We start from the raw sequence: 144,179 nt of genomic DNA, 5'->3' as shown, positions 1-144,179 counted from the left end.
GGCAGCTTGATAGGGATTGCATTGAATGTATAAATTACTTTGGGTAGTATACTCATTTTTACAATATTTATTCTTCCAATCCACAAACATGGTATATTTCTCCATCTATTAGTGTCCTCTTTGATTACTTTCACCAGTGTTTTATAGTTTTCTATGTACAAGTCTTTTGTTTCCTTAGGTAGATATATTCCTAAGTATTTAATTCTTTTCTTTGCAACAGTGAATGGAATAATTTCCTTAATTTCTCTTTCTATTTTCTCATTATTAGTGCATAGGAATGCAAGGGATTTCTGTGTGTTGATTTCATATCCTGCAACTTGGCTGTATTCATTGATTAGCTCAAGTAGTTTTCTGGTAGAGTCTTTAGGGTTTTCTGTGTATAGGATCATATCATCAGCGAACAGTGAAAGCTTTACTTCTTCTTTTCCAATTTGTATTCCTTTTATGTCTTTTTCTGCTCTGATTGCTGTGGCCCAAACTTCCAGAACTATGTTGAATAGTAGTGGTGAGAGTGGGCACCCTTGTCTTGTTCCTGACTTTAGGGGAAATGCTTTCAGTTTTTCACCATTGAGGATAATGTTTGCTGTGGGTTTGTCATATATAGCTTTTATTATGTTGAGGTATGTCCCTTCTATTCCCACTTTCTGGAGGGTTTTTATCATAAATGGATGTTGAATTTTGTCGAAGGCTTTCTCTGCATCTATTGAGATAATCATATGATTTTTATTTTTCAGTTTGTTAATGTGGTGTATTACGTTGATTGATTTGCGGATATTGAAGAATCCTTGCATTCCTGGGATAAAGCCCACTTGGTCATGATGTATGATCTTCTTAATGTGTTGTTGGATTCTGATTGCTAGAATTTTGTTAAGGATTTTTGCATCTATGTTCATCAGTGATATTGGCCTGTAGTTTTCTTTTTTTGTGGGGTCTTTACCAGGTTTTGGGATTAGGGTGATGGTGGCCTCATAGAATGAGTTTGGAAGTTTCCCTTCCTCAGCTATTTTCTGGAAGAGTTTGAGTAGAATAGGTGTTAGCTCTTCTCTAAATTTTTGGTAGAATTCAGCTGTGAAGCTGTCTGGACCTGGGCTTTTGTTTGCTGGGAGATTTTTGATTACAGTTTCAATTTCCGTGCTTGTGATGGGTTTGTTCAGATTTTCTATTTCTTCCTGGTTCAGTTTTGGAAAGTTGTACCTTTCTAGGAATTTGTCCATTTCTTCCAGGTTAGTCATTTTATTGCCATATAATTGCTGATAGTATTCTCTAATAATCCTTTGTATTTCTGTGTTGTCAGTTGTGATCTCTCCATTTTCATTTCTAATTTTATTGATTTGGTTCTTCTCCCTTTGTTTCTTGATGAGTCTGGCTAGTGGTTTGTCAATTTTATTTACCTTCTCAAAGAACCAGCTTTTGGCTTTGTTGATTTTTGCTATGGTCTCTTTTGTTTCTTTTGCGTTTATCTCTGCCCTAATTTTTATGATTTCTTTCCTTCTACTGACCCTGGGGTTCTTCATTTCTTCATTTTCTAGTTGCTTTAGATGTAGAGTTAGGTTATTTAGTTGACTTTTTTCTTGTTTCTTGAGGTGTGCCTGTATTGCTATGAACTTCCCCCTTAGCACTGCTTTTACAGTGTCCCAGAGGTTTTGGGTTGTTGTGTTTTCATTTTCATTCATTTCTATGCATATTTTGATGTCTCTTTTGATTTCTTCTATAATTTGTTCATTATTCAGCAGTGTGTTGTTCAGTCTCCATATGTTGGCATTTTTAATAGTTATTCTTCTGTAATTGAGATCTAATCTTACTGCATTGTGGTCAGAAAAGATGCTTGGAATGATTTCAATTTTTTTGAATTTACCAAGGCTAGATTTATGACCCAGGATGTGATCTATCCTGGAAAAGGTTCCGTGTGCGCTTGAGAAAAAGGTGAAATTCATTGTTTTGGGGTGAAATGTCCTATAGATATCTATTAGGTCTAACTGGTCTATTGTATCATTTAAAGATTGTGTTTCCTTGTTAATTTTCTGTTTAGTTGATCTATCCATAGATGTAAGTGGGGTGTTAAAATCTCCCACTATTATTGTGTTATTGTTAATTTCCCCTTTCATACTTGTTAGTAATTGTCTTACATATTGCGGTGCTCCTATGTTGGGTGCATAAATATTTATAATTGTTATATCTTCTTCTTGGATTGATCCTTTGATCATTATGTAGTTTCCTTCTTTGTCTCTTTTCACAGCCTTTGTTTTAAAGTCTATTTTATCTGATATGAGTGTTGCTACTCCTGCTTTCTTTTGGTCTCTATTTGCATGGAATATCTTTTTCCAGCCCTTCACTTTCAGTCTGTATGCGTCCCTCGTTTTGAGGTGGGTCTCTTGTAGACAACATATATGGGGGTTTTGTTTTTGTATCCATTCAGCCAGCCTTTGTCTTTTGGTTGGGGCATTTAACCCATTTACGTTTAAGGTAATTATTGATAAGTATGATCCCGTAGCCATTTTCTTTATTGCTTTGGGTTCAAGTTTATACACCATTTCTGTGTTTCCTGTCTAGAGAAGATCCTTTAGCATTTGTTGGAGAGCTGGTTTGGTGATGCTGAATTCCCTCAGCTTTTGCTTGTCTGTAAAGCTTTTGATTTCTCCTTCATATTTGAATGAGATTCTTGCTGGGTATAGTAATCTGGGCTGTAGGTTATTTTCTTTCATCACTTTAAGTATGTCTTGCCATTCCCTCCTGGCCTGAAGAGTTTCTGTTGAAAGATCAGCTGTTATCCTTATGGGAATCCCCTTGTGTGTTATTTGCTGCTTTTCCCTTGCTGCTTTTAATATTTGTTCTTTGTGTTTGATCTTTGTTAATTTGATTAATGTGTGTCTTGGAGTATTTCGCCTTGGGTTTATCCTGTTGGGGACTCTCTGGGTTTCTTGGACTTGGGTGATTATTTCTTTCCCTATTTTAGGGAAGTTTTCAACTATTATCTCCTCAAGTATTCTCTCATGGTCTTTCTTTTTGTCTTCTTCTTCTGGGACTCCTATGATTCGAATGTTGGAGCGTTTCACATTGTCCCAGAGGTCTCTAATATTGTCCTCATTTCTTTTAATTCGTTTTTCTTTTGTCCTCTCTGTTTCATTTATTTCTACAATTCTATCTTCTAGTTCGCTTATCCTGTCTTCTGCCTCTGTTATTCTACTGTTTGTTCCCTCCAGAGTGTTTCTGATCTCATCTATTGCATTATTCATTGTATATTGACTCTTTTTTATTTCTTCTAAGTCCTTATTAAATCTTTCTTCCATCTTCTCAATCCTTTTCTCCAGGTTATTTCTCTGTAACTCCATTTTGCTTTCAAGATTTTGAATCATTTTCACCATCAAAATTCGAAATTCTTTATCAGGTAGATTCCCTATATCTTCTTCTTTTGTTTGTGTTGGTGGGCAATTATCTTGTTCCTTTACTTGCTGGGTAATTCTCTGCCTCTTCATCTTGCTTATATTGCTTTGCTTGGGGTGGCCTTTCCCTCTTCTTGCAGTTTGTGGAGTTCTCTTTATTATGTAGTTTCTTCGCTGTGTGTGGGGTTGGACAGGTGACTTGTCCGGGTTCCCTGGTTAGGGAAGCATGTGTCGGTGTTCTGGTGGGTGGAGCTGGATTTCTTCTCTCTCCTTTAGAAGACAATGGGCTGCTTTTCTGGGAGCCTGATGTCCTCTGCCAGTATTCAGAAGTTTTTTTGTGGACTTTACTCGGCGTTCAAATGTTCTTTTGATGAATTTGTGGGGGAGAGAGTGGTCTCGCCGTCTTATCCCTCCGCCATCTTGTTCCTTCCTCCCCAGAACACTGGATTCTTATATTCCACTTGGTCGTGGAGTATCTCTTCACAGCTGCTCCAGCAAGGTGCAGCCACTGTACCTTACCTTGGACGAGGGGTATCTCCTCAAGGCCGTCCCTCCTGCTTTGAATGTGGAGCAGCTCCTCTCGGCCCTCCGGTGCCCAAGCAGCCACTGCCTCCTGGACGTGGTACAGCTCCTCTCGGCCACCGCCCTAACCCTGGGCGTGGGTCAGCTCCTCTCAGCCACAATTCTGCACGTGGTCGGTTGCGCCAGAGCTGGGCGTCTCTCGCGTTTGCCTCTCTGAGAATATTTTATCAAGTGCAGAAGAAATAAGAATAGGAGCATCTTGAATGATGTCATTAATAATTTAAATATAATAGATTTCTATTTATATTAATTTTTATTAATCTTATATCCTACATATAATAACTTTAAATGGAGTATAACGTGTAAAAATTGTGATTCTTTAGGCTGTATCCCTAAAACTAATGTAATATTGTAAATCAACTATATCTAAGTTACCTGTGTGGGGACAAGTGCTTGGGTGCTGGCTGCTCTGGGAAAAGACAGTGACTTTGGGCATGGACGGGTGACTCAAGCCAGGCAATTTCTGAAAAGGACTGGCTGCTGAGGGCTGCTGGCTGCTGAGGAAATAGATCTATCTGCCTGAGGAATGGGGGAGGGAGCTGAGACTGCATCATCCTCTCTTCTTCAATCCTTGCCTCCTTATTGCTTCACCAGTCAACCCTCATCCCCTATGTCCCCAGCCCTCTGCCTAGAGATCTTCTCGGTGAAAATCAAAGATCTTGCTGTTGTTCAGTCACTCAGTCGTGTCCGACTCCTTGCGACCCCATGGACTGCTGCACACCAGGCTTCCCTGTCCAGCACCGACTCCCGGAGTTTGCTCAAACTCATGTCCATTGTGTCGACGATGCCACCCAAACATCTCATCCTCTGTCGTCCCCTTCTCCTCCTGCCCTCAATCTTTCCCAGCATCAGAAAATCAAAGATCTAGCAATGTCTTAAAAAACAAACATAAAAAGCCTGTAAAAGTTGTGGTACGAGGCAGTTTAATTTCTTACAAAAGAAAAATTGAAACAGCAAATTTTTTTTCAAAAAAAAGATTTTGGTTAATGAAGGTTTATGGTCCAAATTATATTTCTGAAACCTAAGACCTTCTTTTCCAGATACACTATGTGAATTCCATAGGAAAGGGAAAAACCTTAAGAATAAACCTTGAAGCAATTTAAATATAAAGACGACCTTCCTTTTGAACCGATGCTAAAAGTTAAGCAGGCCCACAGGTACTGTGAACCAAACTTCTTAAGAGTTTAACATTTGAAAAGATTGCAATACCAGATGTCCTAGAATATGTGGCAGGTTTCTTAAGTACTTTAGGGAATACAGAGCAGGCATCCAGTTAGAAATTAACACTCCCCCCCCAAAAAAATTAAATACATTCTAAAGTCCTTTAGTGTCTTTATAAAGTTACATACAAGCCCATTTGGAAGTTTGAACAACTCAACATTCGAGCCACCAGAACTGAGACAATGACTGTTGTTTAAGCCTCTCAGTCTATTGGTTGTTGAGCTCTGTCTGACTCTTTGTGACCCCATGGACTATAGCCCATCAGGCTCCTCGGTCCTTGGAATTTTCTAGGCAAAATATTGGAGTGGGTTGCCATTTCATTCTGCAGGGGGATCTTCCTGACCCAGGGATCGAACTGGGGTCTCCAGCATTGCAGGCACATTCTTTACCGTCTGAGCCACCAGGGAAGCCCTAAGCCTCTCTGTGGTGGAACTTTACTCCTGCAGTCCCAGGAAGCCACCCTGACAGCACCTTTTCCCTTCAGCTCACACAGACTTCCATGGAGGCAGCTCAGAAGTTTGCTGGACTTGCTGTCTTTTCATTTGGGCAACTTACATAACTTTCTGAGCCTATTTTCTCAGATATAAAACAAGAACATTAATAATACTGACTGTAGCATTGTTTTGAGTATTAAGAAAGCTAAAATGGAAACTAAGGCAAAGAGAGGGTCTCATGGCCAAATAGCTACACGCTAGTAAAGTCATGCTCAAAATTCTCCAAGCCAGGCTTCAGCAATATGTGAACCATGAACTCCCAGATGTTCAAGCAGGTTTAGAAAAGGCAGAGGAACCAGAGATCAAATTTCCAACATCCGTTGGATCTTGGAGAAAGCAAGAGAGTTCTAGAAAAACATCTATTTCTGCTTCATTGACTATGCCAAAGCCTTTGACTGTGTTGATCACAATAAACTGTGGAACATTCTGAAAGAGATAGGAATCCCAGACCACCTGACCTGCCTCTTGAGAAACCTGTATGCAGGTCAGGAAACAACAGTCAGAACTGTACATGGAACAACAGATTGGTTACAAATAGGAAAAGGAGTGCGTCAAGGCTGTATATTGTCACCTTGCTTATTTAACTTGTATGCAGAGTACATCATGAGGAACGCTGGGCTGGAAGAAGCACAAGCTGGAATCAAGATTGCCGGGAAAAATATCAATAACCTCAGATATGCAGATGACACCAGCCTTATGGCAGAAAGTGAAGAGGAACTCAAAAGCCTCTTGATGAAAGTGAAAGAGGAGAGTGAAAGGCTGGCTTGAAGCTCAACATTCAGAAAACAAAGATTATGGCATCTGGTCCCATCACTTCATGGGAAATAGATGGAAAAACAGTGGAAACGGTGTCAGACTTTATTTTTTCGGGCTCCAAAATCACTGCAGATGCTGATTGCAGAAATGAAATTAAAAGATGCTTATTCCTTGGAAGGAAAGTTATGACCAACCTTGATAGTATATTAAAAAGCAGAGACATTACTTTGCCAACCAAGTTCCGTCTAGTCAAGGCTATGGTTTTTCCCGTGGTCATGTATGGATGTGAGAGTTGGACTGTGAAGAAAGCTGATGGCCGAAGAATTGATGCTTTTGAATTGTGGTGCTGGAGAAGACTCCTGAGAGTCCCTTGGACTGCAAGGAGATCCAACCAGTCCATTCTAAAGGAGATCAAACCTGGGTGTTCATTGAAAGGACTGATGCTAAAGCTGAAACTCCAATACTTTGGCCACTTCATGTGACAAGTTGACTCATTGGAAAAGACTGATGCTGGGAAGGATTGGGGGCAGGATGAGAAGGGGACGACAGAGAATGAGATGGCTGGATGGCATCATCGACTCTATGGACATGAGTTTGGGTGAACTCTGGGAGTTGGTGATGGACAGGGAGGCCTGGCGTGCTGTGATTCATGGGGTCGCAAATAGTCGGACACGAGTGAGCGACTTCACTTTCATGCATTGGAGAAGGAAATGGCAACCCACTCCAGTGTTCTTGCCTGGAGAATCCCAGGGACAGGGGAGACTGGTGGGCTGCCGTCTTTGGGGTCGCACAGAGTCAGACACGACTGAAGCGACTTTGCAGCAGCAGCAGCAGCAGCAACAATCCATAGGAAAGCAGATATGAGGGAAATTATATTCAACTGGCATTTATGTTGAGGCTGTAGCCTCTTTTGCATATTTTTGCAAAGCCTTTTCTTATCCCAACTTCCAATCTGCAGCCTTGTCAGGGAGGAGATGGCGAGGGCAAGGGAAAGAGATAGTTTTACAAACGACTACGAAGAAGACCAGGCTTCCCGGGCGGCTCAGTGGTAAAGAATCTGCCAGCCAATGCGGGAGACATGGGTTCAACCCTGGGTTTGATCCCTGGGTCAAGAAGATTCCCTAGAAAAGGAAATGGGACTCCACTCCAGTATTCTTGTCTGGGAGATCTCATGGACAGAGGAGCCTGGTGGCCTACAGTCCATGGGTTGGCAAAAGAATCAGACACGACCGAGTGACTGAACAACAATGAAAAAGGACATCTTCCCTTCCTGGTGAGGCAGACATCCTCACTGTTCCCGTTCATGTTTGGTCCTTTCGTTTTTGCCTCTTTTTTGACTCCTCTTTTTCTATTGGACTTCTAAATGTTGGTGATGTCCAGGGTTCTTCCAACTTCTCTTTTCATATTATACCCTCCCCTTGATTGACCCATCCACACAATGGCTCCAGCTACTCCTGGTCCCTGATGACATCTATGTTTCCAGCCCTGATGGCTCTGCTGAACTTTGGGCCCTTGAATCCAATACACATCTCCAACTGGATGTCCCCAGCCGTATTTATCCTCTTCTTCTGAAGCCTTGATTTCTATTGGAAAGACAGCATCAACCAAGCAGTCACCCAAACCAGAAAACTCAGAACCCTCCCAGACTCTCTTCTCCTCTCTTTTTCTCCTTTGTGCTCCTTAGTTTTCTGCTTTATCAACTCCATCTCCTGCACTTTGTTCATCCATTCCTCCTTCTCCACCCCACAGCCTTTTGTTTTCATCCTCCTTATTAAAACCTGCCAGGAGCATTGAAGTAACCTACATTGGTCTCTCTACCTCCCATCTTATTCTTTTGCAATCTGCCCTCCAGGAAATGATTAAACAAATAAACAAAGTCACAGTTGGTCATATTTTTCTTCTGCCTAAAAACTTTCAATAGCTAATGCTTGCTTTCAAAGTAAATTTCAAACATCTAGACTTGGCATGGCTGACAAGCTCATTTCTGTTCCTTATAGCCTTGTCTCAGGCCACTTTTCTATACACTCCCTGAGCTGTGGTTCACCTGATGTACTTATAATTCTAAAAATATGCCATGGCTCACCTTGCCTTTGTGATTGGGCACATACTGTTCTCTCCACCTAGAACACCATCCACACCTTCTCTGCATACTCTTTGCTTGTTTTTAGGGACTTTTATTTTCTTGGGCTCCAAAATCACTGCAGATAGTGACCGCAGCCATGAAATTACAAGACACTTTCTCCTTGGAAGAAAAGCTATGACAAACCTATACAGTGTTTTAAAAAGCAGAGACATCACTTGGCCTACAAAGGTCCATATAGTCAAAGCTATAGCTTTTCCAGTAGTCATGTATGGATGTGAGAGTTGGACCATAAAGAAGGCTGAGCACCAAAGAAATGATGCTTTCAAATTGTGGCTCTGGAGAAGACTCTGGAGAGTCCCTTGGACAGCAAGGAGATCAAACCAGTCAATCCTAAAGGACATCAACCCTGAATATTCACTGGAAGACTGATGCTGAAGCTGAAGCTCCAATAATTTTGTCACTGATGCAAAAAGCCAACACATTGGAAAAGACCCTGATGGCTGGGAAAGACCGAGGGCAGGAGGAGAAGGGGGTGACAGAGGATGAGATGGCTGGATGGCATCACCAACTCAATGGACTTTAGTTTGAGCAAACTCTGGGAAGTACTGAAGGACAGGGAAACCTAGAGTGCTGCAGTCCATGGGGCCACAAGTAGTTGGACATGACTTAGTTACTGAAAAACAACAGGGACTTAGCTAGACTGTCATCTTCTCTTTGAACCATCTCCTAATCGCCCTAAGCTGACTTGGAGGCTACTCTTTTATAGTCTTCCCTTATCAACCTGTGTTAATATTGACTTTCTCATAGGGTACCCTCGCAGAGACATTACTTTGCCAACCAAGGTCCGTCTAGTCAAGGCTATGGTTTTTCCCGTGGTCATGTATGGATGTGAGAGTTGGACTGTGAAGAAAGCTGATGGCCGAAGAATTGATGCTTTTGAACTGTGGTGCTGGAGAAGACTCTTGAAAGTCCCTTGGACTGCAAGGAGATCCAACCAGTCCATTCTAAAGGAGATCAAACCTGGGTGTTCATTGAAAGGACTGATGCTAAAGCTGAAACTCCAATACTTTGGCCACCTCATGTGACGAGTTGACTCACTGGAAAAGACTCTGATGCTGGGAAAGGTTGGGGGCGGGAGGAGAAGGGGACGACAGAGAATGAGATGGCTGGATGGCATCACAGACCGATGGACATGAGTTTGAATGAACTCCGGGAGTTGGTGATGGACAGGGAGGCCTGGCATGCTGTGATTCATGGGGTCGCAGAGAGTCGGGCACGACTGAGCGACTGAACTGAACTGAACTGAACTAGGCTAATTATAGAAGCCAGGATCTGGGTCAAACACGTGTGTGATACATAGAAGGGATAAAAGACATGTTGAATTCTCCCTGCCTGGGAAATCATTCTTTCTCAGCCCAAATCATATGGGGTTGATAGATAACTCCTCCCAGAATTGACAGTAGTGCTTTGAGGACTCCCTGAGACTCCAAGTTTGGAGAGAAAAGACCAATTGTTTGAGATCTGACAGTCAGCATGTTCAACAGACAGAGACACAAAGAGAACAGTAATGATAGTAAACTTGGATTATTTGGTTGTCAAGGAAACTGGTGGACATCCCTTGTTTGTGCCTTCCAGTAATCCTTTCCTTTCTTTTAATGAATCCATTGGTACTACCTCTTCCAGGCTCCCACTCCACTCGTAGTTGTGTGGCTTGGACCTGTCCAATCAGAGCATCCCTTTCCCTTTCCCTGAGCAATTGGTTCAGAGATTGTACATAACCCAAGCCAGACAAATGACACTAAACACCTGGACTTTCTCTGCAGATAAATAGAGACAGATTTTTTTTGTTTCCACTGAGGTTGCTTGGTGGAAATATAAGGTAGAAGTATACACCTGCAGTGACTGGCTGCCATCTTGGGCTCCATATGGGAATGAAGTCCATGCCAATGAAGGAAGAGCTGAGAGGCAGAAAAACAAATTGCTGCTGCTGCTGCTGTTTAAACGCCAAATCCAACTTTGCATAAAGCCAAACCTGTTTTGTTGCGGTTGCATGATAAAATACTTTACCATTTTTGAATAAAGTGATTCAATTTGGGTCTCTGTTGCTTTCAACCAAAACAGGTTTATTAATACTGAAATTAGGGGGTCTTCCCTGATGGTGCAGTGGATAGGAATCTGTCTACCAATGCAGGGGACGAGGGTTCGATCCCTAGACCAGGAAGAGTCCACATGCTGAGGAGCAACTAGGCCTGTGTGTCACAATTACTGAGCCTCCATGCTGCAATTATTGAAGCTGGTGTTCCTGAAGCCCATGTTCCACAAGAGAAGCCGCTTCAATGAGAATCATCACATCACAAGGTAGAGTAGCCCCTCCTGGCCACAGCTAGAGAAAAACCCACACATGGCAATGAAGACCCAGTGCGCTAAAAAAAAGAAAATAAATGAAATTAGGGTGGTCAGCAAATCTAGAGAAAAAAATGTGAGTACAGAGGACCCTGGATCTGTGGTCATGGGACAAAAATATGCTTCCTTCCATCCAAGTTATTGTACCCAATGACCCTCTGGGCATGTAGCAGAGGAAAGAATACCCTAGAGCAGAGGCAACCAAGCCCCAGACCGCAGACCAGCACATGTTCATGGCCTGTTAGGAACCAGGACACACAGAAAGAAGTGAATGGTGAGTGAAACCATCCCCTTCCCTACCCAACCTTTCCGTGGAAAAATTTACTTCCATGAAACTGGTCCCTAGTGCCAAAAATGTTGGGGACCACTGCCCTACTGGGTGCAGTGGGTCTCAAACTATGGCCCGACTAGAGGAGACACATATTTTCTCTCCTCCCAAAGAAGTTTTTCAACATTTATTTTGGATTTCTGTTTATTTTTAGTTACTAAGCTAAAATCGCAACCCTCTACAGTACTCTTGCCTGGAAAATCCCATGGACAGAGGAGCCTGGTAGGCAACAGTCCGTGGGGTCGCAAAGAGTTGGACACGACTGAGCAACTTCACTTTTAGTTTTGAAGCAAACATGAGTGCATTTTTCTTATAGAAATTAAAATATAGAAAATGCATAACGTCTTCTGGCTTTTACTGACCACTCCCCTCTGGAGGTTACCCTGTATTCAGCTTGTATTCTTTAAGCCCTGTAACTCAGTGTAGACACACACAGGAACATAGTGGATTCTTTCACATGGTGGCTAGGTTGGGATGGTGGCTGTGATCACAAACTGCAAGAAGAGGGAAAGGCCACCCCAAGCAAAGCAATATAAGCAAGATGAAGAGGCAGAGAAATACCCAGCAAGTAAAGGAACAAGATAATTGCCCACCAACACAAACAAAAGAAGAAGATATAGGGACTCTACCTGATAAAGAATTTCAAATTTTGATGGTGAAAATGATTCAAAATCTTGAAAGCAAAATGGAGTTACAGATAAATAACCTGGAGAAAAGGATTGAGAAGATGGAAGAAAGATTTAATAAGGACTTAGAAGAAATAAAAAAGAGTCAATATACAATGAATAATGCAATAGATGAGATCAGAAACACTCTGGAGGGAACAAACAATAGAATAACAGAGGCAGAAGACAGGATTAGCGAACTAGAAGATAGAATTGTAGAAATAAATGAAACAGAGAGGAAAAAAGAAAAACGAATTAAAAGAAATGAGGACAATATTAGAGACCTCTGGGACAATGTTAAACGCTCCAACATTCGAATCATAGGAGTCCCAGAAGAAGAAGACAAAAAGAAAGACCATGAGAGAATACTTGAGGAGATAATAGTTGAAAACTTCCCTAAAATAGGGAAAGAAATAATCACCCAAGTCCAAGAAACCCAGAGAGTCCCCAACAGGATAAACCCAAGGCGAAATACTCCAAGACACATATTAATCAAATTAACAAAGATCAAACACAAAGAACAAATATTAAAAGCAGCAAGGGAAAAGCAGCAAATAACACATAAGGGGATTCCCATAAGGATAACAGCTGATCTTTCAACAGAAACTCTTCAGGCCAGAAGGGAGTGGCAAGACATACTTAAAGTGATGAAAGAAAATAGCCTACAGCCCAGATTACTATACCCAGCAAGGATCTCATTCAAATATGAAGGAGAAATCAAAAGCTTTACAGACAAGCAAAAGCTGAGAGAATTCAGCATCACCAAACCAGCTCTCCAACAAATGCTAAAGGATCTTCTCTAGACAGGAAACACAGAAAGAGTGTATAAACTTGAACCCAAAGTAATAAAGAAAATGGCTACGGGATCGTACTTATCAATAATTACCTTAAACGTAAATGGGTTGAAATTTTCAAAAAGGCTAGGAAACAATTCTCATAGCCATCAATAGTTCAGTGTTGAGTTCATGAATAGTTTTTAAAGTTTGGGACAAACTGTAGTATTTGCTATTTGAAGTACTATTTGTAATTGGCATATTACGATGTAACATTGGTCTTCATTTCCAACTTAAAACGCCTAAAAATGCCTAACAGATTTTTAGATTTGTGAATTTTAGTTGAAATGTATTTTACGATGTTACTAAACCTGCAGAAATATTGAAATATTTCAGAGAACTTATTCACTGTACATTTAATTTATTTTATTTATAAAAGTTATGAACTGTAGAAAGTTTTACTTGTTGGGTCAAATGCTTGTTGCTTCAAATGCTTGTTGCATTTGAAGTGCTAGTTACAAGAAAATCAAATACCTTCAATGTATAAATGCTATTAAGTTTTTAAAGGACTCTGGAGTATAAGTAAGTTTGTTTAAAGAAATTTAGTCTATTCAACCTGAATCAGCTCTGTCAAACATTAATTAAAAGCCTCATTTAAAAAAAATAAATAAATAAATAAATAATGGTGGTGGGAGGGAGGGTTGGGAAGCTGGCTGGAGGTGGAGGTGGTGAAGTTTATAAATCTAATTAAAAATGAAGTTGCATTTCCATTTTCCAAATCCATCCATCCACCAGCATACTGTGTCACTAGACATTATGTACGATTTTACTTTGCGACAGAAACCATTACATTTAAAAATTCATTACAGCAAGGTGAGTTAGACACATGATGGATGCAGCTTTAATTCTGCCATATATTATTACAGTTATAATGTAAATGATGAAAAATATTTTGTGCTTATCAGCATTTATGTGGAAATGTGTTTTACAGTGATATATGATGTTATATTTCTATTATTGTGATGAAAAAAAAAGCAATACAAAAAGACGAAGTGTTTATTAAAACATGAAAAAAAAAAGAAATAAATGGTTTTGCAGCACTGAAGAAATTATAGAAAGTAAATAAGCTAGATTAGACCTGTTTTATGTAGTAATTTTATAGTTTATTTTAATTATTTCAGTTGTAAAATATTGTTATACTGTTAATTAGTTCTGATTGTTCATATTAAACTATTGTAATGCAAAAAAATAAATAAATAAATAAAAAAAGAAAAAAAAAATAAAAACTAGGAATTGAACCAGTTCTAATGAGGTGGATGAAACTAGAGCCTATTATACAGAGTGAAGTAAGCCAGAAAGAAAAACACCAATACAATATACTAACGCATATATATGGAATTTAGAAAGATGCAAAGGATAACCCTGTATACAAGACAGCAAAAGAGACACAGGTGTATAGAACAGTCTTTGGGACTCTGGGTGAGGGTGAGGGTGGGATGGTTTGGGAGAATGGCATTGAAACATGTATATTATCATATGTGAAACGAATCGCCAGTTCAGGGTCGATGCATGTTACAGGATGCTCGGGGCTGGTATGCAGGGATGACCCAGAGGGAGGATAAGGGGAGGAGGGAGGGGGGAGGGGGGTTCGGGAGGGGGAACTCATGTACACCCAGGGTGGATTCATGTCAATGTATGGCAAAACCAACCAATATAATATTTAAAATAATTAGCCTCCAATAAACATAAAAAAATAAAAAAAATAAAAACTAGGAATAAAACCACCATACAACCCAGCAATACCACTTCTAGGTATATACCCTGAGGAAACCAAAACTGAAAAAGAAATGTGTACTCCGATGTTCACTGTAGCGCTGTTTACTAGGACAATATTACTAGGACAACAGCTAGGACATGGAAGCAATCTAGATGCCCATCTACAGGTGAATGGATGAAGAAGCTGTGGTACATATATACAATGGAATACTACCCAAACATAAAAAGGAACACATTTGAGTCAGTTCTAATGAGGTGGATGAACCTAGAGCCTATTATACAGAAAGAAGTGAGTCAGAGAGAGAAAAACAAATATCATATATTAATGCAGATATATGGAATCTCGAAAGATGGTACTGATGAACATCGTCACAGGGCAGTAATGGAGACACAGATGTAGAGAACAGACTCAGGGATGAGGGCAGAAGGAAGGAAGGAGAGGGTCAGATGAATGGAGACAGCAGCGTGTAAGCATATACACTATCATATGTAAAACAGACAGTCAATGGAAATTTTCTATGTGACTCAGGGAACTCAACTGGGGTTTTGTAACAACCTAGAGGGGTGGGAAAGGCTAGGAGGTGGGAGGGAGGTTCAGGAGGGAGGGGACATATGTACGCCTGTGGCTAATTCATGTTGACATTTATGGCAGAAATCAAACCAATACTGTAAAGCAATCATCAGTCATCTAAAAATAAACAAATATAACTTTTAAAAAAAGTTTCCTGGAAAAGAGAGTATGAGTTAAACTACATTTCTTCTCGTTCATTTTGTAAAAATTACATATGAACACATGCTTAATGTGAAAGATTAAAAATATACAGAAATACATGGAATAAAGTGAAAATCTGCCTTCATCTCATGATCCCACCTCACCATTCCCCTTCCCCCCATTATATTGTGTATTTCTCTGGTTCTTTTCCTCTGCATTTTCACATTATATATATAGAGAGAGCAGCTATGTATTCTAGAAACTTTTCCATGTAAGTGTAATAAGATTAAAGGATTAAGTTATGAGAAGCAGAGAACAGGCCCTTAGGTAATAAGATACAGGGCAAGGTTTGAAAGAGTGGGCAGGAAATCTTTGTACAACAAGCCTGTAGAGGGAGGATTGGGCTGCTGAGGTGTTGAGAGCTTGTATGGTGAGAAGAACTAGCAGGACTGTTTCAAAAGCAAACCTAACCAACTGCCCAATTTTTCCATCTTCTCAAATCTTAAGGCTGAGTGGTTGGTTGTATTTCTGGAAATAATTAGACTTTAATTTTTTTCTATTTTTAGCCCAACTGCCACTTAAAACTCAGTAATTTTTTAAAACATAGTATCTATTCTTTCCTTTTTCAGATAAATCAAGCTAGATATGTTCCCAGGTGGCTCATATGGTAAAGAATCTGCCTGCAATGCAGGAGACACGGGTTTGATTCCTGAGTTGGAAAGATCCCTTCAAAAAGGAAATGGTAACCCACTTCAGTATTCTCATAAGAAGTCCATGGACAGAGGAGCCTGGTGGGCTACAGTCTATGGGGTCACAAAAAGTCAGACACGACTGAACAACTAATACCCACACTAAAACTCAGTAATTTTAAAGACATATTATCTATTCTGTCCTTTTTCTGATAAATCAAGCTAGATAACTTTTTTTTTTAACTACATATGAGTATCAAGTATGGCTAAGTTGAGATGGATGGTCTTTGATTTGTGATTCTTTAATTTATTTATTTGGCTGCTTGGGTCTTAGCTGCAGCATATGGGATCTATGCTGTGTCGTGTGACCTTTGTTGGATCCTGGGGGATCTTTCGTTGCAGGGCACAGTCTCTCTAGTTGTGGTGTGTGGGCTACAGCGGTTTCAGGGTGTGGGCTTAACTGCTCCGAGGCAGGTGGGATCTTAGTTCCCTGACCAGGGATTGAACCCACATCCCTTGAATTGCAAGGTAGATGCTTTTAATTTTTCTTATGATTTTTTAAATGAAGTATTTAAAATTTTTATTTATTTATTTATTGGCTGTGCTGGGTCTTCTTTGCTCCCTAGGCTTTCTCTAGTCGCAGAGTGTGGACTACTCTCTAGTTGCGAGGCACAGGCTTCCGATTGAGGTGGTTTCTCTTGTGGAGCATGGACTCTGGGTGTGGGCTTCAGTAGTTGCAACTCCTTGCCTCTAGAGCACAGGCTCAGTAGTTGTGGCTCATGGGCTTAGTTGCTCAGTGGCACGTGGGTTCTTCCTGGAGCAGGGATTGAACCCCCATCTCCTGCATTGGCAGGTGGATTCTTTACTACTGAGCCACCAAGGAAGCCTGCAAGGTGGATTCTTAACCACTGGACTATTGCAAAGTCCCAAAATGAATGATTCTTGTTTTGAGTTCTCTTTCTTTAACTGGTAGAAATTTCCCCTTCCTCAGCCTCTCCTTGCTCTTTCTTCATTACTCTTCCTTCTCTTCCAGTATTCAACTTACTTTTTTTTTTAGGGTAGGGGATGTGTTTTCTTTATTTTCTTTCCATTTTGGACTCTCATTCAATTCAGGTTCAATCTTATTTAACCTGCTAAGTATTTTACACTGAAGCTTAGAGAATGCTGACCACAATTCCAAAATATTTGAGCACAAACCACCAGGATGACTGAAACTATTGCCTTCTTCCCTGGGAAGCAATATAGTGCCCTAGAGAAAATCATGAGCTGGGAGTCAGACCTGGGTATGTGTCCAGGTTCTGCCACACACTAATTTCAGGATCTCCAGCGGTACCTAATAAAGTCTCAGTGTTTTCTTCCATAAAACAGGAAAATACTTCACTAGGGTATTTGTTTTTTTAAATAAAATAATATACACAAACCACCGATTCAATACACAAGTGCTATTTTTCCATTCTAACATTTTGATTTAGAGAATAGTCCAGCAAAATTTCACACCATCCATTCAGTTAACCAGGACAGAGGAGGAGAGAGTGACACAGGCAGAAGGTCTGTCTAAAAGGAAACACTGTTTTATGTTTCTCTTTTATTCACCCAGAAACCTGAGCTTGCCTGACCCAGTGCAGGGAGAAAAGGAAGCCCTAGAAATATGACTCCTGCTTCACAGACAAGGGATGATGGAATATATGGTAAATGACTCTGTTTGTTTACTAAAGACATAACCACAGTTTCATAATAGTAACAAAATACCTTCCTGAGAGTAAGTGAATATCATTTTGAAATCCTTTCATTTTCCTGTTTGTATTCCAGTAAGCATGTGCTGTGAATAAGTAAAAACTAGAGTAAGCTCACCCACACACACAGACACACACACACACACACACACACAGAGAGAGAGGTACTGACTTATTTAACTGGAAAGAATAGGAGTGGGCTTAAGCACCACTAGATTTGGGGTTTCTCACCACTGTCTCTTTCCTGAGCTGAATTGGGTTGCTTGATGGCCTCCAAGACAGAGCTGATCTGGATTCAGCAGACTTTATGCTTGTATCATCCCAACTCAGCTTCTTTCTGAGGATACAGGTGTAGAATGCTTGGAACAGACCCTGCTTGGGTCTTCTTGGACCATATCATGGCCCTTGATCCGGTGGTTGGGTAGACAGGATATTCTGTGGCCAGGGCAGACAAGGGTTAATGACTAGTACTTCTGCCAGAAACACATAGAAATGAAGAGGGACTCTTCCCCAATGTCACAGTTAGGTTTTCCCCAGTTCTAATTACAGCTTGTTTATACACAGGTGTGATAAATCAGGTACTCACTTTAGTTAATACTTTGACACTTCCACAGTTTATATGAATTTGAGAAATATGCTCCTAAGCAAGGTGTGACCACATAAGAACTACTAGGGCAGTGTGATTTAGAATTTATGTACAAAGTATATAAAATAGATAATATATAAAATATATCAAATGTTTTTATATTTGTGTATGAATCCTAGTAATGTTCACAAGATCATTAGAGACTCAGCATATAAATGAAAATAAACTAGCAAGATGCAAGAATAAACAATCTTCATCATTTTAAAAAACTGAATGTTCTGGCATAGCCTTACTTCATTAAAAATTTCTAGACTAAAAACTGTCTTTAGCAAGATAAATACAAATGATAAAGCTTTTCAAGATCTAGAGGAGAAACAGAAAAACTAAAATGACTTCTGTTTTTTGACTTTGACCATAAGTCTCAATTCTGTTCACCTGATGCTTCTACCTTTGAAAGAGTGGAAAAAGGGAAAGAAAAGAAGGAAGAATTGGAGGGAAGATAAAGAGAAGAGTGGAGAGGAGGGTATTTGGGGTATATTTGTACCTTCTCAAAAGTGGGATAATGAAATGGAACAATGTAGGTCCTGATGTAGATGTTATTGTATTTTGAACACCAGCTTGTTCTCCCCCATCTGAAGCATGTTCACTCAAAGTCCTTCCTCCCTCAAACCCTCGCTGGGTTGACCATTGCTGACTCCACTCTCAGCTCTGGGGATGGGCCGTGACTAACTTGAGTCAGAATATTTTGTCTCCCAACAGGTAAGGGCTGTTTTAGAGGTAGTGATGGCAACTAATCCAGTCATGGCCAACACGATGAAAGATGTTCCTAGGATTTTTGAAAAAGATAATCATTCTTTAAGGCTTGATTTTGTGATTTGAGACAGAGCAGCTTAGGGTGAGGGTAGCCATGGAAGATGAAGTCAACCCAGGAAGAAAGACAGTTCCGGAGAGGCAGAAAAATGGAGGAGCCTGCTGACAGCTGAATCTGGAAGAAGCTGCATGAGCAGCCAACGCTACCTGTAGAGTTTCAATCATATGACTAATAAATGTTGGTCTTTATGTACATTTGGGCTTCCCTGGTGAGTAAGGAATCCACGTGCAATATAGGATACCCAGGTTCAATCCCTGGGTTGGGAAGATTCCCTAGAGAAGGAAATGGCAAACCACTCCAGTACTCTTGCCTGGAGAATCCCATGGACAGAGGAGCCTGGCGGGCTGCAGTCTATGGAGCTGCAGAGTTGGACACGACTGAGCAAATATCATATACACACAGAGTGAGAGCTAAAGTTGCTCATTCGTGTCCGACTCTTTGAGACCCCATGGACTACACAGTCCATGGGATTCTCTGCGCTAGAATACTGGAGTGGGTAATCTTTCCCTTCTCCAGGGGATCTTCCCAACCCAGGGATCAAAGCCAGGTCTCCCAGGTTGCAGGCGGATTCTTTACCAGCTGAGCCACACACACACATATAAATTAGTTTGAGTCTGGTTTCTGTTTCATCGAAAATGAAAATGACCTTAACTGGTTTCCTTGGAAGCACATGAACGTTATTCCTCTTTACATCTCTTCCCCACTGTGTCCAGCCTGATGCTTTTACATGCAGTGGTTGTTCACTGAATGAATGATGCATTAATATAGTGGAAAGCTCTCTGGGTTGGAAGTTAAGACCTGCTTATCTAAATCATAGTGTGTGTAATACAAAAATATGTGACTAAGCAGACATCCAGGCTTCCCAGGTGGGTCAGTGGGTAAAGAATCCTCCTGTAATGCAGAGACCATCTACAATGCAAGAGATGTGGGTTTGATCCCTGGGTCAGGAAAATCCTCTGGAGAAGGAAATGGCAACCCACTCAGTATTCTTGCCTGGGAAATCCCATGGACAGAGGAGCCTGGCAGGCTACAGTCCATGGGGTTGCAAAAGAGTTGGACACAAATTAGTGACTAAACCACCAAGCAGACACCACCAACCTGTTGGGACTCCAGGTTCTCATTTGAAATATGAAAGGATTGGACCAGTTCCCATACTGTTGGTCCTGGCTTTCTGTGAGTTCCTCTTCTGTGGATTCCACTAACTGCAGATACCAAGGGCTTACTGTATGCACAATGCTGCTGCTGCTACTGCTAAGTCACTTCAGTCGTGTCCGACTCTGTGCGACCCCATAGACAGCAGCCCACCAGGCTCTGCTGTCCCTGGGATTCTCCAGGCAAGAACAAAGGAGTGGGTTGCAATTTCCTTCTCCAATGAATGAAAGTGAAAAGTGAAAGTGAAGTCACTCAGTCGTGTCCGACTCTTTGTGACCCCATGGACTGCAGTCTACCAGGCTCCTCCGTCCATGGGATTTTCCAGGCAAGGGTACTGGAGTGGGTTGTCATTGCCTTCTCCAATGCACAATGCTACACCATTTTATATAAGGCATTTGAGCATTCTTGGAGCTGGGTATCCACAGAGGACTGCTGGAGTCAATCCCTTGCAGATACTGAGGGATGGCTGATATTATGCCATTCCCCTTCAGTGTGAAATTACTGAGTTTATATCTTGGGTCCATTTTGGTTTTATTTGGTCAATACTTTCATTGTGTTAGCTAAATATTTTAAATCTCTCTCTTCTCAAGTGTAGAAAATGAAGAGGAACTAAAGAACCTCTTGATGAGGGTGAAAGAGAAGAGTGAAAAAGCTGCCTTAAAACTCAACATTTAAAAAACCAAGATCATGGCATCTGGACCCATCACTTCATGGCAAATAGATGAGAAAAAAGTGGAAACAGTGACAGATTTTAATTTCTTGGGCTCCAAAATCACTGCGGATGGTGACTGCAGCCAGAAAATTAAAAGATACTTGCTCCTTGGAAGGAAAGCTATGACAAACCTAGATAGTGTAAAAAGCAAAGACACTACTTTGCTGACAAAGATCCATATAGTCCAAGCTATGGTTTTTCTAGTAGTCATGTACAGATGTGAGAGTTGGACCATACAGAAGGTTGAGTGCTGAAGAATTAATACTTTTGAACTGCAGTGTTAAAGAAGACTCTTGAGAGTCACTTGGATTGCAAGGAGATCAAACCAGTCAAACCTAAAGGAAATCAACCCTGAATGTTCATTGGAATGACTGACCCTGAAGCTGAAGCCCCAATATTTTGGCCACTTGATGGAAAGGGCTGACTTATGGGAAAAGACCCTGATGCTGAGAAAGATTGAGGGCAGGAGGGGAAGGGAGCAACAGAGAATGAGATGGTTGGATGGAATCACCGATTCCATGGACATGAGTTTGAGCAGACTCTGGGAAGTAATGAAGGACAGGGAAGCCTGGAGTCCTGCAGTCCATGGGGTCACAAAGAATCAGATAGGACTTATTGACTGAACAACAACAACCACTCAAATGTATTAATTCAATTAACATTTATTGAGTGCCTGTTACCTGTCAGGCACTATACTTGGCACTGGGTTACTGTGGAGAGTGAAACGACATGGTCTGTTGTTTTCATGCATCTTACAGCCCAGAGCTGTGCTGATTAATGCAGTGGCCACCAACCATAGGTGGCTGCTGAGCACCTGAAAGGGGTCTAGTCCAAACAGAGACGTGCTGTAAGCACAAAATAAACACCAGGCTTAAACGAGTAACCCCGAAGGGTGTCTCATTAATAATTTTTTAAGCTGATTACAAGTTGAAATGAATATAATTGGGAAAGATTGAGTTATAAAAATATACTATTAAAATTAATTTGGCTTATTTGATTTGTATTTTTTAATGTGGCTGCCAGAAAATTAAATTTTAAATTACATACACGACAGTGCTAGTCTAGAGCAGGAGACCGATGATTCTTCAATTTTAATGTTGTCTATGAGTCCTCTGAAAAATCTTGTTAAAATGCAGATGTGGTTCAAGTAGGTCTAGGATTGGGTCTGACTGAGATTTTGTAATTTTTTTCTTTACAAGCAACCAGGTGATGCTGATGCTACCTCCCGTGGAGCACACCTTTAGTAGACTAGAAATGATCTGTAGACTTACCAAATGGAAAATTAAATGTGGATAGAAATATACGATTGAGGAAAAGATATATATAGGAATGAACTCACTGTAGAAAGAATGACTATTAAGATAAACTAGGGGGCTTCCCTGGTGCCTCGGTGGTAGAGAATCCACCTGCCAATGCAGAAGACACAGGTTCAATCCCTGGTCTGGGAAGATCCCACATGCCATGGGGATGCTGAGCCTGGGTCCTAGAGACAGAAAGGCGCAACTCCTGAGCCCAGGTGCTGCAACTTCTGAAGCCCGAGAGTCCTAGACGAGGCTGTGTACTACAATTAGAGAGTAGCTCCCGCTCACCACAACTAGAAAAAGGCCCTCGCAGCAACTAAGACCCAGTACAGCCAAAAAAAAATGTAATAAAATAGATGAATAATTAATTTTAAAAAAAAGGTAAACTAGATATCACAGAAGCAAGAACTGAAACAAATGTAGTGTGAGGACAGTCTCTCCATCAAACTTTAAAAAATTACAGTTTGATGTTTTGTGAGAGATTTAAACGTACTGTAAATACCATAACTGGCATACGTATCCCTCTACTCCTACGCATGTGTGCACAGGATTCAATAGTTGAATTTAGCAAATATCTGTTGAGCTCACTTGGTGCAAGTATTGTCTATCAGCACGTAGAGCAGACCTTAGGGAATAAGAAGATGAACATGTACTTCTCAAACAACTCATCATGGAGTTAGAGAAAGATAAACACAGCTGACCTAATACAGCACAAGAAGAACTAATCTCACAGTAATGCAACCTGGCACTTTTGTTTGCTTTCACCTTTCTCTTAATGGACACTCTCTGATTTCCCTGTAGGTCATCTACACCCACCTTCCAACACTTTCCCTCGTGACCTCCACCCTCGGATCCTGGGATGCAGTGAGTGAGTCATGTCTGGACAGACAGCAGGTACTGTTGTGGACACGTTGGGCAAGGAGGGACGTATAACGCCTCAAGAGGAAATGAAATTTCTGTAGCAGAGTTGGAATTTCCAGTGGGATAAGAGTCTTCCAGAACCTCCAGACACCTTGCTGCCCTGGAGGTGGGGAGAGGGGAGGATCAGGATGAAGCAAATGCCATCACCAAGGAAGTAAGATCTGAGGAATGAAGAAAGTTAAAGCCGCTCTTTCTAATCCTTTGGAGCTCTGTTTCTGTTTCTGAAGGCGTATATCCTCCCTTTAATTCATAACCAATAAACATTATTTGCTTAAGCAAGTGTAATGTGCATTTTCTGTTTCTTGTAACCCAAGGAGGCCTCACTGATTAACCAATAGCATGAACAAAGCAGAGAGAATGGGACAAGCAATCTTGCTTGGGAGCTTCCCAGAGCACTTGACACTGAGTTCAATGCCTTAAATGACAAAGCAAGATCTAATGGACGTTTGGGTGATGGGACTGTGTTCCTTGTTATAATATTTATGGATTCTGCAAACTGAGCAGGATTTCTAAAAACGCCAGGTCATGTCCACAAGAATATGTTCTTAGTTTCTGGGAGAGGCTCTCTGAGTGGCAAGATAAATTTCCTGCCAAAAATATCAGCCAATTCCTCATGAGGGCTTAAATGTCACCTCTCAGAGTTGTCTTCCCTGACCTCCTTATCGAAAATTCTTTGTTCCTCTTTTCTCCCAGTCATCCTGTTTAAATGTTGGAAGAGCATTTCCAGTTTTGGAACTATCTTTTTATTTATTTATTTACTGTTGTTGTTGTTCAGTCACTAAGTCACGCATGACTCTTTGTGGCCCCATGGATTGCAGCATGCAAGCCTTCCCTGCCCTTCCCTATCTCCCGAAGTTTCCTCAAACACATGTCCATTGAGTTGGTGATGATATCTAATCATCTCATCCTCTGTCACCCCCTTCTATTTATTATAATGTCTTACATTAGGGTATAAGCTTCCTGAAGGTCAGGACCATTTTTGTCTCAATACACGCTATGACTGTAGCATTTAGCACAGTACCTCTCCTCTGGTGGCTCTTAAATATCAGTCGAATTAATGTTAAATTAATTAGAGCATTGAATCTATGTTCAGTTTCCAAATATTTTGTAATGATGTATAGAAAGTATAGCAGGTCCAGAGGAAAAAAAGAACCAAAAAGAATTCAAGGAGAGAGAGAGAAGTAAGTTCAATAAGGAACTCTAAAAAGAAATAAGACAGTTCCTGAAAGGAGAAGGCTTAGGGGTTATTTACTTATTTCACAATTATATGAAAGTTCTTTATCAGAAAAATGCATAAGTTTCTCTCCATTGTTAAAAATTCTCTATTGCTTTTTACATTCTTTTTTTCTTCCTTCTTGATGATGTCATGTGGATGTGATGACTGGAACTCTATCACCTATTTTATGACCTTGAATATGGAAGTCACATATGAAGAAGCCACACACCGAGAATAGCAGAACAGAAAGAGAGAAGCATTCTGGGTCCCTGGTGGCTCAGACAGTAAATAAATAACCAACAGTGTGGGAGACCTGGGTTCGAGCCCTGGGTTGGGAAGATCCCCTGGAGGAGGGCATGGCAACCCACTCCAGTACTCTTGCCTAGAGAATCCCCATGAACAGAGAAGCCTGGCGGGCTACAGTCCATGGGGTTGCAAAGAGTTGGACATGACCGAGTGACTAAGCACACACAATGATTTCATGGAGGGGTTGTACTAGCCTTGGAGTATCTGGTTCATACTCCTTATTTGTAGAATATGTGTAACCTTCACATATTACAGCCACTATTATTTTGCATTTTCAGTTACATGCAGCCAAAATTAATTCTAGTTGATACTCTAGGTTCTGTCTCTCTCTTTTTTTAATCACATATAGAGTCTCTATTCCAGAATATTTTTGAAAAATAACAGAAAACTAACTATACTGGAGAGTTTAATATAACTGCCTGAATTCAGAGTTCTTTACAGATATACTTTAAAGATGGATAGGAAAGTCACATGAGTTGGTAAATTACAGAGGTTTGATAAAAGTATTATAATATAAGAGCTAAGTATTCAGAGACTCATTCATAAAAAAGTAAACAAGTCCAGCAATGGATTTGAAGAGATTTTTAGGCATATAAGTATGTGTCAATCATAAAGGAAATCAGTCCTGAATATTCATTGTAAGGACTGATGCTGAGGCTGAAGCTCCAATACTTTGGCCACATGATGTGAAGAACTGACTCACTAGAAAAGACCCTGATGCTGGGAAAGATTGAAGGCAGGAGGAGAAGGGGATGACAAAGGATGAGATGCTTAGATGGCATCATCGACTTGATGGATATGAATTTGAACAAGCTCCAGGAGATGGTGATGGACAAGGAAGTCTGGTGTACTGTAGTCCATGGGTTCTCAAAGAGTCAGACATGACTGAGTGACTGAACTGAAGTATGTAAGGCTAAGAAATGTTCATTGCCTTAACTTGAAATTATCATTAATCAAAATGAATCGGGAATAAAAATAAATACATGATCACTTTAAAAAGTCAATTAATTTTAGGCTATTTTAATGAAATTCTGACAGGCAAGAACTTGGAATGGATTCTTTCAAGGTATTTTACAATTTTCAGGCCCTTGCTATAGTTTAGATATTCTGTTTTGTCTTCCAGGAAATGAAGAAGGAAGTAGAAAAATAAAATGAGTAAAGGGAGATAAGACAGGTCATTTGGAAAATAATTTTTTGAAAAAGATAGTCTCAACTGGAAAAGAAAGAAGTAAAAGTGGAATTTAAAGCATTTCATGAATTTGAAAGCTGCTTAGTCATGTCCAACTCTTTGTGACCCCATGGGCTATAGAGTCCACGGAATTCTCTAAGCCAGAATACTGGAATGGGTAGCTTTTCCCTTCTCCAGGGGATCTTCCCCAACCAGGGATCAAACCGAGGTCTCCCACACTGCAGGCAGATTCTTTACTGGCTGAGCCATAAGGGAAGCCCAAGAATACTGGAGTGTGTAGCCTATCCCTTCTCCAGGAGATCTTCCTGACCCAGGAATTTAACCAGGGTCTCCTGCATTGCAGGCAGATTCTTTAACACTGACGTATCAGGGAAGTCCTGATAGCTTCCCAAAAGAAAGCTTCCCAATCACTAAACTGGAACAAAGTTGCACTACCTTAAATTGAAGAAAGAATGCATTACTAGAGTGTTTATAGAATCCTATGTCATGGAAAGAGGTTGAGTTTGATAATGTCATTTCGTAGAGATCTTTATAGTCTACAGTTGATTTGAAGGTTTCCCAATGTGATGTCTCAACCCGTGATCAACCATATACCTCCTTTCTGAGCTGATACCTGGGTAGCAAAGGACTTCCTAGAAGGACCACAGGATTGGGATACACAGGATCTCTTAGAATTATTCTGATTCTTTCCTTGAAACTCAGTAATCAGACAATTTCTTGAAATATATTCCAGCTTTTTTTGAAACAAAAGGCAGACACTGTTAACTGTCCACCTGTAGCAGGTTCTGAATTTACCCCCAGGCATTCCCAAGTCCAGGATATGCTGACAGCATCTGTGGATCTCTGTCTTAGGACTTTCTCTCTACCAGAGTGTAAGGCAGTAATTTGTCCCATTGGGTTTAATATGTAACTCAGGCTCGAGTCTTCCAATTCTGCTTTCCGAGTCTTGCTAGCGCCACAATCTGAGGAGGGCTCACAGAGTAACTGATTTGCCTTCATGGCATCTTGTATAACTCTGATCTGTAAATAAGAAGCCCATTTTCCTGCAGAGTGGCAGCAATGGGCATGTGACTCTAGGATCCTTGGGTACTACCATATGCATGCCACCTGGCAGAACTCTTAAAGAATTCTGAAAGGTCCAGCTAAGGAGTCAGCTTGAGGTTGATAGTTTTTTGGGTGGGACACTGTACTTCAAAATATGGGATATACTTTGAACCAAATGATGTTCTGTCCCCAGTTGTTAGAACATACTCTCCCAGCCCTAGTGAATGATGTATGATTGAGCTAAACTTACCAGGGCAATTTCATTTGATAGTTATTGGTTTAGGGGAAGTGGGCTGAGTACATCTTGGAAGATAAGAAGCATGTACTGACATGTAGAAGCCAATTTTTCTCTCTGACTTTGGATGGAGTATTGTGTAAAGATAACAATGGAGGGACTTCCCTGGTGGTCCAATGATTAAGAAAATGCCTTGCAATGCAGGAGACATGGGTTCAATCTCTGGTTGGGGAACTGAGATTCCACATGCAGTGTAGCAACTAAGCCCGTGCTCTGGTGCCCGCATGCCACAATTAGACAGCCCATACACTCCAACAAAAGATCCTGCATGACACAGTGAAGATCCCATGTTCTGCAACTAAGACCTGACACAGCCAAATAAACAAATAAATGCTTGGAGCAGTTGCAGCCATTCTGTAACCAGGAAGAGAAAAAATGAACACCGAGAGTGGCATAGTAAAGAGACAGAAGGAGCTGGGTTCTGATGACACCAGTGAGTCCTTTGAAGAAATCCTGGAATTGCCTTCCTCTGGAATTTTCAGTGAGATAACAGATAATTTTATTGTTTTAGCCACTTTTCCTCAGAGATGGGTAATTTCCAGTGATGTCCATAGTGGACACTGTTGATTAGAGCTTTTCACATTTATTCCTTTCCATGGCTACTTCCGTGTTGATGGCATCCACTTTCCACTATAAAGGCCAAAAATGCTGATATTTCCTGGCTTCCCTTGCAACTAGGATATTACCATATGACCCAATTCTGGCCAATAGGACTTGAGGAGCAGTCAGTCATTAGCTCTCTGAGTAAGGATTTCCTCCTCAGTTAGAAGTGACATTTAGGAAACATTCTCCTATTCTTTGGCTACACACTCTTGTGTTCTCATGAGACATTTGAAACTGTGGTGGCCCTCTGTGAGTGTGATGGTCTAAGGAGAAAGCCAGAGTGAAAGATGTAAAGACTCAGGTCCTCAGTGAACTGGCAGAGTCCTTGAACCCATGTTAGATCTGCCTTGCCTCTTGAGTTATATTTAAGTGAGATACATAAATGTCATAATCTAAGTTGATTGTCGTTGGATGTTCTGCTCCTTGAGGCCAGAGCCATCTTAACTCAGAGATCTAGGGCTGATACATCGCTTCAATCACTGCCTTGTATGTGTGTGCGTACTCAGTAGCTCCAGTCCTGTCTGACTCTGCGACTCTGAGGAATATAGCTCATCAGGCTCCTCTGTCCATGTAATTTTCCAGGCAAGACTACTGGAGTGGATTGCAATTCCCTCATCCAGGGGATCTTCCCGACTCAGGGATTGAACCTGTGGCTCCAGCAGTCTCCTGCAGTGCAGGCAGATTCTTTATCAGCTGTGCTACCCTGAAAGCCCATCAATCATTGTCTTCCTCTCCTGCTGCTGCTGCTAAGTCACTTCCGTTGTGTCCGACTCTGTGTGACTCCACAGATGGCAGCCCACCAGGCTCCCCCACCCCTGGGATTCTCCAGGCAAGAACACTGGAGTGGGTTGCCATTTCCTTCTCCAATGTCTTCCTCTCCTAATCCACCAGAAATGAAAGAACAAAAAGTTTCTGTTGAACTTCTAAACATCAGCTGGTCCTGGTTTTATATTTTAATGATGATGAAAAATGCTAGTAGTATATAGTTTGTTATAAAATCACAAACTATTTCTGGGACCCTCCACAGAAGACAATCATTAGGTATTCATGAATATTACAAAGACATCTCCTCTCAACAGCCCTGCAATTTGGAGAAATAACAAAACTCTAAAAGGAACTGTTGGATGTTTTCATTCCATTGGCCATTACAACTTCGGAATTGAGTTTTCCTAAAAAAGAAGGGAAATACAACCAAATTCCCTTATTCTTTCAGATGCTGTAAATAAAAATATACTGAAAACCTGTCTAAAAGAAGAGCAGTTATGCATGTATTATTTTATTTAAAAAATAAAACATCATAGACACTGGAAATATTACTGTTTACTGTAAGCAAACAGGATGAGCATTTGGAAGGAACATTTTCTTTTAAAAGTATATATCATACCCACACAGCTGCCTAGCCACACACACACACTAGTAATATCAAAAGAGATAATGAAGATGTTAGGATGTTGCTGGAATTCTACAAGTCTGCTTTATGATTATTGATGGGGAATAAAAAAAGATTCCTGCCTTGGAAATTACTTATTTTCTAGAGACTTTTCCTGGTTCTAGAACTACCACTTTGATGGTATACTTTCCTCAGCAAGTAGAATGATGGCGGTCTTTTAGATAAGAAATCTTAAGGATTTTATCCTTTGATAGGGCTTCGACAGATTAGGAAGCAACTGAATCTCTTCTTCTAGCAAGAAGACCAGGTTTCCTGGGTCAGGAATCCTTTCCTTTAGGTAGTTAAATTGGCTTGGGGCCCAAGGTGAGTGAGCTTTCTTTGCTCCTCGCCTCATCACTCCAGACAGCTGAAGTTCAGGCGGCTTCACAGATTTTGAGATTCTCTTGGGAAATCGAGCCCCTGCTTTTGCCCAAGGTTGGCTCATGCACGTCGCCTTTCACCTACTTTAAAGATAAGTTTTTCATCGCACGGTGGTTTAGTATTCAAGTAGCTATTTCTAGCTCCTTCATTACTTCAAAACAAAACGAAACCCTCCAAATGTTTTACTTCTTGTGGAATCGAGTCTGACTTAAAAGTTATAACTTTGTTCACAGACCACTAAATAATACGTTGAATTAAAGAGAGGAAAAAAAAGCTCAACCCCACTACAGCTTGCGTAATGAAAGCCATCTTTTTAATAGTGTATTGTAGTTGTTATTTTAGTCATTTGTCTTGCTTTGTTGGCTTGCAGGAAGGCAGTCTACCTGCACCCTTTTCCCCATTTGTAGTGTCTGAAGTGAATTATAATGGCAAACTCCTCAAAATACAGAAACAGGTCCAGCTTCATAAAAAGAAGTCCAAAAACAGTACTGAGGGGTCAACTTTATCCTTTAGAAAACAAGTATCAATCTTGTATATGACTTCCCTGGTAGCTCAGACGGTAAAGCGTCTGCTTACAATGCGTATGAAGAGTGAGTGCACCGAGGGGAGATGGGCTATTTGCTGAGGTTCGGTGAAGCCAGAGCAAGAATAAAAAACCTGCTTTGAATTCCTGAGCTCCTCTCGCTTCAGACATTTCCCCAAGTCATTTTATTTTGCAAAATCTGACAAATCTGTGCAAGAACGAAACACGCAATCCAGTTAAGAGGGAAGATAATGGCGCACTTTTTTCCAGATCTATATTAAGATTTATAGATTACAGCAACATCTGCGTTTGTAGTTTTTGGGAGGGGCGAGGCGGTGGTCTCTCCAACCCCAAGGAAAGGGCCCTCCCGCAGACCGAGCCGGACGGCCCCTCCTCCGCCCACGTCGCGGCCGCACCGTCCGGCTCCCCTCCCCCGCCGCCGCGGTCCAGCGCTTCCCCGCCGACCGGCCCCCGCCCCGCGCAGGCTGCGGCTGGGTCCGGTCCGCCGCCGCTCGGGCGAATGACCCGTAGTAACCCCGCCCCGCCCCCGGCCGCCCGCTGCGCTCCCGGCCGGAATTCGATAGGCCCAGCCCCGCACGCGCCACCGCCCGCGGGCCAATGGGCGGCGGCCTCTCTGCATATGCAACGAGCGCCGGCCGCGGGTGCGCGTCCCGGGCGGTTCGGCTCAACAGACGCTGGTCTGCCGGCGCCGGAGTGCGAGTCCGCGCTCGTCGCCGCAGCCGGGGCTGGGACGAGGCGGTGGCGGCGGACCGAGCAGCAGACGGCCGTCCTCTCGCAGTGCGGCCGCGGCGGCAGCGTCAGGGTCCCCAGGAGGCGGCCCAGGGCGCGGGTGCTTGGGGACGCAACCCAGGCCTGCGTGGGCCCGAGGAACCGGGGCCCCGGCGTCGCGGTGAGTGTGGCGCCCGTTGTGGGCACGGCGGGGCCTCCGCGTGCGGCAGGGCTGCGCCCCAAGGGCGACCCTGGCCCGGGGGAGGGATGCGGCCGGCCTGGAGGCCCCGGATCCCCGACGTGGCCGCCTAGCCGGGCGGTGCGGGGGTACCGGGCCGCCCCGCGGCGTGGGTGGGAGGTGCCGCCGTGGGATCCGGGAAGCGGGAGAGGTGGGGCCCGGGCCGCAGAGCCCACGTGAACCCGGGGGGACCCGCAGCCCGAGCGGCCGAGCTGTCCGGGGGAGGAAGGATGCGCGGGGTTCCCTCCCGGCGCTTTGGGGGCGGGGTGGGCTGGGGGTTGGCCGCTTTCACTAGCCGGGCTCTGACGCGGTCCTCGGGAGGAAACACCCCTGCGGTTTCCGAAACCCAGGCTGGAGCGACGGGCGGGGGGTGTGTTGCTGCGGGCCGTGAGGAGAGAATGGGGGGTATGAGGTGGGTCGACCTTGGTATTTGTTCTGGCCGCGATGGGAGGCGATGGGCCTGGGATGAATCCTATTGGTTTGGGGTTGGGAGTTGAAGGTTTACTTTTCCCTAGGTATATTTTAATTATGCACCGGTAATGGAATGGGTAATTCCGAGCAACCCGAGCAGGGTAGGAATGATCCAGCCCGTTTCACAGATGGGGAACCCGAGGCCCAGAGACATTGAGCTGGTTTGTCCAGGCTGGCTTTAGAAAATGTGCTCTAAGCTATTGTGTATTTTGTTGTTTAGTCGCTAAGTCGTATCCGACTCTCTGCGACCCCATGGACTGTAGCCCACCAGGCTCCTCTGTCCACGGGATTCTCCAGGCAAGAGCACTGGAGTGGGGTGCCATTTCCTCCTCCAGGGGATCTTTGCGACTCAGGGATCGAACCCTCATCTCTCCTGTCTCCTGATTGGCGAGCGGGATTCTTTACCACTGAGTCAGCTAGGAGTCGCAGAGAGAATCACAGCTTCCACTCTTATTTGCCATGATTTGGGGGCAAGTTCTCGTGTCCAAACAGCAGTTCTCTCCAGCTGTAAAATGGGAATAACTACCACCTTAGAGAGTTGTTAACAGTTTTAGAGATACTCTGCAGAAACTCTTCGTAGGAAACCTGGAATGTTATAAAGGCTCAGTAAGTGTCAGCTGTGTGTCATCTTATTCCGCTACAATCAATTTCACAAGGCCTATTCCCTCTCAGCTCACACTTACTGAGCCTTTATAACATTCCAGGTTTCCTACGAAGAGTTTCTGCAGAGTATCTCTAAAACTGTTAACAACTCTCTAAGGTGGTAGTTAGTCCCATTTTACAGCCGGAGAGAACTGTTTGGACACGAGAACTTGCCCTCAGATGACTGCAAGTAAGAGGGGAAGCTGTGATCAGACCCGCCTGTTTGAAAATCTAGAGCTCTCTTATCCAGGCGTTGTATTATGCTGCCTCTCTTTGGTGGCTAGCTGAATAGTTGTCACGGTGGAGTTTTGAGTGGCCAGGAGAGCAATCATTTGATGATAACCTTTTCTGGTTCCCCAGGTTTGTTTCAGGAGTTGAGGGGTGCTGCAGAGTTGCTCCTAACATTGTGTATTAGAAGGTTATTACTGGGAAGAAGTGTGGCGACACGGAAGTGTACTGTATAGACTGTTCTTTTTGTTCTGGAGTGTTCTTGTGCAGTTCTTAACACGTAAGAATGAGTAAGGCTTCTTCAGTCACTGGCATTTTCCTTTTAGTCTTTTCCTAGTTCATTCTTTTTCTGTAAAAAAAGTTGGTTCTGTAGTAAGATGGCGGTGTTGGGTGTAGGGCTGGATGTACCGGGATGTACACTGGATGTACAGGGTTGGGGTGACAAATCACCTAGTGTCCTTGGGTCTCAGTTACTGGGTTTGTGAGCTGTGTGCACTGGATGATTTAAAGTTGTCCTTCTTGAAGGAAGGATGGATGGGGAAAATCAATCCCTGCCTGGTTTGGGGAGTCAGAGCCCCCAAAAGCCCCAGCGTTTTTCTTGTTGCTTGTGTGCTCTTCTGCTGTCCTGTTTAACAGTTCCTTATTTAGTTAATTGCTCACTTAGAGCCTTTAATTCCTGTTCTATGTCAGATAGCATGTAAGGTGCTGGGAATGCAGCAGAGAACAGAATTGATGCCATTTTTGCCTTTATGGAGGAAAGAATATGAAACAGGTCATCATATGAATAATAGATAATTACAAATTATGATATATATAATGAAAGAAAAGTAATATGTGAATGAGTATTGTATAGACTTGTGATTTAGATGGAAATTAGTCTAGGGAGGGGTTTTTTTTTTTTTTGGGTGACAAGTTCTTGGGTGAATAGACTGGGTACTATTAAAAAAAAACTTTTAACTTTGGGCATGATTCTAGATTTATAGAAAAGTTGCAGATGTGGGAATATTCCTATATATCATAACCCAGCTCCCCTGCTCTAATATTAGCACGTCACATAACCTTGGTTCATTTGTCAAAAGATTAATATTGCTACTATACTCTTAACTAAATTATAAACTATGTTCAGCTATCACCAATTTTTCCATGAATGCCCTTTTTTCTGTTCCAGGATTGAGTCCATGATACCAGCTAGCATTTTGTGTTCATGTTATTTTAGTCTCCTCTAGTATTAAATACTAATTTAAACATTTCCCTTTTATGATTTACTTTTAATAATTTGTAATAGTAAGTGGCATAGCTATTGTTTGCAGCTATGAAGTTAAAAGACGCTTACTCCTTGGAAGGAAAGTTATGACCAACCTAGACAGCATATTAAAAAGCAGAGACATTACTTTGCCAACAAAGGTCTGTCTAGTCGAGGCTGTGGTTTTTCCAGTGGTCATGTATGGATGTGAGAGTTGGACTGTGAAGAAAGCTGATCACCGAAGAATTGATGCTTTTGAACTGTGGTGCTGGAGAAGACTCATGAGAGAGTCCCTTGGACTGCAAGGAGATCCAGCCAGTCCATTCTAAAGGAGATCTATCCTGGGTGTTCATTGGAAGGACTGGTGCTAAAGCTGAAACTCCAATACTTTGGCCACCTCATGCGACGAGTTGACTCACTGGAAAAGAGTCTGATGCTGGGAGGGATTGGGGGCGGGAGGAGATGGGAACGACAGAGAATGAGATGGCTGGATGGCATCACCGACTCGATGGACATGAGTTTGAGTGAACTCCGGGAGTTGGTGATGGACAGGGAGGCCTGGCGTGCTGTGATTCATGGAGTCGCAGAGTCGGACATGACTGAGCGACTGAACTGAACTGAAGTGGTATAGAACACTAAGGAAGTAAATATATGGATATGTAAAATAAACTACTATATATCAACCATTTTAGTGGTTTCAATTTTGTTTAAATTAGGATTGCCCAGTATCAGTTTGTAGAAAATTTCTTTCTAAGCCAGTCATCAGTTGACGGGCACTTGGGTTGCTTCCATGTCTTGGCTGTTGTAAATAGTGCCACTAATATACGTGTACTCTAATGTTCATTTTGAATTACAGTTTTCATCTTTTCTGGAGTGGAATTGCTGGGTCTCATGTTAGTTCTATTTTCAGTCTTTTAAAGTACCTCCTTACTGTTTCTCTCTCTTTCTCCTTTAGTATTTATTATTTGTAGACTTTTTGATGGTAGCCACGCTGACAGGTGTGAGCCTCATCACAACCTCATTGTGGTTTTGACTTTCGTTTCTCTTGATAATGACGTCGAACATCTACATCTTTTCATGTGTGTGTTGGCCATCTGTATGTCTTTTTTTTGAGAAATGTCTTTTTAGGTCTTCTGCCCATTAAAAAAATTTTTTTTGATAGTTATGTGAGCTGTTTGTATATTTTGAATATTAACCCTTTGTCAATTGCATCATTTGTAAATACTTCTCTCATAGGTTGTCTTTTTCATTTTGCTTACTGTTTCTTTTGCTGTGGAAAAGCTTTTAAGTCTCATTTGTCATTTAAAAGATTCCTGCTCCTTGGAAGAAAAGCTGTGACAAAACTAGACAGCATATTAAAAAGCAGAGACATTACTTTGCCGACAAAGGGTCTGTCTAGTCAGAGCTGTGGTTTTTCCAGTAGTCATGTATGGATGTGAAAGTTGGACCATAAAGAAAGCTGAGCGCTGAAGAATTGATGCTTTTGAGCTGTGGTGTGGGAGAAGGCTCTTGAGAGTCCCTTGGATTGCAGGGAGATTAAACCAGTCAGTTCTAAAGGAAATCAACCGTGATTATTCATTGGAAGGACTGATGCTGAGGCTGAAGTTCCAATACTTTGGCCACCTGGTGAGAAGAACTGACTCGTTAGAAAAGACCCTGATGCTAGGAAAGATTGAAGGAGGGAGGAGAGGGGGACGACAGAGAATGAGATGCCTGGATGACATCACTGACTCGACTGATACAAGTTTGAGCAAACTCCAGTGCTCTTGCCTGAAAAATCCCATGGATGGAGGAGCCTGGTAGGCTGCAGTCCATGGGGTCACGAAGAGTTGGACACGACTGAGCGACTTCACTTTCACTTTTCCCTTTCATGCGTTGGAGAAGGAAATGGCAACCCACCCCAGTGTTCTTGCCAGGAAAATCCCAGGGAAGGCAGAGCCTGGTGGGCTGCTGTCTATGGGATCACACAGAGTCGGACACAACTGAAGTGACTTAGCAGCAGCAGCACCCGGGAGGTAGTAAAGGATGGGGAAGCCTGGTGTGCTGCAGTCCTTGGGATCGCAGAGTCAGACATGATGGAGTGACTGAACTGAACTGTATTTTTATTTCCTTTGACTTGGGAGACTGATCTAAGAAAATACTGCTATGATTTATGCAAAGAATGTTTTGCCCGTGTTTTCTTCTAGGAGTTTTATGGTGTCATGTCTTATATTGTGTTGCTCAGTCATGTCCATTTCTTTGCCACCCCATGGATTGTAGCTTGCAGGCTCCTCTGTCCATGGGTTATTCCAGGTGAGAATACTGGAGTAGGTTGCCATGTCCTCCTCCAGGGGATCTTCCCAGCCCAGGGATCGAACCCACATTGCTTACCTCACCTTTGTTGGAAGGTGGATTCTTTACCCAGGCGCCACCTGGGAAGCCCTGTCTTATGTTAGATCTTTAAACAATTTGGAGTTTATTTTTGTATATGTTTGGAGGAATGTTCCAGCTTGTTGTTTTACCTGTAGCTGTCCAGCGTTCCCAGCACCACTCACTGTAGCGCCTGTGTTGTCTTCTGGGGAGATTTTTGAGCTGGTTTGGTGAGATACTACTAGATGACAGTCTTGCGTTCTGATGCTATAGTTAAATATGCATACAGCCAAGAGTTTGGGAGCTTCTGTGCGCAACAGTACTTTTTAAATCTCAGTGTCTGTTCCTCCTCAGATCGTCACTCCGGCTCACATTGCAATGTGAAAATGAGAGAGGGACTTTTTTTCAAGAAGTCATTCTGCCTTCCTTTTGAGTACTTACAGCTTAAATATTCCTGTAATATTTAAACTTTCCACATTCAAAGGAGCAGTTGGGAAGCAAGAAACTTTATATGAGTTTTGGACATCAGGCTGAGATTTGGATGCTTTCAGGAAAGCTAAGCCAAAAAAAGATGACAGTTTTTTCTAACTTTAGGTAAGTAGCATTATATTGATCAAAAGTACCTTATGTAGTTTATATTTTACAGAGTGACTTAAAATTCTAATCTCTTAGGAGTCAAATGATGACATGGTTTGGGAAATACAAGCCATTAAATGTGTGACTATTTCAGTTGAATGTGTATTAAACCAGTACAAATAATTCATTGCAGTACCTTTACTGAATCCCATTTGGAAAGTACTGTGCTAGATGTATAATGTGGAATAAATAAAAAGATGAACTTGTAAAGTCCTTGCTTTCAAGGAGATTTCAACTTAATGAATACTAATATTCAGATTTAATTTTTTTTCCCTTTTTTAAGCTAACATGAAAGTGCTTTCATGTTAGCTTATTTGATTCTTAGAGCCTTATATAATTAGCGGAAATACTGAGAAAAGGGAGATTTAGAGGCAAAATTGCCAGATGTGGTAATTAATAGTAGTAAATGGATTGGGAGAAGGGGAAGTTGAGTGATAACTAGTTTATCATTTTGGTGCCATCAGTGGAGAGATGATGGGTGACATTGCCTGTGGAGAGACTAGACAGAGAACTGGAGGAGGCTGAGTGTGCCCAGGAGATGGGCACAGTGGCCAGTCATGTGAGAGGGACAGCCTGAAGCAGGTGTCCCTGCTGCCGTGGAGAAGCACTCACCACTGTGGAATGCTCCTGTGAGAAAACTGGAGCACCATCTGTTGGATTTAGCAAGTCACGGCTGACCTTGGCAGGAGATACTGATAAGGTGGTAGGGATGGGGTAGGGAGCAAAAGTAAGGGGAAGATGGGGAGAATGGGGATTGCAAGAATAGGAAACTGCTCCGGAGAGTGTTGATTGGTAGCATGATGTATACCTGTGGCTGATTCATGTTGCTATTTGGCAGAAAACAAGAAAATTCTGTAAAGCAGTTATCCTTCAATTAAAAAAGCTAAACTTAATAACAAAACATGGTGATGGGAAAGTGTCTGAGTTGGGGAGGTTGAGTACAGATGAGGAAGCTGTTACTTGGTGCAAAATGGAGCCTTGAGCAATTTCCAGAAAATTGCCAAGAACTGTTAAATTCCTAAAAATCAGCCACTTTTCACTGACTCATGACAGTCTTTTTAGGAAATCTCACTATACAGCATTGTGTGAAGCTGATTTAACATGTGACTTAGTCTTGATTTTATTCACCTTAATATAGTGTATACTTTCATCAGACTTTTGATCATAGTTTTTCTTTTATAAAGGAGATGTTATAAACATTAAATCTTGTGATTTCTTCTGTGTGCTATTTTTAGTTTCATCATAAATGTTTTCAGACTGCTTCTGTTTTCTTGACATTTTAAGTGCCTAAATTCTTTTTGTTTAAAACTGTCACTTCTATTTTTACTGAAATATGTTTACTTATGTTTCTTGTTTCCCATTTTGAGGAATAAAGAATTGTCAGATGATTCAGTGGGTTTAACTGATATGCTAGTTTTTATTTGGAACTGAAGATACCAAAATAGCCAATGTTTTGGATAAACTGGCTCACTATAGTTATCTACATTTTTGTGAAGGTATTATGAGGATATGTCGGGGGCATTGACTTATTTATATATCTTTCTTTTTTTTTTAATTTATTTTTAATTGGAGGATGGTTGCTTTACAATATTGTGTTGGTTTCTGCCCTACAACAACTTGAATCAGTCATAATATACATGTATCCCCTCCCTCTCGAACCTCCCTCCCACCCCACATCCCACTCCTTTAGGTTGTCACAGAGCACCTTGTAACCCTGATGCGTTCCCTGTGTCAGACAGCAACTTCCCACCAGTTGTCTGTTTGCGTATGGCAGTATGTGTGTTTCAGTGCTACTCTCGCAGTTCATCCCACTGTCTTCTTCCTCTGCCCTGTCCACCAGTCTGCATCTCTGTTCCTGCCCTGCAAATAGGTTCATCAGTACTGTTTTTCTAGATTCCATGTATATGCATTCAGTTCAGTTCAGTTCAGTCGCTCAGTCGTGTCCAACTCTTTGCGACCCCATGAACCACAGCACGCCAGGCCTCCCTGTCCATCACCAACTCCCGGAGTTCACTCAAACTCATGTCCATCGAGTCGGTGATGCCATCCAGCCATCTCATTCTCTGTCGTTCCCATCTCCTCCCGCCCCCAATCCCTCCCAGCATCAGACTCTTTTCCAGTGAGTCAACTCGTCGCATGAGGTGGCCAAAGTATTGGAGTTTCAGCTTTAGCATCAGTCCTTCCAATGAACACCCAGGATAGATCTCCTTTAGAATGGACTGGTTGGATCTCCCTGCAGTCCAAGGGACTCTCAAGAGTCTTCTCCAGCACCACAGTTCAAAAGCATCAATTCTTTGGCGATTAGCTTTCTTCACAGTCCAACTCTCACATCCATACATGACCACGGGAAAAACCACAGCCTCCACTAGACAGACCTTTGTTGGCAAAGTAATGTCTCTGCTTTTTAATATGCTGTCTAGGTTGGTCATAACACTATGGAAGTTCCTCGCAAAACTGGGGCTAGAACTACCATGTAATTCAGCAGTTCATCTGAAGAAAATGTTCCATGTTAATTCAGAAAATACATGTATCCCCTTGTTCATTGCGACACTGTTTGTCCCCACTTTTAGTTCCCACTTTTAGCACAGAACTCCTAAGACTGTTGGAATTTCCTGATTGTTCAGAATCTTATTCAAAACAGCTCCTTTGGCTCACACCTGAGTTTACGTTAAGGAAGTGACTTAGGACCCAGTCCCCGGAGTACCTCAGGATGGGGCCGGTCAGCAGAAAGACCCAGGGATTAGAGGGCTTGAACTTTGAACCCTTCTTATTGAGGATTTGAATCCCTCTTGACAGGGGCCTGGAGACTGAGCTCTGTAAAAGCTCTTGAAAAGGGGATATTCAGTAAGCTCCCTGGTTGGTGAACATTTCTGTCCAGATGCTGGGAAGGCAGCACCCCTGGAGGGAGTTTGGAAGCTGTGTGGTCCACTCCCCTGGTCACTCCCCCACCCTGGTCCTTTGCCCTGTGCATCTCTTCCGTTTGTTTCCGAGTTGTATCCTTTATTATAAACTGATAAACATAAGAGTGTTCCTGAGTTCTGTGAGCCATCCTAGCAAATTCTTTTTTGTTGTTCCTTTTTCAAATTTATTTTTAATTGGAGGCTAACAAATGACTGAACCTGAGGCGGAGTTTGTGGAAATCCTGATTTGTAGCTGGCTGGAGACTTGTAACTACCAACTGGGGAACAGTCTTGTGGGACTGACCTCTCTTGTGAAATAGATGATAAAACTTAGACCAATTCTGGCTTAAAAATTATCTGTAAAACTTTTATTAAAGGAGTATATGCACACAGTGGCTAAGACTCTGCTCCCAGTGCAGGGGGCCCAGGTTTGATCTCTGGCTGGAGTGCGAGGTCCCACATGCTGCACATGCTGTAACTAAGACCCATCACAGCCAAATAAATATATAAATAAACATTAAAAAATTTTTTTCCACAAAACTTGGGAGGCGTTGTTCATGGCCTTGCAGTGTTGCTGAGCCATCTGCTGCCAGTGGGACTCTTACTCCTTTATTGGAAGGATAACTGTACACCCTCGTTTGTTTGGAACGCCTTCAAATTCATTTTATAATAGTACATGCTTTTACTATCCAAAGTATCCTTCTTTGCTGATTAATTATAGAATTACCTGATTTGTAAGTGACTTGGTGGTGGGTTTTTGGAAGCTTTCTTACACCTGGTGGTCTGAGAATTCACAAGGCTGTGTCTGGAGTTCAGGTTCGCACTCCTCCCCACCCCCACATTCATCGGCTCAGTACTTAGCAGGCCCTTTCAGTTTGAAGACCTAGGGCTCATCAACTCTGGGATAGGTTATTGCAGAATGCTATTTCTTCCTCTTCATTCTCTTTGTTCTTTCTTCATAGAACTTTTAGTGGAACTTGGCCTTTGGGATTAATTTGATACCTGATTAAAAAAAAATCTTAACCTCCTGTTCTCTACCTCATTGCTTTTGCTTTCCTTTCTGGAAAAATATTGCCAGCTTCATTTTCTAATATACCTGTTGACTTTTAAGCTTTAGGTGTTACTCAGTTACAAGAACTTTTTCTGTCTTCGGTATGCCATCCTATTCTGTTTCATCCCCAAGATGGTCTCTCTTATCCCTTTGAGAAAATTAATTACATACACATATTTAAAGTGTTTCCTGTGTTTTCCTACCGCTCTTCCATCCCTCTGCCCTTTTTTGTCTTCAGCTCTTTCATTGGAATTTTCTGCCCCTCAAGTACCTGGTTATTAGAGCTTTATCTTCTGTTTGGATGTTTGGTTCTGGTATATCTTCGTGTTTCTAGTTTTTTCCCATTAACAAATTCTTAATGTTGGGGTTAGATTTAACATTTTATGAGGCAGATTATGATTATGCTATTCTGTTGCATAAAAATCTGAATGGCTCTTCAGAGACCTGAATAATGTCTAAACCATTTAGCATCTAGCGTGGCACACGGGGCAGTGGAGTGAGGTGCAGTGTTTGCTTCTTAGAACTGCTGTCATGCCACAAATTTGGTGGCTTAAAACAACAGGAATTTATTCTCTAATAGAGGCCAAAAGTTTGAGTCACCGTTACTGGGCTGAAATCAAGGTGTTGTCAGGCCTGGGCACCCCCCAGAGGCTCTGCAAGACGAATGAAGCTTGTCACTCTTCAGCGCCTGTGGCACCCCTCCAGGCTTCCAGGCCAGCGCCTTCATATCTCTGCTTTATCTTCACTTTGCTTTCACGGTGGCTGTCAAATCTACTGCTTCTGTCTCTCTCAAGGACACTTGATGGCATTTGAGGCCCAGGAGTGTCTCATCTCAAATGCCTTACTTTAATAACACCGGTAAAGACCCCTTTTCCAAGTAAGGTAATGTTCACCGTTTCCGGGGATTAGAATCCGATACCTCTGAGGTGGTTAATCAGCCTACGGCAGATACTTTTCTTAAATGGCTATTTTGTTGAATGCCTCTGCCTTTGAAGATACCATTACTGCCTGCAGTTTATTCTCTTCTTCAGTTCAGTCCAGTCCCTCAGTCGTGTCCAACTCTTTGTGACCCCATGGACTGCGGCACGCCAGCAGCCTTCCCTTGCATCACCAACTCCCGGAGTTTACTCAGACTCATGTCCCTCAAGTCGGTGATGCCATTCAACCATCTCATCCTCTGTCCTCTCCTTCTCTTCCTGCCCTCAGTCTTTGCCAGCATCAGGGTCTTCTCAAATGAGTCAGCTCTTCGCATCAGGTGGCCAAAGTATTGGAGTTTTAGCTTCAACATCAGTTCTTCCAATGAACACCCAGGACTGATCTCCTTTAGGATGGGACTGGATGGATCTCCTTGCAGTCCACAGGACTCTCAAGCGTCTTCTCCAACACCACAGTTCAAAAGCATCAATTCTTCGGTGCTCAGCTTTCTTTATAGTCCAACTCTCACATCTGTACATGACCACTGGAAAAAACATAGCCTTAACTAGACGGACCTTTGTTGGCAAAGTAATGTCTCTGCTTTTTAATATGCTATCTAGGTTAGTCATAACTTTCCTTCCAAGGAGTAAGCATCTTAATTTCATGGCTGCAGTCTATGTATAAGTTAAATAAGCAGGGTGACCATGTACAGCCTTGACGTACTCCCTTTCCTATTTGGAACCAGTCTGTTGTTCCACGTCCAGTCCTAGCTGTTGCTTCCTGACCTGCATACAGATTTCTCAAGAGGCAGGTAGATGGTCTGGTATTCCCATCTCTTTCAGAATTTTCCACAGTTTATTGTGATCCACACAGTCAAAGGCTTTGGCATAGTCAATAAAGCAGAAGTAGGTGTTTTTTCTGGAACTCTCTTGCTTTTTTGATGATCCAGAGGATGTTGGAAATTTGATCTCTGGTTCCTCTGCCTTGGGGCTTCCTGCACAGCTCAGTTGGTAAAGCATCTGCCTGCAGTGGGGGAGACCTGTGTTCAGTTCCTGGGTTGGGAAGATCCTATGGAGAAGGAAATGGCAACCCACTCCAGTATTCTTGCCTGGAGAATCCCAAGGACAGAGGAGCCTGGTGCGCTACAGTTTGTGGGATCGAAAGAGTCGGATATGACTTAGCGCTATCTTTCTTTTCTTTTCCTCTGCCTTTTCTAAAACCAACTTGAACATCTGGAAGTTCATGGTTCACGTATTGTTGAAGCCTGGCTTGGAGAATTTTGAGCATTACTTTGCTAGCATGTGAGATGAGTGCAATTGTGTGGTAGTTTGAGCATTCTTTGGCATTGCTGTTCTTTGGGATTGGAATGAAAACTGACCTTTTCCAGTCCTGTGGTCACTGCCGAGTTTTCCAAATTTCTTGTTATATTGAGTGTGGTACTTTCACAGCATCATCTTTCAGGATTTGAAATAGCTCAACTGGAATTCCATCACCTCCACTAGCTTTGTTCGTAGTGATGCTTTCTAAGGCCCACTTGGCTTCACATTTCAGGATGTCTGGCTCTAGGTGAGTAATCACACCATCGTGATTATCTGGGTCATGAAGATCTTCTTTGTACAAAAATGTATGGGTCAATAAGTCTTTGTTGAGGAGATTCAGCATTTATTGAGGGTCAGCTCAGTTCTAGGACTTGTCATGTTAGAGTAATTAACAAAGCAAGGTAAAGTTAGTACACACCTGTGTCAAAGCTTCTCCAGGGCAAATTTCTCAGAAGGAATTTGCTAAGTCTTAGGAATTTACGTTTTTAGCTTTTGCTGCCAGATTGCTCTCCTTAGTGGCTACACTTCCCCCAATAATGCCAAGAGCTGCCTTGTTTCCTGTATCCTCACCAATACTTGTGGTTTTTTTTCGTTTAAAAAAAAAAAACTCTGATAGGGGAAAATTTACTGTGTTAATTTGTATTTCCTTGATGACTAGTGATGTTGACTGTTTTTCATAGTTAATAGACATTTGGATTTTTTCCTGTGAATATACATAGCCCGTTTTCTAGTGAGTTGCCTTTTATTTATAGAAATCTACAAATATGGGTATAAATTGTTCACAGTGATATTGCTGTCCTTATTTATATATGAGGAAACTTGCACAGAAATAAGTTAAATTGATAAGATCTCCCCACCTCTGTGGCCAGATGGATAGTTGAATGAATAGATGAATGAGCATGTCTAGAATCATAGCTGATAAATCACAGAGCGGGGATTTTAGACTGAGATTTATCTAGTCTTACGGCTTGTCCCTTTTAAAGTATATCTGGTTGTCTTGTAGGGAATGAGGAATTTAATAGTGAGGCAGTGGTGTGCTGAATTTTGACTCAAAATATTATTTGCTCTACTTAACTGTTAGCTGTACTTACTGGCTCTGTGAGTTTGGGCTGATCTTTGTTAATGTATTTTTTTTTTTTTTAATGGCTAATGACAGCTAACCTATCTGCTTTAAAAGTGACTTAAGAAAACATTGAGATAGTATTAATGAATTACTATATACACAGTGAAATACTAGTATATGTCTAATTCTTCTTGACCATCGTAACAATGAATGAAAATATACTTTATAAAAAGTTTTGGATATATCTTTTTTTAATAGACTTTTTTTGAAGAGTAATTTCAAGTTCAAAACAAAATTGAGCAGAAGGTAGAGAGATTTCCCATATATCCTCTGTCCTCCCATATTGCACAGCCACTATCAGTCTACGTAAGAGATCACTCTTGGTAGTGTGCTTTCCATGGATTTGGACAAGTATGTAATGTCGTTTATCTACCATTATAGTATCTTACAGAGTAGTTCCACTGTCTGAAAATCCTCTCTGCTCTGCCTGTTCATCTCCCCTTTATCCTTAACCTTTGGCAGCCTTGTGCTGTCTCAATAGGCCCAATCTGTCTGAATAGCTTTGCCTTCTCCAGAGTGTCATATAGTTGGAGTCATATAGTATATAACCTTTTAGATCCACTTCTTTCACTCAGTAATCTGCATTTGAGTTTCCTCCATCATTTCTTGGCTTAATGACTCATTTCTTTTTAGTGCTGAATAATATTCCATTGCCTGGATGTAGCAGTTGTACCTTCACTTGCTGAAGGACATTTTGGTTACTTTGAAGTTTTGGCATTTACAAATAAGGCTGCCATAAACAGTTGTGTGCAGCTCTTTTTTGTCTAGGCATACGTTTTTCAACTTTTAAGTAAATATCAAGATCATTTGCCAGATCGTATGGTAAGAGTATGTTAAGTTTTGTAAGAAACTGCCAAACTGTCATTCAAAGTGTCTCTACCGTTTTGCATCCCCACCAGTGTTGAATGAGAGTTCCTGTTAACTGCATTCTTGTAGCATTCAGTGATGTTGGTATTTTGGATTTTCTAGTCAAGTGGGTCTTAGAGAGCATCACTACGAACAAAGCTAGTGGAGGTGATGGAATTCCAGTTGAGCTATTTCAAATCCTGAAAGATGATGCTGTGAAAGTGTCACACTCAATATGCCAGCAAATTTGGAAAACTCGGCAGTGGCCACAGGACTGGAAAAGGTCAGTCTTCACCCCAATCCCAAAGAAAGGCAATGCCAAAGAATGCTCAAACTACCGCACAATTGCACTCATCTCACATGCTAGTAAAGTCATGCTCAAAATTCTCCAAGCCAGGATTTAGCAATGCATGAACCGTGGACTTCCAGATGTTCAAGCAGGTTTTAGAAAAGGCAGAGGCACCAGAGATCAAATTCCCAACATCCGCTGGATCATGGAAAAAGCAAGAGAGTTCCAGAAAAACATCTATTTCTGCTTTATTGACTGTGTCAAAGCCTTTGACTGTGTCGATCACAACAAACTGTGGAAAATTCTGAAAGAGATGGGAATACCAGACCACCTGACCTGCCTCTTGAGAAACCTGTATGCAGGTCAGGAAGCAACAGTCAGAACTGTACATGGAACAACAGACTGGTTCCAAATAGGAAAAGGAGGACATCAAGGCTATATATTGTCACCCTGCTTATTTAACTTACACGCAGAGTACATCATGAGGAACGTTGGGCTGGAAGAAGCACAAGCTGGAATCAAGATTGCCATGAGAAATATCAATAACCTCAGATATGCAGATGACACCACCCTTATGGCAGAAAGTGAAGAGGAACTAAAAAAGCCTCTTGATGAAAGTGAAAGAGGAGAGTGAAAAAGTTGGCTTAAAGCTCAACATTCAGAAAACTAAGATCATGGCATCTGGTCCCATCACTTCATGGGAAATAGATAGGGAAACAGTGGAAACAGTGTCAGACTTTATTTTTTTGAGCTCCAAAATCACTGCGGATGCTGATTGCAGCCATGAAATTAAAAGACGCTTATTTCTCGGAAGGAAAGTTATGGTCAACCTAGATAGCATATTAAAAAGCAGAGACATTACTTTGCCAACCAAGGTCCGTCTAGTCAAAGCTATGGTTTTTCCAGTGGTCATGTATGGATATGAGAGTTGGACTGTGAAGAAAGCTGATCGTTGAAGAATTGATGCTTTTGAACTGTGGTGTTGGAGAAGACTCTCGAGAGTCCCTTGAACTGCAAGGAGATCCAACCAGTCCATTGTAAAGGAGATCAGTCCTGGGTGTTCATTGGAAGGACTGATGCTAAAGCTGAAACCCCAATACTTTGGCCACCTCATGCGACGAGTTGACTCACTGGAAAAGACTCTGATGCTGGGAAAGATTGGGGACAGGAGGAGAAGGGGACGACAGAGAATGAGATGGCTGGATGGCATCACCGACTCTGTGGACATGAGTTTGAGTGAACTCTGGGTGTTGGTGATGGACAGGGAGGCCTGGCGTGCTGTGATTCATGGGGTCGCAAAGAGTCGGACAAGACTGAGCGACTGAACTAACTAATAGTTATGTAGCAGTATATATAATATGTTTTTTTTGGTAAAAGTTTATGTGATAAAATGTCATTTGCTAGTATAATAGAGGATGAATCCAGAAAAGTTCAGCAGAAATTTTCATGTGAGGTTTGGAGGTAGAAATATCTCCAGGAAAAGGTTGATTTTTGACTCTCAGATTAACTAGATGAGGAGTAGTAATGCTTGCCTTCATATGTTTGTTTTAATAGGTATTGAAACAAAGTCACATATCTTGAAGGCACTAGCACCTCCTACCATTGTCAACTGGTAAAAGTTTGATTTTTTCAATTACAAAATTTCTATTAGATGTAAAGTGTATTAAGTTAAAACCAAATGTGGGTGTTTATGTGATACAGATATTTCTCTCCCCATTTTACAGATGAGGAAACGAGGGTTAGGTAATTTATCTCAGGTGACATTTAGTATGAATGTTCTGAATATTCATTGAATGTTCGTTAGAAGGACTGATGCTGAAGCTGAAACTCCAATACTTTGGCCACCTCGTGCGAAGAGCTGACTCACTGGAAAAGACCTGGTGCTGGGAAAGATTGAAGGCGGGAGGAGAAGGGGACAACAGAGGATGAGATGGTTGGATGGCAGCACTGACTCAGTGGACATGAGTTTGAATAAACTCTTGGAGTTGGTGATAGACAGGGAGGCCTGGCATGCTGCGGTCCATAGCGTCCCAAAGAGTCAGACATGACTGAGCGACTGAACTGACTGACTGACATTTAGTAAGTAGTTGAGCTAAGTGTCAAGCCTAGTCTTTTTGGCTCCATAGCCTAAGCTCTCAGTAAGAGTACAGTTGAATTGACTTTAGTACCTTCAGAATCAGAGGGAAGATGAAATTATCAAGGTAAAACAAATTATTAATATTGGTACACACATTATTTTATATATATAAACAAATTTAAAATGCTACTAAAACTTACATTGTGTTTTGTAATTTAGAGTCGGACACGACTGAGTGACTTCACTTTCACTTTTCACTTTCATGCATTGATGAAGGAAATGGCAACCCACCCCAGTGTTCTTGCCTTGAGAATCCCAGGGATGGGGGAGCCTGGTGGGCTGCCGTCTATGGAGTCACACAGAGTCAGATATGACTGAAGCGACTTAGTAGCAGCAGTAGAGTGCTTTCACCTACTTTTCTTGTTTTTCTCTCAAGGGAGTTTTGTGAGGTATTTGTTATCACCCCAGTTTTACAGTGAATCTGAAGCTTGGGGAATGTGATTGACTTGTCCCATGTTACACAGCAGATGAATGAGGGGCCGTCACCAAACCTAGAGCATAATGTAGTTCTGAAAGGAACGGGTCTGTTGAACAGTTTTTATGTGCAGTCAAACCAGTGTTGCAGGTAGTAGGACCTTTAGTAGATCTTATACGAAGTGTGTAAATGAAGCAGGTACCTGTCTGCTTTGAAACCCCACATGAAAAAGAAATTTGTACCAAAACCAGCTATACTAATAATTAGCATTTATTATGCCTTTGCATTTTTCCAGAGTCCCTTATTACCTGTGCTGTGCTTAGTCACTCAGGTCATGTCCAACTGTTTGCAGCCCCATGGACTGTAGCCCGCCAGGCTCTTCTGTCCATGGGAATTCTCTAGGCAAGAATACTGGAGTGGGTTGCCGTGCCCTCCTCTAGGGAATCTTCCCAACCCAGTGATCGAACTCAGGTCTTCCGCATTGCAGGCAGATTCTTTATCATCTGAGCCACCAGGGAAGGCCCCCTTATTATCTCCTGCACTTTAAATTTTGTGCATATGGGAAATAAGGTACAGAAAAGTTATTTCATTAATATCACACTTAACTAGTGATGGATCTCAGGCTGTAATTGGTTTGCTTAGTTCAGGAAATGATTAATTGCAGGATGACTGGCTCATTCTGGTTTGCCTGGGACTTTCCTGGTTTTAGTACTGAAAAGTCCTGAATCCCAGGAAACCCTAAAGTCCTAGGCAAACCAGAGTGGTTGGGTATCCTGATTGTCCCACTTTGTGATGGATTGGGGATAGGAGTAGGGTTGCTATACAAAATACCAGGCATCGGAATTTCAGATAAGCATTAAATAATGTTTTACTGTGTGTCCCAGATATTGCATGGACATATGTTCACTGAAATTTGTTGTTAATTGAAATTCATCTTTAACTGGACTGAGTTTTTGTTATTTGTTAAATCTGGCAACCCTCAGGAAAAGTGAAAGGACTTTCTAATGGGTAAATCCACTTTACTGCCTTTTTTGCGTGTGGATCGTAGGCTTTTATACATTTATCTGTGTAAGAGAAGATTACCTGGCAGTTTCCTTTTCTGGGGTGCTTGACTCGTCCTTTTAGCCAGGTGGCCAGAGATGTGAGAGATCAGGATGAATGTATGAAATCTGATTTTGCCAGTGCATTAAAACTTGTGTGTGTTGGTTTGAGCGGTTCTTTACTCAGCGGGAAATTTAACCCAGATCTGAACTCCTCTCCTCTTTGTTGGATCTATCTACCAGCTCAATCTCATAGACCACCCACGTCATCTTTAGATGTGTTTAAAAAGTACTTCTGTTAAAATAGTACATTCATGTGATTCAGAATGAAAAGGAAGTAAGGGCTTTCCATACTCCTGTCTTATATTTGTTCTTTTTCCCACCACAGAGACGATCTCATCTGATTAGAAAATAAGTTTTTGAAATGAATTTGTAGAAGTCTTCTCATTGAGGGTTTTTCCTTGTTTGTTTTGTTATTTAAAATGGAAAACTCTTTTCCTACTTCTTTTCCCTTTACCCCCCAAAGGAGAGGGGAAAGTACCTTATATAGAAGACAGAAATGGATTCCACAGGTCATTTAAATCTCCAATGTTTGATGGTCTGTTGGTACTTCTAAATCATTTTAGGAGTCCTTTACATCAGTAGAATATAGTTTTGAAATAGAACTAGTTTAATTCCATCAACATTAGTGGTGAGCAAGTTAGGATTTAGTGACTTGAAGAATGACTTACAGTAATTAGTTGCAGAGCTGAGATTGGTGTAGGTGTGTATTTGAGTATTCTTGTGCACAGATGTATTTATTAAAATCCTTGTTCTATGTCAGGAAGAAAAAGATAAAGATTCCCCTGTCTAATTTCTTTGTTTCTTATTTAATTTTATGCCAAGACCCAGCATTTTTTCTTTTTTGAAAAATCATCCGTCTTGGACTTTATTTAGAAAAGGAAAGTGGAATAAAAGTAGTAAATTTAAATTACTTCAGTCAAGGTTAGGGAAGTCAAGGTACTGTATTTGTAGTTCAAGGAGAATACCCAAGAGTCCTAAGTTATTTCAACTATTAGTATAAAAGGACTGAAAATATAAAAATTACAGTGGAGGGCTGAAGATTTTGTAAAATTGTCTCTGTTCAGCAGCTTTTTAATTTTTAAAAATATTTCCAGAATTTTAATTTTGAAATTTAATGTTGCTTTTTCTTTATTGAAGCATAGTTGATTTACAATATTGTGCCTTTCAGGTATATGGCAAAATGATTCAGATAGATATCTGTGTTTTAGATTATTTTCATCATAGATTATTATAAGATACTGAATGTAGTTCTCTGTGCTATACAGTAAATCCTTGATGCTTATCTATTTTATGTATAGTATTAATAGTTTGTAGCTTTTAATCCCATACTCCTGATTTATCCTCCCTCCCTTCCCCTTTGCTAACCATATGTTTGTTTTCTATGTTTTGAGACTGTTTCTGATTTGTATAGATCCATTTGTATTATTATTATTTTTATACTTTTGAGAAAGCTGAATTTTTTTTTGAAATGGTTGATTTACATTGTTCTGTTAGTTTCAGATATACAGAGGGATTCAGTTTTTATATATATAAAGAATACACATAAGAATTCAGTTATATATATATATAAATATGTATACTCACTTGTATATTTATGTAAAGAATGTATAACAGAATATAAATACCTTTTCAGATTCTTTTTCTTTATTGGTTATTTCAAAATACTGAGTATAGTTTCATGTACTATGCAGAAGGTCCTTATTGGTTATCTATTTTATATATAGTGGTGTGTATATGTTATTTCCAAGTGCCTAATTTTCCCTTCCTTCCTTTCTCCTTTGGTAACTATGAATTGTTTTCTATGTCTTTTGGGGTCTATTTCTGTTTTATAAGTAAGTTCATCTGCATCTTTGTTTTCAGATCTGCATATAAGTGATGTCTATGATACTGTCTTTCTCTGACTCAGTATGGTGATGTCTGGATCCATCCATGTTGCTGCAAGTGGTGGCATTCTTTTTATGGCTGTGTAGTATCCCGTTTGTGTGTGTGTGCTCTTTACCCACTCTTCTGTCAGTGGACATTTAGGTTGCTTCTCTTTAGGACATTCGGAAACAATAGTTCATGGCTATTGTAAATAGTAATAGCTTCCATGAACACTGGGAAGCGTATGTCTTTTTGATTTAGAATTTTCATCTTTTCCAGATATATGCCTGGGAGTGGGGCTGCTGGATTATATGGCAGCTCTGTTTTTAGTTTTATACTGTTTTCCATAGTGGCTGCACCAGATTGCTTTCCCAGCATAGGATGGGTTCCTTTCCTCCACACCCTCTCCATCATTTGTTATTTGTAAATTCTCATTTTCATTTCTCTACTAATTAGTGATGTTGAACATTTTTTCATATGCCTGTTGGCTGTCTCTGTGTCTTCTTTCGAGAAATATCTATTTAGGTCTGATGCCTAGAAATCCCATGGATGGAGGAGCCTGGTAGGCTGCAGTCTGTGGGGTCGCTAAGGGTCGGACACGACTGAGCGACTTCACTTTCACTTTTCACTTTCCACTTTCACACATTGGAGAAGGAAATGGCAACCCACTCCAGTGTTCTTGCCTGGAGAATCCCAGGGACGGGGGAGCCTGGTGGGCTTCCGTCTATGGGGTCACACAGAGTTGGACACGACTGAAGTGACTTAGCAGCAGCAGCAGCAGCAGCTCACTTTTTGAAAATTTTTTTTTTGATTCTGAGCTATGTGAGCTGTTTGTATTAGCTGTTTGTACATTTTGGATATTAATTCCTAGTTAGTCTCATTGTTGCAAATATTTTCTCCATTCTGCAGGTTGTCTCTTTATGGTTTCCTTTGCTGGGCAAAAGTGTTTAATTAGATCTTACCTGTTTATTTTTGCTTTTATTTCATTTGCCTTGGGAGACTGGTTAAATTTATTTCTAGGTTTTTTTTTTTTTTGGACACTTTTTTTTTAAGCTTTTTGTGTTGGTGTTCCATCTATGGGGTCACACAGAGTCGGACACGACTGAAGTGACTTAGCAGCAGCAGCAGCATAGCTGATTAACAATGTTGTGAGTTTCAGTTGGACATTGAAGGAACTCAGATGTACATGTACATGTATCCGTTCTCCCCCAAACTCCCCTCCTATCCAGGTTGCCACATAACATTGAGCAGAGTTCCATGTAGTATACAGTAGGTCCTTGTTGGCTATCCTTTTTAAATATAGCAGTGTGTACATGTTCACTGATATACAACTTTAAATGGGATTTTTAAAAACTGCTTTTCAGTTTTTAGTTTAAATATATTTATGGTGAAGACTTGAATTTTCCTCCCTCCTTCTTTCCTTTTTCTCCTTTTCCCTTTCTTCTTTCCTTCCAGTTTGTCTTTATGGCCAAAAGTTTTATTTTCTGAGATTAGAATAAATAAAAGCCTCGTAGTTTTCTTAAAAAGAAAAGACCAAACTATTATTTCCTCATCAGATTTCCTAGTTGTGAATTGGAAGTTCATTTAGTCCAGATGGTAACATGACTCAGTCCTCTAAATATGTCCTTAATAGACTTTCTGGTCCAGAATCTCTTGACCTTTTTAATTTGTTGTATTAAGGAAGTACTTACATGGATTAATGGGCTTGATTTTTAGCTGTACAGTCTAATTTCATTCATAAGACAGTAACAGTTGTGAGGTCAGATTTCAGATTTTAAAACTTGTTAAAGGTTTTATTAGTATTTGAAGTTTTAGAAAGGAAAAATCTTTTTCAGTAAAGGAAGAGTGAGAATAAGTGCAGTACTGAATCATGGTAATAAATTAGCTTATATGTAAGAGTTAAAAATTTTCCTGCAGTTGGGTCTGGGTAGTGTGTTTTTGATTTTGCAGCAGTGCACACAGTAAGTGAATGTTGAAACCGTTCTTCTGAAGCAGGTGTCTATGTTTCATATTTTTATTAGGCTCTTAGTATTGGGAGACAGGGAAGCAAACATGTTCATCAGAGCCAGGGGCCTGCCTAAAGAAACACTTTCCTGATAGCAAGTCATAATTGCTGGCTGCATTTCCCATTACAACACAGAAAGCCTAGTTCTGGGAAGGAAATCTTTCTTTCTCCCCTTTTGACCCCAATTTCTCATTTCAAAATAAGTAATTTGGATAATTTCTCAGGACTCTTTCGGTTCTGTAGGAATGTGACTTCAACTTTTGTGGAAAGGAGAATATATAAGTAGTGAGGGCCTTTTATCTTCCCCTGCCCCCCTTTTAAGCTGATAATAAAGTATTAGCTCTAGAGTTTAGGGAATGTGGGGAATTAAAGTTCAGGTGGGCTTTGGAGTCAAACATGTTGGTTAAAATATCACCTCATCTGTTAGATGACACGATCTGCTTGAAATTGGGTTTTTGTGACAATTAAAACGAGATGATACAAAGCTCCCTACACTGTACTTCCTTGCTTGGTACTCAGAATTGCTTCCCATTTATTGCAAACTGGGTGAAAATTATAGTTACACTTCATGCCACCAAATACAGATTTTTGCTTTTCATCGCTGTGCAGTTCACTTACTTAAACTTTGTTAGAGATAAAATGCTAAGCTGAATATTTTTCCAGATGTGAATAGTTATGTAGTCTGGATGCATATTTGGGTGTTGTAGGCTACAAGGAAGACAGAGAGGGGGGAATAGAATTGGGTGGTGGGCAAGGTTAACCGAGACATCAGTTAATTGTCTGTGGGCATCACAGTGCCCCTTCTGGAGCATTTTGTTGTCACCTTCTCTCCCCGTGTGGGTCACTCCCTCTGCCCCCAGTGAATTTGTAGGAGAATTTTCAAGTGTAGGGGTTCTTTCTCTGCTCTGGAAGTTGAACTTCAGATGCATTTTCTTGGTGGGGGTGAGTGTAGGAGCGCAGAAGACTCTGTATTGGCAGGGTGAACATAAGGGTTATTGACCTAGTCCCTCCTGTGGCTATGACAAGGGTCGTGGATTCAGAGCAACTCCTGTTTCCATTGTCAGTTCTCCAACTTGTGGAGGTTGATGGGTTGAGACACTGTTATGTGGCATCTCTCCTGAGCCTGTGGCATTGTTGTAGATGAACCACGTCTGAGCAGGCAGAACCATGGAATATTACAGTGTGAAGGTGGTCCCTTTGACAGCCTGTGCCCCCTACCCCATAAATTCAGGCATTTACAGTTTTGTCTTTTTTTTTTTTTTTTTACTGTTATTGAAACACGTTGTCTCTGGAAGCTTTTCATAAGAAAATTTGTAGCTTTTTTAGGGAGGGGGAGTTAATACAGGTTGTATGACTATGATATTACTAATACCCCTTGGTAACAATTTAACATCAGAATTTCATATACTCCTGAAGCATATTATTTGAAGGTGATTTTGTGAGTATTAATCTCCATTACTTTATGTATAATTATTTTCATAACTCCAACTTCTGTCTTCTGTTTTCTGACAATTACTCATAATTCTGTCTGCCCTCCTTCTGCCTGCACTCTGAGTCTCCTGTGTTCTTCTCAAGTAATAGATGCCACACAGGGAAAGATTTTCCTTTAACTTGATCATTATGAGTTGAAACAAAAGCTGAGTAAAATTATGTAAGATGTAAATAACTTATTTTGACGTAATACAGTTGACCATCTATATAGAATATTTAAAAAATATTTCAGGTGTTTGAACCTAACTAGGTATAATCACATAATTTCACATTTAAAGATTTAGTATTGACTAATCTTTCATTGAATAAATAATGATGGTGCCGCTGCTTAGTCGCTCAGTTGTGTCTGACTTGTGTGACACCATGGACTGTTTCCTGCCAACTCCTCTGTCCATGAGATTCTCCAGCCTAGAACTCTGGAGCGGGTTGCCATTTCCTTCTCCAGAATAATGATGGGTCATCTTCTAAAGTTAAACTTGACTTATCTTGTTATTTTAATTAGCAGTTGTAAGAGTTTAGTAAAGGTGGATGTTATTATAGTCTTCAAAGATTAACGTACTTTGACCAATTATAGCTGCTTTCAATTTTTTTATAATTAGCACGGTACGTTGAAGTCCCTCTAGGTTAACTACATGTACATATAACTTATTTTTAATGGCTGTATATCATCTACACTGTGGATGTATAAGTTCTTTAGCCCATTCTTTGATTTTAAATTGTTTTCTGTTTTCAGTTGTTCAAAAACTTTTTTTCCAGACAATTTTCCTATCTAGTAGGATTTATTCAGCAATTCAGGGATTAGGCAGCATCCAGTCTAGCAGACCGGAGAAGGCAATGGCACGCCACTCCAGTACTCTTGCCTAGAAAATCCCATGGATGGAGGAGCCTGGTGGGCTGCAGTCCGTGGGGTCGCTAAGGGTTAGACATGACTGAGCGACTTCACTTTCACTTTTCACTTTCACACATTGGAGAAGGAAATGGCAACCCACTCCAGTGTTCTTGCCTGGAGAATCCCAGGGAAGGGGGAGCCTGGTGGGCTTCCGTCTATGGGGTCACACAGAGTCGGACACGACTGAAGTGACTTAGCAGCAGCAGCAGCAGCAGTCTAGCAGACAGAAAGGAGCTCCAAAGAGTTGTACCAAGCAGGAGATTTTGTTTTTTCCCCCCGGCAGACCATGCGGCTTGCAGGATCTTAGTTCCTGACTAGGGATTGAACTTTGTCCTCTGCAGTGAAAGTGCAGATTTTTTTTTTTTTGGTAATTAATTTATTTTTTATTGGAAGCAAATTATTTTGCAATATTATATTGGTTGGTTTTGCCATACATTGACATGAATTCGCCCCGGGTTTACATAAGTTCCCCCTCCTGAACCCCCCTCCCACCTCCCTCCTCCCTTTATCTTCCCTCTGGGTCATCCCCGCACGCCAGCCCCGAGCATCCTATAACATGCATCGACTCTGAACTAGTGATTCGTTTCACATATGACAACATACGTGTTTCAATGCCATTCTCCCAAATCATCCCACCCTCACCCTCTCCCACACAGTCCCAAAGACTGTTCTATACATCTCTGTCTCTTGCTGTCTCGTATACAGGGTTATCATTTGCATCTTTCTAAATTCCATATATATGCGTTAGTATACTGTATTGGTGTTTTTCTTACTGGCTTACTTCACTCTGTATAATAGGCTCCAGTTTCATCCACCTCATTAGAACTGATTCAAATGTATTCTTTTTAATGGCTGAATAATACTCCACTGTGTATATGTACCAAAGCTTTCTTATCCATTCGTCTGCAGATGGACATCTACGTTGCTTCCATGTCCTGGCTATTATAAACAGTGCTGCAATGAACATTGGAGTACATGTGTCTCTTTCAGTTCTGGTTTCCTCGGTGTGTATGCCCAGGAGTGCGATTGCTGGATCATATGGCAGTTCTATTTCCAGTTTTTTGAGGAATCTCCACACTGGTCTCCTTAGTGGCTGTACTAGTTTGCATTCCCACCAACAGTGTAAGAGGGTTCCTTTCTCTCCACATCCTCTCCAGCATTTATTGCATGTAGACTTTTGGATAGCAGCCATTCTGACTGGTGTGAAATGGTATCTCATTGTGGTTTTGATTTGCATCTCTCTGATTATGAGGGATGTTGAGCATTTTTTCATGTGTTTGTTAGCCATGTTTATGTGTTCTTTGGAGAAATGTCTGTTTAGTTCTTTGGCCCATTTTTTGATTGGGTCATTTATTTTTCTGGAATTGAGCTGCAGGAGCTGCTTGTATATTTTGGAGATTAATCCTTTATCAGTTGCTTCATTTGCTATTATTTTCTCCCATTCTGAAGGCTGTCTTTTCACCTTACTTATAGTTTCCTTTGCTGTGCAGAAGCTTTTGATTTTAATTAGGTCCCATTTGTTTATTTTTGCTTTTATTTCCAATACTCTGGGAGGTGGGTCCTGGAGGATCCTGCTTTGAGGAAGTGCAGATTTTTAACCACTGGGCCTCCAGGGAAGTCCCAGCAAGAGATTTTTATAGGTCACAGTAAGGGAGAGAAAGGAAATCATGCTGGGCATTTGCTGCTTGGTTCAAGAGGGTTACTTTCCTTTATATAGAGCAAAGGGTGGGATTGGAGCCGGGTTAAGTAACGTGCTGAGCAGGCAAGGCTGATTGGATAACAAACACCTGCCGTTTCTGGGAAAGCTGAGCACAGAAATTTAGCCAGGTTGTACTTTGCCGACATGGGGTTTAGCATGAGCTACTCCATCTTGGGGCCTAATCTGGTTACTTCAGCAGTTTTTTGCCTTTGAAGCAGTACTACCTATATCCTTGAAGCCTTGCCTTCCAGCTGTACTGCTTACCATAATTCCTTGTTGTTATAGTCATCTCTTCTTTTGTTCCTTAAATACTAGAACCTCAGACTTTCTGTCACTCCTTACTCCTATCCTATCATGAGTCTTGGAGGTTTCAGTCTTTCAGTACCACAGCCTTTCCACTCCTTGGCCTCCTGTCCTCCAGTTCAGTTCAGTTCAGTTGCTCAGTCGTGTCCGATTCTTTGCGACCCCATGAAGCACAGTACGCCAGGCCTCCCTGTCTATCACCAACTCCCAGAGTTTACCCAAACTCATGTCCATCGAGTCAGTGATACCATCCAGCCATCTCATCCTCTGTCGTCCTCTCCTCCTCCTGCCCCCAATCCCTCCCAGCATCAGGGTCTTGTCAGTTGAGTCAGCTCTTATTAACGGGTGGCCACAGTATTGGAGTTTCAGCTTCAGCATCAGTCCTTCCAATGAACACCCAGGTTTGATCTCCTTTAGAATGGACTGGTTGGATCTCCTTGCAGTCCACGGGACTCTCAAGAGTCTTCTCCAGCACCACAGTTCAAAAGCATCAATTCTTTGGCGATCAGCTTTCTTCACAGTCCAACTCTCACATCCATACATGACCACAGGAAAAACCATAGCCTTGACTAGAAGGACCTTTGTTGGCAAAGTAATGTTTTTGCTTTTTAATATGCTGTCTAGGTTGGTCATAACTTTCCTTCCAAGGAGTAAGTGTCTTTTAATTTCATGGCTGCAATCACCATCTGCAGTGATTTTGGAGCTCAAAAAAATAAAGTCTGACACTGTATCCACTGTTTCCGCATGTATTTTCCATGAAGTGATGGGACCAGATGCCATAATCTTAGTTTTCTGAATGTTGAGCTTTAAGCCAGTTTTTTCACTCTCCTCTTTCACTTTCATCAAGAGGCTTTTTAGTTCCTCTTCACTTTCTGCCATAAGACTGGCGTCATCTGCATATCAGAGGTTATTGATATTTCTCCCAGCAATCTTGATTCCAGCTTGTATTTCATCCAGCCCAGGATTTCACATGATGTAGTCTGCATATAAGTTAAATAAGCAGGATGACAATATACAACCTTCATGTACTCCTTTTCCTGTTTGGAACCAGTCTGTTGTTCCATGTCCAGTTCTAACTGTTGCTGCCTGACCTGCATATAGGTTTCTCAAGAGGCATGTCAGGTGGTCTCGTATTCCCATCTCTTTCAGAATTTTCTACAGTTTGTTGTGATCCACACAGTCAAAGGCTTTGGCATAGTCAATAAAGCAGAAATAGATGTTTTTCTGGCCTGTCCTTAAATGATCTCATATTCCAGTCTGCCTCTGCTTCCCCTTTCTCCATTACTATATCTGCACCTCCCCATGAGCAGTAACTAAACACCCTCAGCGATCCTAACTTCAGACATTCTTCGCAGATTACTTCCTACCTTCTGTGGTTCCAACTTACTCCTTTTTAGTACCTCAACTCCAACAATTCTATAACCCAAGCCAGGATCTCATTCTGTTGATCTGTTTCCTTCTCATAAACCTTTCCCTCCTCATGGCATTCCTTTCTCAAGGTAAAATTCCCTTATCAGTCATTTTATTCACTGCCTTGGAAATAGTTTTGTTCTGGTGCTTGCCTAATAAAATCCCATTGTTGGTTCATTCAGCTCTCCCTGATCTATATTTGTGCTCCTCCAGCTGACTTTGTCTGGAGAAGGCACTGGTGACCTACTCCAGTACTCTTGCCTGGAAACTCCCATGGATGGAGGAGCCTGGTGGGCTGTAGTCCATGGGGTCGCTAAGAGTCGGACACGACTGAGCAACTTCACTTTCACTTTCCTGCATTGGAGAAGGAAATGGCAACCCACTCCAGTGTTCTTGCCTGGAGAATCCCAGGGACTGGGGAGCCTGGTGGGCTGCCATCTATGGGGACATGACTTGAGCGACTTCACTTTCACTTTCCTGCATTGGAGAAGGAAATGGCAGCCCGCTCCAGTGTTCTTGCTTGGAGAATCCCAGGGATGGGGGAGCCTGGTGGGCTGCCGTCTGTGGGGTCGCACAGAGTCGGACATGACTGACCTGACTTAGCAGCAGCAGCAGCTGACCTTGTCAGGGACGCGCACAGCTGGCTGGATCGGTTTCACCTCACGTCCGTGACTACCGACCACAAGTGGGCCTTGTGAGCTGCCAGGTGAGCCTGCTGTGTCTCCTACTCCCCTCTCTCTCCTGTTCTCCTGGATGACTATCTCACACTTTCTTTCTCAGTGTTCTAGTCGTTTCCTTTCTTTCTCCCTCTTAGCCGGTGTTGCTTCCTGTTATTCCCACCAGCTCCTTCCCACCCACATGCCTGCCTGTTCCTGTCTGAGGCCAGCCTCTTCCACTTGGGTACCATGTTCACCCTCTCTCCTGCCCAAAGATGTTACTGTCTTCTGCGCACAGTTGACCCTTGATATCTGTCGTCTGCATCCGTGGATATGGAGAGCTGACTGTGCGGCGTCATTTTACGTAGACAGCTGAAGTATCCCAGGAGTTTCCTGCAAACGGCCCTCCGAGGATTCAGAGTAATGACTGTAATCCTTCTCTTTCCTCTTTGGGGTCATAGCCATCACTGTCCTTGCAAGCTATACTATTTCTTACTATAAATTTTATTTTATTAGCCACCCTACACCGCCTGTGGGATCTTAGTTCCCTGACTAGCGATGGAACCTGGGCCCTGGCAATGAAAGCACCAAGTTCGAGCCACTGGACTGCCAGGGAATTCCCGTGTCTCTTTATTTTGAAAACAAAAGGAGTTGCTTTGTTCTGCCCTATTGCTCATTTCTCTAATCCTCTTCCTAGAGATGTCTTCTTATTTTTTCTTTAACGGTTTCCAGTTGGGCTCTGATCTTTAACCTCAGTTCTTTTCAAGGTTTGTAGTGACCTTCACATTGTCAAACCCAGTGACTAACTCTCAGTCCTCCTCTTTTTTTTTTTTTATTTTTTAAAAAATTGTTGTCTTCCCTTGTGGCTCAGCTGGTAAAGAATCTGCCTGCAATGCGGGAGACCTGGGTTGGGAAGATCCCCTGGAGAAGGGAAAGGCTACCCACTCCAGTATTCTGGCCTGGAGAATTCCACGGACCGTACAGTCCATGAGGTGGCAAAGAGTCAGACAGGATTGAGCAACTTTCACTTCACTTTCTTTTTCACTTTAAAAAAATTGTAGTAATATATAACAGTTTACCGTTGTAAACACCTTTGAGTGTCTAGTTCACTGGCATTAAGCATATTCACATTGTTGTGCACCGTCGTCAGCTGTCTCCAGACGTTCCCATCATCCAGCAAAAACAGCTTTCATTCCCTCAGCCCCTGGCAACTGACCGTCTCTATGCGTTTGCTTATTGTAGGTGTCTCATGTAAGCAGAGTCAGATATTTGTCCTTTTGTGTCTGCCTTATTTCACTTAGCATGATGTTTTCAGGGTTCATACATATAGCATGTATCAGAACTTCATTCTTTTTTTAAGGCTGAATAATATTTCATTGTGTGGCAGTCACATTTTGTTTATACATTTACCTATCTTGAATATTCAGCTTGTTTGTCTTTCAGCTATTATGAAATGCTGCTGTGAACTTTGGTATACAGATATCTGTTTGAGTCCATGCTTTCAGTTCTTTTGGAAGTATACCCACAAGTGGAATTGCTGGATTGAATGTTAACTCTGTGTTTAATTTTTTAAGGGACATCTGTTTTCAGTAGCAGCTGTACCATTTTACATTCCCACCAACATCAGTAACTGTTCCGGTTTCTCCACTTCCGCCTCCCGGCCAGTGCTTGTCATATTCTATTTTTTTCCTTCCTTTTTGATAATGGGTGTGAAGTCTCATCTCATTGGTGCCTCGGTTTACATTTGTCTTTGTTGACAGCAGGTATAAAGCTGATGGGCCCTCCTTGACTCCACCCTCCTGTTCCTCTGTCAACGCTGGCTCCTCCTCTCCTGCCCTGTTTCCTGGCCTTTCTGCATGTTGACATGCCACAGGGTCTGCCATTGGCATGTGTTCTCACTTCTGAGGTCATCTCAGCCAGTTTCACAGTTGAAATATCATAAATAGGCTGAGAATTCCCAAAGTTATCTCTCATCAAACAGAACTAGTTTGTTTTTGTTTTTTTTTGGGGGTGGGTGGGTGAAAAATCTGCCCTCTTGCAGTCTTCCCTTCTCAGTAAATGCAGCTCAGTACATTTTTGATGTCTCAGGCCCCAAACTCAGAGTTGCTTTTGATTCCTCTTTTTCTCTCTCACTGTATCCAAAGCTGTACCTTCAAAACAGAGTCAGAAGCAGGTTGTTTCTCACTGCCTCCTTCGTCCCCATTCTGATCTAAGCCAGTATCATCATCTGATCCCCATCGAGCCCCTGCAGCAGCCGCAGTCATGCTTTGTATGGTAGATCAGACGGTCTCACTCGTGCCAGCCCTGCAGGATCTGGTCCCTCTCAGCATCCTCTGCACCCTCATCTCCGCTCACTGTTCCCCTTCCTCCCTGGGCTCAGCTAGAGCGCTCTTCTCCCAGGTATCCAGGTGACTGTCTACTCACAACCTGTGAGGTGCCGCCTCTTACGGTTTTATGATGCAGCAGTCGTCTGCTCTTCCAAATTTATTCCCTTGCGCCTGCTTTGTTTTTCTCGGTAGCTCCAGTTACCTCTTGGTATTTAGTTATTTGTGCGTGGTCTGTTTGCTTCCCAGATTTTGTTTATGACTATGACTTCATCCTCTGAAAGAGTTCTGGGTGTGGAGTCTGTGTTCAATATTTGATTGGCAAATGAATGATTGAATTCTTGTTTTCATGTGCTTAGTAAGCACTTGCTTTTCTGTAGAATAGTGTTCTGAATGTGGGATTGCCAAGGGTGTGTGTGTTTTAAATACTGCCAGCTTACTTCAATGTACTCTGGATATTATAGTCTTTTACATATTTGTGAAACTATTGGATAAAAATTAGTATGCCTTCATTTGAATCTTGATTACAAGTTTAGGAGAACATATTGTCTGTATGTTTTAGCCATCTGCTTTTCCTTTTTTGGGCTTCTCTGTATGTGTTCTTCGCCCAGTTTTCCTTTTTATTGCTTGAATTAAAAAAAAAAATTATTGAAATTCTTTGTGTATCTTGTCACGGTATTTTTTTCCCTATAAATCTCAAAGTGTAGTTGATGTATAGTGTTTCAGGTGAAGAGCATAGTGATTGATTTATATATATTCTTTTTCAGATTCTTTTCCATTATAGGTTCAGATTCTTTTCCATTATAGATACAAGATATTGAATATATTTCCCTGTGCTATACAGTAGGTCCTTGTATTTTTTAAGCCTATTTGGTATATAATAGTGTTTATCTGTTAATCCCAGATTCCTAATTTATCACCTGCCACCCTTTCCCCCTTGGTAACCATGTTTGTTTTCAATGTCTGTGAGTCTATTTTTGCTTTGTAAAGAAGTTCATTTGTATAATTTTTTTAGATTTTCCATATAAGCGATATATATTTGTTCCTTTTTGATCTTTTTAAATCGCATTTCACCATAAATAAATATTAAATCTTTAAAATATTTATAGAATTAATCTGTAAGAATTGATAAGAAAATTTTGACTGTGACTAGTGAAGGTCTTATCAGATATTTAAAGCAGCAGTTCTCAAATATTAGTGTACATTAAAATTCCATGGTTGCTGTTTAAAACCGAGTCCACAAGTAGTTTTCAGCTTGTAGGTATTGGGAACGTGAGAAAGGGAAAGACGGGTCTGAGGAATCTCCATTAAATATGCTCTGAGGCAGTTCTGAAGGATTGGTTCATGGACCACAGATGAAGGAGCGCTGCTGTGAGTCTGTCCCTGGTGTGGTGTGGTGTTAGCAGAGCTGTGGGCAGGTACATCCAAGAAACAGAACAGGGTCGAGAACTGAATCCAAGTGTGAGCTGTAACTTATTATTGAAGGTGATGCTTTGGTTAATTGAGAAAATGATGGTTTATTTAATAAATGGTTCAGCCAGTTCATCTGAAAGAAAAAGTTAGCTTTCTCCCTTACACAATGGAGAAAAATAAACTCCATGTTGATTAAATATAAAGATTTTGCAAATACTAGAAAAAAAATATAGGGCATAGGGTGCCAGTGGTTTAATCCTGGCATGTATGAGGCCTTCTTAATCTAGATTGGAAACCTCAATGCTGTGAAGGAAAAGATTAATAGACTTAATGGTTCAGGTTTGCTTCTGGAAGATGATAATCATATTCTAAGGTGTGGCAACATAATGCAGTAGCTGTGACTGGTTTCCTAATGTGGATGAAGAATGTTGCCTTTCACATCAGTAAACAAAGCATGTTCAGGGTAGAAAAGAGCAGAATACCGGCCCTGGACAGTTAAGGTGCATATCAAAGGAATGATTGCAGTGAGCCAGGCTCTTGCATCTTCCTGTGCATAGAAAGGCACTAATAAATTCATTAACTTGGTGTTTGCTTTTTTCTTCAATTATCAGAAGTCTTTTGATGTGCAACTACTTGGTTTGTTTCTGCAGATCTCATATATACCCTGGCTTCATCCTTATTTCTCTGCAGCAGTCCTTCAGAGCTATCTGAGAGCCTGTCTCCTGGGCTTCAGTCCTCAGTATGTCTGCAGAATAAAACATAAACAGTCGACTTCTTGGTTGTGTGTTCTTTTTATTTCAGTCAACACTTGTCTACATTTTCTATAGACACTTAAGCAGATAGGAAGGATGCAATTGACCAGAGTTTTGTTATTTTACCTAGTTTATCTAAAACACTGTAGAAAAGTCAGATGTCTTATTTGCATGTGACTGTCGCATCTAGGCTGCATCTGACACCACTTGGCTCTCTCCTCCCTTGACTTTCCTAACCCCGCGCTCTCCAAGTTCTCCTTCACTGATCTTTTCCGTGGGATTTCCCCCCCTCAGTCTTGGCATTGGTTTCCCTCCAAAGTTTTCTGTTCTTGAGCTTATCTTGAAGATCTCCCGTGTGTTCTCTTTGGGCAGCTCTGACTCCTTTTAACTTTCACAGATGGTGTGTTTGGATGACTCACAAACATCTTAAACCCATTATGTTCAGACTTGTATTCCCCTCCCTTCCCCCAGTCTTCCAGCCACTGACCAGCCTCTTCATTGTATTTCCATCTCGGTTGAAGGCACCACACTGTTTGCCCTCCTTTCGCTGCCTCTGGTGCAACTTGCGGCTTTATTCTGTTTGAAATTCAGGGACAGAACCACTCTTGGGTATTAAAGCAGAAAGATTTCAGTTGTTGGAAAGGCTGCAGGAACAGCTGCTACCTTTGCCACCCTCTGGGCAGTTAGGAGCCGGGAATCCTAGCTGCTTGTTCATGTCACACTCAACACAGCCTCCTGACCCGTGGAGGAGAGGATTATTTGTTATCTTCTATGTAATTTCCTTTCCTCCAGTTCCTGCTGCCTTCAGGTTATCCTTCAGTTCAGTTCAGTCGCTCGGTCGTGACAGACTCTTTGCGACCCCATGAATCACAGCACACCAGGCCTCCCTGTCCATCACCAACTCCTGGAGTTCACTCAAACTTACGTCCATCGAGTCGGTGATGCCATCCAGCCATCTCATTCTCTGTCGTCCCCTTCTCCTCCTGCCCTCAATCCCTCCCAGCATCAGAGTCTTTTCCAGTGAGTCAACTCGTCGCATGAGGTGGCCAAAGTATTGGAGTTTCAGCTTTAGCATCAGTCCTTCCAATGAACACCCTGGTGTACAGTTATTTTCTAATACTGTGTGTTTCTGTACTTTGAAATGTAAACTAAGTTTCTTCCTCAGCATCAAAGGCCACAACAATTTGACCTTTAAAATGTGGGGCCTTTAATACCCTGCCCTCATCTCCTCATCCCTACCCTGCTCTCCTGGGTGGCTGATTGTTTCCTGAATTTTCGGTGTTTGTTCATGATATATGGTATCATCTATTCAAAATCTCTCTTCCTCTGTCCACACGTTGAAGATCATAGTAAATTACTGTTTGGGCCAAGAAGACTTTTCAGAAAAAGCCTGAACCCACCTCTTCCTTTTACTGTACTCTTCCTGAAACACTATACTTTTTCTCAGTGATTAGTACTTACTGAAGTTTTATAGTTTCAGCTCTTATATTTAGGCCTATGATCCGTTTTAAGTTAATTTTTTTGTATGGTATAAGGGGTTCATCTTTGTTATTTTACATGTAGCTGTCCAGTTGTTCCAGCACCGTTTGTTGAAGAGACTGTTTTTTCCCTGTTGAGTTTTTTGCTGTCTTGTTAAAAATCAGTTGTCCGTAATGCAAAGGTTTATTCCTGGACTCTCAGTTTTGTTCCATTAATCTGTATGTCCTTTGGCTAGTAGCACAGTGTCTTGATTAATACTGCTTTGTATTAAGTTTTGAAATTAAGATGTGTGAGCCCTTTAACTTCGTTCTTTTTCAGAAGTTTTGGCTGTTCTGGCTAGTTTGAATTTCCATGTGAATTTTAGGATCAGCTTACAAAATTCTCTTAAGTCAGCAGAGATTTTGATAAGCTTCATATTGAATCTGTACATAAGTTTGGGGAATGTTGCCATTTTAACAATATTAAGTCTTAAAATCCTTAAACAATGTTTTTTGTTTAGGTGTTTAGTATCTTTAAACAATGTTTTGTGGTTTTCATGGTACAAGTTTTGCACTTCCTGTTATATCTCATCCTAGGTGGTTTTGAAAGGGTTGTAAAAAAAAATTGTTTTCTTACGTTCACTTTTCTTTATTCATTGCTAGTATATACAAATACACTTGATTTTATTTATTTATTTTTTGTTTTTTTAACTTTTTATTGGAGGCTAATTATTTTACAATATTATATTGGTTGGTTTTGCCATACATTGACATGAATCCGCCCCGGGTGTACATGAGTTCCCCCTCCCGAACCCCCCTCCTACCTCCCTCCTCGCCTTATCCTCCCTCTGGGTCATCCCCGCATACCAGCCCCGAGCATCCTGTAACATGCATCGACCCTATACATGTTTCAATGCCATTCTCCCAAACCATCTCACCCTCACCCTCTCCCACAGAGTCCCAAAGACTGTTTTATACATCTGTGTCTCTTTTGCTGTCTCATATACACGGTTATCGTTTGCATCTTTCTAAATTTCATATATATTAGTATATATGTTAGTATATACGTTAGTATTTTGTATTGGTGTTTTTCTTTCTGGCTTACTTCACTCTGTATAATAGGCTCTAGTTTCATCCACCTCATTAGAACTGGTTCAAATGCATTCTTTTTAATGGCTGAGTAATACTCCATTGTGTATATATACCAAAGTTTTCTTATCCATTCGTCTGCAGATGGACATCTAGGTTGCTTCCATGTCCTGGCTATTATAAACAATGCTGCAATGAACATTGGAGTACATGTGTCTCTTTCAATTCTGGTTTCCTTGGTGTGTATGCCCAGGAGTGCGATTGCTGGATCATATGGCAGTTCTATTTCCAGTTTTTTGAGGAATCTCCATACTGTTCTCCATAGTGGCTGTACTAGTTTGCATTCCCACCAACAGTGTAAGAAGGTTCGATTTTTTTTTAAATTTACCTTATGTCATGCAATCTTTTGCTGAATTCTGTTCTGTTAGGTTTTCAGTGTATTCATTAGGATTTTCTATAATGCAGCCATATCATCTGTGGCTAAAGGTAGTTTTTTTTAAATCACAGTATTTTTAAATTCAAGATGGAAACATGCAGTGTTAAATTTCAGAGTACTTAATGAGGTAACATCATTCTCCTGGGTTATTAAGTGCATCTGTTCTCTGCAGTTCTGGTATCCCGGAAGTGGTAGGGCCCTTGTTTTCATTGTACCACTTGTCTTATAGAAACCTTCAGTGGCTCCTCATTCCCTTTCTGGCAGAAATCTAGATTCTTTGGACTCATTCTTCCAGGTACTATCTAACACATTGTCAAAGAAGAGAGCTGGGATTGGTGAACAGAGCCCAGAGATGAGTTGGGAGTCTTTGGCTTCTTCTTTGTGTGTGAGCAAATTCAGAGGGGTTCCTTACCTTGTAAAAATTGCAGAATTTGTGTTTTAATTTTTGAAGAATAGTTTCCTTTAGTTCTCTGAGCATAGTTGTAATAACTACTTTGATACCTTGTCTCCTGAGCCTGACATTTGGGGTCTCTCAAGGAGGATTGGGCTCCAAAATCACTGCAGATGGTGATTGCAGCCATGAAATTAAAAGACACTTACTCCTTGGAAGGAAAGTTATGACCAACCTAGGCAGCATATTAAAAAGCAGAGACATTACTTTCCGTCTCTGTAATGGTCCGTCTAGTCAAGGCTATGGTTTTTCCAGTGGTCATGTATGGATGTGAGAGTTGGACTGTGAAGAAAGCTGATCGCCGAAGAATTGATGCTTTTGAACTGTGGTGTTGGAGAAGACTCTTGAGAGTCCCTTGGACTGCAAGGAAATCCAACCAGTCCATCCTAGAGGAGATCAGTCCTGGGTGTTCATTGGAAGGACTGATGCTGAGGCTGAAACTCCAGTACTTTGGCCACCTCATGTGAAGAGTTGACTCATTGGAAAAGACTCTGATGCTGGGAGGGACTGGGGGCGGGAGGAGAAGGGGACGACAGAGGACGAGATGGCTGGATGGCATCACCGACTCGATGCGTATGAGTTTGAGTGAACTCCGGCAGTTGGTGATGGACAGGGAGGCTTGGCCTGCTGTGATTCATGGGGTCGCAAAGAGTCGGACACGACTGAGCGACTGAACTGAAGGTGGATTTTCACGACTGAGCGACTGAACTGAAGGAGGATTTCTGCTGCCTGTTTCCCACCTTATGTGTGGGTCATACTTTTCTGTTGATTTGCGTGCCTCCTAATATTTTGCTGTAAACTGGACATTTTAGATATTTTGTAGCAGTTCTAAAGACTAATGCCCCCTCTCCTTTTCCACACCTTCCTGTGTTGTTTGCTTGTTTAGTGACTTAGCTGACCGCTTTTGGTGAAGTTCACCTTTTCTGCATTGGGTATCCTCTGATGGTACTCCTTCAGGGCCCAGCCTTGGAAACACATGCAGTTACTTGGAAGAAGTACCTTCTTCTGGGGGTGACAGCACGGTTTTAGTAGGGCTCCCTTTAACCATCTGTCTCCATGATCTGCCTCTGTTGGCGCCACACCCAGCAGATACTGTCCACTGCTAGCGAGTCGATGGCTTTCTCGTTTTGGACAAAGCCCTGGGCCCTAAGATGCCCCGCAGTGTGTCCAGGTAGGTTAGATGCTGTTTGTCGGAGTTGTGTTTGAGGCAGTCCTTGAGCTGCCCTGGCTCCAGGAGGGATCTTCCTCAGTGTTTCTTTCCATGGTATGTCGAACTTCTCTGGGTGCCAAACTTCCCTTTGGCATGTTTTCTGTTGTGGACCTACCAGCTGCATCTTAGGTGCTCACGACCAATGTCTCCGTGGTTTTCTCCAGTGCCGTTGACCGTGAACTTGTCTGTTCTGTGTGCCAACTAAGTCAGTCCTAGGTCAGTGACTACTGAGGGGCTCTGTCTCCTTTTAGCCTGCTTCTCTGAGAACCTCTGTCCCGTTGCTCCAGGGGCAGCACCTTGTCCTCTGCTCTTCAGTGGGCTCCTGGCCTTGGCTGCAGCCACTGGTGTCTGGAGCTGCTCTCCTTGCATCGACCTGATGAACCACAATGCCCAGTACTCGTGGTCTGCTGCATCAGCAGTACAGCTTCTGCCCTGAGCGGAGATGGGGTGAAGGGCTTCCTCAGGGCTCTCGGCCACACTTTCCTGGAATAGAATTTCTGTAGCATGGGGGTGAAGAGTGTCAGAAATCACAGTCCTGGAGGTAGAGCTGGGTGGAATAGTTGGTAGTTTGCTAACTGATAGTATCACCTACCCGCGGTACAAAGGCTGCGTCCTCTGCCTAGCGCCCTTCTTCCCCACTCGGCTCAGGTATCACTGGTCAGAGAGGCCCACCTGCATCCTAGAGCGGCCTCTCCAGCCTTGCCTGGTCACCTCGTGTTTCCCTGACTGGGTTCGTTCTTTCCTCGTGGAGTTTCTCACCCACCACCTGGTGCAAGTTGTCTTAAACTCTCCCAAGGAATGTATCCGCTCCGTGGGAGGAGAGGCTTAGGTTGTTTCCTTTCCTGTTCCAGTCCCTGTCTTAACACATAGAAGATTCTCAATAAATCTGAGAAATGCAGCATATAAAATGATCAAACTCTGCTTTATAATGTAATCTGTCTAACGTGAAAAATATCTAGAATCTCTGTGGAAAGGGAATTTCATGCCGTTTGCTAACTGGTTGCTTGTGGCTGCCTGGAGTGAGAGAAGGGGGCGCCCTGGGAAAGAAAGCAGTGGCTCCAGGGGCCGGGAGAGAGGAGAATGTGGCCTTTGTACTAAGTGTTTGCCATCCTGAATGTAATGAGGCCCTGAAGAACAGGAAGTGGGAGCAGTGTTGGTCTCCATCCTGTTGCAGGTCTGCTGGCTCGCTCTCTCCTCACCACTGGGAAGTCCTTGTGGTTACTTGGGGTTAGGTTGGAAAAGCCACCTGTTTACAGAATGACGTGGAAGCTTTTCTGTAGAATTTCCATGGTTAATAGATAACGGCACAAAATGAGTGCCCCACAAATAGCAGGAGTGGACGGTATGTTGCTGGCAGCCACTATACCAGCGGCTACTTACTGGGGGGCGAGGGAGGGGATGGAAAAGTCATCTGCCTAACTAATGTGAAGACTTTTCCTTTAAAATTATTGGAGAATGATTTTTGACCAATAACTTTCTTTCTTTTCCTTCTAGATTCTTACAGAAAGCTGTTAATTCTCCTTTTTGAACACTATGAATAACCACGGGTCTTCAAAACCCTCTTCCATGAAGCTGAAACACACCATCAACCCCATTCTTTTGTATTTCATACAGTTCATAATATCACTTTATACTATTTTAACATACATTCCATATTATTTTTTGTCTGAATCAAGACAAGAAAAATCAAACCGAACTAAAGCAAAGCCTGTAAACTCAACACCTGACTCTGCATACAGATCTGTTAACAGCTTGGATGGTTTGGCCTCCGTATTATACCCTGGATGTGATACACTCGATAAAGTTTTTATGTATGCAAAAAACAAATTCAAGGACAAAAGACTCTTGGGAACACGTGAAATCCTAAATGAGGAAGATGAAGTGCAACCGAATGGAAAAGTTTTTAAAAAGGTAATGTGGTCTTTCACGGCCTTTGAATTTGCTCTGAATAAAGAAATGGTGACAAGGGACAAATGCGACCTGCTTCTATTGGAATTTGCTGATGTGGCAGGAGAAATGGAGGTCGAGGGACTAGACTGCACTCAGTTCTCTTTCTGTACCCCTAGTTTGGATGTGTTCTGAATTTTACAAAGACATTGAGTGTGGAGCACTTCTGAGCCACCTAAGTGTCTACAAGGCTTGGAATAGAAGGTCTAGGGCAGTTTTGGGTTTGAAACTGTATTCCCCGGTAGTTCCAGAAGCACCTGTGTGCTTGAGATTGCTCTGGGTTTTGGGATGTGACCTGCTTTTTCTGACTATAACGTAAGTTCCATTGGATGTTTAATGTCTTGGTACTTTGGTTGTGACAAGTGCCTTGGTTTTTTTTTCCTTTTGGAGAATTTCTTTTCACAAATATTAAGCCATCCATTATTGATTTGAAAACAGAGGATAGGACCTCGTATACTGGTAGTGTCACATAGTGGCTCAGAGCCCGGACTCCAGATCCAGACTGTGGGTTGAAATCTTGTCCTTGCCACCCGCCAGCTGTGTGTGACTTTGGAAAAGCTACATAACAAATTTGCCTCAGGGTCTTTATCTTTAACTTGGAAGTAATGATCCTTCCTGACATTTTATTAGCATTCCTGATGAGCCAGGCTGCTTTAAGAGCTTTACATTTATCAACTTAGATAAGTCTTAAGCGGATGGGGGTGTCCCTCCTTTACAGATGACATCACTGAGGCACAGAGTCAGTTGCCCAAGGGCATTACGGTTCGCGGTGGGTGCCGCTGGGACCAGAACCCAGGCTGACTAGCTCTGTGCTCCTTAAACTAATCCCAGCTCAGAGCTGTCGAGAGGATGCATAGAGAAAGAGAGGGAGAGAGAGATAGTGTGTGTGTGTTTGTATTATACGTATGCGTGTGGAACAGTTGGTGGAATCTGGGGTAAACACTGTAGCTTCTGTTGTCATCCTGGGCGTTCACTGGGCAGCGCTGTATGAGTGATCAAGGCGCGTGGTGCAGCCCCTGTGAAGAGCAGAGATGGCGTGAAAATGCTGCTTATAAACTCGGCTGTGTGTGTTTCTTATAAACTGCTCTTGACGCTTTGGTAGGTGAAAATTGAAGATAAAGTTTTTTTTAGAGTCGGTAAGATGATCTGCAGTTAGTTGAGAATTTGGCTAGGTTATAGGTTTACTACCTGTGTAGGTGAAGTTGTTTTTAACTACCTTTTCCAACTACATCCTGACTCCAGCGGCCTTTTTTTCTGTTGGTCATGAAGGAAGTCCCAGATCTCGGAGGAGAGTCCAAGTAAGCACAGCGATGGAGTGAGACGCCCGCATTTCCTCCTGTTACTGCAGAGTGTGTGTGTGTGGAGGGAGGGGTGTGGGGGTGGGGTTGAGAGTGATACTGTTTTACTTAATGGTCCATGAATTTTACCACACAAATTTTAGTCATCTTCGAAACATAAAGGAGATGACAAGCAAGCTAATATCAGTAAGTCCTAGAAATTAAAAAAACTTTTTTAACTCTGGACGACAGAATCTGTATGTGTTCCTAACCTTCAAGTGGACTGATGTTTTCTCTACTTTTATATGAAACTGTCCTGACTTGTACTTGTTATTCAGACATTAACAGTGCCCCCTTACAATCTCAAGAGTGATTTGGATAAATTCTATGTTCACTCTACTTTTAAGGCATTTTTCCTATTTCTTTTGCTGACTTAGTTTTGCCTCACTTAAATGATTTTTTTGGGGGGAGGGTGTGCTAAATTAAAATCTATCTGTGGTTAGTTAATGGCACATTTTCAGAAATTGAAGTCATAGTTAAACACGTCTGATTAGTTGTCTCTAGACTGAAGTGACTTAGCAGCAGCAACAGCAGCCTATAGATTATAATTTGCAAAATACTTTATTATAGTGGCATCTGATTTTTGTCATATTTAGTCACTGCTTTTTATGGTTATACATACCATCCTTGATTCTGTCTTTGAGAGATCTGGTAGTTATAAAAGGTAATGAAAACACTTTTTAAGTGCTAAAGTTTTTCACTCTGCCTTCCTTTCTGTGCTTTTTTGTATCTAAAACATTCAGTTTTGTCCTTTGACAACTCCTACTGCTTGATTGCAGCCATGAAATTAAAAGATGCTTATTCCTTGGAAGGAAAGTTATGTCCAACCTAGATAGCATATTAAAAAGCAGAAACATTACTTTGCCAACAAAGGTCTGTCTAGTCAAGGCTATGGTTTTTCCCGTGGTCATGTATGGATGTGAGAGTTGGACTGTGAAGAAAGCTGATGGCCGAAGAATTGATGCTTTTGAACTGTGGTGTTAGAGAAGACTCTTGAGAGTCCCTTGGACTGCAAGGAGATCCAACCAGTCCATTCTAGAGGAGGTCAATCCTGGGTGTTCATTGGAAGGACTGATGCTGAGGCTGAAACTCCAATACTTTGCCCACCTCATGAGAAGAGCTGACTCACTGGAAAAGACTCTGATGCTGGGAGGGATTGGGGGCAGGAGGAGAAGGGGACGACAGAGAATGAGATGGCTGGATGGCATCACCGACTCAATGGTCATGAGTTTGAGTGAACTCCGGGAGTTGGTGATGGACAGGGAAGCCTGGCGTGCTGTGATTCATGGGGTCGCAAAGAGTCGGACAGGATTGAGCGACTGAACTGAACTGCTATTTGAATTCAAAGATAGGGTTCTCTTTTTTGTAACATATATCGCAGAAATCCTATTTTAGCAGAAAGCTTTATTTTTCTCCAGTCTCCCCACACACCACATGCGTTTTATGGAGTTAGCACTATCTTTCAGTCATTAAGTACTCACAGCAGCAAACTAGTTCCCAAGTATTTGAAAAGGAGAAAAATATGGTGAATATGAAATTCTTAATTCAAGTATCTGTATAATTAGGACAAAATAAAATCCTGGCGCTATCGTAGTTGTTCCTTAAATGTGGACAGATAACCCAGTGGTCACAGGCAAAGTGTTTACGCCCTGTGTGTGTTTTTGTATGTGTGTTTGTATGTATGTGAGTGCTATGTGGTTCTTTTCCTTTCTCCTTGACCCTGGTGTGTTTGTATTCATTGTTTATTCAACAGAGAAATATTTGAACTCCAGTAGAAGAGTTAGAAGTCAAGAAACACTATTTTCAGTTAACAGTCTTTTCTGTCTTCACTACATCACTGTCAGAGGGTCTGCCTAACACTGACACTTGCCATTAAATTTGCATGGGATTCATCAGACTTTTTCCAAAAGCCTTTATATAAGCTCTGATATAAAAAATACATAATATTTCTTTTTATTTGAAATTAGACTCATTGGGAAAGTAAGTTTTGTGTGTCATAAATTAAGCAAATATTTTTTCTTAGCCTTTCTCAAGAAGGTGTGCTATACCGCGGGTTAGCCGAGACTTCAGTTTCTCTTGGTCTGCATTGCAACTGTGGGCTTGCTCTGCATGCTGGACAGGGGTATCCCCACTCTGTCTTAAACGAGGCTCCCCCACTCCCACCCCTTGGTTTCTTATTTAACAGCCATTGTCTTGCAGCTGTAGCAGAGCTGGCTATGAATGAAGTGGAAAGGGGACCTTTCACAGCCTTCCCTTCAGTGGAAGAGTGGAGTTGCTTAGGCAGTGTGGCCTTTGCTCAGAGTTCTTACTGAGAGTGGGAAATATTTTTGCTGAAGTGTATTATCATGTAATAGTTTCCATATATGAAGATAATCTTATGTTGGAAAAGAAAGCTAATGATGAGCAATATCCAAAAGTTGTCTCCCTGTTTTGGGAGACTGAGCTTTGGGGATTAACCCTAGAATGTATCTGGCATGGTTGAAACAAAGATACTGAAACCTTTATTTCAAATCTATGAACTCTGAAGCTTTGTTTCTATTTTATCTTACCAGTTTGTTTTGAGCTCCCAAGGGAAGGTAAGTGGAAGAAAAGGTGGTGGTGGTGATTCTGCTATAGTTACACCCAGGATAGTGTGGGCATATGACACTAGTGTGGGCAAGCTGATACTGTCAGCTTCACCAGGAAAGGTCTCTAGGGGGATGAATAGAAGAACAGAAGGCAGAGAAGCAGAGGCTGCTGTGTTCTTGAGGTCCAGCAAGCTTGTCCAGTACTTTTGTGTTGTCATCCTGAGTCTCATATGGTTTTATAAAACTGTAGCCTAGTGGAGAAGGAAATGGCAATCCACTCCAGTGTTCTTGCCTGGAGAATCCCAGGGACGGGGGAGCCTGGTGGGCTGCAGTCCATGGGATTGTGCAGAGTCGGACACGACTGAAGCAACTTAACAGTAACAGTAACAGCCTAGTGAGGAGAAGGCAGTGGCAAGCCACTCCAGTACTCTTGCCTGGAAACTCCCATGGATGGAGGAGCCTGGTAGGCTGCAGTCCGTGGGGTCGCTAAGGGTCGGACACGACTGAGCGACTTCACTTTCACTTTTAACTTTCACACATTGGAGAAGGAAATGGCAACCCACTCCAGTGTTCTTGCCTGGAGAATCCCAGGGAAGGGGGAGCCTGGTGGGCTTCCATCTATAGGGTCACACAGAGTCGGACACGACTGAAGTGACTTAGCAGCAGCAGCAGCCTAGTGAAGCATGTGGAACCAGTGTTGGAAGCTCCTGATTTCAGACTTCCTAAAGCAAGTGCTTGTACTGATGTTTTTTGAAATTAATTAACTCTGAAGTGATCATTTCCTGGAAAAGTTTTGAAATACATGAACTTGTAATAGACCAGAGTTGCAAAGAATAAAAAAAGTTTTTTTTTTTTTTGCAGTGACACAGAAAACATGAAACCAGCTTAAACATTTAGTGATCTAACTACCAGAGACACTTTACATTTTTTTCCTATATGTTTTACATACCTTAGAAGAAAACAGAAGGAATTATGCAGTCATGGTGCTTAGAAAGAGAAGTTTCACTGTGTTACTCCTTCTGAATTGATCAAAAAAGATACTAGAAATACTCATTTCTGTTCTTAGGAGTTGACTTAGCCTTTTTTCCCTCTTAATGCCTGCTTTTGGGTTATTTCATTCTTGAGTCACATTTTTATCCTGTTTGCACATTTATGACTTTTACTTTTGACTTATTAGGATATTTACACGCTTGGTTTATATAAAAAATAATGGCTGATCTTAGTCAGCATTTGTGGTTGGTTATTATATTAATCCTCTCCCCAGGCAGAACTCTTGGTTTTCCTTTCCACACTAGCTCCTCACTCTGTCTTTCCCGTTTATTAAAGGCTCTACTGTGTACCAGGTGGCTCAAGGTGAAAACCAGGAGTCTGATTATGTTTTTATTTCCCTCCTTACTGCTCTTTCCACTCCCCCTGCCCCCTCCTTTCTTTTAGGCAAGTGTTCTGCTTCCACTCTTGCCTCTGCTATTAATACAGTCCATTCAAACACAGACCTTTTACACTTGGTAGTCAGGCCATCTTACTCACCTGCCCAGAAACACCCCAACTCCTTTTTTAGTGCAGTTGGAGTGTGTGGTTTAGTGCTTAGATTCTGGAGTGAGTCTGCCTGGGTTTGTATTCTGGTCTGTCACTTAGTAGCTGTGGGATTTGAGCAAATTACGTTTACTCCCTCAATGCCTCTATAGTCCCATCTGTAAAATAGGGATAATAATAGTAACTGTCTTAGAATTCCTGTGAGTGTTACTTGCAGTATGCCTACGACATAGTAAACACTAGTTGAGGTTAGCTGCCTTCTTATCATCATGGTTATCACCAACTGTCCAGATCTACTGAATATTTTCACTCTGGCTGGCTCCCTCACAATAATTTCTTTAGAATGATGCTCATTTGCAGAGAGAAATGTAAAATGAAGCCAGGTATACTTTGTCGAAGGTAGGGAAGTGTATACTTTTGAAATACCTCTGTTCTGCATGGTTAAAGTAAAAGTTCTAGTGCTGATAGAGGTTAAACTCTTAATTTTTATAGACTGTCTCATTCTCTAGGGCCCTGCCTGATTAAGCATTGTGTCATTTTGTTTTATAGCATGTTCTGTATCTTATCTCCATTTTATTTTTAGAATCCTCTTTTGAGATAAGAGGCCTTCCTCATCAGCATAATCCAGGCATCTCATTTCATAGGTTCCTGAACAAAAGTGAATTCTTGAGTTCCTGTGGCCCTGGCAGCGACAGTCTGAGTGATAGCACTGATGTTTACATGTGTGTAAGTCACACCTGTCACAGAGTAAGAATACAGCCAATCAGATGTGAGAGAGCAAAGTGACTGGAGGGATACTTTAGCCCCCGAGTAGGTTTACAGATGAGGAAACTGCTCAGACTCCGTGGTACACTAGTTGTGTATTTTCCTGACTCAGTCAGGACAGTCAGACATGGTTATGTCTCGTGGGTCAAAGAAAAGAATATATAAGAGGTGGGAGCACAGGATGTATGCGATTGAAGGGTGATCAGACCAAAAGAAGCCCATGGAAGTTAAGTGATCAGGTGCATATAGACTTTTTAAAAAAGAAATCTTTTAGAAAATGAGTCTTCTGGAGGAGAGGTGGAAGACTCCGAGGCCCAGAGTGAACTGAAGTTGTTTGCACCAGTTCTTTCCACACATTTAGCAAATAATTGCTGGGTGCCCGCTACGTGCTAATAGTGGCCTAGGCCCTAGAAGACACTACTGAGCAAGACACACAGGTTACTCTTCTCTGGATCCTACGTTTGTATGGGAGGAAGAGAGAAGATAAGTAAGAAGGTAAAAGATTTAATTGTAAAGAAATAAAGCTGATTGGAGATCAGGGGTAGCCTCTCCGAGTCAGTGATGGCCTAGTGGAGGCCTGAAGGACACAGGAGCTAGCTTTGTGAAGATCTGGTAGGAACCCTCTCTGCAGTGGGACAGGATGGTGCAGTGGCTCTGAAGTAGGAAATAACCCAGCTGGGTGAAGCATGAGGGTGCAGAGTTCATAATGGCACTCACTCGGAGGCTGAGTACCTCCTTAAATTGTGTGTCCTAAGCACCTGTCTAGCCTCATCCTGGTTCCCGTGCTGCATGTTTGAAGGACAGAAAGGACAAAGTTGTATTTATAGGCAGTGAGTCAGGACAGAGGGTTTGAGACGGGCCCAGAGACCCTGCCAAAGTCTAGGGCCCTTAGGACTTTGTAAGGCAGAGTGTGGTGTTCTGATTCCATTCCTACTGGAAAGGCAGAACACTTGCAGGGCAGTACGTGGAATTATGTTTTTAAAAACTCACTACTGTAGGGAGAAGGGGCTAAAGAGGATTAAGAGTGGAAGTTGGCCAGTCAGCATTCATTAGTTCAGGAGAGATGGGCTAGGATGACAGGGTAAGATGGAGTAAGTGACTGTTTTGAGGGGAGTATCAGTTAAAGTCATCCTTAGTTGAATAATCAAGTGAAAAAGTAGGTTGGATATCCAAGTATGGGTCAGGACTAAAGATGGCAATTTAGGAAGCTCTTCAAAGTCCTGGTGAGTTGAATTTCCTTCAGGGACACTTCAGCCACAGTCATACCCTGGGGACTGCAGACTGTGTGTGTACATGTACAGTATTGAACTTGGTGGTAGGAAAGCAAGGAGGTTTCTGTTTAATTTCTAATTTCTCAGTGGAGTGTGAGATAGTGTCATCAGGTGGAAATGGAGAAGGGAGAGAGAAAGAGTGGAGGACATTTGAGTAGAGAGGTTTCAGATAGGGTGAGAAAATGAATATGCCAGAGAAGCACACGAGGATTGCTAGATGGTGAGATCTGTGATCCTGGATTTAAAAGTTTGGTATTCTTCAGCAGTGCTCAACGGTATAGTCAGGGAATAGAATAATTTAATCTCCAGGTTGGACTAACCATAGGTACCAAGTTGGGATCAGAAGCTTTTTCTAAAGAAATAAGATAAAATTACGGTGCAGGGAGAGTCCCTTAAATATAATCTTAATGGGAAAGATCACTCCTAGAAAATTCAGTGGTTTAAAGAATTAAATTCAGAATTCCCTTACACTTGAATTAAACTCTTAGCTTGATTTCTTTGCAGCATCTTTTGAGTTTATATATTTGGATTATATATCTAGTGCTTTTTCAGAGCACATATATTCTCTGAAACTCATTTAGATTCTAGAATCTAGGAGATAGCTCATAGGCTTATCTTTGGAGTGTGAAATTCTTAAAAATTGTAATCCAGTTCCTACACGTTTTGGCCAAAGTCTCATCTGCTTTCTCACCCCCACAGAGCTCCTTTTGAAGTCATTGGAGCTCCTTGTGTTGAACATTTCTTGGGGGGAGGGTGTAGTGAGAGTTTGGGACTACTGAAGTTAAACAAGTATCTTAATTTCAGTTGCCTTAACCATCAAGTTCAATTCAGTTGCTCAGTTGTGTCTGACTTTTTACGACCCCATGGACTGCAGCATGCCAGTCTTCCCTGTCCATCACTAACTGCCAGAGCCTACTCAAACTCAGGTCCATCGCATCAGTGACGCCATCTAACCATCTCATCCTCTGTCGTCCCCTTCTCCTTCTGCCCTTGATCTTTCTCAGCATGCGGGTCTTTTCCAGTGAGTCAGTTCTTCGCATCAGATGGCCAAAGTACTGGAGTTTCAGCTTCAGCATCAGTCCTTCCAATGAACATTCAGGACTGATTTCCTTTCGGATGAGCTGGTTGGATCTCCTTGCAGTCCAAGGGGCTCTCAAGAGTCTTCTCCAACACCACAGTTCAAAAGCATCAATTCTTTGGCGCATAGCTTTCTTTATAGTCCAACTCTCACATCCATACATGACCACTGGAAAAACTATAGCTTTGACTAGATGGACCTTTGTTGATAAAGTAATGTGTCTGCTTTTTAATAAGCTGTCTAGGTTGGTCATAGCTTTTCTTCCAAGGAGCAAGCATCTTTTAATTTCATGGCTGCACTCACCATCTGCAGTGATTTTGGAGCCCCCAAAAATTGTCTGTCACTGTTTCCATTGTTTCCCCATCTATTTCCCATGAAGTGATGGGACCAGATGCCTTGATCTTTGTTTTTTCTGAATGTTGAATTTTAAGCCAATTTTTTCACTCTCTTTCATCTAGAGGCTCTTTAGTTCTTCTTCACTTTTGGCCATAAGGGTGGTGTCATCTGCATATCTGAGGTTATTGATATTTCTCCCGGCAATCTTGATTCCCACTTGTGCTTCATCCAGTCCAGCATTTTCATGATGTGCTGTGAATATGAGTTAAATAAGTAGGGTGACAATATACAGCCTTGACGTACTCCTTTCCCAATTTGGAACCAGTCTGTTATATGTCCAGTTTTAACTGTTGTTTCTTGACCTGTGTACAGATTTCTCAGGAGGCATGTCAGGTGGTCTCATATTGCCATCTCTTTCAGAATTTTCCACAGTTTATTGTGATCTACACAGTCAAAGGCTTTGGCATAGTCAATAAAGCAGAAGTAGATGTTTTTCTGACATGGACTATTCTCCAGGCCAGAATACTCGGGTGGTTAGCCTTTCCCTTCTCCAGGGAATCTTCCCAACCCAGGGATCAAACCCAGGTCTGCCGCATTGCAGGTGAATTCTTTACCAGCTGAGCCATAAGGGAAGCCCCTTATCCATCAAGAATTTATTTCTCAAGTCCAACTTGGAATTGGACACTAGAGGGCAGTATTTAACTGTTTTTCCATTTTTATCTTCATCCAACCTGCTTATTTCTATTATCGAAATGCATTTTTGAAAATGAATATGGTTAGATGGTTTTCAGGTGTGTGAGACATATGTTAATGACACAGGCGTGTTTGGGAACTGTCCATATATTTTTGTAGCAAGAGTAGCTTTCTGTCTAATCTGTGTAAAATTAGGGATTTATGGTTTGATCTAAGTTGGAGAAAATTCCTAAAGACACTTGAGAGGGGATTGCTACTAAGGTAAGACTTGATTCACCTGCACAAATGAAATGTTGAAAGCCCTGCCGAGCCAGTGAGTATTCTACAGAGGGACTTTGGTGACTAGTATAGATACACCCCACCTGGCTATACCAATGGAGACTTGTCTATCAATACTTTGTGTATCCAGTATTAGTTACAGCAGTTCAAATTGAATGGCCGTAAACATTTCTGTTAGCTTGGGTCTGATTCACAATATGTGAATCATATTGTACTATCTGATATTGAAATCCAATAATTCTTAAGTAGTAGAATTTATTTTTAAAAGAAAAACAATTGCCCAAATGATAAAAACTTAGCAGAAGATTTGAGTTGTCATAGAAGATACCACAAAGTAGCTAATTTTCAAAATAGAGTTTTCCCTTGAAACTTGCTTTCTAGCTTTTTGTTAAAACATAATCGTTTATATACAAACATAATTTTCTGTTGAAATTTGGAACACATCCTGGCATCCTTCTGGAGATTAATATTTTGATGATTGAAAGCTCTTTGTGTTTTTTTGTTTGTTTTATCAGGTTATTCTTGGAAGCTATAATTGGCTTTCCTACGAAGATGTCTTTGTGAGAGCCTTTAATTTTGGAAATGGCTTACAGATGCTGGGTCAGAAGCCCAAGACCAACATCGCCATCTTCTGTGAAACCAGGGCTGAGTGGATGGTCGCTGCACAGGCCTGCTTCATGTATAATTTTCAGCGTACGTGGGCTTCCTTACCTTCTCGAAGCATGGACCTAGTGTTGTGGGAGAGATGATGCTTACTATTTATGATAAGTATTTCCTCCCGAGATAAAATTCTGATGTTAATTTTCACCTTTGTTACAACTTAAGACATACTGGTCTGTTTTGGAAAAGGAACCAGTTGTGGAATTAGTTACCCATGTAGTCAGAGGACTTGAACATCTTCTGAGGGGATTTCTGGGTCTGGGGAACTAAATCTACACCTGTGGGTCATTGTCCTTTAAAGTTAGTGTCGTCTTGTTAGGCCATTTCTACAGTTGACAGCTGGCCTCTAAAGCACTTCCAATACTCAAACCTAGCTGCTAGTTAAACGATAGAGAATTTTTATGTTGTGTAACTATAACACGACTTGTGGAAGTTGTGATGCCTGTGAGGTATTCTGAGAAGTTTCGTTCAGAGGTTATGGTGTCAATTGTGGTATTAAACGTGGACATTGTTTTATACTTGAGATGAAATGGAAAAGATAATTTTTATCATCAAATTTCTTGTTGTGAATGCCTCTACTGTATTTTGTTTTTAAACTGGCATACCTTTTTGTTTTCACAGGTTTGGGTTTACAATGTGTTTCTTTTAAGAAGCTTTAGTTATCTCTTAAAGTGATTTTATTTAACTTTTTTGAGTTAGGTGGAAAGCATATAAAAGTCCTCCTCCTCATTATTATTTAATTTTGACATTCTAAGACTGTTTTTCTTAAAATTTTTCTACTTTAGAATAAGTAGTATTACCACTCATTAGTGCTATTTTTTAAAGAAATAATATCTTAAATATGACATTCAGTGTGTTATTTTATTGGTATATTTTTTATATTTTAGTATCAAATAGTTAACATCTATGCCTTTGACATTTTGGAAGTCAAATATAATTCCTTTCAACATCACAGTTTCAGAGTAGCATCTGTAGGTGAAAGAAAGCAAAAACATTTTAAAATGTTGAAATTTTGTGGGGGAATTACAGAAGAGTGAGTAGGCGTCACGTTAATATATTAAAATAATTTAGAATAACACAGCACAGTTAGGTCACAAACTATGGACCTAACACTTTAGGGTTCAGATGCTCCGTCAGTGGTCAGGGGCCTTATTTACCTGCGCCTCGTACTTGTGTGAAACGACCAAGCGTTTGACTTGCCCTTTCTCTTCCCTGCAGTCGTTACGCTGTATGCTACTCTGGGGGGCCCAGCGATTGTTCATGGACTAAATGAGACCGAGGTGGCCAGCATCATTACTAGTAAAGAACTCTTGCAGACAAAGTTGAAGGTGAGCACTAGTTTTCTAATAACTGTCCCATCCTTTAGAATTTTCAGTGTCATGAGTTCATTATTGAACTTAGTTCTTTTATGATCTTTAAAATCTTTAATATCTCTATAAATGTTGGAGAATATCATAATTTAGTCTCCTTTAGAAAAGAAAAAGATTTCATATATATTTGTGTTTAAGTTGCACATAGAGCTCCAAATTAATTGTTAATATGTCCGTATGGAAGGTGAAGGGGTTACAGCGTTTCTACCTTGTGCTCATCTATTTTTAAGTCTGTTTTCAATAAATTTTTAATTTTAAGGGTTATTTTAAACTATAATTCACTTCTGAAGCATTAAGTACAAGTTTCAGGACTTTTTAAAGGGAAGTTAATGACTTTATGAAACTATGGGAGAAAGGAATTTTAGTCTCTGAACTCTCTATGAAAACAATAATATCTGACCTTTTTTATTTTTTTAAAACAAGCTTATGAGAGCATTCCCCTCCTCTCTCCCTGTATCTTTATTTCTTCTTAAAGCATGGGGAACATTTGGCTACCCTGTAGTTCAGGCAGTATGTGTTTATATGCCCATTTTTGCAAGGAATTAACTTTATTGATTAAAATTATACCAAAGAACAGGTATACACAGTAAATCTAATGTTATAAAACAGTAACATATATTTCAAACCAATAGTTGTCCATCTGAAAAAAGGGGTACTCATGCCAGTACACTCCACCCTTGCTTTTTTGGGGCAAGAGATTAACAATTTGAAACATGGTAAACTACTTTTCTTGCGCCCTGGATTATTTGCCAAGCTTCTTAATATAGAGTAATGAAGAATATGCTTCCCAGGTGGCGATGCGGGTTCAATCCCTGAATTGGGAAGATCCCCAGGAATAAGAAATGACAAGCTACTCTAGTATTCTTGCTAGGGTAATCCCATGGACAGAGGAGCCTGGTGGGCTGTAGTCCATGGGGTTGCAGAGTCGGACACAACTGAGCATGCACACATGTTTACTCATGTTCAGAGAAAAATGCAGTGAATCCTTGTGTTTTTCCAGGACATCGTTTCTCTGGTCCCTCGCCTGCGGCACATCATCACTGTAGATGGAAAGCCGCCGACCTGGTCTGAGTTCCCCAAGGGCGTCATCGTGCACACCATGGCGGCCGTGCAGGCTCTGGGGGCCAAGGCCAGCACGGGTATGTGGCGGCTGCTTGCTTCCTTGTGTATCTTCTGCAGTGACTGTGTTCTCTAGACGTGATCCAGGTGTCTGATTCTAACGTTAGATCAAGTGATAAACTGGTTTTCTAGATCATCACTTTGGGAAGAAAGGTCACCCTAAGTATACCATCATCTACCCTTTAAAAAAAAATTAAGGAAAAATGCAAACATTAATTTATGAATGTTCTAAAAGTAGTATTTATTTGAAATTAATTTTAAATACTTTTTTACATGATACAGTTTTCCTGTCTCCTTTTTAAATGGTTTAAAGTTAGTTTTAGAAATAATGTCATTAAACTTGTAGGATTTCACAAAAGCTGTTAGAATGGTGGGACTATACTACATTCAGCTTGGAAACAGGGTTATGCTGAGGTTAATTTTGTACATGTTGAATTTAGGTGCACGTTCAGTTCAGTTCAGTCGCTCAGTCGTGTCTGACTCTTTGCGACCCCATGAATCATAGCACGCCAGGCCTCCCTGTCCATCACCAACTCTCGGAGTTCACTCAAACTCATGTACATTGAGTCGGTGATGCCATCCGGCCATCTCATTCTCTGTCGTCCCCTTCTCCTCCCGCCCCCAACCTTTCCTAGCATCAGAGTCTTTTCCAGTGAGTCAACTCGTCGCATGAGGTGGCCAAAGTATTGCAGTTTCAGCCCCAGCATCAGTCCTTCCAATGAACACCCAGGATTGATCTCCTTTAGAATGGACTGGTTGGATCTCCTTGCAGTATAAGGGACTCTCAAGAGTCTTCTCCAGCACCACAGTTCAGAAGCATCAATTCTTCGGCGATCAGCTTTCTTCACAGTCCAACTCCACATCCATACATGACCACTGGAAAAACCATAGCCTTGACCAGGCAGACCTTGGTTGGCAAAGTAATGTCTCTGCTTTTTAATAAGCTGTCTAGGTTGGTCATAACTTTCCTTCCAAGGAGTAAGCATCTTTAAGCTCTGATCTTCAGTTCAGTTCAGTCACTCAGTCGTGACCGACTCTTTGCGACCCCATGAATCACAGCACACCAGGGCTCCCTGTCCATCACCAACTCCCGGAGTTCACTCAAACTCATGTCCATCGAGTCGGTGATGCCATCCAGCCATTTCATTCTCTGTCGTCCCCTTCTCCTCCTGCCCCCAATCCTCCCAGCATCAGTCTTTTCCAGTGAGTCAACTCGTCGCATGAGGTGGCCAAAGTATTGGAGTTTCAGCTTTAGCATCAGTCCTTCCAATGAACACCCAGGACTGGTCTCCTTTTGGAAGGACTGGTTGGATCTCCTTGCAGTCCAAGAGACTCTCAAGAGTCTTCTCCAACACCACAGTTCAAAAGCATCAATTCTTCGGCGATCAGCTTTCTTCACAGTCCAACTCTCACATCCATACATGACCACGGGAAAAACCATAGCCTTGACTAGACGGACCTTGGTTGGCAAAGTAATGTCTCTGCTTTTTAATATGCTGTCTAGGTTGGTCATAACTTTCCTTCCAAGGAGTAAGCGTCTTTTAATTTCATGGCTGCAATCAGCATCTGCAGTGATTTTGGAGCCCAGAAAAATAAAGTCTGACACTGTTTCCACTGTTTCCCCATCTATTTCCCATGAAGTGATGGGACCAGATGCCATGATCTGCACGTGGGACATTCACGTACAGCTTTGTAGTGGTCAGTGACGTGTACAAGTCTAGTATGCTGGAGTTAAGTTTTGAGTTAAAAGATTTAGAAGCTGAGAACAGGTTTTAATTAAAGCCAAGGGAGTAGGTGACACCCATAGAGAAAGGTACCTTCAAAGGCCACCACGAATTGGCAGGCGAAGAAGGAAGAAGATGGGTTGTGTGTGGTTCATGGGGGCTGAGTGGAAGGAGCCTCTCAGAAGGTGGGAGTCTTTTGTAGGACCAGGTACACTGGAGGAGCCCAGTGACACAGGGACTGCAAAAGCACCATTGGACTTCTTAGCCAGAGTCGCTTCAGAGAGCAGTTTCTAGAAAGTGGTGGCAGTGGAGAAGGTACCATGGGACAAAGGAGTGAATGGCAGGTTAGGAAGCAAGAACTTGAGTAATAACAGTTGTCAAGAAATATATCTTGACAGGTACTAGAGCAAGGGTGCACTTGGGAACAAGTTTAAAATGTTTTCCCCATTTACTGAAGAAGACCATGATTAGGGTAGTTCCAAGATTAATTCAGGCAGAGGAGTGGTGCTGTCCATGACCTACTTCTCTTTGTCTTTCTACTGTGTCACCTGTCTTGGATGTTGGCTGCTGTTCCTGGGCTTGTGCCAAAGCGGGGAGAATTCTGAGTGTAGCCATGTTAGCTTCACACTGTGAAGTAGAGAACAGTTTTAGCAAATGCCTAGGTACCCTAGTCTAACCACCCTTATTTCTTAGGCAAGTAACTGGCATAGCCTTTTGTCTCTCTGCCTCTGTTGTTTCCTTTTTAAGTTAGGTAGCCACACAGTGGCTAACATGATCCTTGTTGCAAACAAACCCCTGTTCAAAATGGTGTTGCTTTCCACGCAGTGTGAAATCCAGAGTTGTGGGCCTGACCTTGGAGACTCTGCACGATGGGGTCCTGGCAGTTACTTCACCTTCGTTTCCTGACACTTTTCCTACCATTTTCTCACTTGTTCTTGCTTTATTTTTCTTCATAGCTCTTATAAATTATAGATTTGTGTGCATCTGTCCAAGTAGACTATGTCTCATGTGCAGGGACTTGATCTATTTTATCGACGTTTGTGAAGTATAATTAATAGTTGTTGAGTTAACAAATGATTATGAAAAAATTGGTGATATAGCTAAATTTCTCAGGAGTATGTGTCTTCTCTAATACAGAAAACAAACCCCTTAGCAAACCAGCGCCCTCAGATATTGCAGTAATCATGTACACAAGTGGATCCACAGGAATTCCAAAGGGGGTCATGATCTCTCATAGTAACATTATTGCTGGTATAACTGGGATGGCGGAAAGGATTCCAGAACTCGGGTATGTTATTATTTACATTAATTATTTACATTAATGTCATTTCTTAGTATATGATCAAACTAGTCCTTCAGAGTCTGTTTACAGTTAGGCATTTCTTCAAAAAAGACATTAAAATTACAAAATAATTATAGTTGTGGGGTTTAAGAGGTATCATTGTTAATATTTACTTTTTACTTTAAAAGTGCAAACTTGACCTGATTTAAATGTCTTAAATATTTTAATCAGTTTGTATTGTTGCCGTCATAGTCATTTTTATACCTCAATATTATAATTCAAGTGAACAAATAATATATCCGCTAGGTATTTATTGAGCTTCTGTATTCAGTCTCTGATTTTTCCTTTTAAGACACAGTCGAGCAGTAGCAAGGGGAAAGTGGGTCTCCTGGAATGGGAAAGAGATCAGTAAGGAAGTCAGATGGGAGGGAGTTTTAGGGAAGTGAGGATAACATTCCCAGAGATGGAATCAGTATTGTGATGACTGATCTTGTACAGTGGTTGGATATTTTTGTTGCCTTTAAGTGTAGCAATTATAAATGCATACATGTTACTGTGGAATTGAATTTGGGGATGCAGATAGAAATCTCTTATGTATGCATAACTTTCAGGAAAAAAATTAAGAGCAACTAGTTCCTTCTAGGAAGTTGCCCTTCGTATTTTGAGAGTGGGAGCAGTTCTTGAAATAATATGCACATGTATACATGTACATTTCATTATATACTGTATAATTTAACTTTTGGAACAAGGATCTCTTCTTGAGATCCCTGGCAGGCAGTTGTGGATTCTCTTTGAACTGCCCTTTTTGATCTCCCATTAGTTGTCAAACCCCTCCTGGGGGGATTTCTTCTGTGCCTCAGAATCCCTCATGTTTTTACCCACTCTGAGTCCTGATCTCTTCTGCTCTAGAGCTTTGCTTGTGCAGCGCTCAGTTAGGGAGCACCTTCCAGGAGGACTGGAAACGGAGCCACTTCCCTGTGTGTCTGCCTCCTCAGCTTCAGATGGAGCTGTATTGCAGTTCTTTTCCCCTGACACCCCCAGGGTCTGTCGTACACACACATGGAGCCCAGAGGGTCCTTCCATTGCCTTTTAAAGCTTGCTTCCACTGGAGTCACTTTTCACAGAAGCAGCCCCTGAATATTGGTTCTTGCATCTTCCTTTTCTTCTAGGGAGAAAGATGTTTACATTGGATATTTGCCTCTGGCCCACGTCTTAGAATTAAGTGCTGAGCTTGTCTGCCTCTCCCACGGATGCCGCATCGGCTACTCTTCACCACAGACTTTATCAGATCAGGTAAAGGAATTTCTGTGATTTGAGATACTAAGAAACCATAATTATCTTTTAACACAATTTTCATCAAGTATGACAGTATACTATAAGGATAACAGTTAATCATTTCAAAAGAATTTGCCTTTTAAGGTCTATTTAGAATATAAGTGGATTAAAATGGGCTTCCTTTGTGGCTCAGCTGGTAAAGAATCCGCCTGCGATGCGGGAGACCTGGGTTCGATCCCTGGATTAGGAAGATTCCTTGGAGAAGGAAAAGGCTACCCACTCCACTATTCTGTCCTGGAGAATTCCATGGACTGTATAGTCCATGGGGTTGCAAAGAGTCAGACCCGACTGAGTGACTTTCACTTAATGTCACAGATTAAAATTACAGAATTTTGTAATATGTTTTTTAAGCGTTCAGTTGAATTTTTAAAATAATGATCACTTTATGTAAACCTATTTTTCTCTCTCTAGTCTTCAAAAATAAAAAAAGGAAGCAAAGGAGATACATCCATGTTGAAACCAACACTGATGGCAGCTGTCCCGGTAAGAATTGACCATTAATCAATATTGAGTGCTAAAAAAAGAAAGCATCTCCAGAATATAACTGCTAGTGGAAAAGACATTGTTGACAAGGTAGTTTATGTAGGATTTACTCCTTATTTGTTACCTGTATTACCTTGAGCTCTGAAGTATTTATTCGGTCATGTTTTATCTTTTTCATCTTGCTTATTAAGCAGTCAAATTAGTAGTAGTTTCAGCTTCCATATGATATTATCAACTCCTTTCCCTAAAGAGCTTCTTGCTCAAATCAGTTTTGTGATATCTGTTTGCTGTTAGTAGAGACCTGAAGCCCAGCAGGAGATAGGAGGAAAGGCTGGAGATTATCTCCTCCTAAGCAAATCACACCTCCTGAGTCCCTTAGGGAGAGTCTGGCCTGGACACCAGAAAAAAGTGACAGAGAAGTTGGTGCCTACTTTGAATTGCCCAAGAAGCACTGTGATGGCTCAGATAGTAAAGAGTCTGCCTGCCAGGTGGGAGACCTGGATTCCATCCCTGGGTTGGGAAGATCCCCTGGAGAAGGAAATGGCAACCCGCTCCAGTATTCTTGCCTGGAAAATCCCATGGATAGAGGAGCCTGGTGGGCTGCAGTCCATGGGGTTGCAAAGAGTTGGGCATGACTGGATGACTGACACAGAAGCACTATGCATCTTAGTTTAGTATCAGGCATAGGGAGGAACCTGGAAATAAGACCAACAGAAATGGGGTGGTAGTGATTTTGTGTGCCTCTAATATACATTTTACGAGACTTTCTGATTTTGTTTGAATTTTAACTGGATACCGAATGTTCCGGATGGCTCAGCGGGTAAAGAATCCGCCTGCCAGTGCAAGAGACTCTGGAGACACTGGTTTTATCCCTGGGTTAGAAAGATCCCCTGGAGAGGAAAATGGCAGCCCACTCCAGTATTCTTGCCTGGAGAATCCCATGGACAGAGGAGCCTGGCAGGCTGCAGTCCAAAGGGTTGCAGAGTCGGACACGACTGAACTACTGCGCACACCAAATGTTGACATTTGAGCATTATTTTGTAGTTTTTCCAAAGTCAAATATAAATGATCAGTAGTTTTGGAGTTTCAGTAGGTATGTAGTTTCCTTAATAATATCTTTCTTTAAATTTTGATTCATATAAATATTAAATATGGTATAAAATTGTGGAGAGAAGCTATTTCAAGTCAGTAAAGTGTATGTCATAGTAATAGCAGTAGCAAGCAAAATACAGTGCAGGCAAGGAAGTTTTTTCCTGGGTGCAGCATTAAAAATCAAAACAAGCAATCAAAATAACCCCATGGTTTTTGTGAGCAAAGAATGTAGTACTTCATATCTTCATAAGATAAAATTATGAGAATTTAAAAAGCCATTTCATATAGATGTTCATTTATTTAGTGAGTTTAGTTTTTAGCTCTATAACCTGGAGAAGGAAATGGCAACCCACTCCAGTATTCTTGCCTGGAGAGTCCCATGGACAGAGGAGCCTGGCAGGTTGCAGTCCATGAGGTTGCAAAGAGCTGGACACAGCTGAGCACACACACACACAAGTAAAATAAATAATCAAAGCAGTATAAAGAATCAGTGATGGCGTATTACTGCCCAAGGTTTTTAATATCTCCCCCTTCTTTACTACTGCTGAAAATCTATTAAAAATTACTTTTACAGAAATCTCATTTTTAAACAAAGTGTGGCTCTATTTTAAAAGTTTATTAGTGACAGAATGTCTCTTTTAAAATGTCTCTATTAATGGAAATAGTAATCTGATGTTAAGCTTTTAAATAAGGTAGCCGAGAGCATTATTGACTGTATTAAGTCATTTGTATATTTTTAGGAAATCATGGATCGAATCTACAAAAATGTCATGAATAAAGTTAATGAAATGAGCAGTTTTCAACGCAATCTGTTTATTCTGGCCTATAATTACAAAATGGAACAGATTTCAAAAGGGCACAGTACTCCGCTTTGTGATAGGTGCGTAAAGGCTCTCCCTCTCCTTCATAATTTGATCATTTGTTCACATTAATTATCTTAAGGGACTCTAAAAATTCCATCTCACATAAGAATATGAGCAGTTAAAGAAGCTTTCAATGTTATTTGAAAAAAATTATCACCAAAAACTTTATTGTACTAATAGTGTTTATATCTTTGGTGGTCACTTACATGATTTTAATTATGTTGAGAAGTAGTTTCTCTTTGCTTTTAAATTTATTTTGATATGAATATAAAATGAATATTAAGCGTTTTGTGACCTATTCCACCCCATGGTACTAATAGAGTAAGTATATTTAACTGTAAAGTAGTTGAGAAATTAGAAAATAACAGTATGACATTCAAATTACTTTTTATGGGGATATTAATATAGTTTTCAAATGTGTCACATTTAAAGCTTTATGATTTTTCCCTGTCTTTTACTTATCTCTCCAGTGAGATACATAACTGCTTTGTAAACCTATTTTGTATATATTTATATATGCATATATATGTTTATATATGATACTAAATGTATTTATACACACATATGTGTTCATATGTGCACATAAGTTTATATGCATACATATATGTATTTATACACACACATATATGTATTTACATACTTTCCTGTAGTTCAGACGGTAAAGAATCTTCCCGCAATGCAGGAGACCTGGGTTTGATCCCTGGGTCAGAAAGGAATTGCAGTCCACCTCAGTATTCTTGCCTGGAGAATCCCATGGACAGAGGAGCCTGGCGGGCCACAGTTCATGGGGTCACAGAGAATCAGACATGACTAAGTGACTAACATTACTATATATACACACATATATATTTATATATACACATATATATTAGATATATTTATATATACACTTATATTTTAATTGGTTGCCTTTTGGTCTTTGCCTTTTTCATAGTTATTGAAATACAGACAAAACCCTTCCCCTCTTTTCATCAAGGTAGTAAGCAGTCTTTTTATTTAGTGTATTTTCAGAAGCATTTCAATTAGATATTTGAGTTGTTTCCTTTTTAAATTTACCAGATACTTTGAATTAGTGAAATTCTAAAGAGCTAAATTGCTATTTACAGATATGTATACCTTTCTTATGAAATAAGCTAAAGCAAAAAAATAATTTGCTTTTAATAATAAACTTCACGAAGATACAATAAAGTTATTCAGCATTAATATGTATTATATAATGATGTAAAACTAATTACTCTGGCCATAAGTAAAGGATTTCTGTTACTATACAAAATTAAACCTGGCAATTTTGAATTCTAATATTTCTTACAGTTCTTAAGAGGAAATCACATTTTCTTGGTCAAATAAACTTGGTTGGGTAGACATTTATATTTAAATGGTGGGTCAGGAGAATCTCGTAAATTGGCTTTGTGGCTTTGGATAAGTCACTTGATCTCAGCATCTCATAGGCATACCTCATTGTGTTGCACTTTGCTTTATTGTATTTCACAGGTAACTGTGATTTTCTTTTTAAACAAATGGAAGGTTTGTGGTGACCCTCTCATCAGATGGTTAGCATTTGCTAGGAATAAAGTATTTGTTAATTAAGGTATGCATTGCTGTTTACACATAATGCTGTTGCATTCTTAATAAACCATAGTATAGTATAAACATAGTTTTTATATGTACCAAGATAACAAAAATTGAAGTAACTTGCTTTATTGTGATAGTCTCTCTATTGCTATGATCTGGAACCGAACCCTAAATTATCTTTGAGGTGTTCCTATATATCAAAATTGGGAGATTAGTCTAATGATTTGGAAAATCCCGTTCAGCTTTAAAATTCTGTGATTGGATTTTTTTTTTTTTAGCTTTATTTTCCGGAAAGTTCGAGGCTTGCTAGGTGGAAATGTTCGACTTCTGTTGTGTGGAGGTGCTCCACTTTCTGCAACCACACAGCGATTCATGAACATCTGTTTTTGCTGTCCTGTTGGTCAGGGTTATGGACTCACTGAATCTTGTGGGGCTGGAACGATTACAGAAGGTTAGTGTTGTCCGCATAGTGGTGTCTAACAACAGAGGCTGGGGTACAACTCTGGGCCCTTTTGGTATGGGTTGTTTTTTGCAAATATATAGAAAATCAGTTGAAATATTTTTGTAAATCCCAAGTACTGTGATTGTTGAAATCAGTTTTCAGAGTGTATTAGATATATCTAAACGTCACTAGTTCATCTAGAGGAGTTTTTCATGTTAAACTATGATAGGTAGTATTAAAAACTATTTAGCATTCTAGAAAAGAAGTTTTAGTAACAAGCATTAGCTGTATTGTATACATATATGATCTTATATCAGTTATTAAATTTCTTTTTATGTAGAAAAATTAGCGTGTTTAGTTGTTTAGGTTTATTAAGGGTCAAATTCAGAAATGTTTATTGAGGTGAGTGGTCTGTGTTAAAATAAGTTCAGTGAGAAACTAGAGAATCTAATTTCGGTCTGGAGAATCTAATTCCCAGAGTTTATCATGGTGACGAGTTTAGGTGACTGGTCCATTACCCAAGTGGTTCCCAGGTGACTCTCTAGTGCCCATGTGCCCTTATATAGAGGAAAGTTACTTTGTTCTCCAGTTCAAGAAAAAACTATGCTTCTCTTTTGTTTTCTCTAGATATTGGTAGACACTAAGCCTTTCTTTGCCCTAAGTGATATTGTGTACCATTCTTATGCCAGGTTTATCCTGCACTACTTCCATATTTTCCAGTTTTCCGTTGTGCTTTCTATTGTTTTCATATTTTTGGAAGCTGCTTGTAAGTCTTGTTTTGCAGAAAATACACAAGCATTCTTAAAAACATGCATGTTCAGTTCCCAAGGAGCCTTAATTTCTTTGATTTTTAAGGTTTCCATTGTTTGTACGATTAAGCAGTGATGGTTTATGTTGTAAATAAATCTGTAAAGTATCATATATCAACCTTTTATTTCTGATGTTTGAATGATTCTTGAAAAGGAAATCTAATACAGTAGTAATTCATAATAGTGGTGAATTCTTGCTCCAGATCTTTGAAAGTGAACAGCCTGAACCTCCAGCCTGGCTTCTGAACTCTTACTGTATGAGTTTAAATAGTGTATGGTAGCATAAGCTGATTTGAGGGGAGCTTCAGAGGTCTCACTTTGTAGACTGGAGAGGTTATTTGTCCTGCAAAGCTGTGTTAAGTTGAGTAAGAAAGTGGAATAGCTGTAAACCATTGTGCTCTTTCATCCTGAAAAACAGGGAAGGCAGAGTCATGAACCAAGCAACTACTTAGTGGGTGTAAGAAAATGTGATGGTATGGAATCTGGGAAAACTGGAGCAGGCCTGTCCTGTCTGTTAGGGGCTATAGTTGTTGCTGTGCTGGAAATGTGGACCCACGGTTCTTGGAGATTCTGTACTCTTCTGTAAAGTGTCTTGTTTATAACCACTTCAGATTAAAGAAACAAAACACCTCAGTGTGGGCTACACAGCCTGGTTCACCAGTGTGCTAATTCTGCTTGTAAAGGTTCTCTGGAGATACCTAAGCTTTGGGATAAATCTTTGTAATTAAAAAAAAAAAAAGCAATTTATTAACTACCATAATCAAATACTTTTTTTCATTTACGTCATAGTGTGGGACTACAATACTGGCAGAGTGGGAGCACCATTAGTTTGCTGTGAAATCAAATTAAAGAACTGGGAGGAAGGTAATAACCTGTTTTAACCACTGAGCATTAATTTATATAGTATTAGAATTGTACTTCATTTTCTTCCTTATTTTAGACTATAAAATCACCCATAAGTGCTTACTTTTGTCTTCTATAAATAGAAATATTTTTATCTAGAGCTATGAGTGAATTTATTTTGCTTGTTTCAGAGATGATTTTGAAGAATTGTTTTTTTGCTCGTTTTATTACATAAATACAAGTAAGAATTATGGGTAAAATTTGAAGATGTATTAAATGAATAATGCACATAAATTGCAAATGATCATATTTTATAGAAACAAAATCGCAAAATTCATTCTATGAAATGGAAGATTTTTACCTATTCTTTTCTTTTTTCTTTCTTTTCTCTGAGGGCTTCAACCCAAAATTATCAGAAGGAAATTTTTACTATAATTACATAAAAATCTCTTGCTCATTCCGTTGAAATACTAGTGATTTTAAAAATATTTGATCCTATTAACATGTGCATATTATTTCTGGTTTGTTTGGATGCACTTTTCTTTTATACAAAGAGATTCTAAGCCTTGGGTGTCACTTTTCAGCTGTCTTTTAGCAAAACTAGTGAAAATGTTTCATAAACTTGGAACCATACTGAAGTTATCTGTAAGAAAAATATATGCTAGTTTGACTTTATACTGAGATTGATTCTCAAAATGCACAATTTAACACTTTTTTCAGTTAATTAGTGTGATATTTAAGCATTTCTATAGAATCTTTAAAGGAACTGACCTGCATAGTACATATGTAACTGTTTTATACATTAGGTGTTGGGTTTTTGAGTTTATTTGTTTTCTCGGAATAGTAGTTTGAAAGCAGAAGTGCTTATGGTTAAGCAACTGAAAATTTGTAGCTAGATTTAATGATGAATTTTGTTCATAGTGTCTGCCTTACTTGGAGAAACCCTAATTGGATCAAAATCAGATGTCCCTATTTGGAAACTAGCAGTTTCAAATATTCACCTGATGCGTGAGGGAAAAAACTGTTCAATTAACTCTAAATTATTCTGTTTATTAGGTGGATACTTTAATACCGATAAACCACATCCCAGGGGTGAGATTCTTATTGGTGGCCAAAATGTGACAGTGGGGTACTACAAGAATGAAGCGAAAACAAAAGCTGATTTTTTTGAAGATGAAAATGGACAGAGGTGGCTCTGTACTGGAGACATTGGGGAATTTGACCCTGATGGTTGTTTGAAGATCATTGGTGAGCCAGCTGATACGGTTTTTCTTTAAGTAGATGTTCCTGTAGTGTCTTTTCAAAAAAGAGATTGTATATTTAGAGAAGTTGTTTAATAGTGTAAGAATTCATCTTTCTGTAATGTTGGTATGGTCTCTGTATCAGCCCTGGAATGTAAAAATGCACAAGAGCAACTGTATAGAATTTATAAGGCTTGACATGTTATGAGGCCTTAAGGTCTGTTCAGAAGTGGTATTTTTAATTACTATTAGATAACCCTTAAAGAGTCCAGTTTCTTAGTAGGCAGTATTCATTTTTGTGTGCTGTGCTTAGTCACTCAGTCATGTCCAACTCTTTGCTACCCCATGGGCTGTAACCTGCCAGGCTCTTCTGTCCATGGGGATTCTCCAGGCAAGAATACTGGAGTGGGTTGCCATGCCCTCCTCTGGGGGATCTTCTCAACTTAGGAATCGAACTGGGGTCTCCTGCATTGCAGGTGGATTCTTTACCAGCTGAGCTACCTGGGAAGCCATCATTTTTGTGTATGTATGGGATCACACAGAGTCGGACACGACTGAAGTGACTTAGCAGCAGCAGCAGCAGAGGTTATCAGGCAAGACTCTTGCCTGTCTGAAGCATTTCCTTCCCTTGCCATTGAGAGCTAAGGAATGCCTGGCAGCTCAGTACCAGGACTGACATGTGAAAAATACATTCTCCTCCTCCTCTTGGGTTCTTTGTCTCAGTTAATGGCACTTCTATCCCAGTCATGCCATCTCGACACTGGCAGGAGATGACAGCCTCTGCAGCCAGCTCCCCGTTGTTAATCCACATCCCGCTGCGTTACCTTACAAAGTACGCCTCGAGGTCGTTCTGTCCATCTCTCCCTGTCTCTGTGATCGTAGGTCAGGGCTGCACCTTTTGCCACCCTGTTGCAAGAAATTCCTTTCTGTTGCAGTGCCTACCTCTGCTCAGTGCACCCTCTCATGGCCACCACGTGATTACTAAACCCCTATCTCACTGACTGCTTTCCTGCTGGAAGCCTTTGGGTAGCTCCCAGAGGCTCAGTTGCGGCTGGCCCCGCTCACCCATCTGCCCCCATCTCCTTTGTGCTGCAGCATTGCAGACTGGCACAGCTCTGTTCTTTGCCAGTGCCATTCCATTTGGCTGCTGCTCAGTCTTCTCGGAAGACTCAGTTCAGGCCTCACTTGCAGGAATTCTTCGAAAATCAGCAAGTTGGAGAGTCTCAACAGTTAGCACTACCATGTTGTACTGAAGTAATATGGTTTTTCATCCTGCTTCTCTTTAGATAGAATGTGAGCTTTCACATGGCACTTGATTATATATTCTTGACCTTTCTGGTATTAAGGTGTCCTGGAGACATAATCTGTTGAGCAGAACATACCTGTAGCCCTTAAGAATGGGGTCCCTTAAGAAGCTAAGTTTTTAAAAGAAATGTATTCAGTGGTACAGAAATAAAGCCCTCATTTTATTATGTGTTTTAAATTTCAGCATAAGTCTTATAAGGAACTTGCTGCTGCTAAGTCGCTTCAGTCGTGTCCGACTCTGTGCGACCCCATAGACGGCAGCCCACCAGGCTCCGCCGTCCCTGGGATTCTCCAGGCAAGAACACTAGAGTGGGGTGCCATTTCCTTCTCCAGTGAGGAACTTAACTGATCACAGATTACTTAGGGGATGACCAGTATTTGTTGGGAATGGCCAATATTTGTATGTATTAATAAATGTGTGTTAATACTATCCTTCAATGTGCCCCGCTCCTGGCCCTGTTTTTGCACAGATCGTAAGAAGGACCTTGTAAAACTACAGGCAGGAGAATATGTTTCTCTTGGGAAGGTGGAGGCTGCTTTGAAGAATCTCCCACTAATAGACAACATTTGTGCATATGCAAACAGGTAAGAACATAGAATTTATGCTGCTTAAAACATTTGGTAATGCTGTCGGCCCTTCATTTCTCTGCTGGCCTTCTTTGTAAAATTATACCGAGACCACTTCCTTCTCATGTGTTTCCACTTCTCAGTACAGCCACTGGCTGATTCTTGCCTTGTGCTGCTCCTCTCCATGTCATCCTCTGTCTCATTTCTGTTTCACATCTCGGTGCAGAGTCCCATGTGATAGGAAGGTGAAGAAAATAGACCCTACTTCCTGCTGCTTTGGTTCTCCGAGCTACTTGTCCTTCTATACAAGGAGGCTTCCCGCAACCAGTCTAGAGGAGAGGGGAGTAAAGAAGGAAATTGGTGGGCCAACAGTTCTCTGCTAAGTTCTTACTACCCCGTCTCAATTTGAGCCTGCCTGGGGCCCCAAGAACCCCAAAGGAGGGCTTTCTTTCCCCCTTAAGCTCGGTTCAGTTGTGGCTTAACACATAGCATCTCTCACCCATGATGATTCAGAGGCAGCTGGGAAGGAGAGTTTAAAGTTAAAATCCCAGGAATGCACTCTTGGGAAATGTGTTGGAATTTCAGACTGACACACTGTTCACATTTTTCCATAACACTACTGTATGTGGCAATCATTCCCCAGTGGTAGTGATTGGATGTTTTGTGGCCAGCCTAGGAGACTTACTGCCGCAGTTAAAATAATACTTATTATGAAAAAATAAAATCTGATGTTAGAAGAACCAATCTAGAAATAGACTTTGAGGTACAGCCCACTTTAGAGATTTACCGTATCAATTTATAAATGATTCTGCCCTCTGTTAGTCATGAAGTGTTTTCTTTAGTGATGCTAAGAGTTCTGGATTTTCTGGTGAGATATTAACCAGAACTGTCTTTCTTCTGATGATGCTGTCATTTCTTCAGGTGACTGCATTCTTTGGGTGCTTAGAGTTCCTCTAGAATACAAATTCTCTTGATAACAAAAGAATAAGTATGTATAATCACATTAATTTGACTTGTTGCCAGATTTTTTTTTAGAAACAGCTTCTTCCATTAGCTTTTATTTTTGTTTAGTCTATTGATGTGAATTACTTTTTAAAGATAAATTTTCTAATTTCTTTTAAAAGCATGAATCGTAATAGTTATTATATACATAGTTGAAATTCATCATGAAATGTCAGATGAAGGTTTATTTAGCAATGAATTCTGCCGAAGCATCAGAACGTGCTATGAATCAGTAAAAGTGGCTGTTGGATGAAATAAATGTGGCAAATAGGCCTCATGTGTGTTCTTTAAAATGGTAGAGTTGGCTGCTAAATTTCAGTGTAATCAGTAACCACAGTTAACATAGTATGCTATTTAGTGCCCTAACTAAGTTATCCCTTATGTATTTCAGTTATCATTCTTATGTCATTGGATTTGTTGTGCCAAATCAAAAGGAACTAACAGAACTAGCACGAAAGAAGGGACTTAATGGGACTTGGGAGGAGCTGTGTAACAGCTGTGAAATGGAAAACGAGGTACTTAAAGTACTTTCGGAAGCTGCTATTTCAGGTGAGTGAGAGTGTTAACTGGGTCTGGGAACTGAGTTGGGAAGAGAATACTTAAACTTGTTTATTCTGTTTTTGTTATAAGGGCTTAGGTTACATTTCCTGCTCAGAAACCAATCATATTTTCCTCCCATTAGTCGGGAGAACATGCTTGTCACCCCCATTCAAGCTCCTCTGGGGACACATGAGGCCACCACGCCCACCACTGACGTACACGTATCAGAATGTTCTCTTCTCACAGCTTCTGTTTTCTGGGTTGGCCCTTTCTCCACTCTGCGCTGCTGTTTCCAAGGGCCTGCTGGGCTTCCCAGACACCCTAGCCCACAGTGAACCGTCCAAGACTCTGTACACTGTTACTGTGGTTGTAGTTGGCTGTCCTCACGTGTCCTCTACCCCTTGTGTGTGTGTGTGTGTGTGTGTGTGTGGAGTGGGCACAGAGAGTAGTTTGATATTCTTGGTTTAATAAAAACAGCTATACTATCTGAGTCATCAGCGTTAAGTAAAATATAACTGTGCATTTTTATTCTCCTTAGATATGTCATTCAGGATAATGAAATATGTAGATCTCATTTAATTAGATGAAGTTATTCTGACCCTTTATTTCAGCAGTAATTATGTTTTGTAGCATGTCAGCCTGAATATAGTTTCTAGCTTTTCTAGGTAACTCAAAATCCTTGCATTGATGCTGAATTGAGTTTAGGTTTCTAGTTAAAGTTAGAAACCTATATTGTTTCTCCATAAAGTGGAATACTGAAACAATTAAGCATAATTTAAAATTTATATACTTAATATATATTTTTTAAAAATAAATTTTATAAACAGACTTATATTTACATACCAAACAACCGTTTAGTATACACTAGTTTTTAGTATGTTGGCGGAATTGTACACATTGCCATATCAGTTTCAGATTGTCATCACCTCAAAAGAGAAATATTGTGTCCATCAGCAGGCACTCCTCCTCATACCTCAGACCTCTCAGTCCTGGGGAGCCACTGATCTTTCTGTTTCTGTAGATTTGCCTGTTCTAGAGATTTTGCATAAGTCGAACCATGTTGTATATGGGTTTTTGTGACTGGTTTCTTTCACTTAGCATGTAATGTTCATCTCTGTATTTTTGTCGTAGCGTGTATCAACACTTCATTTTCTTTTATTGGCCAGAGTTTTGGAACTTCAACTTTAGCATAGTCTTTCCTATGAATACTCAGGGTTGATTTCCTTTAGGATTGACTGGTGTGATCTCCTTGCTGCCCAAGGGACTCTCAAGTTTCTCTGGCACCACAATTTGAAGGCATCACTTCTTTGTCATTCCCCCCTTATGGTCTGTCTCTCACATCTGTACATGACTACTGGTAAAACCACATTTTTGACTACATACGGACCTTTGTCAGCAAAGTGTTGTCTCTGCTTTTTAATATACTGTCTGGGTCTGTCATAGCTTTCCATCCAAAGGGTAAGCGTCTTTTAATTTCATGGCTGCAGTCACCATCTGCAGTGATTTTGGAGCCCAAGAAAATAAAATCTGTCACTATGTGGGTCTTTATATATTCTAGATGCAGATTCGTTATCAGATATGTGATTTGTAAGTATTTTCTCCCATTGTTTGGGTTGTGTTTTTACTTTCTTGATGATATCCTTTGAAGTACAACAATTTAATTTTTATAAGGAACAGTTTCCTTTTTTTCCTTTGGTTGCTTGTGCTTCACATTTGAGAAGCTGTTGCCTAATCTAAGTTACAAATAAATGTTTTCTTTATTTTCTTCCAAGAGTTTTGTAGTTTTTGTCCTTATATTTGGGTCCTAATCCATTTTGAGTTAATCCATTTTTATATATGATGTGAAGAAGGGATCCAACTTCATTTTTAAGCCAAGTCTATATTTGATTTACACCAGAGAAACAGAATCAGTAGGTTAAATATATTTAACTATAGAAACTTTTAAGGTAGGGAATTGGTTTACCCTTTCACTGGCGGCTGGTTGGACAGAACTGGCAATCTATAGGACAGACTGTTGTAAAAGTGGACTGGAACTCTTAGGCAGGGGTCAAAGTCCCTGTCCATAGGCAGAATTGCTTCTTTTTTGAGGGGGGGGGGGCGCCTCAGCTCAGCTCTCAAGGTCTTTGAACTGACTTAGCCGTATCTATAAAACCACTTTCAAATTGAATAACTGGGAACTCCAGCCTAGTCCAGATGATGCATAAAACCACCACCGTCCTATTGTCAGCTTGGCACCCACATACATTTCCTTAAACCATAGTTTAAGTTCCAAGTAAAGACAGTAACAAAGTCAGACTGTCACCTAACATTAAACAGTTACCTTGTGTACAACTGAAAATACATGAACCTTTTCTCCAGAAGTGTTTGTACACCCAAGTGATTTTTTAATTCTGCTACTTTGATATCTTGTAACTTAAATACTATGATATAAAGTTAACTTATTAATATATTATGACAAGAGAATGGGGGAAGAAAACAAAAGTATTTGCTTACCATATATACAAACATATTCACAACAAAATAAGGAAGAAATATTCATAGTTTTTATTAGAGTCCCCATTTCCCCAACTGGTCATGTGATTGTAGCTGGGTTCATTTTTCTAAAAGCTGGTGCAGATGATATCGCTGTTGCTAGCATCATTTTGAGTCTGATCACGTAGTGCAGTGCTGAGTGTTTATAGCTGAGCGTGGGCTGCCAGGGCTTGCATGCGAGTCTCTGCACATCTCAAAACAGTGCTGTCAGACTCATGACCCTTAATGCTTGGTCCCTACTGTACTGCTTTTTCTCATGGTGGCTTTTCCAGTTAGAAGCCACTCCTGAAATACTTGTAATCTTTGAAGAATAAAACTTTGTTATGTGAGTTAATATATCATTTTTGTTCCCAAGGCACTTATATCTTGAATTCAGTTCTTTTAAAATATATGTATTATTATGGCTGTTTACCCTTTTCCCAATAGTATACCAGTTGAGAGCAGAAACTATTCATTTTTGTATTTTAAAACAGTGTTTACTAAAGCATTTTACACAATAACTTTTGCTGGTAAATATTTGTGAAACAAGTGCTGGAAAAGTAAATCAGCCTTAATAAGGAAATGTGCTTCTTCAGATCTCATCCCCTCCATCCTTCCCCTCTTGAGGCTCTCCTTGGTGTCGAGCAGTGTGTGAGAAACACAGTAGGGAGCACACATTCTTCCTCAGAGCTCATGGCGACTGTCCTGGCTCAGTCACTAGATTTCTGTTTTAACTGTATTATTTCTTAGTTTTTAAAAAGTGATTGTTAGAAAATTATTTATTTTTGGCTGTGCTGGGTCTTTGTTGCTGCAGGGACTTTTTCTCTAGTTGCAGAGAGCTGGGGCTGCTCTCGTTCCAGCACGTGAGCTTCTCATCACGCAGGTTTCTCTTTGCCGTGGCTTCTCTTGTGGAGCACGGGCTCTAGGGTGCTCAGGTTTCAGTAGTTGCAGCTCCCAAGCTCTAGAGCGCTGGCCCAACAGTTGAGGCACATGGGCTTAGTTGCTCCGAGACATGTGGGATCTTCCCAGATCAGAAATTGAACCTGTGTCTCCTGCATTGGCAGGAGGATTCTTTACCACTGAGCCACCAGGGAAGCCCTCTACAGTGATTTTTTAAAAATAAATTCAAAGAAAACAAATAGGTATAAGATCAAAAGGGACACTTCCTTTTTTTAAATCCTGGATACTAACCCCTCGAGACATATGGTTTATTTTGTCTGTATCCTCATCCTACATATCTAGTTGCATGTAAGTTTATGTAGTGTTCAAACAGAAAGCAAAATTATTTTTTTAAACCTAACAATATATTGCAAGTATCTTTATATACCCATACCAGATAGATCTAACTTATTTTTAATGAATGAATTGTGTACATTTTATGCCTATATCATAATTTACCCAACTCATTCTGTTGATGGACATGTAGATTTTCTAAACAGTTTTTTGCTATTATAATTCTTATATATATCTATATTTTACTTCTGGTATTTCTAAGGGATAAATTGCTTAGAAGTCAGATTTATTCGCTGTAGGGTCTACATTTTGATGAGTGCGTGTAGACTAAGGAAGTTAAAACTTTTGCTAAGAATTTTAATTGTGTATTTTTCATGACTTTGTGTTTACTTTTTAATTTCTTTTTTCCACCATCTCAGCAAGTCTGGAAAAGTTTGAAATTCCGGTAAAAATCCGTTTGAGCCCTGAACCGTGGACCCCTGAAACTGGTCTGGTGACAGATGCCTTCAAGCTGAAACGCAAAGAACTGAAAACACATTACCAGGCGGACATTGAGCGAATGTACGGAAGAAAATAGTTATTCTCTTTCAGCATCAGTTTGCTGCAGGGAGCTCAGATCAAATAGGAAAATACTTGAAATGCATGTCTCAAACTGTGAGGCAGAGTCCATTCCTCATATTAAACCTAAACTGTTATTTCTCATGGCATCACCGTTTTTAACTGGCAGGATTAGTAAAATATTAAGACAGCAAACTTGTGTCTGTCTCTTCTTTCTTCCCCTCCTCCAGTTTACTTTACCATCAGCATGAGGACTTTTATGAATCATATTGGGGAACAGTGATTTTAAATCCTCAAGTTTTTAAACATGATTTATATGTTCTGTATAATGTTCAGTTTGTAACTTTTTAAAGTTTGGATGTATAGAGGACTAAATAGGAAATATAAGAATTGGTTATTTGGGGGGCTTTTTTACTTAACGATATTTAAAATGCAAGGGTATGGATGTGAAATTATGTAAATTTCATTCAGATGCTTATGAATCAAATCATTGTTGAACTAAAGATTTGTTGCTGTGTAATTATTGTCTTGTATGCATTTGAGAGAAATAAATATACCCATACTTATGTTTTAAGAAATTGAGACCTTGTGAATATATGCCTCACAGTGTCTTCTTTATATATTTATTTTTTCTTAAGGAAAAAAATGAAGTTGGGTTGGTGCTGCATGAAACAAAATAGCAATAGAGGGTTATGGTTTCATAGTAAAGAAGAAAACACAGCAAGGGTATCACCAGTGGATCATTAATTTCTAGTAGCTGACCATCAAAATATCTAGTCTTTTAGTTAGCTATGGAAACTAGGAAAATATATAAATGTTTAGAAGTGGGAACAATTCTAAAAGGTAAGGTAGAATTTAAAAACAATAAATAAAAGGATGGAATGTTATTTGTTATTTTCACTGACCATATATATATATACACACACATTGAATTGTCCTTGATTATGCCATATTAATGATGGAAAGCTATTTCTCATTTTACCTTTAGTCGAGCTGTGTAGTGAAACATCTCATATTAAAATAAGGATTATTTTCTTGGATAGTTTGCACTGGGTGTATGTGTGTCAGGCACTAGAAAGTGTCTTGGTGGCTTATTAAAAATGCACCTTATTTTTTCTACCATAACCTTTCTACACTAGAAAATGAAATAATTTAGAATGCTTCTAATAGTATCATTCTTACTATGATACGTGAGAATTTCACTTTATAATGAGGTGAGTTAATTTGCAGATTTTTCATGTCATTGTGGAAATTGTTTATGATTCTGAAAACATTGTATTATGGTATGTCTTTTCATATGTATTGCTTGCCTATTATTAAGAGTAATATTGTACCAATTAAGATGTGTTCAGATTAGGATGTAAAAAAGTCATAGGTACCATGTTTTTCATGTCATATTAGGTATCTTTTTGAGTCTCAGTTACTTTAGGCACCAAAAGGCAAAACGAAAGTACATATGTGTGGAGAGATGGGAACATAGATCTGTGTATGGTTTGAGAGAGTTGCGGACCTGCACCCTGTGGTTTCTGGTCATTTCAAGAACACATCATATTTGGAGATACTGTAATACAATATTTTTTGTTTTAAACTTTTCTTGTATTCTTGTATATATTTGTATTATGTTTTGAATGCTTTTCTTGTCATAAACTGCCAAGAAGAAGTAAAAATAGGAAAAATTAAATGGAGTCTCTCTAAAATGTTGTGATCCAAAAATTAAAGTCACCTTGGGTGGAGAGAATTTGTTTCTGATGCTTTATCTTTAGAATAATTATTTGCTTTCAAATGATGTTTGGAAAGTAGAAAAAACGGTTCAGTGTTTCAAAGGAGAGATGTCAATATAACTGTGACTTGAAATAGTGGCAGATGAATATGTAGCTTATCACTGATTCAGAATAAAAGTTATTTTTCAGAAACATCTAATAATGCTGGCTTAATTTATACACAATCCTATTTTTCTCACTTTTTATGGTTCCTGTAATTCCTAAAGTATCAGATACCAGGTGTCAGGTGACATGGCAGAAATGAGATTAAGTTGCATTCCCTTTCCAATTACTTTAATACAAACCATCTGTAGTGACTTGGAAACTGTTATGTTTTAATATTATCCTCAAGAATAAAAAGTTGGTTGATTTGGAAAAAAAAAAAAAAGAGGGGGGCTACCCAACAACTAGAATATAAGGAAAATAAATACTGGTTTGACCAGAAGAACTTGAAACTTACAGTAATCATCTAACAGTCTATTTTCAGATATGTGTTATCAATTCTAAACAGTGTTTTCTGAGAACTGTTGTTTTCTAGAAGTAAGCTATATAGAGAATTGTTGACTCTCTCCTGTAACAGTCTTACTCGTGTCTGACCCTGCAATCCCGTGGACTGTAGCCCACCAGGCTCCTCTGTCTGTGGGATTTTTCAGGCAAGAATACTGCGTAGGTGGCCATTTCCTCCTCCAGGGAATCTTCCCGACCTAGGGATTGAACCCATGTCTCCTGTGTTACAGGCTGATTCTTTACCTCTTAAGCTATCACGGAAGCCCAACAATTATGTCTACCAGTTTACAATCAGGCAGATGGTTGGCCAGCTCTGCTCTGCGCTAGCCCCCCAGCCCCATCCACCTTCCCCTCTCCCCATGTCCTCACTCTCCCTGCTGGTATTTCTTAGCTTAAACTTCATTAGAAAGTTTTTATTGACAACAGAACAAAACAAAGTGTTGGCTACTTTCTGAATACTGCTTGGTTTAAGTAATGGATTTGATGTCCATGATCTCTAAAGCTTGATGTTTTTTCAGCAATGTTTAATCTGGAATGACTTTGCTTCCAAAATACACAAGATTTTATAGTTTTAAACAATAATTCCCTGTGATACAACTTTGAAACTTAATAAATCTCTATGTGGTTTCTTTTGTGATAAGAATTATGTATATCTGTGATGTTTTAGAGGAGACACACTTTTAAACAGTGTACATAGTGGACCACACTGGAATGTATTGTACACTTTAAAATCGGTTCACTGAATTCATTTTCAGTGTTTTCTTGGTTACTGCTCTTTCTACCTGAAAGAGCGCACATCAGAAAGAAGCAAGATAGCTACTATGTGGTATGGACTATATATTTGTGACTTGACGTGAAGTTTGAAGAATAAAGATAGGTAAAGTTTCTGATATCAAAACTCAATATTTTGTTTTTCCAAAGAAAGAAAAGCTCTCTCCATAAAACTTAATTGACATTCCTGAAATATACTCATTGAAAAAGGAATTAGGGGAATTGTCTTTCTTGGGATGGCAATCCATTTGAAGGGAGACTTGATTCCAAAAGTTCTTTATGTGCTTTCCTAGCATCCGTCCTCACTTGCCCTGAGCACTCTGAGCCCTGCCCTTCCTGTCCTCCCTTGGGTTTTGACAGCACAGGAGCCATGCTGTCTGCTAAGTCGGTGGTGATAAAAGGTTTTCTGCACATAAGCATTCACATAGCATAAAGTCTTGAGATGATAAAGTTTGGCATTAAAATTTGTGGGATAAAAGCAGTTCAGTTGCTCAGTCGTGTGTGACTCTGCGACCCCATGGACTGCAGTACGCCAGGCTTCCCTGTCCATCACCAACTCCTGGAGTTTACTCAAACTCATGTCCGTTGAGTCGATGATGCCATCCAACCATCTCATCCTCTGTTGTCCCCTTCTCCCGCCTTCACTCTCCCAGCATCAGTGTCTTTTCCAGTGAGTCGATTCTTCACATCATGTGGCCAAAGTATTACAGTTTCAGCTTCAGCATCAGTCCTTCCAATGAATATTCAGGACTGATCTCCTTTAGGATGGACTGGTTGGGTCTCCTTGCAGTCCAAGGGACTCACAAGAGTCTTCTCCAACACCACAGTTCAAAGCGTCAATTCTTCGGCACTCAGGTTTTTTTATAGTCCAACTCTCACATCGATACATGAGTACTGGAAAAACCATAGCTTTGGCTAGACAGACCTTTGTTGGCAAAGTAATGTCTCTGCTTTTTAATATGCTGTCTAGATTGGTCATAGCTTCTCTTCCAAGGAGTAAGCGTCTTTTAATTTCATGGCTGCAATCACCATCTGCAGTGATTTTGGAGCCCCCCCAAAATAAAGTCTCACTGTTTCCACTATTTCCCTATTTGCCATGAAGTGATGGGACCAGATGCCATGATCTTAGTTTTCTGAATGTTGAGATTTAAGCCAACTTTTTCACACTTCTCTATCACTTTCATCAAGAGGCTATTTAGTTCTTCGCTTTCTGCCGTAAGGGTGGTGTCATCTGCATATCTGAGGTTATTGATATTTCTCCCGGCAATCTTGATTCCAGCTTGTGCTTCATCCAGCCCAGCATTTCTCATGATGTACTCTGCATATAAGTTACATTAGCAGGGTGACACTATACAGCCTTGATGTTCTCCTTTCCCAATTTGCAAGGTGGCTGCAGTAAAATAGCTAGATTTTGTGCCAATGTTGAATCATGGGGTTGTGGGAGGAAGTGTTCTGTCCTGCCTGATGTTTCAGAAACCTGCCTTCAGCTGCCATTTATGTTGGTTTCTGATGAGACTGGGTATAAGTACCTTTGTACTAACTTAAATTTTCATAAAAAGTAGGTCTTTGAATGTAGTCTTGTAACTAATAGAAAATCTGGGAAACTTCAATGTTTGTTTTATTTGAATCAGTTTAAAAAGATTATTGTGCCTAATTCCTGTCATTAGCTTTGCTCAAATTATTAAACATAGGTAGCTTAATATTTCTACCATCCTAAATACACCTTATACTTTTAGGATGAGGTCGCTAGGTCATGGAAAGATTGTCATGGAAAGATTCTTCTGACATAACCTATAAAAACAGCAGGCTCTACACTAGTGTAGCATGATTTGAGGCATGAAAATAGGTTATTCTTCAATTGGATTCCCCCCAGACTTTACTCCTGTCTCTGATTCCCTTCTCATTGGACCATGGGCAGCTTGCAGACTGTAAGGGCATGTCTGTTTAGAAATCACTTCTCATCCCAGGACCTTGACATGGGACTGACTGTTTTGAACAGATTCAAGTGTTTACATTATTACGATGCATGTGTGTGTCCACGTTTAATGTTACGTGCATTTTTCTACTCCCTCCAGGCTTCTAAAAACAGCCTTCAGCAAAGCTGCATCAACGCCCCCTTTTCCTAATACCTTTGAATACTGTTCACTTTGGTGGGGTTCATTCAGAAGCAACTTCTACCGTTTGGTTGGGGTTCAGGCTGGGTTGGAAAGGGAGGGGACGGGATAGGAAGGGGCTGATATTAGCAACACCCTAACAGCCCAGCAGTGTGTGCCCTGGGCTCCAACGCCCCCCGCCTCCCCGCACCCATCCTGTGGAGAGCCCACCCCAGGCCCCCCACACCCTTTGGGTACTTCCCAGGCAAGCCCAGGGCATGCTCCTCTTCTTTGCTTACGTACTTGGCCTGCCCTGTGAAATAGCCCTCTGCTCAGTCGTAGAGCTGACGCCAGCATCACTTACCTACCACTGGGTCTGAATGACTTTTGCCTCAGGAGGAGTGCATCAAGACCTTGGAGAATAAAAAAAAAAAAAAAGGAAAAAATTCCCACAAATGGAGAAAAGATAGCTATTCTATAACCAGTCATAAGTAGCCACCAGAATCCGAGTTAAACCTATTCAGTTGATCAATAGTTCATCTTACTTTGAAAAGCAAAATTCAGAAGAAGCTGAAAATATACTTTTTTCCTGCCCATTAATTCTACTTCTAGGCATCTAAGAAAATACCTGAGATGTGGCTTGAGAGTTCCTGCACAAAAGACCTTTATTATGATGATGTTTATGGTAATACCTAAACAGCTAGGTATTATGTAACATTCATCTCATTGATTATATAGGCAAGAAAAGTATTGCTACCACTTCTTGTATTTAATGTTATGCATTATTTGGGAAAAGAAAGTGGGAATCAAAGTTCAGTAGGTCCTTCTGGTCATGAAATTGTGTATGTATATGTACGTACAAAGGTGTGTGTATGTGTTGTGTGTACACTGCATTAGAGAAGAGCCTGGAAGGAAATGTGCTCACGTGGTGGTTTATGAAGTGCGACTGACTTATTTTTCTCTTCATATTTTGTTAAAAACTTTTTACAATGGTATTACTTACTGCTGTCATAAAAATCCAAGCTTATGAGAACAACTGATGGCTCAGCAGTAAAGAATCCGCCTGCCATGCAGGAGATGCAGGCTAATCCCTGGATTGGGCGGATCCTATGGAGAAGGAAATGGCAACCCACTGCAGCGTTCTTGCCTAGGAAATCCTATGCACAGAGGAGCCTGGCGGGCTGCAGTCCCTGGGTCACAAAGAGTCAGTCACGACTCAGGGACTAAACCACCACCATGAGAACAGCTAGTTTCAAGCTTTGTTTTTCCGATCCTGGAAATAATAATTTTTAAGAAAGAAGGCTAGAAATTGTCTCATGTTTTGAGACTAACCAGACACTTGTATTTTCTAATCTGGTATTTATATTAGTGTCCTAGGGCTGTCATAAAATAGTACCACAAATTGGGTGATTAATCATTCTCTCATGTTTCTGGAGGTGTCAGCTGGGCTGGGCTCCTTCCTTGTCTATTTGTTTCTGGAGGTTTGCGTGATCTTTGGCGTTCCTTGACAAGTAGATGCATCCTCCAATCCTCTGTCTTCACATGGCATTCTCCCCAAGTTTTCACATCATCTTCTGGGTCCAAATTTCCTCTCTTCATAAGGACTTGTTCCTATTGGGTTAAGGTCCACCCTAATGGCCTCATCTTAACCAGACCATCAGTTATGTCTCTGTCCCCAAATAAGCTCCCACTGGCTTCCCTGGTGGCTCAGTGGGTAAAGAATCTGCCTGCAATGCGGGAGACCCAGGTTTGATCCCTGGATCGGGATGATCCCCTGGAGAAGGAAATGCCTACCCACTCCAGTATTCTTGCCTGGAGAATTCCATGGAAGGAGAATCTGGCAGGCTATAGTCCATGGGATCACAAAGAGTCAGACATAACTGAAGCAACTTCAATTTCCTTTTCTTTTCTGAGGTTTAGGATCTAGGACTGTAGTGTATCTTTTTTTGTGGGGGGAGTGGGGCACAATATTCAGCTTGGAGCTGAATTTGGGTGTTTTTTGAAATGCTTTCTTCAGTTTACTCTTGCTTATCAGTCTTGTTCTGCTTGTTGTACCTTTATAATGTGATATATGAGTACCTGCCCCTATCTTCCACTCTTACACTAAAAAAAAGTTTCCTCTGGTAGTTCCTTCCTGCTTTTGAATAGCTTTATTTTCATGTCCTTCATTTGATTTCTTCCTCTAATTTACTGTTTCATGACTCTATTTGAGTTTTACCATAACTGAATTCTGTGGACATTTTTGTCCTTCAAGCAGACCTTTTCTAGGCCCTTCTGTTCTGTTCAGTCGCTTAGTCGTGTCCAACTCTTTGCGACCCCGTGGACTGTAGCCTACCAGGCTTCTCCATCCATGGGATTCTCCAGGCAAGAATACTAGAGTGGGTTACCATTTCCTTCTCCAGGGGATCTTCCCGACCCAGGGATCGAACCTGGGTCTCCCGCATTGGAGGCAGACGTGTTTACCTCTGAGCCACCAGGGGCCCTTCATGTACATCCAAAAGATCATATACATCCTTCTCCTTCCCCTTTAATGTAAAACTTTATCAGTGTCAGGTCAGTTGGTATATTGTTTTTCAGATCATCCATTTAAGTGTAGATAATTCGCTAATATTTTCTTTTTTAAAAAAAATTTGTTGGAGATAGTTGCTTTACAATGCTGTATTTTTGCTGTAGAGCAAAGTCAATCAGTTATCTGTGTACACATATCATTCTTTTTTAGATTTCCTTCCCATTTAGGTCACCACAGAGCATTGAGTAGAGTTCCCTGTGCTGTACAGCTGGCTCTCACTAGTTATCTATTTTATACATAGCAGTGTATGTATGGCACCCCACTCCAGTACTCTTGCCTGGAAAATCCCATGGACGGAGGAGCCTGGTAGGCTGTAGTCCATGGGGTCGCTAAGAATGAGGCACGACTGAGCGACTTCACTTTCACTTTTCACCTTCCTGCATTGGAGAAGGAAATTGCAACCCACTCCAGGCTGCCGTCTATGGGGTTGCACAGAGTCTGACACGACTGAAGCGACTTAGCAGCAGCAGCAGCAGCAGTGTATGTATGTCAGAGAAGGCAATGGCACCCCACTCCAGTGCTCTTGCCTGGAAAATCCCATGGATGGAGGAGCCTGGTGGGTTGCAGTCCATGGGGTCACTAAGAGTCAGACACGACTGAGCGTCTTCACTTTCACTTTTCACTTTCACACATTGGAGAAGGAAATGGCAACCCACTCCAGTGTTCTTGCCTGGAGAATCCCAGGGACAGGGGAGCCTGGTGGGCTGCCCGTCTATGGGGTCACACAGAGTCGGACACGACTGAAGCAACTTAGCAGCAGCAGCAGCAGTGTATGTATGTATATTAATCCCAATCTCCTAATTTGTTCCCCCTCCTTTGGTAACTACAAGTCTGTGGGTCACAGATGTAGAGAATTTGCAAATCTTTAAAAGCAGCTCCCACAAGAAATGGAAAATCAGAGAGATGGTACTTTCCGCCTCTTTTTCCTGAAAGCAAAAATTCTCATTTGCCTTTTGGTTTTGTCTTTGCCTGATTTTCTGATTCTGGTTCTCGGCACGGGTGTGTCCTTGTCATGTCTCCTCTCTGTCCCCAGGCCAGAGGCCTCCCCTTCAGTGGTGACACCACACATCTTTAAAGGACCTGACTGTGGCTCCATCCTACTGAGACACACTGTGTTTGGTTTTTTTTTTTTTGGCACTTTAAGAAAAAGTTTCATTTGAAAGTAATTACAAACGTAAAACACTGGAAAAATGTTTTTAAAGAATGGCTGACTTAACAGATGAATTTACACTCATAAAATTTCTAGCCATTCAGAAATATAGATTGAAAATGAAAACTTTGCATATACACACAGAATGTTTTAAGAGCAGGTTATGGGCTGAACTGTATCCAACCCCCGACTCCACCCCCCACCCCCACCCCCACCAGTTCATTTTTTGAAGCCCACATGTTCTCAACACTTCAGAATGTGACTATTTGGAGACAGGGCCTTTAGTGAGGCAATTAAATTAAAGTGAGGCTTTTAGTGTGGGCCTTCCCTGTAGCTCAAATGGTAAAGAATCTGCCTGCAGTGCAGGAGACCCGGGTTCAATCCCTGGGTCAGGAAAATCCTCTGGAGAAGGGAATGGCAATCCACTCCAGTATTCTTGCCCGGAGAATCCATGGACAGAGGAGCCTGGTAAGCTACAGTCTGTGGAGTTGCAAAGGGTCGGAAATAACTGAGCCACCACCACTACTACTAATCCAGTGTGGCTGGTGTCCTTATAAGGAGAGATTAGGACACAGACACACACACACACACACAAGGAAGAACATGAGGAGACAAGCCAAGAAGAGAGGCTTCAGAAGAAAAAGCCTTGCTGATACCTTGACCTCTGGTGTCCAGCCTCCTGAATTGTGAGAAAATAGATTTTGGTCATGGTATTTGTTTTAGCAGCCCTAGCAAGCTAATATTGGAGAAGGCAATGGCAAGCCACTCCAGTACTCTTGCCTAGAAAATCCCATGGACGGAGGTCTGGTAGGCTGCAGTCCGTGGGGTCGCTAAGGGTCAGACACGATTGACCGACTTCACTTTCACTTTTCGCTTTCACACATTGGAGAAGGAAATGGCAACCCACTCCAGTGTTCTTGCCTGGAGAATCCCAGGGACAGGGCAGCCTGGTGGGCTGCCGTCTATGGGGTCACACAGAGTCGGACACAACTGAAGTGACTTAGCAGCAGCAGCAGCAAGCTAATATAGAACAAAATTGGACCACAATGTATATTTTGAAACTAGCCTTTTCATTGTGAGTGGACAATGATCATCTTCTTAGGTCAGTACACATAAGTTTGGTGATGGTTTAGTTGCTAAGTCATGTCTGCCAGGCTCCTCTGTCTGTGGAATTTCCCAGGCAAGAATACCGGAGTGCATTGTCGTTTCCTACTCCAGGGGACTCTACACATGGACATTCCAGATGGTCAGTACCAAAATCAGATTGATTATATTCTTTGCAGCTGAAGATGGAGAAGCTCTATACAATCAGCAAAAACAAGACCTGGAGCTGACTGTGGCTCAGATCATCAGCTTCTTATTACAAAATTCAGGCTCAAATTGAAGAAATTATGGAAAACCACTAGGCCACTTATGTATAACCTAAATCAAATCCTTTATGATTATACAGTGGAGGTGACAAATAGATTCTAGGGACTAGATTTGGTAGACAGAGCGCAGAAAGAACTATGGACGGAAGTTCGTAACATTGTCCAGGAAGTGGTGACCAAAACCATCCCCAAGAAAAAGAAATGCAAGAAGGCAAAGTGGTTGTATGAGGAAGCCTTACAAATAGCCAAGAGGAGTGTAAGGCAAAGGAGAAAAGGAAAGATATACCCAAGTGAATGCAGAGTTCCAAGGAAGAGCAAGGAAAGATAAGAAAGCCTTCTTAAGTGAACAATGCAAAGAAATAAAGGAAAACAATAGAATGGGAAAGACTAGAGATCTCTTTAAGAAAATTAGAGATACCAAGGGAACATTTCATACAAAGATGGCCACAATAAAGGACAAAACCAGCAAGGACTTAACAGAAGCAGAAGAGATTAAAAACAGGTGGCAAGAATACACAGAAGAACTGTACAAAAAAAGATCTTAATGACCCTGCTGCTGCTGCTGCTAAGTCACTTCAGTCGTGTCCGACTCTGTGCGACCCCGTAGACGGCAGCCCCAGATAACCACAAAGATGTAGTTATTCACCTAGAGCCAGACATCCTAGAGTGTGAAGTCAAGTGGGCCTTAGGAAGCATTACTATGAACAAAGCTGGTACAGATGATGGAATTCCAATTGAGCTATTTCAAATCTTAAAAGATGAGGTTGTTAAAGTGCTACACTCATTATACCAGCAAATTTGGAAACTGAGCAGTGGCCACAGGACTGAAAAGGTCAGTTTTCATTCCAGTTGCAAAAAACGGCAATGCCCCAAAATGCTCAAACTACTGTAAAATTGTACTCATTTCACATGCCAGCAAGATTATGCTCAAAATCCTTCAAGCTAGGCTTCAGCAGTACATGAACTGAGAACTTCCAGAAGTACAGGCTGGACTTAGTAAAGGCAGAGGAACCAGAGATCAAATTGCCAACATATGCTGGATCATAGAAAAAGCAAGGAAATTCCAAAAAATCATATACTTCTGTTTCATTGACTATGCTAAAGCCTTTGACTGCATGGATCACAACAAACTGTGGAATATTCTTAATGAGATGGGATTGCCAGACAACATTATCTTTCTTCTGAGAAACCTGTATGCAGGTCAAGAAATAAAAGAACTGGACATGGGAAAATGGACTGGTTTCAAATTGGGAAAGGAATACGTCAAGGCTGTATTTTGTCACCCTGCTTATTTAACTTATATGTGGCATATATCTTGCAAGATTCTGGGCTGGATGAAGCACAAGCTGGAATCAAGATTGCTGGGAGAAATATCAATAATCTCAGATACGCAGATGACACTACCCTTATGGCAGAAAGTGAAGAGGAACTAAAGAACCTCTTGATGAAGGTGAAAGAGGAGAATGAAAAGGCTGGCTTAAAACTCAACAGTCAAAAAACTAAGATCATGGCATCTGGTCCCATCACTTCATGGGAAATAGATGGGGAAAAAGTGGAAACAATGTCAAATTTCATTTTCTTGGGTTCCCAAATCAATGCCAATATTGACCGCAGCCATGAAATTAAAAGACACCTGATCCTTGGAAGAAAAGCTATGACCAACCTAGACAGCATACTAAAAAGCAGAGACATCACTTTGCCAACAAAGGTCCATCTAGTCAAAGCTATGGTTTTCCCAGTATTCATGTATGGATGTGAGAGTTGGACCATAAAGAAGACTGAGTGCTGAAGAATTGATGCTTTTGAACTGCGGTGCTGGAGAAGACTCTTGAGAGTCCCTTGGGTAGAAAAGAGATCAAACCAGTCAACCCTAAAGGAAATCAACCCTGAATATTCATTGGAAGGATTGATGCTGAAGCTGAAGCTACAATATTTTGGTCTCCTGATGGGCAGAGCTGACTCATTGGAAAAGACCCTGAGGCTGAGAAAGATTGAGGGCAAGAGGAGAAGGGGGAGACAGAGGATGAGATGGTTGCATGTCATCACTGGCTCAATGGACATGAATTTGAGCAAATTCAGGGAGATAGTGAAAGACAGAGAAGCCTGGCATGCTGCAGTTCATGAGATTGCAAAGAGTTGGACAAAACTTAGCAACTGAACAACTCCAGGAGATCTTCCAGACCCAGGGATATAACTCACATCTCTTGCATTGCAGATGGTGTCCTGAATTGGAAGGTGAATTCTTTATAGCTAAACCACCAGGGAAACCCATGCATACGTTTACCTAAGTAATTAATAATTTGATATTCTTGTGGCTTTATGGTATTCCATAGCATTAATGTATTGTATGTATTTAATTATTTTTTATTGCTGGGCATCTAGGTTATTTCAGTTTTTACTACTAGGATCAGTGTGACAATAGATAATCCTTACTAACAGTTTTGTGCCTAAGTGAGGACTCATCTACCGGATAGCTCCCTAATAGTGGACTGGCTAGATCAAACCTTAGAATTTTTGCAGGCTATTCAACTGGTATTTTGTTTCAACTGTGTGTAACCTAACCCCTCTGGTAAATTTAAATTCTGGAGGGTAGTGATTTCTTTATATCTTCCAAGTCTAGTGTACTATGTCTTTCTCCTAAGAGATTCTGAGTAAGTGTTTTCTACAGATTTGCTTTCATCACTTAGTCTTTAATTTGGACTAAAATGCAGGAAACAAGGGGAAAGAAATGAGCCGCTATGGACCCTGTGTTGGGTTAGGATTTTTGGTCATGTGTTTCCTCCTTCTGTCCCTCCCTTTCCCCCCTGATTATAAATCAAAATTTCGTATGCCTTTTGAGTCATTCTGTTTCCTAGGAAATAGACTAATAATAACAGAAAGTCCAACACTGTTTCATAAATCAAGCAGAAGAGGAGCACATAGGTATTTTCTGTAGAACTTGAGGCAGCCTTGCTGTCGTGTATCTTGCCTTCCCTCCTCCGCAGCATTTATGGGAAGTGGCCAGGGCTGCGTGGGGATAACTGATGCTTCTGTCTGCAACCGTCTGCCATCCCTTCTCCTCCCATGAATCAGCAGCCCCATCATGCTGTCCACCATGCATGTGGATGGTCATCAACTGCAGCTTCTCATTTTCCTGATGGGGCAGAGACACAGAGCCCATCTCCTGCAGACTCGGGGGACTCTGGGCAGCAGGAAAGTCTGTTTCCAGAGGCAGAGAGAATGGTGGATACAGAGGCACTGTAGCGAGACACGCACGACCACTGGTCACCTCCCTGCCTGTGATTCTGAAACCGACGATGGTCCTTGGGTACCACACGTTGGCTGTGTGCAGACAGGAAAACGACGATACCCTTAGAATGGAGCTTTGTTAACTTTGGTTGAGAGTGGGCAATCTAACTATCATGTTCCTGACATACAAGTCATTCTAGTAGTTTCTATTTTGGTTTGCATCTGATGATGAGAGCCACATTTTCCATTAAAATTTTCCATCCACTGGTTTCCTTTTTCTTAAAAAAAAAAAACTTTAATGAGGTATAATTTATATACCATAAAATTCACCCATTTTAAGTGTGTAATTCAATGATATTTAGTCCATTTATAGAGTTGGGCAACCACCACCACAATCCAGTTATAGAGTGTTTCTCTGACCTCATAAAGATGTCCCACGCCCATTTATAGCCACTCTGAGGGCTTCTTTTGCTCCCTCCTGCCTCCATCCTGGAATTTTAAATTCTTTCTCAAGGGAGGGGTCAGAATTTGCACTGTGGAGCCTCTGGGACTTCCTTTATTAGGATGGCATCAGTGCAAACAGTCTGGCTGTTGGTTTTCTAAACTCTGTGGCTTCAGAGGCTGGCTCCTTCAGGGAGACCTCAGACACCTGCCGCCTCTCCCCTGGCGACTTAACCCAGAGCCTCTTGCTACAGGGGACAGACACCCACTGGAGCCCCAGAAGGCTCCCCTCCCACCTCCGCCCAGTCTTTCTATGGTGCTCTTTCACCTTGATGGGCTTCCCAAGTGGTGCTAATGGTAAATAACTTGCCTGCCAAGGCAGGAGACACAAGAGACGCAGGTTTGACCCCTGGGTCGGGAAGATCCCCTGGAGAAGGACATGGCAACCAACTCCAGTATTCTTGCCTGGAGAATCTCATGGACAGAGGAGCCTGGCAGGCTCTGTAGGGTCACAATCCATAGGGTCACAAAGAGTCGGTCACGACTGAAGCAACTGAGCACACATGCACACTTTCACCTTGATGGAGACATTCTGGGGGAGGAAGAGAAGGCATGTCCTTGGGTACCACAGACAGACTTCTCTGGGTTCATGGTCAGCGCGGAGCTCCCCACGATGCCCTCCCACTCTGCTTGGGGGAGTGGTGGTGGGTGGGTTTGCTTCTGTGGCTTCTCACGTCTCATGAGGCTGCACTGTCATCTTCCCACGATCTTTCTTCCGGTTTTGGCAGCCCTGGGAGTGGTTTGCCAGTGCTGCTGTTGAGCAGAGCGCCAGTGGATGGAGTGTCTCCCCCACCCCACCTCAGGAGGCAGTGAATGACAGTGTGCTGGGTTCCTATGCAGCCCCAGACCCCTCTTCTCCGTCCCATTTCATGTAGTCGTTCGTTTGCAAAAGTCACCAGGCAGATGTGCCTTGTGTGGACTGAGATCCTCTCCCCAGGAACGGGGCTCCTCGAGCTGAGCTGCGTAGAATCTAAATGTTCGTTTTCCCCGGGCACTTGGTCCACAGCAATCCCTTCACCTCTTGCTTGTGTACTTCACACCGCAGTGCTCCACGTGCACACACAATCCTGAGGCTGAGAAAAATTGAGACTCAGAGACATTAAATAAACTAGACACGGTCACACGGCAGAGATACACACAAACAGGGCCTGTCTGCAGATGGGAATGTAACGAGGCTCACGGAAGAAATCTTGTACCCAACACCGGGGTATAGATTAAAATGAAGGTACAATCCTATGATAGACTATTATGTGGTTATTAAAATTCCTCTATTTAAAATTATTTCGGGCTTCCCTACTGGCTCTGTGGTAAAGGATCCACCTGCCAGTGCAGGAGACACCTAAGAAAAAAAATTATTTATTTATTTTAATTGGAGGCTATTTACTTTACAATATTGTAGTGGTTTTTGCCATACACTGACATGAATCAGCCATGGGTGTACATGCGTCCCCCATCCTGAACCCCCTTCCAGCCTCCCTCCCCATCCCATCCCTCAGGGTTGTCCCAAGTGCACCGGCTTCGAGTGCCCTGTTTCATGCATCGAACCTGGACTGGCGATCTATTTCACATATGGTAATATACATGTTTCAAAGCTATTCTCTCAAATCATCCCATCCTCACCTTGTCCCACAGAGTCCAAAGAGACACGGGTTTTTTTCCCTGGTCCAGGAAGATCCCATGTGCCATGGAGCAACTAAGCCACTGTGCCACAACTACTGAGACCGCCCTCTAGAGCCCAGGAACCACAACTACTGCTCCCAGAGATCGCAATTACTGTAGCCCATACTCCCTAGAGCCCATGCTTTGCAAGAGAATCTACCACAATGAGAAGACAGTGTATCAGAACTAAGGGGTAGCCCTTCTTGCTGCAAGTAGAGAAGCCTGTGCAGCAGTGAAGACACATGACTGTCAAAATAAATAAATGAACAAAATCATAAAATTATTTAATTGATCAATTGAGCCAGTTACAAGCTATGGGGGAAAAATGGAGCTTATGAACACACAGAGTGAAAAGTTCAGCCCAGCATGGGGTGTATAACACCCACACTCACTCCATAGAACAATGCACGTTGTAAAGCACATGCAAACAAAACGGAGAATGAGGATAAAGAGAATGAATAAAAGAGATAACAATATCATAGACAAATATACACACAACATAGACTCCTGGAAGCATAACTCCCCTCTGGCACCACTCCCCTTACATTTCTAGGTCTTTCTTCAGCTTCTCTGTGTGGGTGTACCTCCTTCTAGCCAGCTGTTTAAACAGACTGCATTGCTCAGGCTCAGCCCCTAGCCCTCTTCTCTCCCTAGGTAATCTTGTCCAGGCCCCAAACTTCATTACCAAAATGCACTGGGAACCCACACCCAGGTGGTGCTAGTGGTAAAGTCCCCATCTGCCAACGCAGGAGACGTAAGAGATGTGGGTTTGATCCCTGGGTCGGGAAGCTCCCCTGGAGAAGGGCATGGCAACCCACTCAAGTATTCTGGCCTGGAGAATCTCAGGGACAGAGGAGCCTGGTGGTCTACAGTCCATGGGGTTGCAAAGAGTTGGGCACCACCAAAGTGACTTAGCATGCACACAGTCCACACACTGCCTTCCCCAGCTGTCTTCCCTGAATACCAATCCAGAGACTCTGTTTACTGAACAACTATATTTAAAAGTCCCAAAGCTCCTGTAAATTAAACCCATAATGATCCTGTCCATAAAACAAGCTTGGCTCTTTCAGTATGCTCTCTCTTAGTGAATTAACCATTTATCCATCTAGCATGACCTGGCTGTCATCTTGGGCTTCTCCCTCACGCTTATTTCCACTAGTCAACTAGGCACCGACTCCTGTGTATCTCACCTTCTAAATCTCCCTTGAATGATCTGTATCTCCATCTCTGTTACCACCACCGTAGTGTAGTCTGTCACCAACACCCACTCAATTGTGAAAATAGCCTCCTCACTGATCTTTATGTGTTCATTTTCTATACTCCTGATTCTTCCCACACTGCTACCAGATTGATTTTTCCAAAACATAAATCTTAATAAAAGTCTTATTGAGATATAATTCACATACCATATAATTCACCCATTTAAAGTATAAAATTCATGCTTTTCAATATATTCACAGAGTAGTGCAAACATCGCCATGATCTAATTTTAAGCATATTTCCATCACCCTCCAAAGAAACTACATATCCATTAGCAGTGACCTTCCATTGTGGTATATTCCTAGCCCTAAGTGACTACTATTACTTTCTGTCTCTATGGATTTGCCTGTTCTGGACATTTTCTGTAATAATACAGTATGTGGTCTTTTGGGACTAGCTTCTTTCACTTAGCATACCATTTTCAAGGTTCATCCATGTTGTAGCATTTATCAGTCTCAGCTGAATGAATGAGTGATGGATTTGGGACCTGAGGACATCGTGGGTGAATTCTACTCAAGCACCAACCAGCTACATAAGCAGTTGTCCCTCAGTTTCTTCTGGGATTGGATCAAAGACCCCCTCAGATATCAAAACCCATGGGCGTTCAAGTCTCTTATATACAATGGCATGGTATTTGCATAAAATCTGCGCAACCCTCCTGTATACTTTAAATCATCTTCAGGCTACTTATCGGAGAAGGCAATGGCAAGCCACTCCAGTACACTTGCCTAGAAAATCCCATGGATGGAGGAGCCTGGTGGGCTGCAGTCCATGGGGTCGCTAAGGGTCAGACATGACTGAGCGACTTCACTTTCACTTTTCACTTTCACACATTGGAGAAGGAAATGGCAACCCACTCCAGTGTTCTTGCCTGGAGAATCCCAGGGATGGGGGAACCTGGTGGGCTTCCGTCTATGGGGTCACACAGAGTCGGACACGACTGAAGTGACTTAGCAGCAGCAGCAGCAGCAGGTTACTTATAATACCTAGTACAGTTGTTAGCAAATGACAGATTCAAGTTTTGCTTTATGGAACTTCTTGGAATTGTTTCAGAATATTTTCCACTGATGGTTGGTTGAATCTGTGGATGTGGAACCCGTGGATACAAAGGGCTCCTGTACATTGCTTCTTTCTCCAAGGCTGAGTGTTCTGATCCATAAATGAGAGCTCTAAGCTGGCTGTGATGATTCCACTGGCTACAGTACACAGGGGCTTAGATTAGTACCTGGAGATGCTGATGCTAGGGAAATGGCCTGATTCTATGCAGTTTCCATGGGCACAAACCATGCTTTTTTTGGTCTAAACTCTTGTTTACGGGTCTTGGGTTATCTCTGCTTCTCCCCATGGGTCAGAATCTGGCTCAGCCTTCCAGGCTGAGATGAAAACTCCCCTCTTTTTGCCATCTTTTCTTACTACCCAAACCTCTGACTTCTCACTGTCTTGTATTACTTCTTTGATAATTTCTTCTTCTACGTGTTTTGTTTCACTGTCTTGTATTACTTCTTTGATAATTTCTTCTTCTATGTGTTTTGTTTCTCTTTTTTCTAGAAGTCTTGTTAGTCTGATATTAGATCCACAGATTGGTCTTCTAGGTTTTCATATTAAAAAAAATTGCTTCATTTATTTATTTACTTACTTTCAGCTGTGCTGGGTCTTTGTTGCTTTTTGGAACTTCCTGGAATTTTTTTCATTGGTGGTTGGTTGAATCTATGGATGTGGAACCTGTGGATACAAAGGGCTGACTGTAAATTGCTTCTTTCCTTTTGCTGCTTTTTTCCCTAGTTGCAGGGAGCAGGGGCGACACCAGTTGTGGTGTGCGGGCTTCTAATTGCTGTGACTTTTCTTGTTGTGGAGCATGGGCTCTAGGCCCAGGGGCTTCTGTAGTTGCGGCGCTGGGGCACAGTAGTTGTGGCTCTTGGGCTCTAGAGAACAGGCTCAGTTGTGGTGCATGGGCTCAGTTGCTCCACAGTGTGAGATTTTCCCGGACCAGGGATCGAACCTGTGTCTCCCACACTGGCAAGTGGCTTCTTTACAACCAGGGAGGCCTCTCTGCTATCTTTTATGAGACTGATGCGCTGCCTACTGCGCTAAGGAGGCAGGTTCTGTTATCTTTTATATCATCTTTTTTTATCTCTAGTATTTTGCACCTGATTCTGGTAAAGTTATCAGGGTTTTATTTTCCAACTCTTGATGATTTGTTCTGTTGACACTTAGTTAAAAAAATTTAATAGCTCTTATTTTGGTCTACAATTTTCCTTTATTTATTTAGTTTTATGGTGCAGTTACTAATTAGAGTTTTCTTTTTATGTTTTGAGTTCTCATCTACACCCCAATTTTTCTTTAAATTGGTTGGAGTCATTGAAAAATAAAGGTCTTTATCCTGAATGGCTGGTCATCCTTGTGTTTATTCAAATTAAAGTGTGAGGCAATAAAAATGTCCTGTATGTGGGCAGTACCTGTCAACTGGACGGCCTTGGAGATTTAGGGCATCCTAAATGCCAGAATGCAGAGATGTTTCTAGGGGGGCCATTTGATTTGTTTTGCGGAGAACTTTCTGGTGTTTAGGGAATTGGGTGGGTGGGGAATGCTGTCTGGCTTCCAGGCATTGTGGGTGAGTGCGGTGGGCACAGCAACTGCTTCTGGTACATAGCTTCATTTCACTCCGTTCGTCATTCCTGCTGTTTCTGAGTTCTGAACCTCACTGTGGATTGTCTATTGGCAGAATAGACAATCTTTTTTCCTTTTTTTCCTGAAATGAATGCCTTTCCACACAGACTCACCAGACTGTGATTTCTTCTTATTTTCATTTTGACATGGCTTCAGCCACCTTTTAGCTTCCAGACCTGTGTTATCACTAAGCTCCCCACCACCTTTAATTTTCTTCACTGTTGCTGGTTCATGTCCACTTAAATTTTCTGGTTACCATTTTAACAAAAACTCAGGAAAGAGAAGGACTTAAATATATTCAACCTTGCATGTAGAACTTTCTATGCTATTTAATTAGCTATTCAAATCAACATAGTTTTCTGCTTATGAGACTGGGTTTTTAAAAATGAAAAACTGGGTTGTTGAGGATCATGCTTATTCTTTTTCTTTGTTTCGACTTTGATTTTATTTTGGAGTATTGTTTTTTAATTAATATATATTTTATTGGACTATAGTTGCTTTACAATATTGTCTTAGTTTCTTTGTATGGCAAAGTGAATCAATTATACCTACACATATATCCACTTTTTTAGATTCCCTTCCCATTTAGGTCAACCACCACAGAGCACTGAGTAGAGTCATCTGTGCTATACAGTAGGTTCTCATTAGTTTTCTCTTTTATATATATATATGTCAATCCCAGTTTCCCAGTTCATCCCACACCTCAATCCCCTCTTGGTAACCATAAGTTGTTTTCTAATCTGTGACTCTGTGATTTGCAAATAAGGTAATCTGAACTGTTTTTCTAGATTCTACATGTAAATGGTATTATATGATATTTGTCTTTTTCTTTCTGAATTACTTCACTCAGTATGACAAGCTCTAGGCCCATTGATGTCACTGCAAATGGCATTATCTTGTTCCTTTTTTATGACTGGCTAATGTTCTGTTGCATATATATGCCACATCTTCTTTAGCCATTCCTCTGTTGATGGACTTTTAGGTTGCTTCCACGTCTGGCTATTGTAAACAGTGCTGCAATGAACACTGGGGTTGCTTGCATCCTTTTGAATTCTGCTTCTATCTGGATACATGCCCAGGAGTGGGGTTGTTGGATCATAAGTTAGCTCTATTTTAGTTTTTTAAGGCACCTCCATGTTCTTCATAGTGGCTGGATCAGTTCACATTCCCACCAACACTGTAAGAGGGTTCCCTTTTCTCTAGACTCTTCACACCCTCTCCAGTATTTATTGTTTGTAGATATTTTGATGATGACCATTCTGATGAGTAGGAGATGACCCCTCACTATAGTTCTGATTTGCATTTATCTAATAACTAGTGATGTTGATGTTTTCATGTGTTTGTTGGCCATCTGTATGTCTTCTTTGGAGGAATGACTATTTAGATCTTTCACCCATTTTTTGATTGGATTGTTTGTATTCCTGATATTGAGTTGCATGACCTGCTTGTATATTGTGGAGATTAATCCCTTGTCAGTTGCTCCATGTGCAAATATTTTCTCCCATTCTGAGGGTTGTCTATTCATTTTGTTTACAGTTTCATTTGCTGTGCAAAAGTTTTTAATTAGTTCCCATTTGTTTATTTTTGTTTTTATTTTCATTACTCTAGGAGGTGGATGATGTTCATTCTTTTTATTTATTTTCAATGAAGTATGCATGCATGCTAAGTTTCTTCAGTCATGTCCGACTCTGCAATCCTACGGACTATAGCCCACCAGGTTCCTCTGTCCATGGGATTCTCCAGGCTAGAATACTGAAGTGGTTTGCCATTTCATTCTCCAGGATATCTTCCCAATCCAGGGATTGAAACTGCGTCTCCTGTACTGCAGGTGGATTCTTTACTGCTGAGCCACGGGGGAGGCCCCCTCAATGAAGTATAGTTGATTTACAATATTGTGTTAATTTTTGATGTGCAGCTAAGTGATTCAGTTGTGTGTGTGTATGTGTGTGTGTGTGTGTGTGTATTCTTTTGGATCATGTTTATTCTTTATTTTATGGACTCTAGCCCATTTTTTTCTATGTGGGTGCTCCATTAATGTTTTTCAACTGACCTTTAACATTTAAGCTACCCATTTTTCTTCCTGTTTCCCATTTTTATCTATCCTCACAAGTGCAATTTCTCCTAAAATGGACTTACATCTGGAGAGTCATTTGAATCTTCACTTTATGGCCTTTCTATCTTCTGTCTTGACTATGTACCTCTGCAGGATTTGAAAGAGGTAAGAAAATATGGTAAGTACCCTATCTAGAGAAATTCATTCTGTAACTTGTCTTCAGAGTGATAGTCCTCTTGGCTTCGTTTCCAGGGGAAAGCATAATCTGGACATTTTATCCCTTATCTCTTGCCTTGCTTGGTTCACTGGGAAGCATAGGCTATTTTGTCTTGTTTGTTCTAGAGTTCTCTGGGTCAGGGGTGATATCTCCCTGCCCCATGGCTCTGAATATGTTGGGGAGCACCCTTGCATGACCCCCCCACACACACACCCTAGTCTACTTTGGACATTTTTCCCCTCAAAAGAAAATCAAATTGGTACTTTTGTTTTAGCTGTATAAAAATTATCAAGCGGAACAATGTGACACAGTCCGTAAATCCCATAGGCCGCATTTTTGGCAAATAGCTATGTCCTGTAACTGTCAGTCCCATAATGTCCAGCTTACTCATCCTCAAATGCATGGCTTTTTCTTGGTCTTGGAATGTTCCATCTCAATTAAATGTGGAGAACAAAAGTCATTCTTCTACACTGTGCATGGGAAAAAATGTCCATCATGGAGACTTTTCTCATCGAACTGCAGAAAAAGAAAAATTGGTGTCCTGCTGGGGTCTCCCAGCGGGCATGCCTGGTCCAGCTTGGGAGGAAAGCTGGAAGATTCTTTTCTACTTCATATTGTGTACTTGGAAAAATTCATGGTCATGTCTTTTTTTTCTGTGCTTCAGTAATTAATAAAACCACCACAGTTAATTCACAATATCTATTCAAGATACTTTCTCACAGGATCAAATTTAACAAAACCACAATTCAACCCATTTGGAATTAGACAATATAGTCAAAAGAACATTGATTTTGGGAGGCTGAGTCACACAACTTTGAATAGTAACTCAGCATCATTCTCTTTCTATCTTTCTGTTTATTACTGTGGTAAAACATGTGCAATATAAAATTTACCATTTTAATCATTTTAAGTGAGCAATTCACACATTCACAAGGTTGAGCCAGTATTACCACTCTTCATTTACAGAACTTTCCATCATTCCAAACTGAAACTGTGCCCATTAGCACTAATTCCTATTACCTACCCTGCCCTCCAGTAACCCTTGTTCAGCGTTTTGTCTCTATGAAATGAATTGACCTATTCTAGGTACCTAGACATGTACAACAGTTGTCCTTTCGTGTTTGTCTTATTTCACCCAGCATAATGCTTTCAAGCTTCATCCATATTGTAAAATATGTCAGAATTTCATTTCTTTTAAAAGCTGGATTCACTATATGTATGAATGCAGCACATTCTGTTTGCTCATTCATCTGTTTATGGATTTTGGCTTGCTCCCATTTTAAAATTTTTTGGTGACTGATGCTGTGTTGAACAGAGTCAGACACCACTGGGCGACTGAACAACAGCGCTGTGTTGAACACTGGTGTACAAATATCTGCCTGAGTTCCTGAATTGTGGGACCAGAAGGTAGTTCTAAGCTTAAGGTGTTAAGGAATCGTCAGAGTTTTCTGAAGCATCAGAATTAGAGGAAAATGAGGCTTGGAGAGGTTACATTACTAGTGCAAGGTCACAGAGCTGGTCTCTAAAGAGAGTTGTTAAATTTAGATAAATATGTGTGTAATAAGTCTGGATAGAACTTTCCATAAGTAGGCTCTCAATAAATGTTTATTCTCTTCCCTTCTCCTTCCTGTTTACATTTACTCAAGACCCCACACTCTTTCATGTTCTTTACAGATCTCACAAAAACAAAGAAAACCACCCCCTGCATCTTGGCTAAAGTGATTCAAGAAACTTCTTATCCTTTGGAAGTACCAGCCCCTTTCAAACAACGCATGGGCTAATGACAAACCATACGTGTCCATAGTCTTCTGTCAAACTTTGGCGGCTGTAGTTAATTTGTAGTTTAGGATTCTTGAGAGTAATAGGACTGCTTTATCAATTGTTTTAATGTTGAATTTTCAGAAATGAAGATTGATCTGCCCTTTCCCCCTCCTCAAGCCCAAATACACAGGACGGAGGTGGTGAGATCACTCTGGGGATAGACGGGCTGAGCAGGAAGCAAAGGGTAGGGTGTGTGAAGTTGAATTTGAAGGCTCTGCTGAACTTTCTTTGTCCCAAGCTCTGCTCCTTGGGGTCTACCTTAAAACTTTGCCTTCTGGCTGACAAATGACCTTCCTCTGTCTTCACTCTTTAACACATGCCTGTAGGTTGGATACTGGACATGTAAGTTGATGTGATTGGAAATCAAGCTGTCACTTCTCCCAGGAATATTTAATCTGAAGCCTGAGTTCTGTTAGTGAAATCAAAGGCGTCGTATTATAGGATTTCCAACAGGCTGGAGGGTGAGATGGTTGGCCTTCCATGATGACATGGAAATTGTGCCTCGTAGGGTAGCTGTTTTCCATATGAAACACTGAAGTTACCTGTAGTATGCCCTGACTTACCGACTAGAATTGGGTGAAGCTGCTAAGCAGAACAGTTTGGGAGAAGACAAAGCCTCAGGCACCCTCGATTCTCTCCTTTTTTGGGCCAGGAGGAAATCGATTTAGTTCTGAAAAAGGAGATCACCAGTCTAAAACACTCCCAAGTCACGGAGGAGTTTGGACGTCAAGATGGTGAGGAGAGAAGGAGTTGCATTGCTTTTAGGATGGGGAGGAGAGAGGTAAACTGAAGCCTCAAGTCTCAGGCTCTGGTACTCAGGAAAAACCGGTCCAGGAGGTGTAGTTTCCACTCAGCCCACAAGATGGTGTAGAAACTCCGTTCTCAGTCTCCTCCCAGGCGGGATTTGTAGTCTCAGCAAGACTCCTCGTAGACTGATAAATGAAGCCTTAACCGTGGCGAAGATACCTTCTGACATTTTAAGCATTCAGATTGAATGTTCAATTAGAAATGGATGGAGTTCCTAATAAATTAAATGAAATTACAAATGTGTACAAGTGCCTCTGCGAGGGATCAGTGCCAGACAGAAGCGAAAGGAGAGACTGGACATAATGCTGCATGGGGTGAGGCAAAGCATCTCCTGTTCCCAGAGCATCTTGAAGTCTAGCTGAGGATTCGATCCTTCGTCACATTGGGCGTTTACTGCAGATGGCTCTGCTCTGGGGGCTGTGCCAAAAGTCCCTGGCCTGTAGAGAGCTTGCATCCTGTTGGGAAGATTAGACAAGTTCGATAAGAAAAATATGGTGATATAAACAAGCTGGATAAGAAAAATATGGTGATATGCACTGTGGGAAAAGTATTAAAATTGACAAAGGGAGGCGGAAGGCTGCAATTTTTAAATCATGTGGTCTCTCTGAGAAGGTGACGTTTGGATAAGACCTTAAAGACTGATGGGGCAAGCCATGGGGAATTTTAGGGGGAGATTGTTCTAGGCAGAGGGTACAGCAAAAGCAGACATTGTGAAGTTGGGGATGTGTTTGGCTGGCCAGTGTGGCTGCAGAGTGAAGGAAGAAAAGCGGTAGAATATGAGTCAGCAAGATACTGCTGGGGGTAGACTAGGGGATTTCGAAGCATATGGATCGTGTAAAACCTTGTAAGAAATTATAGGAACTGTGGCTTTTATTTTGGCATTGATAAGAGCCATTGAGGATTCTGAATACAGAAGTGACAGGATTCTGACTTATCTTTTAAAAGGATCACCCTGGCTCCCGAACCGAGAAGGGGCTAGAGGAAGGAGCAGGGAGACCAGTTAGGAGACCACTGTGAAGCTATTGGTCAAGGGATGAGGGTGGCTTGGGCCATGGTGATAACAGATTTTGTATGTGTTTTGAGTCAATAGGATTTAATGGTAAATTGAAAGTATGAGAGAAACAGAGGAGTCAAGGATGACTGCAAGGTTATTTCTCTGAGCAACTGGACAGATGGAGTTGCCATAAACTGAAGTTGGTTGCGGGGGCAGGTTTTGGAGGGAAAGATCAGGAGTTCACTTTTGGATGTACTGAGTTTTGAGATGACTTGGAGATGTCCATGGGAAACTGTTAACATCTGTGAACCTGGAATTCAGGCGGGGGGTGGGGTGTCTGGACCAAGATTTAAATTCAGGGGAGGGGTCAGGGGAGGGGTCTGGGGAGGGGTGCAGATATTTCAGTGTGTAGACTGGAGTGAGACTGGGCGGGAGGATGAAGTCCAAGGCCCGAGCCTGGCACACACCGGTGTTGAGAAGTTGGGGTGTTGAGGTGGGGCCACAGAGATGACAGGAGGACAAACCAGGGAGGCTGGAGGAAACATGACAGGCGTGGTGTCCTGGAAGCCAAGTAGGAGAAAGGGCAGAGGAGGGAGAGCTCTGCATGTCAGCTGGGCCGGCACACAAGTCACCCTCCAGGAGGGTGGGTTTCTCAACCTCAGCTGCCGATGTCTGGGGCTGGAAATCCTTGTTGGGGGGCTGTCCTGTGAGCTGTAGGATGTTTAGCAGCACCCCTAGCTTCTCCCCACTAGATGCCAGTAGCATCTCCCTTCCAGTGGTGACAATAAAAAAAAAGTGTGTCCATCAGAGTGCATGTTTCTTTTTGTTTGTTCGTTTTTAAATGAAATATTTTTTATTGGAGCATAATTGCTTTACAATGTTGTGTTTCTGCTGTATAATGAAGTGGATCAGCCACACTTACACATGTATCCCCTCCCCCTTAGACCTTCCTTCCCCTCTCCTCCATCCATCTAGATTATCACAGAGCACCGAGCTGAGCTACCTGGTGCATGTATCTTTTTGAATTAGAGTTTTCCCATAGCAGCACTATTTACAACAGCCAAGACGTGGAAGCAACCTATATGTCCATTGATAGAGGAATGGATGCAGAAGATGTGGTATATATTTCTACATACACCGTGGGGCACTGCTCAGCCATGAAGAAAAGAAAATAATGCCATTTACAGCAACATGGGTATTGGGTATTATTGTACTAGGTGAAGCAAATCAGAAAGATTTGTCATATGCTATCACTTATATGTAGAGAATGAGATGGCTGGATGGCATCACCGACTCGAGGACATGAGTTTGAGTGAACTCCGGGAGTTGGTGATGGGCAGGGAGGCCTGGTGTGCTGTGATTCATGGGGTCGCAAAGAGTCAGACACGACTGAGCAGCTGAACTGAACTGAACTGATCACTTATATGTAGAAGTGCGGGGATGACCCAGAGGGAGGATAAAGGGAGGAGGGAGGTGGGAGGGGGGTTCAGGAAGGGGAACTCATGTACACCCGGGGCAGATTCATGTCAATGTATGGCAAAACCAACCAATATAATATTGTAAAATAAAAATAAAATAAAATAATGGAAACAAATGAAAAATGAACGTATTTACAAAGCAAGAATAGACTCACAGACATAGAAAACAAACTTATGGTTACCAAAGGGGAAAGGTAGAGGGAGGGATAAATTAGGAGTTTGTGCTTAACAGGTACACACTACTATATAAAACAGATTAACAGCGAGGACCTGCTGTATCACACAGGGAACTGTTATCACTATCTTGTAATAACCTAATGGAAAAGAATATCAGAAAGAATATATATGTATGTGTATAACTGAATCATTTTGCTGTACAAACTAACATAACATTGTAAATTAACTATACATGAATCACAAAAATGTGTCCAACATGTACTCCAATATTTACTGCAGCAATATTTACAACAGCCAGGACATGGAAGCAACCTAAATGTCCATTGACATGAATGGATAAGGAAGATGTGGTACATATATACAATGGACTATTATAGCCATAAAAAGGAACAAATCTGAGTTAGTGGTAGTGAAGTGAATGAACCTAGAGCTTGTTATACAGACTGAAGTAAGTCAGAAAGAGAAAAACAAATATCATACATTAATACATACATATAGAATCTAAAAAAATGGTGCTGAGGAACCTATATGCAGGGAAATAATGGATACAAAGATGTAGAGGATGGACTTGTGGTCAAAGTGGGGGAAAGAGAGGGTGGGGTGCACTGAGAAAGCCACACTGACACGTATACACTGTCTTATATAAAATAGTTAGCTAGTGGGAAGCTGCTGTACAACACAGGGAGTCCAGCCTGGTGCTCTGTGATGACCTAGAGGAGTGAACTGGGGAGAGTGGAGGGAGACTCAAGGGGGAGTGGATACATACATATATATATAATTTTGACTGTTTTGCATTGTACAGCAGAAACCAACATTGTAAAGCAAATTTTCTCCAGTTTAAAAAAAAAAATGTGTCCAGATGTTGTCACAAGTCCCCTGAGGCATAAAGTCACCTGCGATTAAGAACCATCGCTCCAACTCAAGGTCTGAAGAGCTAATGTTCAGGGGAAGGGAGATCTCTCACTGAGTGGGGAGGAAGATTGTGGCAGAGCTGATCAACCTGAATTTGACGTTAGAGGTTGGGTAGAATACTGGCAGGGGTAAAGGGACAGAGTGGGCCAGGGCGTCTCAGCCAGGGGACTATTCCTGATGCTTGACTACCAACTCTGTGGGGAGACCGACAACTTCTTTCGGAGTCATGGCAACAATCCTATCATTTCCACCGTCTCTGGCTTTTGGCACAAACATATTTTCATGACATCTTTCTTCCTCACAGAGGAAGGCTGGAGGTTAAAGGATTTTTATTTTTCTCTGAAATATGATTTAGGGAGATGTAGACAAAGCAATACATATTAAGCCATTTACAAGTCGTGATTGAAAAAGAAAACTACTCTTCCACAGCCCTCACCTCTGCTGCCTCTCCACCCCTGCCAGCTTTCTAAAAGGATAAAAGAGAAGCTTGTCTTTCCCCCAGTTTCCAAATACCAGGTCAAATAGTTTTTCCCCATTGGAACACACAATTAATTTGTTCCTTTGCTTAAATCTGACTCAAAAACTCTCCTCCCCTCCAACACACACACACACATACACACCCCAGCCTAAATAAAACACTTTTTTTTTTTTTTAAGAAGAAACTCCATGGACACATTAGGACTTTTACTAAGCACCTGTCAGAGTAATCATTTCCCCACTATTCTTTTACTAGACATTGAGCCACTATGTTCCAAGGGTAAACTTACATTGCATTTACCAGGTTCTCAACAGGAAAAGACTTCAGTGTGAAAAAGGGTAAGCAGGATTCCACTTTGAGAGTGGAGAGGTTCAGATACAGCTCAAGGTAATGGCTGGTTTAAGCAGAACGTGTGAGGACTTTGGAAGGAGGGACTTTTTGCAGAAGAGGAGCAGGAAAACTGCTGGATAAGTAGAGGAAATGGACTACTGGTGTCACATTATCTTCTTGGAACTTGCTGGACAACTTCGGAATGGTGAGTTCCAAGGACAATCACGAATGAGGAGATGACGTTCTGGTGCAGATTCTGTAACGTTGGGTAAGGAAACGGCCTTTTCCCACATTTGCCAAAGTTAGTCACCCATCACATTCATCAGGGATGCTTAAAACCTTGGGGCCCCACCCCTGGAGTCCCAGGTCAGTCTGTGTGGGGTGAGTTCATGGCATCTGTAGTTCCCATATGTTCCTCAGGTGACTCTGACCAGCCCTGGACTCCCCATTGGCATTTGGGAATTATTTGCCCAATGTTAATAGAAATGAAGACATTGTAGGTCTTAGACAAGGGAGAGGTGCTTTAACTTTGTGACCCTGACTTCTCCATTTTTTAAAAGTCAACAAATTGATATCTAAATGAAGATGTTAATATCATAGCAGATATATAGCTGAGAAAAATGGTTTTTCGATTTTTTTGTTTGTTTGTTTAAGGGAGATTCCTATTGAACATCTGGCAAACTTTTTCATTCCTCTTTTTTTAAAAAATTCTTCCAGTTCATCTTGGCCATGAACCCTACCATTTAGCACTATTGTACTTTGGCCAGTGATACCCTGGCAGGGCTTCCCCAGTGGCTCAGCAGTAAAGAACCTGCCTGCAGTGCAGGAGGCACAAGAGATGGAGGTTTGATTCTTGGGTTGGGAAGATCCACTGGGGGAGGGCATGGCAAGCCACTCCAGTATTCTTGCCTGGAGAATCCAATGGAAAGATGAGCCCGGCAGTCTACAGTCCTACAGTTCATAGGTTTGTAAAGAGTTGGACATGACTGAAGTGACTGAGTCACTCACACACACACACACACACACACACACACACACACACTCACTCACATGCACGCCCTGACATAGGCACATGCGATGAGATTCTGCTGGCAAAAGTAGTTTATACGTGTTGGTGTGCATTTGTCACAATAGTTTATCCATCTTGGTGTGCAATCAGCTGACATGATGGACTTCATACTTTCTCTCTTTTGAGGACTCAGTCTCAAAAAACTCATCCCTCTTGTCCTCTTCAGGACGTCTTTGGCAAGCTTGGCTGTATAACTCCATCGTCAGGGATGAAGAAAGTCAAACATTTCCTAGTGAATGGCCACTGTCATGCCATCCCTTTTTCATTAGTCATGATGCAAAGTCCCACTCAGCTTGCAGGGTTTTACTTCATTGCCTTGTGTCTGCCATCCCTATTTTTATGGTCACATCCCAGCACCAAATGAAGTGATCTTTTTCTATGAGCAGTGGAAAGAACATGACTGATGGAAGACCACTCTTCAAAGATCCTCATTTACTCTGAAACCATAAACATACAATGATGTGAAGTATTTAGGAGTATCTCCTCTGTAGGATCTTAAAGGGTCCCTGCAAAGTCCTAACTAGCCTTGATCAAAGAGTTGAAGTCTACCTGTGTCCATTTCATTTCTTTTCCCCACCATCAGCAGGGGTCCTTTCTTCTTTCCCAGGTGGAGTAATATCTGCAAAATGGCTCATTCTCTGTGAAGAGAGATGGTTCACTTACAAGGCATTTTCAGAGATGAATAAACATAATGATAATATTATTTCTATTAGCACTTATCAGCAACTAAACACTCCACTAAGCCTAATCTCATTCAATTTTCACAACAATCTTGACGGAGGTATTAACATTATGGTCATTTTACAGATAAGTAAGATTGAGGCTCAGAAGGGTTAAGAAACTTACAAGAAGAGGGTGTTAAGGAGCAGAACTAGGCATGGAACCAGGTCTGCTTGATTCTTGACTTCATATTTTTTAAACGTCTTTGATACACTGCCCTCTGTGGGCTTTGGATATGATCTCTGCACCAAGGAGGCACTGGATCCAGAAGCAGTCTGGCCAATGTGGATTCCTGTACATCTTTCCAAGAACACCATCTGTATGTGAAGGCTGCTGACCTCAACTTGAGGGCAATAGCTCCCACTGTGGGGAATCATGAAAGTGAATTGAAAGTGTTAGTTGCTCAGTCATGTCTGACTCTTTGCAACCACATGGACTGTGGCCTGCCAGGCTCCTCTGTCCATGGAATTCTCCAGTCAAGAATACTGGAGTGGGTAGCCATTCTTTCTCCAGGGGATCTTCCAGACCCAGGATCAAACCTGCATCTGCCTGCATTGCAGGCAGATTCTTTTCTGTCTGAGCCACCAGGGAAGCCTGCTTTATTGAGATATAAATGAATAAATAACCTGTCTTGCTGCTCATTGTCTAATCATCCCAGGAAATCAAGTTGAGGATTAAATCCTGAATTCACCAATATTATTAGTTGTTGCCATCAAGGGTGTTAGCCCATTAAGTAACATCAAGCCCCTACTATGTCACTGATTTTTTAATTATCAGCTAAAGAGAGCAAGACTAGCTCCATGAATCTGTGCCGTCCTAATTGCCAATCAAGTTGCTTTCAGACAGCATGCTGTGTATATTCTGGAGACTTTAAACTGCCACCAGAAATTTTATGATCAGGCAGGAAACTTCCAGACATCTTTAAAGGATGTTATTTCCCTGGACGTGTTATTTCCACTAATGAGCCCTGAGGGCAGGGTGACCTTGTCTTTCTCCTTCAAAACGCTTCTCCATCCTTCTCTGTTATTTATGTTGCCACAAGGGCTGTCTTCACCTGGCGTCTGTTTCCCTGAAATGTCTTCTTGAATTCAAGCAATTTATTTTCACTTAGAAAAGAAGCAATGCCTCGGGCTCAAGAAGATGCATTTTCAGTATCATGAGCCGTCTCCAGTGTGCGCTCGCCTGGGGGTCTGTTCTCACCGCAGAGGTGTACTCAGGCTGCTGGTCCACCTGTCATATCCGTGGCCATGGAGGTGCAGGTGGGTGGGGGCAGCTCCCTGGGGAGTGAGTGTGAACAAGGTGAAGAGACCGGGTTTCTGTGCTTAGGGAGTTGACAATCTAATATGAAGGAAAAGAAGAGTGTACAAATAAACACAAAGCAAGGAAGGCTATAATGGATGTCTTAAGAAAGCTTTCCAGCAAAGTGATATAGAGATTAAGAGGCAGAAAGGGTCCTTTCATGGACGCCAACGTGGTCTTCAGGTGTATTGCGGAAGCCCATGGTTACTCTAGCATGATGCTAAATACCCTACCTACCCTCAACTTGGGCTTCCCTGGTGGCTCAGACAGGAAAGAATCTGCCTGCAATGCAGGAGACCCAGGTTCGGTCCCTGGGTATGAAGATCCCCTGGAGAAGGGAATGGCGATCCATTCCAGTATTCTTGCCTAGAAGAATTCCATGGACAGAGGAGCCTGGCGAACTGCAGTCCAGGAGGTCGAACTGAACGAGTAACACTTTCCCTTTCACCCTCAACTTAGTTTGATTCTAATTTTTTCCTACCAGTGATCCTATGTTGAAAAACTTGAAGGTAGCTATTGCAAATACCATTTTTCTAGATTCCATATATATATGTGTGTGTTAATTCACAATATTGTTTTTTCTGTTTCTGACTTACTTCACTCTGTAGAACAGGTTCTAGCTTCATTCACCTCACTACAACTACCTTAAATTTGTTCCTTTTTATGGATGAGTAATATTCCATTGTATACATGTAGCACAGCTTTATCCATTCATTTGTCAATGAACATCTAGGTTATCTAGGACATCTAGCCATGTCCTAGCTGTTGTAAATAGGACTGCAATGAACATTGGCATTCATGTGTCCTTTGAATTATGGTTTTCATAAGGTATATGCCTGGTAGTGCGATTGCTGGGTCATATGGAAGCAGTGTCAGACTCTGCAGATGCTGATTGCAGCCATGAAATTAAAAGATGCTTACTCCTTGGAAGGAAAGTTATGACCAATCTAGATAGCATATTAAAAAGCAGAGACATTACTTTGCCAACCAAGGTCCATCTAGTCAAGGCTATGGTTTTTCCCGTGGTCATGTATGGATGTGAGAGTTGAACTGTGAAGAAAGCTGATCGCCAAAGAATTGATGCTTTTGAACTGTGGTGCTGGAGAAGACTCTTGAGAGTCCCTTGGACTGCAAGGAGATCCAACCAGTCCATTCTAAAGGAGATCAATCCTGGGTGTTCATTGGAAGGACTGATGCTAAAACTGAAACTCCAGTACTTTGGCTACCTCATGCGATGACTTGACTCACTGGAAAAGACTCTGATGCTGGGAGGGATTGAGGGCAGGAGGAGACGGGGACGACAGAGAATGAGATGGATGGATGGCATCACCTACTCGATGGACATGAGTTTGGGTGAACTCTGGGAGTTGGTGATGGACAGGGAGGCCTGGCGTGCTGTGATTCAAGGGTTCATGAAGAGCTGGACACGACCGAGTGACTGAACTGAACTGAACTGATGGTAGTTTTTAAAGGAATCTCCACACTCTTCTCCATAGTGGCTGTATCAGTTTGTATTCCCACCAACAGTGCAAGAGGGTTCCCTTTTCTCCACAACCGTTTCCAGCATTTATTGTTTTGTAGACTTTCTGATGATGGTCATTCTGACCAGTGTAAGGTGATACCTCATTGTAGTTTTGATTTTCATTTCTCTAATAATGAGTGATGTTGAACATCTTTTCATGTGTTTATTGGTCATCTGTATGTCTTCTTTAGAGAGATGAATGTGTAGTTCTTCCCATTTTTTGATTGGGTTGTTTGTTTTCTGATATTGAGCTGCATGAGCTGCTTGTATATTTTGGAGGTTAATCCTTTGTCAGTTGCTTCATTTACAATTATTTCCTCCTCCAGCAAGTTTTTTAACCACCCAGCTGATTTGGTAAAAACACCTGACTTATCTGTGTAGGTTATGTCCTGTAGTGAGGCTGGAGGTCCTTTTCCCTCCATCACCCTGTCTCCATCCTTCATTAAGAACCACTATCAATTGGCTTCCATGTCCCCTTCTGTACTGTTGTCCTTCCCCTTTTCTTCATTCTTGGGGATTTCAGTATTTGGGGGATTTTAATGGCTCAGATGGCAAAGAATCTGCCGTTAATGCAGGAGACCTGGGTTCAGTCCCTGGATCGGGAAAATCCCCTGGAGAAGGTCATCTCAACCCACTGCAGTATTCTTGCCTGGAGAATCCCATGGACAGAGAAGCCTGGTGGGCTACAGTCCATGGGTCAGAAAGAGTCGGCCATGATCGAGCGGCTCACAGTTTCACTTTCAAGACTATCTTCGGTGGTGGCAGTGAAATGGAGCAGGACCCTATGGGCCTTCCCCTGCTAGGTCCTTCACCTGCTTTTGTCTGTGGAAAAACTTTAGCCAAAGACTAAGTTATGAGGGCTTCCCTCATAGCTCAGTTGGTAAATCATCTGCCTGCAATGCAGGAGACCCGGGTTCAATTCCTGGGTTGGGAAGATCCTCTGGAGAAGGAAATGGAAACCCACTCCAGTATTCTTGCCCAGAGAATCCCCTGGACAGAGGAGCCTGGCAGGCTACAGTCCATGGGATCGCAAGAGTTGGACACGACTTAGCGACTAAACCACCACTGCCAAGTTTAATTCAGAGAATTGAGAAAATGCAGAAACAAAGGAAAACAGTCAAAGGATTCCGGATAATAATTTAGTCATTAAGCACAGTCAAGGACCTTTAGTTTCATCTCAAGGACTATAGATAAGATTCTGAGCCATATCCTGTGAGCTGTCTTGTAGAGACTGCAACCCCATCAGGTGGAAAAAGTTAACTACATGATGACCGGACTGTGGCCATGACATAAGCTGCCCCAATTCCAAGAACTGGCCTCAAGGAAATGGGAACAAGCCGACCCTGGAAGTGAAGGTTAATTGTACTTAAAACAATCAAGATGACGCTGGTCAGATCACTGATGAACAATTTGAAGATGACTGTCAGAGCTGACTGTGCTGTTTCTACGTGGAGCCCCCTCCCTCAGCCTATAAAAGCTCTTGCCCATTGGTTATTACTGAGGGGAGTAAGTCTTTGGACTGGAGTCCCCCATCACTCCCAGGGTTGCTGGCATCCAAAATAAAGCAAATTTTCCTTTCCACCAACTTTGACTCTTTAATGATATTTGAGCAGGGAGCAACCAGATCCCCTGCTTTTGGTGACAATGAGTCTTTTGGGGGTTAAAATATAGTCCAAGGCTGTTTCAACCCAGAAGTCCCTTTGAGTCCAGGGTTCTTTAAAAATTTCTCCTGACACTTACCTCCCTCATGCCTAAGGGTGTGACAAAGGGGCCTGACATACCTCTTCCCCCTCTTTCTTTTTTTAATTAGATTTTTAAAAACTGCTTTATTGGTGCACAAAAAGTTGCACAGATTAAATGTGTGTAATTTAGTGAGTATAAAACTCACTTTATGGAGGTAAATATAAAGACAGGTATGGAATATGGTACTAGTGGAATGTTGCTGCTATTTAGTTGCCCAAAATGTGTCTGACTCTTTTGTGACACTATGGACTGTAGCCCACCAGGCTCCTCTGTCCATGGGATTCCCCAGGGAGGAATACTGGAGAGGACTGCTATTTCCTTCCCTAGGGGATCTTCTTGGCCCAGGGATCGAACCCTAGTCTCTTGCATTGGCAGGCAGGTTCTTTATCACTGAGTCACCAGGGAAGCCCACTAGTATAATTGTTGTCTGTTAATTGCTCTTAATTTTAATGTAAAAGTTAAGAAAAGAATTAAGGATGTCTCTAACTTCGCAAGGGCTTCCCTGGTGGCTCAGATGGTAAAAAATCCACCTGCAATGTGGGAGACTCCTGTTTGATCCCTGGGGTGGGAAGATCCCCTGGAGGAGAGCATGGCAACCCACTTCAATATTCTTGCCTGGAGAATCCCCATGGACAGAGGAGCCTGGCAGGCTACAGTCCACAGAGTCACAGAGTCAGATACGACTGAGTGACTAAGCACAGCACAGCCAAACACATAACTTCACAAATCAGTTAATGGATAAGCAGTACAACAAGACTCAGAGTAAGACATCAATCTCCCTCTGCCTTTGTTATTCAGATCTGCCCAGCCCGTGTTCTCACTGAATGAAGGCACACTCTTGCTGGAGGAAAAGAACCTTCTTTCAGCTTTGTCTTCGGAACTAGTCCACTTTCATCTTTTATTAACTAGATTACAAATAAAAGGAAAAAGATCCAGAAGGGGGGATGAGAAAACAAATCAAAGAAAACAAGACAACACAAGGCAAATCAACGATCATTTCTTAATGTAGCACGTCTCTATTTCTGGCCCTATGGCTCAAACCTTAATTTAAGGGATTTTTAAAAAACTTAAAATAAACCTCTTTGTTGTAAGATTAAAGAGAATTTCCCATATAAAATAAAATCAAACACTCAGATTAAAGAAAACAACATTGATGGCAAGCTTTCCTCATGAGCTACACTGTCGACATCTTTGAACCCCAGGATCTCAGATGGAACAGCTTATGAAAACTCTCATCTTTTCAAGCCCTGTTTCTGCAGGGAGGCCAAGGGCCTTGGGGAATCCAGACAGCACCTGTCTGGCTGGTGGGGGGCACTTTGGCCTCTCGCACTGGGTGTGTGTCTGCTCACTCGCAAGTCATGTCCAACTCTTTGCGACTATATGGACTGTAGCCTACCAGGTTCCTCTGTCCATGGGGATTCTCCAGGCAAGAATATTGAAGTGGGTTGCCATGCTCTCCTCCATGAGATTTCCGCCATTTCCTTCTCCAGGGAATCTTCCCGACCCAGGGATAGAACCCACGTCTCCTGCATCTCTTGCATTGCAGGTGAATTCTTTAGTGCTGTGCCACCTGGATATAATCACTTGCACTGGATATAGTCACTTTGATTTTGACATCTGGGAGACCCGAGGCCAGCCTGTGTCTCATACAAACAACTCCCTTTTGCAATGGACTAAGTGCTTCTGCTGTTGCTTTCCCTTCTGATCCTCAAAGGTAGACTCAGTTGTTTGGGAGCCTGGCACCTGTGCTCCGAAGTTCAGGAGAGCTTTCAAGCCTTTTCTTGAAGCCATGACAAGATGGCCTTCAATGGAAATCAGGCTGAATTTGACTAAAATGAAGAATTTCAGATTTGGAAGCCTTGTTTATCCATGAGGGCTCCAGTTTAAAAAATGGGCCAGTCAGTAGACATCTTCTGATCTCAGGAAGCACACACATTATAAGCTGTGGGTCACTCACCTTCCCACGGCGTTCTCAGTGTTCCCAGAACCTCTGGTGCTCTTAGCAAGCCTTCAGGAAAACCACTTCCTCTGGGTGTCTGCCCCCTGTCTCCCGCTTGTGCTTGTGACAGTCTTCCCAGCTGCCCTTTTACGGGGCTCCCACTATTGGTCATTGTCCCCACTGCTCGCCCCTCTCTACCTGCACTCTTAGTAACCTGACCTTGCCCACCCTCCTCTTAAAGGGGGAGCACAGGTGTGAACAAGCACTCATCTCAGGGATGCTGTCGTGGGACTCTCAGTGGCTCTGAGTGCTTCATTCAAGGAAGACATCAGCTTTTTTTTTTTTTTTAAGATTTTTTTGATGTGGATCATTTAAAAAATCTTTGTTGAATTTGTTACAATATTGCTTTTGTTTTTATGTTTTGGCCCCAAGGCATGTAGGATCTTATTCCCCAACCAGGGAGAGAGCCGCAACGCTCTGCATTGGAAGGTTAATTCCCAACCTCTGGACCGCCAGGAAAGTCCTGTGGAGGATATCAGCTTTGATCATTCCTCTTTCAGCAAAATGCTTCAAAAAGCAGCCTTTTCACAGAGCCCCGGCTACCCTACATCACAGCCTGGGAGCCATTTCCCTGGGACCAGAGAAAGGCCCCTCCCCACAAAGCACTGACCTTCTCTTTAAAGCTAATATGTGCCTCTGACTCTCTGCAACCTTGAACTTTCATCGTTATCTTCTTTGGCCGACCATCTGCAGCTAAGTCATGTGAATGCGGATGTGCATAAAGGTTTTGCTCATTGCCATGCCATGAACTTCTGTCCCACACAGGAGCAGTGACATTGGTGTTGAGGATAAAAGCGTGGATGCTGTGGCTGACATGCCTGGAGGGAAACACAGAGTCCTAGCTGTGTAACCTTGAGCCAGTTAACTAATGACTCTGAGCCTCAGCTTTCATCCCTGCAAATGGTGGTAAGTAACAGAACCTACTGATAGATCATTAGAAAGATTATATGAAATTGTGCCTATAATGTAAATGGTAAATGGTAAAAAAAAAAGTTAGCTGGTTAGAATAGAAGTAGAGTGAGGTTGAATTGAATTTACAAAAATCATTCAAATCTGCAAGGCGCCAGTCTATCTGAGAGTGGCATACCATCATCACCATCCAAATCTCCTCTTCCTGTACTGAGTAAGAACACGTTGGGGCTCATGGCTTGCTCCTTCCTTCTTCCAATAGTTGAAGTAGAAATGTGGCTGCCATTCCCCCTTTCTTGTCCTCCAGGTGCCAGTGATAGGATAGATATTATATTCTGCACTGTTCGTGCGTTTATGCGTGCATACTAAGTCACTTCAGTCGTGTTGGATTCTTTTCAACCCCATGGACTGTAGCCCACCAGCCTCCTCTGTCCGTGGGAATTCTCCAGGCAAGAATATTGGAGCAGGTCACCATGTCCTCCTCCAGGGGATCTTCCTGATGCAGGGATCGAACTCATGTCTCCTGCATTTCCTGTGTTGCAAGCAGGTTCTTTACCACTAGCGCAGCCTGGCTGGGAGGCCCATATTCTGCATCAGGACTTCTCAAACATTAACACATGCACAAGGATCCACCTGAGAATCTTAGAAAAATTCAGATTGTGATCCGGTAGCTCTGGGCAGAGGCTCTGAGATTCTGAATTTCTCTCATAAGTTTCTAAGTGCTATTGCTTCTTCTGGTCTGGGGATCACATTTTCAGTAGTAAGTACCTATATGATCATCCAATTGGCAGTAAGGAGCTTATTCTGGATGAATATTGGGTGGAAAAATGCCAGGCCATCAGCTGCAGCATGCCAGGCCTCTCTGTTATACCTATATTCTAATTTAGCTGATATTATAAGTTTTTTTTAAGTTTACTTTTTGGCTATATCCGATGGCATGTTGGATCTTAGTTCCCAGCCAGGGATCGAACTCACACTCCTAGCATTAAAAGGTGGAGTCTTAGCTATTGGACCACTGGGAAAGTCCCAAGTTGATAATATGATTTTCTAGGGATTATCATTCTTCGTTGTTACTGTAAGAGAGATTTGAGGGAAGTGGACAAGATGAGGAGGGGAAGGACGCCCTTCCTATTGGGCAGAAGCAAACCGCAACTAGAGAAAAGGTCAAGACTTTCTTATTCCACAGTGAGTATCATCAGCTTGGGGGTTTTTCCAGAACATACTAGCAGTTCTGATGTTTCTTGTCCTGTGTCTTCTCATAGCTCTTTGCGGTTTTCTGTTGATCAGTCAGGGTGCCACAGAAAACCACCTTTGTATTCTAGGTTAAAGCTGCCACAGAGGAAAGACAATGAGCATTCCTTCCTACATTTTCAAGGTATCTGTAATTTGTAGAAGAGTCAAGCTTATCATTGTTTGGTGGCACTTTGTACGAGGGTAAGTTTTGTGGGCTCTGGGTCTCTGGCGATTGATTGACTTCTAAAGGGAGGCTCTATCTGAGAAGGTGGTCAGGAGAATCTCAAGGGGCCCAGTCCCTCTGGCGGCAAGACAGCTCTTTCTTCAGGCTTTCTCTCTGTGGACCCATTCTCTTGATGGACAGGATGTGCTGATGTGAAGCTTGCTGTTGGCTTGTTAACTGGCTCTCATGCTGTCAAAGGGCAACGGCAGCAACATGTCTTATGGGTGTTGGAAGAAATAACTGGAAAAGAATTGACTCCTTTAGGAGGGCCCCACAGGCCTTGTTCCTGCGAACCATGTAAGGACAGATGGAAGGACCTTGGGCCCTTGAGGCTTGTTCTGTTGCTACTGATAGTATTACCAGCAGAGATTTAGGCCTGGAATATATCCAGATTTTTGTTTGTAATCTTAAGGGTATGTGCTAATTGTATTTATGTTGTAATGTCAAAGATTCCTTAACTTTATGAGGGGAATGATCACTTATTCCATTTTCATGAATGCAAGTTATGCACTTTGACTTTACTTTAGCTTCTCTGTCTCATGGGAGAAGCTAATGGCTCCCACTAATTCAATAAGCTCATAATATGTACGTGTCTTTCCCTTCTTTGCCCAAATTTTTGAATTTGATGGAATTTTTAAGAAATGTAAGTTGATACACTTTTATAACCTTTTATATTCTTACAGATTTTCAATACCTAAAGATTCTAAAATTGTGTGCTGTTGGGTTTTAGATAGCTTATATGGCTTTGTCTGACTTGAGAGCCAAGCTCATTGGATTATTTCCATTATTTTTCCTGCTTGAGCTAAAATATGCTTTTTAATTGATGTATTTACATTTGCTATTTCTGTTCCTTATTGATGCATTTAATGAATCAGTTCCATAAAATAATTGTATAACAAGCCTCCACAGAAATATATTAGAGCATTTCATTTTCTTTTAGAATATTTTGTTAGCTTTTTCTCACTTTTTTAGAACAAACATGTTCCTAAATATTTTGTTTTGTAGATGCCCTTGAGAGTCGCATAAGCTATGGTCTCTCTCTCCAGAAAAATACACAAATTGGTGTTACTTTGTCCCAGTTCTTAATCATTGGTCATTACTGGATTATATTAGCTTTCTAATCTATTCTTCACTGTTATATTTGTCTTTTCCTATGATTATGTTGTTTGTTGGTTAGTCGCTCAGTCGTGTGTCACTCTTTGCAACCTCATGGACTGTAGCCCAACAGGCTCCTCTGTCCATAGGATTTCCTAGGCAAGAATACTGGAGTGGGTTGCCATTTCTTAAGTTCTTCACTAATTTGTTCATTCAGTCAAGTTTTTTTTCTTTTGATGTAGTATGTAAGTACTGCAACACAGTGTTGAGCATAGTATTATGGACAAAGTATAGAACAACCCACTCCATTCTGGAATCAGAGAAGGTTGTAGAGGCAGTGATGTCCTTGGACCTTAAAACTGAGAGATGAACTGAAGTCTCCCAGTCAGAGTGGACAGAGAGAAGGATGCCTAGTCAGATGGAACAACATGTACAAGGGTGAGAGGTGTGAAAAATCTGGTGAAAGTTTGACAAGAAGGGGCAAGATAGTAGATGAGCCTGGAGGTGTTGGTGGAGCAGTAAAGAGCAGAGTAAACATCAGCGAGAATGCATGCAAGTGGGGGAGGATGTTGGGAAGGGGTAGTTAGGGAGTTTGGGATGGACAAGTACACACTGCTGTATTTAAAATAGATAACCAACAAAGATCTGCTGTATAGCACAGGGAATGTTACTCAATGTTATCTGGCAGCCTGGATGGGAGGGGAGTTTGGGGAAAAATGGGTATATGTGTATGTACGGCTGAGTCCCTTTGATGTCCACCTGAAACTATCACAGCGTTGTTAATTGTACTCCAGTATAAAATAAAAAGTTTTATTTTTTTTAAAAGAGTGCACCCGAGGAAGCCTCTAGCTCTATATTTAAGTTTCAGCATCATAAACTCAGTAGATCTTTCTGTTCTTTGGTTTGGAGGTTTAGTAGTCTGGGGGTGTCCTAGCTGAAGACAAGAATGGCCTCCAATGATGGTATTCTCACCCTAACCTCAAACCTTTTGAAGGAATAATT

General features: G+C 41.5%; 1 protein-coding gene across 1 annotated transcript; it reads left to right on the top strand.

Moving 5' to 3' along the window:
* Positions 1-30,782: 30,782 nt before the first annotated feature.
* On the top strand, positions 30,783-104,488 carry ACSL3 (acyl-CoA synthetase long chain family member 3). Its single transcript, XM_055397471.2, has 15 exons — positions 30,783-31,034; positions 69,701-70,117; positions 80,528-80,705; positions 81,891-82,000; positions 83,043-83,181; positions 86,023-86,173; positions 87,337-87,460; positions 87,914-87,985; positions 89,818-89,957; positions 91,791-91,963; positions 93,553-93,627; positions 94,663-94,854; positions 96,623-96,737; positions 98,113-98,270; positions 102,425-104,488. The coding sequence occupies exons 2-15, from the start codon at positions 69,740-69,742 to the stop codon at positions 102,580-102,582; spliced, it is 2,163 nt and encodes a 720-aa protein (XP_055253446.1). The 5' UTR covers positions 30,783-31,034; positions 69,701-69,739; the 3' UTR covers positions 102,583-104,488.
* The last annotated feature ends 39,691 nt before the right edge of the window (positions 104,489-144,179 follow it).

The sequence above is a fragment of the Moschus berezovskii genome, chromosome 2 (genome assembly GCF_049115385.1).
Source record: "Moschus berezovskii isolate FMDL1 chromosome 2, NW_MosBer_1.0, whole genome shotgun sequence".
NCBI classification, from domain to species: domain Eukaryota; kingdom Metazoa; phylum Chordata; class Mammalia; order Artiodactyla; family Moschidae; genus Moschus; species Moschus berezovskii.
The sequence above is the reverse complement of the archived record's forward strand: the minus strand, read 5'-3'. Positions and strand labels throughout refer to the sequence as shown.

What these genes read in the sequence shown, in the direction of transcription:
- ACSL3 (XM_055397471.2), top strand. Translation starts at nt 69,740, where the DNA reads ATGAATAACCACGGGTCTTCAAAACCCTCTTCCATGAAGCTGAAACAC. An exon ending in GAAAGGATTCCAGAACTCGG is followed by an intron (nt 86,174 to 87,336) that starts GTATGTTATTAT and finishes CTTTTCTTCTAG; the next exon opens with GGAGAAAGATGTTTACATTG. An exon ending in CACTGATGGCAGCTGTCCCG is followed by an intron (nt 87,986 to 89,817) that starts GTAAGAATTGAC and finishes GTATATTTTTAG; the next exon opens with GAAATCATGGATCGAATCTA.